The sequence below is a fragment of the Oncorhynchus nerka genome, linkage group LG18 (assembly GCF_034236695.1).
Source record: "Oncorhynchus nerka isolate Pitt River linkage group LG18, Oner_Uvic_2.0, whole genome shotgun sequence".
NCBI lineage: Eukaryota > Metazoa > Chordata > Actinopteri > Salmoniformes > Salmonidae > Oncorhynchus > Oncorhynchus nerka.
The window spans coordinates 61499109-61604651 of NC_088413.1; the positions used below are offsets into that span (position 1 = coordinate 61499109).

The following is a 105543-nucleotide window of genomic DNA, read 5'->3' on the forward strand; positions in this document are numbered from 1 at the left end:
TCAGTTTTCCCAGAGTGCTTCAGACAGACAGCTTCTTTGATAGAGTATTACGTTACCATCCCAGCACACTATTCTGGGTTAAATAACACTTAGGCCCACATAGCAAACATTGTTAGAGGATTACACATATCAAATGCTCTCAACAGTGGTATTTTACAAATACTTTAAGATTATTATTTTAGAAAAACAGCAATATGTAATTTCCTGCAGTGGTTGCCACACTTTTTATAGTCCCTTCAAACATTCAACCTCCAGCTGTGTACCCCCTCTAGCACCAGGGTCAGTGCACTTTCAAATGTTGTTTTTTGCCATCATTATAAGCCTGCCACACACACACTATACGATACATTTATTAAACATAAGACTAAGTGTGAGTTTTTGTCGCAACCCTGCTCGAGGGAAGTGACAAAGAGCTCTTATAGGACCAGGGCACAAATAATAATAATCAATAATTTTGCTCGTTATTTAGCCATCTTACATATAAAAACATATTTGTTCATTGAAAACTGTGAATAACTCACCACAGGTTAATGAGAAGGGTGTGCTTGAAGGGATGCACATACCTGTAACTCTGCAATGTTGGGTTATATTGGAGAGAGTCTCAGTCTTAAATCATTTTCCACAAACAGTCTGTGCCTATATTTAGTTTTCATGCTAGCGAGGGACGAGAATCCACTCTCACAACCAGGTACTGGTTGCAAAGGGCATCGGTGTCCTAACAGCTCGGATTGCCAAGGCAGGATACTCTGATCACAGCCCTAGCCAGAAATCTGGCAGTGGCTTCTGATTAAATTCAATTATCACATAACTGCTATTGCAATTTCAATGAGACTCTCTTGTTCAGATATCGGTAAGTGGACTGGAGGCAGGACATGAAAGCGTCTAACGAATCCAGTTGTTTGTGTCGTCCGTTTCGGGAAAGTACCTGCATAATTGCGCACCCAGGTCACTCAGTATCACTCCCTATGTCTCCCTGTCATGGCGTTTGCGCCATCAGTACAGACACCAACACATCTTGACCACCAAAGTCCATTTGATGTCACAAAGCTGAAATATTATCTCATGTTGTCCTGGTTTCCAGTCGTTTGTAGAAGAAGATGTCTTCCTTAATTGACCCCCCATAAACGTAACGGACAGCTGTGCCAGGCCCGCCACGTCTGTTGGACTCATCCAGCTGTAACACATATAATTCACTGGCTTGTATGCAAAGAAGTAATTGTTTCAAAACATCTCCTGTCATGTCACTGATGCGTCGTGAAACAGTGTTTGATGAAGGTATTGTCTGTATAGTTTGTTTAACCTTTTCCCCCAGCATTGTCCCAGCCATATTCACGGCAGCAGGATGAAATAAGACTTCCACAATAATATGGGGCTTGCCTGTCCTAGACACCATGTAGTTCACCATATACATGTAAGACGCTTCTAGACCCTTCTTATTAATGGTATCTGTTGCTTTTATACATGTCTTACTACATGAAAGTAGTCTTCATTCACGCTCAATAAACTCCCGTAGCTTATTTTTCAAATTTCCATGTTTCATTTCAAAATGTCCGCGCAAGAGAGTTAAATAAAGGTAACATTTTACAACGGCATTGCACGTACCCCTGTTTGGGAATAGCCGATTAAGTGTAATCAAACATTGGCCTAGATCAGAACATGCAAGTTTGAAATTGGTCACCTATTTCTACAATTTATCTTCTTAAAATGTAACTTTAAACCTAACCCTAACCAACTGCTAATCTTATGCCTAACCCTAAATTAAGACCAAAAAGGGCATTTTTGTTTTCATACATTTTTACGATTTAGACCATCATACTTTGTGGCTGTGGTAACTAGTGGAAACCTTTCAAATGTCAGGACAGGTGAGAACAAGTAGGCTAGTCTTGTTATATAAACTATGACCTCTTAAAACATAATTTACATGTTTAAAAAGACCTTGGGAATGTCACAGGCTGCATAGGCTCACTGAGTTCCAGCAGGTGAAGTGAAGATGAAAAAACACTCACGCCCTGGTTCACAGCATGGTCACTACAGGGCCCTGTTCCATATAGCCAATCTCTTCGTGCAGGTATTCCATACCCACTTGCCCAACTGTTGAAAGTTGGCTTGCTAAAAAGATGGTTGCATACTTACAATAATAACTGCATTAAACAGCACATTAAAAGATTTGCAGTGACACTCAATTATAAATTGTTATGCATAACCTGCATGCATGATGAATTGAACTAGCTAAATATACAAATCAATTGAACTGTCCTCGACGGATTGCAATTTAGCAAGTCAAATTATTTTGATGACAAGAGAGCAAAATATTGCTAGCTATCTATACCTGAAATGTTGCAAGCCACGGTGGATGATCTGTCACATTCGTCAGGGTAAAACACTTTAGTAACTGTATCTGCTATAGGATAGATTGTGACTGCAGTGTGTATTATTGTAAGCTTATCTCAACTCTTTAAAATATATGGCCGTCAAAATTTTAACATATCATCATGGCGAAGTGTGCACCCTACATTCAAATAAAAATTGTTAAGCATCTGTGCAAATTGCAGATGTAATTTGTGTGGAAATATGGCAAGTGAGGATGCATTTTACCCTCTAGGTGGAGTACTTGCTTTATCCTTCTGGTTGGTCGTGTAAACACCTTGCCATACTGCAGGTATTCTTTGTTTGCATGTTTTCATGCATAAGTCTATGTTGTCATATCATTGTTGATGAAGGAAAGACCATTTTATATATTATATATCATATGTATTGCCTATGATAAACCTTTAGAGATTCAACTGAAAGACACAACTAGGTTATGGGGTTAGAGAGCCCCAATGAGACCAATGTCACCGGTCTCATATGGGGCCATGGGTTAGCAGAGGTAGGTCTGATAAAGTGCTAAATAAACCAGCTCTCTGTCACATACTAAAATATTTACTAAACTAATAGTAGATTTCACATAAATGGAAAGAGCCACTGATGTTTCAGCAATTTGCATTAATTGTTAACTGTCAATCATGTTGTCAAAGACTAAAGAGATTTTGTTTGGTTTTAGTGTTCTCTCTTGAGTTAAGGGAGTTGTTGATCATCTTTAGCTACAATTAGCTTATGCTCTTCCTTTTAAATGTACAGTATTAAGATGGGTGGGCCAAGTCAAGCTGTCCTCAGATTACTTCTTTCATCTTATCTTCTTTTTGTAATGTGCATCTCCTGGATCTTTAGGTTTGACATAGTTATGATGTCCTAATTGTGTCTTTGTTTTCAACCACCTCATTTGCAACAGTCAGTATCATCATCATGACAACATTTAGGGTGGTACTCTCAGTCATTCAATTATCACTCATTGTCTCATCTCTCCGCCCTACTTTACCTGGCCAACAACAAACACCTATCCACCTGTAATCAAATTAGGACTGGGTGTGGTTATTTTATACTCTACCGATGTATCAAAACGCTCTATATTATAAATACAAACTGAATATACATCTTATGTACAGTCTGTCAACATTCTGCACCAGGTAAGGCTTTCACTTTAATGTGAGAATGACGGTGTTCTTATGCAATTCTTGTTTATATGCAGAAAATTACTTTGATATTTACAAGGACAAGAAGATACCAGATTTTGATTTGAATAACAGATTGTTTTCAGTATATACTAATAATTTAAGGCATAACTAGACTATAGGGTAAGATGAGACAATTGTCACTTGTGTAACATAGGGCCATGGATTAGTGGGTCAGTCTGGTGAAGTGCTAAATAAGTCAGCTCTCTGTCACATACAAAAATATTTTATAGAATAGACCCAATAAGACAAGGATTTATCAGTAAAACTATGTGTCTCATTTGTTTGCATCAATGATTGGTGTAGCCAAGCTGAAGTAAGGAGGACTTGGAGTTTGGTATCAGCCAGGCAATGTTTTCTTGAGATGAGAAGGGAATAATTACTTCCCATAGAAGCAGTGGCATGATGTGACAGGGAGATACATTTTCTGTACATTTCTATGTGGTGAGGTGGATACCCAGCTAGCACATAACGTTCTGAGAACCATATGTTTCTTAGAGCTTGGCAAGAGCATGGTTGTCCTATGGTTAATTTGGATACAACACTCCCACAACTTTCTGAGAATGGTGCAGGACAGTTGCATTTTATTTGGAACATTCTCAGCACATCTAAGGAACTTGACAAAAACCTTGACAGAAAACGTTGTTTTCTTGGTATTGCATTACTTTAACCAGTGGTGGAAAAAGTACTCAATTGTCATGCTTGAGTAAAAGTAAAGATACCTTAATAGAAAATGACTCAAATAAAAGTGAAAGTCACCCAGTAAAATATTGCTTGAGTAAAAGTCTAAAAGTATTTGGTTTTAAATATACTTAAGTATTTAAAGTAAATGGAATTGTTCAAATGTACTTAAGTATCAATTGTAAAAGTATAAATAATTTCAAATTCCTTATATTAAGCAAAACAGACAGCACAATTTATTTTATTTTTGGCGGTTAGCCAGGGGCCCACTCCAACACTCAGACATCATTTACAAACTAAGCATATGTTTTTAGTGAGTCTGCCAGATCAGAGGCAGTAGGGATGACCAGGAATGTTCTCTTGATAAGTGTGTGAATTGGACCATTTTCCTGTCAAAATACTTTTGGGTGTCAGGGAAATGTTTGGAGTAAAAAAGTACTTTATTTTCTTTAGGAATGTGGTGAAGTAAAAGTAAAAGTTGCTCAAAATATAAATAGTAAGGTAAAGCGCAGATACCCCATAAAACTACTTAAGTAGTACTTTAAAGTAGTTTTACTTAAGTACATTACACTACTGACTTTAACAGAACGTTTCCTAAAAGTTCAAACATGGTTACATTTCATTTCAATTTGGTAATGTTCTAGGAACGTTCTCCAAATGGTTTGACATTGGAAGCGTTCTCAAATAGTTCAAAGTACGATAAGAAACAACGTTCTTCTGTGGCATTTCTGCACTTTAGCATAACGTTTCCGACAGGTTTCTTCATGGTTCTCAAATTGTTCCGAGAGCGTTAAGGAAACGTTCCATACAAACCTCAAGCAAACTTAAATAACATTACAAGAATGTTATTTAAAAATATATGCATTCACTTCTCAGCATCAACAAAAATCTATCCTCGATGTTGTTAAGTGTGTTCAGGTGTGTTGGCCGCACCCACTAATTGGCCACACCTGATCTTAATGAGTACTTGTTTCCTTTGGAATGGGATCTATTGAATAGACTAATATGAACAGCTTTGTATTTGTAAAAAAACATGGCATGCTACAGTTGCTCCATCCTGGTGTTGCAGGGACTAATTCCATGGATAGAGAACAGAAGATTATAAGTTTGAATCTCACTGAGGCCATGTCCCAATAAAAAATAAATGACCTGTTCACCGGACATGCTACCTGTCCCAGACCTATTATTTGACCATGCTGGTCATTTATGAACATTTGAACATCTCGGCCATGTTCTGTTATAATCTCCACCCGGCACAGCCAGAAGATTTCTTCCTAGGTTTTGGCCAGTTTTTCCTAGCCAACGTGCTTCAACACCTGCATTGCTTTCTGTTTGGGGTTTTAGGCTGGGTTTAGGCTGGGTTTCTGTTCAGCACTTATCAGCTGATATATGAAGGGCTATATAAATACATTTGATTTTATTTGATTGTGTCTCACCCGGGGTGATGGTCGGATTCATGTTTATCATCGAAGGAATGAGCGCTATACCAAGGCCTGTACTCTGGAGTGGGATTGATTTGGAGGTGGAGGGTCCGTCATGGTCTGGGGCGGTGTGTCACAGAATCATTGGACTGAGCTTGTTGTCATTGCAAGCAATCTCAACACTGTGCGTTACAGGGAAGACATCCTCCTCCCTCATGTGGCACCCTTCCTGCAGGCTCATCCTGACATGACCCTCCAGCATGACAATGCCACCAGCCATACTGCTCATTCCTGGAAGACAGGAATGTCAGTGTTCTGCCATGGCCAGCGAACAGCCCGGATCTCAATCCCATTGAGCATGTCTGGGACCTGTGGATCGGAGTGTGAGGGCTAGGGCCATTTCCCCCAGAAATGTCTGGGAACTTGCAGGTACCTTGGTGGAAGAGTGGGGTAACATCTCACAGCAAGAACTGGCAAATCTGGTGCAGTCCATGAGGAGGAGATGCAATGCAGTACTTAATGCAGCTGGTGGTCACACCAGATACTGACTGTTACTTTTGATTTTGACCCCCCCTTTGTTCAGGGACACATTATTCCATTTCTGTTAGCCACATATCTGTGGAATCTTTTCAGTTTATTTCTCAGTTGTTGAATCTTGTTATGTTCATACAAATATTTACACATGTTGCTGAGTTTATATATATATATAACATATATATAACAGGACTATTTAAAAATAGAACCATGAGGAAACCTGAAATACAAAAATTCCCACAGAAGAACGTTTTCTTAATGTTCTCATAAAAATGAGAACATGACCTTAAATAGCACCATGATGAAACCTGTAGAAAACGTTATGCTGAATTTCGAAGATTTTCCTGAGTTACAGTTCACATAAGGAAATCAGTCAATTGAAATAAATGAATTAGGCCCTAATCTATGGATTTCACATGACTAGGCAGGGCGCAGCCATGGGTTGGCCTGGGAGGGCATAGGCCCACCCCCTTTAGAGCCAGGCCCGCCGACTGAAGAGCCAGGCCCAGCAAATCAGAATTTGTTTTTCCCCACGAAAGGGCTTTATGACAGACAGAAAAACTCAGTTTCATCAGCTGTCTGGGTAGCTGGTATCAGACGATCCCGCAGGTGAAGAAGCCAGATGTTGAGGTCCTGGGCTGGCGTGGTTACACATGGTCTGTGGTTGTGAGGCTGTTTGGACGTACTGCTAAATTCTCTAAAACGACATTGGAGATGGCTTGTGGTAGAGAAAGGAACATTACTTTCTCTGGCAACAGCTCTGGTGGACATTCCTGCAGTCTGCATGCTAATTGCACGCTCGCTAAAAACTTGAAGTCTATATCATTGTATTGTGTGACAAAACTGCACACCTTAGAGTGGCCTTTCATTGTCCCCAGCACAAGGTGCACCTGTGTAATGATCATGCTGTTTAATCAGCTTCTTGATATGCCACACCTGTGAGGTGGATTGATTATCTTGGCAAAGGAGAAATGCTCACTAACAGGTATGTAAACAAATTTGTGCACACGTTTTGAGAGAAATAAGCTTTTTGTGAGGATGTCAAATTCCTGGGATCTTTATTTCAGCAAATGGAACATGAGACTAACACTTTACATGTTGCGTTTATATTTTTGTTCAGTATACAACCATGAGGAAACCTGTAGAAAACATTATGCTGAAGTACTGAAATTTCAAAAGAGGAACGTTGTTTCTTAATGTTCTCTGAACAATTTGATAACATTACTTTAAATAAAACCATGAGGAAACTTGTAGGAAACGTTATGCTGAAGTACTGAAATTCCAACCTAAGAAACATATGGCTCTCAGAACGTTATGTGCTAGCTGGGTCTCTAGGGCTTTGCAAACCTGTATTGTGCAATATTCTTCCAGCTCTGTCATGTTGGTTGTTGATCATTGCTAGACAGACATTTTCAAGTCTTGACATATATTTTCAAGCAGATTCAAGTCCAAACTGTACCGAGGCCTCTAAGGAACATTCATTGTCTTCTTGGTCATACCATAGATCATTTAGCTATTTGATTTTGGACCTCTGTAGGTATACAACAAAAAGATTTAACAATTATTTGATCAAATATAGAATTTGTCCTTAACTACTATAACCCATAGACATGCATTGAATAACACATTCATAAATGGCAAAACAAACAGTAAAAAAAATGTATCATAAAGAACAAGTTTTTGAAGTGTCTGTCCTACAACTATGATATAAAAAAGCTCAAGAACTATATATGTATTTTTTGGGACAGGTATTTAACCCCTTTTTTGGGCGGGCGGCACAATTTTACTTCCTTACTTCCATAATTTCTTAAATACGATACCAGGTTACCTTCAGATACGTCCCGTGACACTCATGGGGGTCGTAGAGCAAAATGGAGAACACCATTGTGGGAGTGTCCCCTTTCCATAGTGGGGTCATATTAGTTTGTAGCCCAAACGGTTCACACATTGATGGTACCAACTTCAGACAAGTCCTGTGGGGCTTGTGGGGGTCGTAGAGCAAAACGGAGAACACCATCGTGAGAGTCTCATCTTTCCATAGAACGTTACTAATATTTTTCTTGTGGTTTTTATGGTTTTTATTTCTTATTGTTCTGAGAACATTACTTTTCACAGAACCATGAGGAAACCTGCAGAAAACGTTATGCTGAAGTACTGAAATTCCCAGAGAAGAACATTTACAGTGGGGCAAAAAAGTATTTAGTCAGCCACCAATTGTGCAAGTTCTCCCACTTAAAAACATGAGAGAGGCCTGTAATTTTCATCATAGGTACACTTCAACTATGACAGACAAAATGAGAAAATAAATCCAGAATATCACATTGTAGGATTTTTTATGAATTTATTTTGCTAATTATGGTGGAAAATAAGTATTTGGTCACCTACAAACAAGCAAGATTTCTGGCTCTCACAGACCTGTAACTTCTTATTTAAGAGGCTCCTCTGTCCTCCACTCGTTACCTGTATTAATGGCACCTGTTTGAAGTTGTTATCAGTATAAAAGACACCTGTCCACAACCTCAAACAGTCACACTCCAAACTCTACTACTTGCACAATTGGTGGCTCACTAAATACTTTTTTGCCCCACTGTATTTATTTATTTTTTATTCTGTATTTATTTATTCTTTCCACCACCCCTACCTCTTCAGAGGACCAAAATAAAGTTTTTATTTTGTTGTTGCATGTAAATTTGTTTTTTTATTACATAACAACTATTAATGAATTTGATATCCATCCAGCCACATCTAGATATATAGTACTTATACATTGTTTTCAATCATAACTATTATAGAACATTAGCTTTTAAACCCACCCCTCAGCTACTCTCAGTCCATCCCACCTACAGTATCTCTGTAAACCGCCCTCTTATGATTTTCAGGTTCCATATATTTTTCAGCTGTGCTGTGATGTTTCACATACATACTCTCTCACCACGTTCTAAGACACATATGATTCTCAGAAGGTGATGTGCTAGCTGGGTAAACTCTTTACTCTTTGACAACATGATTGGCAGTTAAAAAAATTAAAATATAAAAATACAGATTTTTTTTATGAGGAAGTTGTAGATCATGGATTCACAAAATTGCTGAAACATCAGCTGCTCTTTCCATTTCTATTAAATCAACCTACTCCAATGCAATTGGAGTTTTACACCTCAAAAGACATTTCATTTTTTTAAAGTTTTAAAGGTATTTCTGTTGGAACGAGGTTTGATGTTCTCTCAGGTTGCAAATTGCCTAAGGCCAGGGCGTCTCACCCATAACTCTATCCACCTCACCACTGAGAAATGTAAATAATTTCTCTCTCTCCTTCACTGCTTCTTTGGCGAGTAATCACGCCCTTCTCGTCTCAAGAGAACATTGCCTGGCTGATACCAAACTCCAAGTCTTCCTTAAATTGATAGTGTAGGCCTATACTCCAAATATTCTGTATATCAAATCAAAATCTGGTATTTATATGGCAGCAGCTACTCTTCCTGGGGCCCGACAAAATTAAGGCAGTTATACAATTTTAAAAACATTACAATACATTCATTACAGAATTCACAACATTCAGTGTATGCCCTCAGGCCCCTACTCAACTACCACGTAGATACAACACAAAATCCATGTGTACATGGATGCATGTGTATACATGTGTATGCATGTGGCTGTGCCTATGTTTGTGTTACTTCACAGTCCCTGCTTTTCCAGAGGTGTAGTTATATATATATATATATATATATATATATATATATAGAGGTAGAAAACACGCCTCTGGAAAAGCAGGGACTGTGAAGTAACACAAACATAGGAACAGCCACATGCATACACACACATGATGACATGTACACATGGATTTTATGTTGCAGATATGTGGTGGTGGAGTATGGGCCTGAGGGCACACACTATATATATGATTCTACTGCTTGCACCATTTACCTGATGTGGAAGAGAGTTCCATGTAGTCATGGCTCTATGTAGTACTGTTCACCTCCCATAGTCTGTTCTGGCCTTGGGGACTTTGAAGAGACCTCTGGTGGCATGTCTTGTGGGGTATGCATGGGTGTCTGAGCTGTGTGCTAGTCATTTAAACAGACAGCTCGGTGCTTTCAACATGTCAATTTGCTCTCACAAATACAAGTAGTGATGAAGTCAATATCTCCTCCACTTTGAGCCAGGAGAGATTGATGTGCATATTATTAATGTTTGCTCTCTGTGTACATTTACATTTACATTTAAATCATTTAGCAGACGCTCTTATCCAGAGCGACTTACAAATTGGTGCGTTCACCTTAAGACATCCAGTGGAACAGCCACTTTACAATAGTGCATCTAAATCTTTTAAGGGGGGGGGTGAGAAGGATTACTTTATCCTATCCTAGGTATTCCTGAAAGAGGTGGGGTTTCAGGTGTCTCCGGAAGGTGGTGATTGACTCCGCTGTCCTGGCGTCGTGAGGGAGTTTGTTCCACCATTGGGGGGCCAGAGCAGCGAACAGTTTTGACTGGGCTGCGCGGGAACTGTACTTCCTCAGTGGTAGGGAGGCGAGCAGGCCAGAGGTGGATGAACGCAGTGCCCTTGTTTGGGTGTAGGGCCTGATCAGAGCCTGGAGGTACTGAGGTGCCGTTCCCCTCACAGCTCCGTAGGCAAGCACCATGGTCTTGTAGCGGATGCGAGCTTCAACTGGAAGCCAGTGGAGAGAGCGGAGGAGCGGGGTGACGTGAGAGAACTTGGGAAGGTTGAACACCAGACGGGCTGCGGCGTTCTGGATGAGTTGTAGGGGTTTAATGGCACAGGCAGGGAGCCCAGCCAACAGCGAGTTGCAGTAATCCAGACGGGAGATGACAAGTGCCTGGATTAGGACCTGCGCTGCTTCCTGTGTGAGGCAGGGTCGTACTCTGCAGATGTTGTAGAGCATGAACCTACAAGAACGGGCCACCGCCATGATGTTAGTTGAGAACGACAGGGTGTTGTCCAGGATCACGCCAAGGTTCTTAGCGCTCTGGGAGGAGGACACAATGGAGTTGTCAACCGTGATGGCGAGATCATGGAACGGGCAGTCCTTCCCCGGGAGGAAGAGCAGCTCCGTCTTGCCGAGGTTCAGCTTGAGGTGGTGATCCGTCATCCACACTGATATGTCTGCCAGACTTCTCCAACTACAACTACATCCAAGGGCCAGCCGTGCTGCCCTGTTCTGAGCCAATTGCAATTTTCTTAAGTCCATTTTTGTGGCACCAGACCACACGACTGAACAGTAGTCCAGGTGCAACAAAACTAGGGCCTGTAGGATCTGCTTTGTTGATAGTGCTGTTAAGAAGGTAGAGAAGTAATTTATTATGGACAGACTTCTCCCCATCTTAGCTACTGTTATAGCAATATGTTTTGAACATGACAGTTTACAATCCATGGTTACTCGAAGCAGTTTAGTCACCTCACCTTGCTCAATTTCCACATTATTTATTACAAGATTTAGTGTTCAGTGAATGAGTTGTCACAAATACAATGCTTTTAGTTTTAGAAATATTTAGGACTAACTTATTCCTTGTCACCCATTCTGAAACTAACTGCAGCTCTTTGTTAAGTATTGCAGTCATTTCAGTTGCTGTAGTAGCTGATGTGTATAATGTTGAGTCATCCGCATACATAGACACACTGGTTTTACTCAAAGCCTGTAGCATGTTGTTAATAAAGATTGAAAAAAGTAAGAAGCTTATCAGGGCAATTCTATTGAGTGTCATCTGTTACGAGCAAGTTATTAATTTCATGGACCTTGTTTCTTAAGCAACATATGTTAACATGGGCTATTTTGAGCACTTTTCTGGGATGCTTGCTTGTTTTCATTGCTTTACTGGGAAGCTTAGCAGAAGTATATATTCTAGTATATATGTTATTTATGTTAGTTGGACTTCCTACTGGGGCACACCGCCTCAGTGCTAACAGCATAAACCTGGTTCATAGACACATGATTGCTGCATACAATAGCTGTAGGATCAGCAGAGGCATTCAAGGTAATTAGAGGGACATAAAATAGGTTACTTACATTGTGTCTACCAATGCCCCTGGTATAATGTACATTTGCTAAAGCATTAAGATGACTCAGTGACACAATGGTAGGGATTAACTGAGAGGGGCTTGGGTCATTGGTACCTTCTTATCCTTGTGAATATCAAAGTTAGTTTCTGCATATACAGTGCATATCATAAGTATTCACCCCCCTTGAACTTTTCACATTTTGTTGAGTCAAAGTGAGATTTAAATGGATACAATTTAAAAATGTTGTCACTGATCCACACAAAATAGCTCATGTCTAAGTGAAATTAAAAAAAAAAATGTAACAAATGAATATAAAATAAACTACTAAAATGTATTGGTTACTAGCTTTGTTGTGGCTAGCCTAAATAAATTCAGGATTAAAATAGTGCTTAAGGAATCATATAAGTTGCATGGACTCACCCTTGTTTTTTAATGACCACCCCATATCTGTACCCCACACAATTATCTGCAAGGTCCCTCAGTTGAGTAATGTATTTCAAGCACAGATTCAACCATAGAGACCAAATGGCTTTTCCAATGCTGTGCAAAGAAGGACACCTATTGGTAGATAGGTAAAAAAAAAAATAGGCAGACACTACCATGCTCAAAGGGATATTCAAAGTTATTAATTAGACTTTAGATTGTGTATCAATATACCCAGTCACTGCAAAGATACAGTCGTCCTTCCTAACTGATTTGCCAGCAGAGGAAGGAAACCACTCGGGGATTTGAGGCAAAGGGTGATTTTAAAACAGTAACAGAGTTTAACGGCTGTGATTGGAGAAAACTGAGGACGGATCAAAAACATTTGTTACTCCACAATACTAACCTAAATGAAAAGGAAGCCTGTACAGAATAAAAAAATAATCCAAAAACATGCATCCTGTTTGGAACAAGGCACTAAACATGTAATGCTGCAGAAATGTGCCAAAGGAATTCACTTTTTGTCCTGAATAGAAAGTGTTTTGTTCGGGGCAAATCCAACGCAACACATCACTGAGTATTACTCTCCATATTTTTAAGCATGGTCGTGGCTGCATCATGTTATGGGTATACTTGGCATCGGCAAAGACTAGGGAGTTTTCAGGATACAAAAAAAAACAGAATGGAGTTAACCACAGACAAAATCCTAGAGGAAAACCTGGAGCAGTCTGCTTTCAACCAGACACTGTGAGACAAATTAACCTTTCAGCAGGACAATAACCAAAAACACAAGGCCAAATATACACTTCAGTTGCTTACCAAGAGGGCAGTGAATGTTCCTGAGTGGCCTAGTTACTGTTTTGACTTCAAATTGCTTGAAAATACACATGACCAAAAGTATATGGACACCTGTTCGTCGAACATCTCATTCCAAAATCATGGGCATTAATATGGAGTCGGTCCCACCTTTGCTCCTATAACAGCCCCCACTCTTCTGGGAAGGCTTTCCACAAGATGTTGGAACATTGCTGCGGGGACTTGCTTCCATTCAGCCAGAAGAACATTTCTGAAGTCGGGCATGATGTTGGGCGGTTAGGCCTGGCTCGCAACCAGCGTTCCTATTCATCCCAAAGGTGTTCGTGGGGTTGAGGTCAGGGCTCTGTGCAGGCCAGTCAAGTTCTTGCACACCGATCTCGACAAACCATTTCTGTATGGACCTCGCTTTGTGCATAGGGGCATTGTCATGTTGCCACAAAGTTGGAAGCACAGAATCGTCTTTGTACGCTTAGAATTAAGATTTCCCTTCACTGGAACTAAGGAGCCTGAACCATGAAAAACAGCCCTAGACCATTATTCCTCATCCACCAAACTTTACAGTTGGTACTATGCGTTGGGGCAGGTAGAGTTCTCCTGGCATCCGCCAAACCCAGATTCGTCCGTCAGACTGCCAGATAGTGAAGTGTGATTCATTACTCCAGAGAACACGTTTCCACTGCTCCAGAGTCCAATGGTGGCGAGTTTCACACCACTACAGCCAACACTTGGCATTGCACACGGTGATCTTAGGCTTGTGTGTGGCTGCTCGGCCATAGAAAACAAATTTCATGAAGCTCCCAATAAACAGTTCATATATTGATGTTGCTTCCAAAGGCAGTAGTGAGTGTTGCAATCAAGGACAGACGATTTTTACAGGCTACACGCTTCAGCACTCTGAGGTCCCGTTCTGTAAACTTGTGTGGCCTACCACTTTGTGGCTGAGCGGTTGTTGCTCCAAGACTTTTCCACTTCACAATAACAGCACTTAAAGTTGACCTGGGCAGCTCTATCAGGGCAGATATTTGACGAACTGACTAGTTGGAAATGTGATGGTGCCATGTTGAAAGTCACTGAGCTCTTCAGTACAGGCCATTCTACTGTCAATGTCTATGGAGATTGCATTGCTGTGTGCTCGATTTTATACACCTGTCAGCAACGGGTGTGGCCGAAATAGCAGAATCCACTCATTTGAAGGCGTGTCCACATACTTTTGGCCATGTAGTGTATCAAGAAAATGTTTTTTTTTGTCAAGTTCCTTAAATGCGCTAAGAATTACATAAAAACAAACAGCTATCCTGCACCATTCCCAGAAGATTGTGGGATGGTTGTATGGAAAATAATCATAGGAAAACCATACTCTCACCAAGCTCTAAGAAACAAAGCTGGGTAGATTGCTGCTTTCATCATCAATCTTCAGGTTTGACATAATTATGATGTCCCTGTTTTGTCTTTGTTTTTAACCACCTCGTTTTTAACTGTCAGTATCATTACCATGCCAATATTTTGGGTCACCTATCATCTCATTTCTCCGCCCTGCTTTTTCTGTCCGACTACAAACACCTTTCCACCTGTAATTAAAAGGACTGGGTGTGGTTTTTACATACTCGACACTCTCTTATAAATACAGACTGAAAATACAGTTTATGTACAGTCCTTCAACCTCCAGTACCAGGTGAGGCTTGCTTTAATGTGTAAATGGATGGGTTCTTATGCAATTCTTGTTTATATGACGAAAGTAACTTTGATATTTACAAAGATAAGAAAATACCGGATTTGAATTTGATATACTGATTATTTTGTCCAACAGTGTGATTTCAGTGCCAATTCTTGTCTGAGAAAATGAGTGATCCAGGTAAGTGTTGAAGTTGTTCACTTCATTTACTGTATTATGTGCACTGAGGTTTTAAATGAGTATGTAGTTATGTAGTTTCACAACTCAACCCTGAAGTTGAGAATATATTGCATTGACATTGCATTTACGATTTCAAGGAGTAGACTAGTATGGCCATACATGCTTTCTCGGTGCTTAATGGGAAATAATGACAATGCATTCCTCTATTATTTGAATAACTTCAAAATATTCCTTACTTTTTATCCACAGCAAAGAAACCGGTAAGTTAGTTAACTTACTTTTCAAATACAGAAAATACCTTCACACATGTGTGCTATGTGTTTGACATAATGTGTTGTTGTTCCAGGCGGAGTCCACACCTGGGACTGATGATGTAAGATATCTGCATTATTTGTCTATCTCTGCTTCTTTACTTCAGTCAACTCAGTCTTAAAAAACTTTTCAAATCAAGCGAAGTAAAGAACAAAACTATTTTCTAGCTTGCTATATCTTAGATCCCAGTGTTGTCCTGGTGGATGTAAACAGACTACTGTCAGTTTCACAGGGCTCCGGAGGAGAGGGCAAGGGAGAGTTAGGAGGCTTACAAAATAATAGTTCATACACATTAACGTAATAACATTAATATTGTTTCGGAAACACCCCAAAAAATGGAATTTAGATTTTCACATGTCAGGGTAATGGGTGTAATCGTTGAGACAATTGAAGGGAAAACATTTCCATTCATAAAGGAAAGGTTTTCCGATACCAATAGGTGAGTCTAGTAATGTTATTTTTGTCATTTCCAGGGGAAGAAGGGAAAAGGTGGAAAAGGGGGACACAGCCATGGAGGAGATCATGGAGGCGACCAGAAAGGAAAAGGAGGCGAGCATAAAGGAAAAGGAGGCGAGCATGGAGGCGACCATAAAGGAAAAGGAGGTGACCACGGAGGAAAAGCAGGTCGTGGAGGACATTAAAGATTTAATCATGCACCATTTGTATGTTTCATCACGGTAGCTATTACGGAAAAAACATGTTGAGCGATTTATTAAAGTTGACAAATCTCTAATAAAACCTACTTATAAAACAGAGTCATATGTTTGTATAACTTCTTAATGCATAATAATCATGCAATACAATGAACATTTTACAAAATAGAAACACAAATTATAGCAAAATGTGTCATTTTTTTGCCATCTAAACAAGTTGGGAGAGCCGTCGAGATACTATCATACTACACCATTCCTGTGTAGCCCATACCAGACCAACACATCAAACATTCAGTGAAGGACAGCTCAACGCCATTTTTATCATTTTACTCACATACAGAACATTAACCAACGGGGTAGTAATAAACCCGGAACAATGACCACGTATGTCCCTGAGTTTGGAAATATAATCCTTTCTTGTGGATATTTGTCTCCCCTTGCACCACTCTGTTTAACCGTTGTTATCAATCATTTCCACGTGGACAACATTCAGGAAGAAAATCCCAAATGTTTTATTAACCATCAGCGTTTTTTATGCGCGTAAAGTAGGCCTACTTGACGGATAAAAACATGTCACAATAGGCCTGATGGAAAGAAAATGTCGGTAAACTTTCCAAATGTCGTCAAAACAAAATAGGACAAGGTGTGATCTTTAGGTTTAGGTAAAATTATGGTGGAAACGCATTTATGCGCAAATATTGATATAATAACCATCATATCAAGTAAAGTCACGACATGACATGTTGCGTGGTCCTCCCACTACGACTCAAGAAAACAAGACATTTTATTAGGCAACCACAAATTAAATATACGAACTTCACAGGGTGGTGATGAGCTTGATGCTCTTTTCCAATAAATATCGAGGGTATTATTCTGGTGACATGACGATCAATTCTTGGCTGCCGTTTAACAAATTAAAAATGATCTCGCTCTTTTGTTCATAATAATTTCAAATACGTATTATATATATCTGCAAACTGTTGGCTAGACAGCACGTGCCAATACCAGAGTGAGCACTTTCGCTATATAACGCACGAAAAAATCTGAGTTGAAAATGCAATGGAAACAATTTACTTGTATTTGACTGCAAAATATATTTTTTTGTGCACTACGTCATCACGCACAGACTTTTATCGGCAGCAAATCAATTTGATGGAAAAAGATCTGTGGTGGGAAAATACTTATATTTTATGTAAACGGCTTTAAAAAATATTCGTATAAAAATCTGTCGCCAATTGGATAAGAAAAATTCGTTTTCAACAATGCCCACAAAATAGGCTACAATTCCAGCCTGAATCGATAAATGATGGTCGGCTAATGCCGCGTTCAAAGCGACTGGGAACTCAGAAATCTCAGACTTCCAACCTTAGTGTCATGACGTCGGTGAGCTTCAAATCGGAAAGCCAGATCTCTAGAAAAAGGCCAGAGTTCCCAAGTTGGATTACCGTTCAAACCGATTTTTCCCAGTAAGCGCTTGTTTTTGTTGTTGTGGAGTTCCCCGTTAAAAGCACTGAAGTCGAGGATTTCCGAGTTCCCAGTCGTCTTGAAACCACCATAAGGCAAGGCAATAATAATTGCGTGCTCCGTCTTCGACTTTGTCAAATTGCTATAACGTATGTGGTTAGCCGATACTTAAAATACCTATCCACGCGTTGTAAGATTTGTCAGGCATAAGCAACGTCTAAGCGTACGAACGCAGCCACAGTAAAAGGGCCAATTTCCTCCAATTTCCTGGAATGTTTGTACACAGATAACATGTATAAATTTTAGTTCAGTTGAACAAAACATGACAAAAGTGTCTTGCAAATGTCTATGAAAAAGTACAGTATAATAACCTAAATCACATTTTAAGTGTCTCATTGCTATGGAAACAAGTATTCCACAATCTGGGATGTTGCTTCATACAAACAATATGACAGAAAAAAAGAAAAAAAAGCTGATCAAATATTATCCATCCATGATATCATAATATTTCTAAAACATTCACAAATATCAAAGCTTATCACTAAGCTAAGGATCCTGGACAAAACACCTTCCTCTGCAACTGGATCCTGGACTTCCTGACGGGCTGCCCCCAGGTGGTAAGGGTAGGTAACAACACATCTGTCACGCTGATCCTCAACACAGGGGCCACTCCTGTACTCCCTGTTCACTCATGACTGCATTGCCAAGCACGACTCCAACACCATCAGTAAGTCTGCAGATGACAACAGTTGTCATTGACGGTGATCAGGCCTACGAGACAGCCTATAGGGAGGCGGTCAGAGACCTGACCGTATGGTGCAAGGACAACAACCTCTCCCTAAACGTGATCAAGACAAAGGAGATGATTGTGGACTACAGGAAAAGGAGGACCGATCACGCCCCCATTCTCATCGACGGGGCTGTAGTGGAGCAGGTTGAGAGCTTCAAGTTCCTTGGTGTCCACATCACCAACAAACTAACATGGTCCAAGTACACCAAAACAGTTGTGAAGAGGGTATGACAAAACCTATTCCCCCTCAGGAGACTGAAAATATTTGGCATGGGTCCTCATATCCTCAAAGGGCTTTACAGCTGCACCATCAAGAGCATCCTGACAGGTTTCGTCACTGCCTGGTATGGCAACTGCCCGCCTCCGACCACATAGCACTACAAAGGGTAGTGCGTATGGCCCAGTAGATCACTGGGGCCAAGCTTCCTGCCATCCAGGACAGAGGAAGGCCCTAAAAATGGTCAAAGACTCCAGCCACCTTAGTCATAGACTGTTCTCTCTGCTAACACACGACAAGTGGTACTGGAGCACCAATTCTAGGTCCAAGAGGCTTCTACCCCCAAGCCATAAGAATCCTGAACTTCTAATCTAATGGCTACCCAGACTATTTGCAAAGGTCATGGTACTTCTGAATGAGAGTTGTCGGATCTTGGAATTTGCACCTGAATATTCAGCACTCTTTTTCTTGGTTCACTGTGGTAACTTAGTTCACTCGCAAATTGCATTTAAGTCAATGTGTTTGACAATAACCTTTAATACGATATCCTGCACTAAAGATCCCCTGGGGATCCAAGTTTCTGCACCTCCACTTCCTCTGAAAAAGGATTCACCCCACCATTCCTGGGACCACTATAGGTCTCTATGGGATATTGGGTTACCAGCATCTCATCCACCTGCTTCAGTCAATGTTCAGGAGATTTTTTCGGTTCCATTTGATCAGTTATAGGGGCAGGGTTTTCGTAAGCCTTGGTTTCTTTACTTGTTTCTATGGTATCTCCGACCTCACTGTTCTCTAACTTCATGGCTCTGTCACATCCACATTCACTGTTAATGTCTCAGAGCAATGCCCCTTGACCTCCCTGACAACATAATATAATCTACACACAATACACCATAATGACAAAGCAAAAATGGAAAGACCACATTTACATAAGTATTCAGACTCTTTACTCAGTACTTTGTTGAAGCACCTTTGGCAGCGATTACAGTCTCGAGTCTTCTTGGGTATGACGCTACAAGCTTGGCACACCTTTCCGATAGGTGACCTAAACTGTAACATGCTTAACACCCCGGCCATCCTACAATCTAAGCTTGATGCCCTCAATCTCACACAAATGATCAATGAACCCACCAGGTACAACCCCAAATCCGTAAACACGGGCACCCTCATAGATGTTATCCTAACCAACATGCCCTCCAAATACACCTCTGCTGTTTTCAACCAAGATCTCAGCGATCACTGCCTAATTGCCTGCATCCGTAATGGGTCTGCGGTCAAATGACCACCCCTCATCACTGTCAAACACTCCCTAAAACACGAGGAAGGCCTTTCTAAATCGACCTGGCCCGGGTATTCTGGAAGGATATTGACCTCATCCCATCAGTAAAGGATGCCTGGTTATTCTTTAAAAGTGCCTTCCTCACAATCTTAAATAAGCATGCCCCATTCAAAAAAAAAATGAACCAGGAACAGATATAGCTCTTGGTTCTCTCCAGACCTGACTTCCCTTGACCAGCACAAAAACATCCTGTAGCGTTCTGCATTAGCATCGAACATCCCAGTGATATGCAACTTTTCAGGGAAGCTAGGAAAGCTAAGGCTAGCTTTTTCAAGCAGAAATTTGCATCCTGTAGCACAAACTCAAAAAAGTTCTGGGACACTGTAAAGTCCATGGAGAATAAGAACACCTCCTCCCAGCTGCCCACTGCACTGAGGCTAGAAAACACTGTCAACACCGATAAATCCACTATAATTGAGAATTTCAATAAGCATTTTTCTATGGCTGGCCATGCTTTCCACCTGGCTTACCTCCACCCCCACAGCAACTCGCCCAAGCCTCCCCCACTTCTCCTTCACCCAAATTCAGATAGCTGATATTCTGAAAGAGCTGCAAAATCTGGACCCCTACAAATCAGCCAGGCTAGACAATCTGGACCCTCTCTTTCTAAAATTATCTGCTGAAATTGTTGCAACCCCTATTACTTGCCTGTTCAACCTCTCTTTCATATTGTCTGAGATTCCCATAGATTGGAAAGCTGCCGCAGTCATCCTCCTCTTCAAAGGGGGAGACACTCTAGACCCAAACTGCTACAGACCTATATATACAGTGCCTTGCGAAAGTATATTTCAAACTTTTTTAACAAATCAAAAACTGAAAAATTGGGCGTGCAAAATTATTCAGCCCCTTTACTTTCAGTGCAGCAAACTCTCTCCAGAAGTTCAGTGAGGATCTCTGAATGATCCAATGTTGACCTAAATGACAAATGATGATAAATACAATCCACCTGTGTGTAATCAAGTCTCCGTATAAATGCACCTGCACTGTGATAGTCTCAGAGGTCCGTTAAAAGCGCAGAGAGCATCATGAAGAACAAGGAACACACCAGGCAGGTCCGAGATATTGTTGTGAAGAAGTTTAAAGCCGGATTTGGATACAAAAAGATTTCCCAAGCTTTAAACATCCCAAGGAGCACTGTGCAAGCGATAATATTGAAATGGAAGGAGTATCAGACCACTGCAAATCTACCAAGACCTGGCCGTCCCTCTAAACTTTCAGCTCATACAAGGAGAAGACTGATCAGAGATGCAGCCAAGAGGCCCATGATCACTCTGGATGAACTGCAGAGATCTACAGCTGAGGTGGGAGACTCTGTCCATAGGACAACAATCAGTCGTATATTGCACAAATCTGGCCTTTATGGAAGAGTGGCAAGAAGAAAGCCATTTCTTAAAGATATCCATAAAAAGTGTTGTTTAAAGTTTGCCACAAGCCACCTGGGAGACACACCAAACATGTGGAAGAAGGTGCTCTGGTCAGATGAAACCAAAATTGAACTTTTTTGGCAACAATGCAAAACGTTATGTTTGGCGTAAAAGCAACACAGCTCATCACCCTGAACACACCATCCCCACTGTCAAACATGGTGGTGGCAGCATCATGGTTTGGGCCTGCTTTTCTTCAGCAGGGACAGGGAAGATGGTTAAAATTGATGGGAAGATGGATGGAGCCAAATACAGGACCATTCTGGAAGAAAACCTGATGGAGTCTGCAAAAGACCTGAGACTGGGACGGAGATTTGTCTTCCAACAAGACAATGATCCAAAACATAAAGCAAAATCTACAATGGAATGGTTCAAAAATAAACATATCCAGGTGTTAGAATGGCCAAGTCAAAGTCCAGACCTGACTCCAATCGAGAATCTGTGGAAAGAACTGAAAACTGCTGTTCACAAATGCTCTCCATCCAACCTCACTGAGCTCGAGCTGTTTTGCAAGGAGGAATGGGAAAAAATGTCAGTCTCTCGATGTGCAAAACTGATAGAGACATACCCCAAGCGACTTACAGCTGTAATCGCAGCAAAAGGTGGCGCTACAAAGTATTAACTTAAGGGGGCTGAATAATTTTGCACGCCCAATTTTTCAGTTTTTGATTTGTTAAAAAAGTTTGAAATATCCAATAAATGTTGTTCCACTTCATGATTGTGTCCCACTTGTTGTTGATTCTTCACAAAAAAATACAGTTTTATATCTTTATGTTTGAAGCCTGAAATGTGGCAAAAGGTCGCAAAGTTCAAGGGGGCCGAATACTTTCGCAAGGCACTATATGCTACCATGCCTTTCTAAAGGTCTTCGAAAGCCAAGTTAACAAACAGATTACAGACCATTTCGAATCGCACCGTACCTTCTCCGCTGTGCAATCTGGTTTCAGAGCTGGTCATGGGTGCACATCAGCCACGCTCAAGGTCCTAAACGATATCATAACCGCCATCGATAAGAGACATTACTGTGCAGCCGTATTCATCGACCTGGCTAAGGCTTTCGACTCTGTCAATCACAACATTCTTATTGGCAGACTCAACAGCCTTGATTTCTCAAATGATTGCCTCGCCTGGTTCACCAACTACTTCACAGATAGAGTTCAGTGTGTCAAATCGGAGGGCCTGTTGTCCGGACCTCTGGCACTCTCTATGGGGGTGTCACAGGGTTCAATTCTTGGGCCGACTTCTCTGTATATATCAGTGATGTCACTCTTGCTGCTGGTGATTCTCTGATCCACCTCTATGCAGACACCATTCTGTATACCTCTGGCCCTTCTCTGGACACTGTGTTAACTAACCTCCAGACGAGCTTCAATGCCATACAACTCTCCTTCGGTGGCCTCCAACTGCTCTTAAATGCAAGTAAAACTAAATGCATGCTCTTCAACCGATCACTGCCCGGCCGTCCAGCATCACTACTCTGGACGGTTCTGACAACTACAAATACCTATGTGTCTGGTTAGACTGTAAACTCTCCTTCCAGACTCACATTAAAACATCTCCAATCCAAAATTAAATCTAGAATTGATTTCCTATTTCACAACAAAGCCTCCTTCACTCATGCTGCCAAACATACCCTTGTAAAACTGACCATCCTACCGAACCTAGACTTCGGCGATGTCATTTACAAAATAGCCTTCAACACTCTACTCAACAAACTGGATGCAGTCTATCACAGTGCCATCCGTTTTGTCACCAAAGCCCCATGTACTACCCACCACTGCGACCTGTATGCACTCGTTGGCAGGCCCGCGCATCATACTCGTCGCCGAACCCACTGGCTCCAGGTCATCTACAAGTATCTGCTTGGTAAAGCCCCGCCTTATCTCAGCTCACTGGTCACCATAGCAGCACCCACCCGTAGCATGCGCTCCAGCAGGTATATCTCACTGATCACCCCCAAAGCCAATTCTTCCTTTGGCCGCCTCTCCTTCCAGTTCTCTGCTGCCAATGACTGGAACAAACTGCAAAAATCACCAAATCACTTACCTCCCTCACTAGCACCAGCTGTCAATGCAGCTCACAGATCACTGCACCTTTACATAGCCCATCTGGGCTTTGGATGGGCCACTCAAGGACAGTCAGACTTGTCCCAAAGCCACTCCTGCGTTGTCTTGGCTGTGTGCTTAGGATCTTTGTCCTGTTGGAAGGTGAACCTTCACCCCAGTCTGAGGTCCTGAGCACTCTGGACCAGGTTTTCATTAAGGATCTCTGTACTTTGCTCTGTTCATCTTTCCCTCGATCCTGACTAGTCTCCCAGTCCCTGCCGCTGAAAAACATCTACACAGCATGATGCTGCCACCACAATGCTTCATCATAGAGATGGTGCCAGGTTTCCTCTAGACGTGATGCTTGGCATTCAGGCCAAAGAGTTCAATCTCGGTTTCATCAGGCCAGAGAATCTTGTATGTCATGGTCTGAGAGTCATGGTCTGAGAGCGGGCTATGTGCCATTTACTGAGGAGTGGCTTCCGTCTGGCCACTCTATCATAAAGGACTGATTGGTGGAGAGCTGCAGAGACGGTTGTCCTTCTGGAAGGTTCTCCCATCATCACAGAGGAACTCTGTAACTCTGTCAGAGTGACCATCGGGTTCTTGGTCACCTCCCTGACCAAGTCTTTTCTCCCCGTTTGCTCAATTTGGCCGGGCGGCCAGCTCTAAGAAGAGTCTTGGTGGTTCCAAACTTCTTCCATGTAAGGCCACTGTGTTCTTGGGGACCTTCAATGATGCAGAAATGTTTTGGTACCCTTCCCCAGAGCGGTGCCTCGACACAATAGTGTCTCGGAGCGCTGTGGACAATTCCGTCAACCTCACGGCTTGGTTTTTACTGACATGCACTGTCAACTCTAGAACCTTATACAGACAGGTGTGTGCCTTTCCAAATCATACGTTTTCTTTTTTTGAATCTTTAATACATTTGCAAAAAATCCTAAAAACCTGTTTTCGATTTGTCATTATGGACATTTAAAAATACCTTATCCATTGAAATAATTTTCTGATATAAAAGTCAGTCATTAAGTAACATGCTCAAATTACACAGAATCAATTGTTGTACAGTACTTTAACAGTATTAGTCATTCTACATTAGAATACCGAACAAAGAATGGCAACAAGAACATATTTGAAGAGACACTATTACGACCAATCTTTAAACCACAAGGATAGTCACTGTCACATAACTTTTTATAAGGCAGCAATGTCAGAATTTGCTCTGCCTAATTTTCAACATTGTTTTGAATCCCCCCCCCCCCAAAAAAACTGTCCTTTACCAGCCTATGGCAATAGACAGTCTAATTTACACACAAATCACACTGATAACCACCTGATTCATGATCTGAGGTCTCCCTCTCCCCAGTGTCTCCTTACCATGTACAGTATTATCAGACAACACTGAACATCTGAAGGGTCTGATACAGTAGCTCCTGGGAAGGTTTGTTTATGTTCAGAGGTGATTATTAAAAAACATGCTCTGGTACTTTGGTGATTAAGAAAGTATTTTTTTTAAACCTCCCACTTTGGGCTGTATGTCTCAAGGTGTAGTTCATAGATAAAATATTAATTTTTCTCTTAGATCATTCAACTCAATTAGCCATGAACTCCCTAGTTTGAAAGCAACTTTTCTGGAAGCTGTGCCTCGCCATTTTCCCTACACGTGGGCCAGCACCCTAGCAATTCGAGTTCTAGCCAATTAGCTTCAGCCCCTCACATTTGAGCAACAGCTAGCAAGAGGCCTGCCCAGCGTTATCAGATGAGTTTGCAGGGTGGGCCCAATGGCTCAGTGGACACGAGAGGGCAATGACGTGGTGCACATATGTGACAGTACACATTTTTCAGGGACCGCTTTTGTCTCATGAGTGCTACTTTCAGAGCTACTGGCAAAAGAAGTATACAAAAAGGTACCGGAGAATCTTTTTAAATTAATGTAAACAGGCAATTTCCCCCCCATCTAGAATTTAATACAGAATAATATCAGGAGGACAAACCGTTTCTTAATTAAGTTTCTTTATTTTACCCTTCAGTGACCATGGGCAGAGGAAATGTACTATTGACAGATGTCAGCGACAGTGAAAAATACAGGACATTATTGACAAGGGAGAGAAGAGCTTCCAGTTACTAATCCATCACATTTTATTAGGCCTTGTTTTGGGGGCTGCAGACCACAGATCACCTCTGTTAATGGAAAGATAAAGATAGCACAACAGAGAGAAAAATAACAATAATCATTACAGACATCAACCATATCTGTATGCTTGTATGGGTTGTTGCATCATTTGTATAGCTGTAATGTAGCGGATTCCTTACCGTTAGAAAGGGTGGAACCCCTCTTAGAAGAGTCCGTTGACCTGCTCAGTCTCAGGGTCTAGGTCAATGTCATAGAAACAGGGCCTTGTGGGCAGCCCTGGAATTGTGGGCATCTAGGATGGGGCCAAAAAATGAATAAACTGTACTAGTACTTTGTGTCCTCTGATCAAGAGATTGATTTGACTCTTCATTGATTCAGTTGATTTTCTGTTGAGCTCATGGATATTTTAAATATAGTTATTCTCCAGGCCAGTGCTTTCTTACCGTGCCAACAAGAGGGTAGAGGAACCCAGCACCCACACTGGCACGGATGTCTCTGATGGGCAGGACGAAACCTGTGGGCACGCCCTTCTTATCCGCCTCGTGGGACAGGGACAGGTGGGTCTTTGCCATGCAGATGGGCAGATTTCCAAAGCCCTGAACAAAACAAATATGGCGTTCATTGAAAGGAGAGTAAAACCTCAAATAGAAATGTGAACCCTCCAGACTGTTTTCTTGAACCTTCAAGGTAAAGGTTGAAAATGTGCTCCAGAAATCAATGAGTAGTGTGCTACAAACAAATAGGTTTTATACAAAACATGTAAACAAAGAACAGTCTCCATTAAACGCCTTGGTCTCACAGCTATTGTACCTGTTTGGTGTAGAGCTCCACCTTGTGCTGGGCATCTGGCAGCAGCTCTATGTCATCAGCCCCATAGATCTTCTGAGCAATGATCCGGATCTTATCCACAATGGGCAGCTACAAGCGATTCAGACAGACAAAAATACACATTCGTACAACATATGAGTACCATAGAACTGGTTCAGGTCATCTACACTGATTCTCCAACATGTTTAAATGTAATGCACGCATTTGCAACAGTACATGAGGAGAAAGATTAAGTTATACTATTCTGGGAAATCACTTGATGTATAAATATTATGATCAAAACAGTCATCTAAATCAGCAATTTATTTCATTTACAGACTTGATGAGATGAATGGAAGAAAAATTATTGATTTCATCAATTGATTTCCTGAGCAGGATGAAATCAATGCAACCATGTCATATAGTGAAAAACAAGGTCTTTGACTGAGGCCGACGCTCGCTTTACCTCGACATCATAGAGGAACTTGAAGTCACTGGGGGCCTCAGAAGCCCTCTGCACAGCCTGTCCCAGGGCCACGGCACCAGCACCCCCTTCAGCCCAGTGAGAACAGCGCACCGCATCAAAGGCCCCTACCTCCTTGGCCAGGGTGCAGATCAGGTCCAGCTCTGATTCAGTGTCCGTCCTGCAGTCAGGGAGACACAGGTCAGAGGTCAAAACACTGGACAAGAGGGGTAAAATAGTTCCAGATGCTCACCATGACTAGGACTTACTTGAAAGCGTTGACGGCCACCACCACTGGCACTCCAAAGTGCCTGGCATTCTCCACTTGTTTCCTCATGTTACTGCAGCCCTTCTCCAGCAGCTCAAGGTTCTACACAGAAACACACAGCTATTATATAATATACCTCGTACAGTCTGGCTTTGTAGAGACACCCGAGAGGGAGTTAAGTGGAGCTATTTTCTACTCACATCAATGATCACATGTAGCCAGTAGGTATTGGGCAATGGTCCATGTAAAATCAAGGTAGCATGTGAACTGGACCTAATTGCACCGCATAATGGATGAACTAATTGCATCAGATGAGAATTGTGTCACAAGACACAAAGCAAATACCACGCACATGCTCTTGATGCCTTCTAATGAAGTCTTACGACTAGGGCTCTTACGGTGACTGTATTACAGCCACATGATAATGGTCCATTCTAAATCAAAACAAATTTCACAAACAAAATAATATATGTAAAGACAAGCTTAAATCAAGAATAGTGTGATGGGTGAAAATATTAGCCTATCACTTGTGAATGATGCCCATCATAAGGAAAACAGCACATGCTTTAGTCGCACACCTCATATAGCCTAGCCCATAGGCCTATGTTTTGGTAAGGTTGATATCACAACTAAAGTAATCAAAAAACGTCTTAAAATGAAGCACATTAATCCGCTTTACAACGGGTGTAGAGCCTAACTGGCATACATACGCAGCGCGTGAGTTTCAAGTTTGGGGAAGTTTATTTTCACTATAAAAATGCACCTTAATAATAAAAGCATTACATGCATAATCGCATTTGTGGTCACTTTTGAGAATGGTGTTTTCCTGCTAATGGAACATTCCCACAACCGACTGCAGTGTGTGCATTGCTACACTTATGTGAATAAATAACCAAATAGTTCAACATTTTAGGCTAAACCTGCTCATCTATTGAGTCAGGCTCATTGCTTAAAAGAGGTTTTTTGATGCTAGTGGTTGTATTAATTCGGGATCTATCACATCCCACAACTGCCCTAAAATATGTTGGGAATATTTATTTAAATTGCACAGAATAAGTCAACTTTTGTGCTATGGAGGATAGTAGATTGACATAGTAGGCTAGGGCTTTTGCTGTTCGTTAGGCCTACTCATCTTGTTGGCTGACGAAAAGTAAATGTGGACAGTTCTTCCAATATGCACCTCGGAATTGAATAAGGACGTGCGCAGTTGCATCCCGGATGGGTCTGTCTTCACTTGTAGCCTGTGAGAAAGGCCTGATCATGTGAATGAGAGCTATGTGAGTGAAAGGTGCTTCGGCAGCTGGGAGAATGGAATTATTATATTCAGCCCAAACGCACAACGGCCACAAAAGGAATGGATTTTTTTAGGGGGCATTACGGCCACACAAAGGGGATGCAGCCGGGAAATTCGAGGCATTATCAAGTACTTGTCAAATTGTGAATGAGGGACTGATGAAGTGTGAACAGCCTGCGCAAAAAAAAACAAAGCAGAGCTCATGCCTTTCATGCAACTTTTTTCAAATCATTAGTCGCATCATGCAGCCTAAGAATGAATTACAAATCTAGCCTATAACTAAAGTTACATAAATAACTCTAAATTAAGCATAGGAGTACCTGTTTCTTTATTAACCACTCAACACAGAATTGCCGCATGTGCGCACTCCCTCAAATTGTTCGGAGAAAATATCCTTCCTATTTTATTCAGCTATGTTCAATTGTATCTCGATTACTATAAATAATGCCATTGAATTCTAAGCAAATCTTGTCTGCTAAATGAACTAGCGTAGCCCTCAGAATTATGGCATAGCCAGATCACAGCCTAACATAAGGACAACCTATGCTGTACTGGTACTGTTCCTCTGATGTAGGCTATATTACATGGATTTATTATACTTTTTAAAATGTAGATATTCCAAAAGGTCTGCAGGTTATGCGTGGAAGCCAGCAGATGCTACATGTGATTATGTTAATTAACAGTCAATTACTATGACCGGCTGACAATTTCATGACCACCACAGCTCTACTGAAAACCAGAGGATGAGCAATATGCCATTAACAGAACATTATCATAAAAGGGAAGTGGTACATTTAGGATGGCTGCTCTTTCCCTGATGGGATGCGGTGTAAAAGGGTTGGGGCTGAATTGAGAGAGTGGGGGTGAGGCGCAGAGAAGTGCCTTACCTCTTCCACATATTCTTTGGGCAGGGCCATCCCAGCAGTAACCTGCATCAAAGGAGAAAGATCAGTCAAAAAGCTATCAAATTACTAACCTAGAACAAACAATAAGGGGCCGTTTCCCTATTCCCTGTCCAAGGACATGAAACATACTAGTGTTTGTGGGGATAGAGCTAAAGCAGCAGAATGACAGGTCTTCCTGTGTGACCGCCAAGCAGGAAATGGAATTACATTCAAAACAGTGCACCTGCATTGATTGAAGCAGGATAGGACATTCTATAGGAGAGAATATATACACTACTGTTCAAAAGTTTAGGGTCACTTAGAAATGTCCTTGTTTTTTAAATAAAAGCAAACAACATCAAATTGATCAGAAATACAGTGTAGACATTGTTAATGTTGCAAATGACTATTGTAGCTGGAAACGGCAGATTTTGAATGAATCTCTACATAGGCGTACAGAGGCCCATTATCAGCAACCACCACTGTGTTCCAATGGCACATTGTGTTAGCTAATCCAAGTTTTCTAATTTTAGTGGGCTAATCTATCATTAGAAAACCCTTTTGCAATGATGTTAGCACAGCTGAAAACTGTTGTTCTGATTAAAGAAGCAATAAAACTGGCCTTCTTTAGACTAGTTGAGTATCTGGAGCATCAGCATTTGTGGGTTCGATTACAGGCTCAAAATGGCCAGAAACAAGGACCTTTCTTCTGGAACTCGAAAGTCCATTTTTGTTCTGAGAAATTAAGGCAATTCCATGAGAGAAATTGCCAAGAAACTGAAGATCTCGTACAACGGTGTACTACTCCCTTCACAGAACAGAGCAAACTGTCTCTAACCAGAATAGAAAGAGGAGTGGGAGGCCCGGTGCACAACTGAGCAAGAGGACAAGTACATTAGTGTGTCTAGTTTGAGAAACAAACACCTCACAAGTCCTCAACTGGCAGCTTCATTGAATAGTACACAGAAAACACCAGACTCAACGTCAACAGTGAAGAGGCGACTCCGGGATGCTGGCCTTCTATGCAAAATGGAATATTTCCAGCTACAATAGTAATTTACAACATCTACACTGTATTTCTGATCAATTTGATGTTATTTTAAATGAAAAAAAACAAGGACATTTAAGTGACCCCAAACTTTTGAACGGTATATATGACATTTAATATGTGAACATTCTCTAGGTTGTTCTGATGATTATAATTGACTACACTGAGCAACCGCTACTCTTCTTTTGAGGGGGCAAACCTGCCCTTTAATTGTTTTTTTCTGAAGCAGTCTTTCTGAAAGCTGCCCATTGGCACCACCATTAGAACAAGGGTAGAAAGATTTCAAATACCCCCAGTAAACTGTGCAGTCACTCACCGTTGGCCCACCTCCATGCATCTTCAGGGCTCGGACGGTGGCCACCAGCACCACCACGTGAGGCCGCAGGCCGGAGTAGCGGCATTTGATGTTGAAGAATTTCTCCATGCCGATGTCAGCGCCGAACCCAGCCTCAGTCACTGTCCCATGAGAGAAACAACCAACAAGCACATTACAAGAGGTGTTCATCGTTTTGTTTCTTGCCAAGGGAGAGGCTGTGTGTTTCAGCTCCACTTACCCACAAATCCCTCCGGGCCGACCAGCTTCAGGGCTATCTTATCAGCCAGGACGGAGGAGTTGCCGTGGGCGATGTTGGCGAAAGGTCCGGCGTGGACGAACACGGGGGTTCCCTGTAGAGAAACTCCTCTCAATCATCCAGCAGCAGAGCACACACTCAGCCAGTGGCAATGTCACCACTCTGACTCACAGAAGTCAAGTCTACCACATCAAACACAGAATCACATATCTGTAGTCAACAAACTTAGCTAAGCAAGTTCTAGGCTTTGGAATATCTGTTGATATGATACAAAAAGATTAGCTACTTTGTACCCAATCCTGCCTCAGAACTTCTCAAAGAGAAACAGGGATTAGAAACTAAACTAAAAACAGCCACAAGCACACGCTATCTGTCTTCTCCAGACTGTGTCATCACTGCTCCGTGAGAACATAGGAAGCTTCACATCCACACTACCCTAACCAATTAAATAATCTGAAACTCATTTTCCCACATGACTTTGCTTCCCTCTCCTCTCCCCCAGTTGCCAGGCCTTTAAAGTTTCACCCTGAGGAGCTCCCTCCCTCCCCTCCCTGTCCCGCCCACCTCCAGAGTCTGCATCAAGTTGGGCTTGATGGCATCCCTCATCAGCACAGTCAGGGCTCCACTCACACCCTGCACACAGAGGGAACAATGAAATGGTGAGAATCGTTTAAGGAACAAGCACTCATCACAAACCTCAACTGTCTATGTGTTGGTTGAGTGTGAGGGGGAGACTAGGGCCAATTACCAGGTCCTCTGTGGTGATGGGCTGCCCACTGCGGCTGGTTGCCACCACCATCTTGGCCAGGCGCTGGCGCATGTCCTTCAGGCTGCTGGTGAGAGCCAGCACGGCCATGATCTCACTGGCCACCGTGATGCTGAACTGAGCCTGGGGGAGGACAGAACTAGAGTCAACAGCAGTATCAGTGGGCGACTAACTAATGAAAGAAAAGCATGTGTACTATGAACTTTTACATACCTCCCTAGTGTGTCCCTTCTCAGTTGGCGATTGGCCAATGGTGATCTTCCTCAGGAAACGATCATTGGTGTCTATCACTGAAATGACACAAAGACCCATTAAAACACTGCGCTACATCTCAACACTGACATGTCATAGTATAGCAGGGATCTCCAACCCGGTTTCTGGAGAGCTACCCCCCTGTATGTTTTCACTCCAACCCCAGTTGGAACTAACCTGGTTCAGCTTATCAACCAGCTAATTATTACAGGTGTGCTAGATTAGGGTAGGAGTGAAAACATACAGGACTGTAGCTCTCCAGGACCAGGGTTCGAGAGCCCTGTAGTATAGTATACATTATGCACAACAGTCAGGCCACTCAGGGTACATATCCAGTAGTCTTCAGTACCTCTGTGCCAGGTGATGGAGTCAGGGTCCATGTCTAGTCGGGCAAAGCGGGTTATCTCCTCCTCGGTCAGAGTGGTGGGGTCAGTCTTCTCAATGCCCAGTCTCTACAGGGATCACATACAGAGACAATAGTAGAGAAATTCCCTCCCTAAGACAGTCAAGATAATAATGGCATTGTCATCCACGGATACAATTGAGTTTGTACCTTTAGTCTGTTTATCTGGATGGGGGAGAATGTCCTCTGACCTCCACTAAGAGGGACCAGACGGTTATATAAAGCCTGTGGGAGAGGGAATGAGTGAGAAAGATAAATGGACAGACACACACATTAATCAAACATGGAATACCACCTTGTGCAGTGCAATCTTTCTCAAGAACAGATGTCAGCAACCGAGAGGGTTCACCTTGTCTGTTTGGGTGGCTTCATGGAACAGACGGGCGTCTATGGCGGCCGCCACCAGGTTGTTGGCAGCTGTGATGGCGTGGATATCTCCCGTGAGGTGGAGGTTGAACTGAAATCATAATTAAACCATATGGTCAAATATAGCTTTATACCGAAACCCCTTCCTGAATGATCAATGTCTGGAACAGAATGGAAATCATTCAGTGCTGTACCTCCTCCATGGGAATTACTTGAGAATATCCACCTCCAGCAGCACCTCCTGTAGATCGAACATTCCAGGCATTTAGCATTGATAACAACTGAGCATTGATAAAGCCTTACATTTTCCCACAAAAGGCATCCAACCAGTCAGTAAAGGGCAGCATCACTCAGTGCTCACCTTTGATTCCGAAGGTGGGGCCTTGGGAGGGCTGGCGGACACAGGCGAAGACATTGAGCTTCATGTGAGCCCCCAGGGCCTGGACCAGTCCTATGGTGGTGGTGCTCTTTCCCTCTCCCAGTGGGGTGGGGGTGATTCTAGAGGTACAGACAACATTAACACTGGTGTGAAACATTTCCAAGAGCATAATAGATCATCAATCTTGATAAATGAAGAGTTCTGTACCAGGCCACTGTAGTTGAAAAAGGAGCACATTTTCCATGTTACATCTACAACACAACAAGAACACAAGTTTATTGTACAGAGCATACCCAGTGACCACCACGTATTTCCCATCAGGCTGTGCCCGCAGGCGACTGATGATGTCCAGCTGCACCTTGGCCTTGGTCTTCCCATAGAGCTCCACCTCATCCGACAGCATCCCCACCTCCGTGGCCAGTCGGTCGATGGGCTTGGGCACGCAGGAACGCGAGATCACAATGTCACTGAGGGCCACAGTCAGGTCACACATTTATTCAGCAGTAACAGCAGACAAGAAATGTCATGCAAGTCCCTGAGGACCAAATTTAGGGCTTTCAAACATGAAGTAGAGTAACCAAAATTAGACTAGAGCACCTACTTTAGTGGAAGGTTGAATTATTCAGCAACATTACTGAGGAGTATTAAGTACGAAAAATTACTAAACGACTAGAAAATAAAGTGATTCCACATCAGAGGGAAAGTTATGCAGAGGATGAGGGGACAAACCTTGGCACAGGCTTCTGCAGGATGAGCTTGGTGTAGGTGATGCTCCACTTGCCTGGCTGGTGAGACTCCAGGAAGCGCTTGGCACTTAGCACTGTGTTCTGGAGATGAAGAAAAACAACAAAGCACACAGCCAATGAAAAGCTCAGTTTACACATTTAGATTGTATTTATTATGGATCCCAATTAGCTGCTGCCTCCTTCCTGGGGTCCAGCAAAAAATAAGGCAGCTATATACATTACACAGAAGACTTTACAACACATTAAGTGTGCGCCCTCAGGCCACTACTCTACAACACCAAGTCCATGTACACATGTGAGTATAGTGCGCATGTGTGTATAGATTGGAATTTGTACCAAACTCAAAAGACAATTCGCTTCTATGGTTATGCCTTATAGACAAAAGCCATTCATTCTCACTGAATGTGCTCTGTGCAACTGTGGATTGCACAGTGCCATAAAAGGGAATAAAACATTGCTTTCCATTAATTTATGTTGTTAGAATTCCATTACCTCAGAGGATTACCAGACAGAAACAAATGAGTGTCTGAAATAACACCTCATCTACTACAAAATTCTCCACATTCAGTTTAACAGTCTGTCTTTGCCATGTCATGCTGCGTAAACAGTTGAGTGAATGGCATTGATGAAGTCACATGACAGGGAGCTGCTCCATCACAAATAAATACCACTTTTCCCCTGAAATGTGAATTTCTCACAGGATGAATTTTGGAGGCGGTGTGGTTTGTGTGATTACTAGTAGGGATGCCACTGCCTTTGTGGTGGAGGTGGATCGGTAAGCTACACTCACGTGATGAGTAACCTTGCCTAAGATCTGAGGACTTGTTTTCCTAAGCCTTAGCTTGCTGGGCTAACTTATAAGGTATACAGACAACCGCCGTGTTCAATACCCAGTTGTTCCCAACTACCTGCATGAGCATGGCCACAGTCATGGGCCCCACTCCTCCTGGTACTGGAGTGATGAAGCCAGCCTGCTCCTTAACAGAGGAGTAGTGCACATCCCCCACCACACGCTTCCCACTGGGCCGCGTCTCATCTGAGGAGCACAGAAAGGAACCATGCCGTCAACACAAGCACCCCTAAATGTTACCTACAATGCCCATTAAATGTTACCCGTGAAGAGAAGTACCAGCTCCATGGAGAACCGATGATTCACTCCATGTTTATCTCACATTTATTCTAAAAAAAATATTTTCAATATTTTTTTTAAAGAGTACTTGTCAAAATGGAATCCAATGGAGGGGACCATACTAACCTGGGATGTGATTAATGCCGCAGTCGATGACCACCGCTCCCTTCTTCACCCAATCCCCCTTCACCATCTCTGCTTTCCCAATCCCAACCACCAAGATGTCTGCTCTGCCCACCTGGAAAGAGGGGACTGGATGAATCTCCTCACTATACTAGTTTGTTTCGTGGCACAAGTCTGTCAATCTAATAAACAGTAGTGCTCCGGTATGTGGGATCTGTATGTGACATGTCATCTACCTGTTTACATCATCATGAGTTGCCTGTAATACATGTTTATATGGATAGGAACGGCCTGTATATATGGTTGAGAGTGTTTTCATCTTCTGAGTGAGCATGTGACATGTCCTGGGCTTGGGTTACCTCAGCAGCGAGGTCAGCAGTCTTTGAGTGGCAGGTTGTCACGGTAGCGTGGTTCCACAGCAGTAGGTCATGCATGGGCGCGCCCACAATCTTACTGCGGCCAATCACCACAGCTCTCTTCCCAGCCACAGAAACACCTGCACAGATGCACTGCAGTGTCAATCATTAAATTGAGCACTTCTACATATTAAGTAATTCAGCTCATTAGCATTGGCTCATAACTAGTTTCTCTGCTGTACCCACCAGTCTGTCTGATGAGCTCCATGCAGCCGTTAGGAGTACAGGGGATGAAACAGTCCCCCAAGTCCCCCCGGGACAGCTTCCCAGCATTTATACAGGTCAGACTAGGAACACACACACACACACACACACACACACACACACACACACACACACACACAGAGTACACTCATTATGAGCATCCGCCATCCAGTTTCTAACCAATAAGAGTTAGTCATACTTTCACGTACTATATACACACACAACTCTTTCTGATGGTACATTGTATTTTGTAGAAAGCCTTCTTTCGTTTCCCCTTTTCAACATTGTCTCCCTAACAAGCTACGCATGATTAAAACCCTCAGAAAAAGAAAAAAATCTGTACTCTTTTGAGGTGACGACATAAATCAATGTCCTCATCGTTAGTACACTGTCTTTTTAACAGGCCCAGCTAAGTGCAGTACAGAAGCTCCTTTACTGGTCTCTCAGTAAGTCCAGAGAACAATCTGAATCAATAGAGTCAATTAGAGGAGCATGAGATTAATGGAGCTTCCTAAACACCAATACAAAAGGCCTGCATCCTCTAAACACACAGCCTGTATCAGCATCACTGTCCAATAAACACAATATAATCATGGCTTACACTACACAAATGGAACTAGAACACTTCCAGAGTGGCAAAAATGGTTTCACTAACCAAATCCCCATACAGTTTATGCGAGTAAAGTCATACCAGATTTTAAAAATGAATTACAACAGCTGTGATGGAAACAGGAAGTTCTTACAATTTTATAAATGCAGACAGTTCATTTGTTCGTTCGACATGGTTGGATCTTTTTGTGTCTGTAAACTTAATTAAGTGAGAAATGGCAGTGGAAATTCCATTATGCGCAACTATTGATATAAAAACCATCATATCGCAGTAAACTTGGAGTCAATGGACGGTATGGTGTGTGGTCCTCCCACTACGACTTGGGAAACCATGCAGTTCATTAGGCTACAGATTAAATCAATTCTGATGAACTTCACAGAGTGGTGAAAGTGCAGTGATCTTGATGCCCCTTTCCAATAAATATAGAGGTTCTGATTGTGGTTAAATGATGATCGATGCTTGACTGTCGTTTGACAAATAAAAATATTCCTGCTCTTATCCATAATAATCTCATTATGTAGACTAGCCTACCTGCACTGTATCTGTGAATTGTTGGCTAGATCACATGTTCCAAGACCAGAGCATGTACGTTTGCTATTTAACGCAACAGTTTGAGACAAAACTATATCGGTAGAGTTGAAAATGCAATGGAAACACAATGAACTTTAGATTTTTATTCGGTACAAAACAGAACTGAAAAAGTACATTTTGGGTGCATTAAGTTGCACTGATTTGTATCTGCAACAAGTCAGTTTGGTGGAAACACCACTGGTGGGAAAACGTGCATATTTTCTTTATGCGGATTTTAGAATATTCACATGAAAATCTGTAAACTGGTCACACAAAACACATCTCAGGGCTCACCCATCCACATCCTTCTCTGGGGCCACAACGTTGGTCACCTTCTCAGTATCTATTTTGTGGATGGAGTCCAGAGGCAGCTGAACGATGAGGCCATGGATAGCAGAGTTCTCATTCACCTCCATAATGCTGTGCAGCACCTACAGAGTGATGGGGTGTGTGAAATAGAGTGGGAGGGAAAGAAAACTATAGAGAGAGAATGACAGACAAACAGAGTGCCAGAAAGAGGCCTGCAGAGACCACCAAGCAGAAACGCTATGCAAGCTGTGAAGTTAACCCCCTCAGGATCCCTCCTTACCTCATCCTCTGTGGCAGTCTTGGGGAGCCTCAGGTGTGTGGCATTAATTCCAATCTACAGTAGGCACATGAAAAACAGAGTTTAAAGGGATACGTCGGGATTTTATCTACTTCCCCAGCGTCAGATGAATTTGTCGATACCATTTTTATGTCTCTGCATCCAGTACGAAGGAATTTAGAGGTAGTTTCGCCGGCCAATGGTAACTACCGTAAGCTCAATGACTCGAAGTCTATGGTATCTGGGAAAGTAGATAAAGGGCCATTGCCAAAATCCTGAAGTATCCCTTTAAGAACTGAACAGAGAACAATTTGGAATATGTATGAAACAGGAACGATCACATCAGGCATTCTGTTATTTACCTCAGCTGCTGCCTTCAGCTTCATGCTGATGTAGAGGTTTGAATCATCTCTGTCCCCCACCTGAAAAGTGCACAGCAAAATTGAGAAATCTGTAGTCTTTGTTTGTTCCAATAATGCTTTTACAAACTAGTCAATAACCAATGTTAGACCATTAATACATTATGTTTCATATTTTAGCTAGCGCCATATAACAGACTAAGTATACAAATGGAATTAGCCCCTCCACTCAGAGCTAGTGGTTCTGAATCTGACTGAGGGAAGATATGACCCAAGGCTATATTCTGTAATCATTTTAGCATGGAGCACAAATTAGTGACTCTCAAAATGATACAAAACCCTGCCCATTGCCCATTTAAGGAAACGGGCCATGGGGGAAAAAAATACTCTACATGGGAAGAATCAGAATCAAGATTTGAACTAGAGCCCTTACAACATACTCTTGCACTTACCTGTAACACAACCAGACCTGGTCGAAAATTAGGGTCCTGCGTCTTCATCTGCGCCACATCCTTCTTCAGCCTCTCCCTTACCTGCCTGTGGACACAAAAGGACCTGCGGTCAATCTCCCAGGGAGAAAGCAGGGGGACAGTTATTCAGGGTTAGAACCTGGTATGTCCTACAGGGATGTGGTGTGCCCAGAGACCTCTGAAGCCATGGACCTCCACCCTTCAACCGTCCACATGGCACCTTGGAGCGTCCAAGAGGTGAGGTACAGCATGACTACCAGCTGAGAGACAACTACAGGGGTATGGAGGAGAGCACCCCCAGGAATGCAATGCTGGGAAGGAGCCCTAATGGCACGTAGGTACTCAGACCACAGGCAATCTTGGGTGTAGTTGGCCATTTTGGCGTGGGAGAGACCGCAATGTACTACGCAACAACTTTAGAACTCATTACTATGCATCTGCACAGTTCTTCCTGTAAATGTGTTTTGTACAATGTTCAAAGTAGTCCTTGTGCATAGAGTTCTATGGTTTGTTAAACTCAGCGAGTCTCAGCGTAATTCCGTTACCATGGAATTGCCCTACACTAAATGATGTCAATGGAAATCCTTCGGTCCACCCAAATGAGGCCATCTGGAAGGGGCATCTCAGCAGCACAGCATCTTAAGCATTTTATTGCAACTAAACAGTTACATGAGTGAGTTAAGAGGGATTTTAGGGTCCTCAGCAACTTCTCATGGTCTGGATGCAGACCGCCACAGTAAGACCTCTTGATTCAGTCATAGATGCAACTGAAAACCACAGTGCAGAGTTGTATGAACAGATACCAAAGCAAAATGTGTGAGATAAGGACAAAGCTTTATCAACCTATTATAGTCCCCAACAGATTGGTGTGAGGTAATACATGTGTTTTTCTGTGTTTAAAACACCCTCTGGTCTTCAACAAGATCAAATAATGATGTCTTGGAAGGTAATCTAATTGACAGGGACTAAGCAATACAAAATATACAAAAAGACTAACAAGTGCTTAAACTCACTCATGACTGCAAGATTGACTTGCTTGCAGACAGGCTGAAAGTTGGTTTCTTCAACTACTATTGAGAAATCAATGATTTTGTTTGCACATTCTGCACACAATTGAGAATACCCAATAATCAAAGGTAGGCCCTACAGACACATTTCAACATCAACTACTGCTCAGAACAGTGTTTTTACCATATTGGCATTTTTAAAGAAAGTTTCTCTAGACCTTTGACCCTGAAAACAACAACGTTCAATATAAAATAAGGAGTGTCACATGTCAATGCATCATGTGAATAATATTGCCTTCAGAGAGAAACTGATGTATGTCTGGGACTAATACTTTTTACAAGTATTTTTCCACCATGGAGCCAGTACAGTTAACACCAGTTTGTATCCACCATTTTAATGAGCATTTGTTTATAGCCTAATAGTTTGTTTATTACTGTGAAACATTACTATAAAATAACTTATACTGTGCTAGGCTCAACTTGTTTTATAACCAAACTGTTACAAATCACAGGCTAACTATATAGGACCCTATGCTTTCTCTCTCACTCATTGATACAAAAGGCTGACACAATTAAAGCAACTAACAATTTGCTGAACCAGTCAGTCACCAACCCTCAGGTCTCTAACTCTGACAATACTACGGGTTCTCTATAAATGTTGCAGATAACAGTGGTGTCAACACTAGTCTATATTGTATCAGTACAAGGGAGTTATCTTTTATTGGTCAACACTGGCCATAGAAGGCCATCAAACAAGTGTTGTACTCTGATCAAGGCCACAGTGTAGTAGTTCCTTTGCAGCTACTCTGCAACAGCCTAGTCCACAGATTACAACAGTACTGCTTTAATGTTACCTCTGAAATTATTTAGGTAATGAACAGCACAACTGAACTGCTTAAAGAAAAGGATGTAAGTTGAAGAATATGTGGTTTTCGGTCACTCAGCTTGAAATAGGCCTAATTGACTAATGGGTAGTATGAGTTGCACAGTTAGGAGGGCACTGGCAGTCGAGTCTTGTGACAAGCATGAGTTGCTGAATAAAAGTCCCTTCAGATATCAAAAGTCAGGTTGTCACCTAAAATACTCTTGATAAAACGACATAGTCAGGTGACTCCTCCCTAGCATTTTCATTCATTGTGATGTCAAATGCCATATTCAAGGTGCCCAGTATTATATTCTTACTTTAGAAAAATCATTACATTTCCATGATTCCAACAGTTCCACCAAGTGTTTTGCTCTAAATCACAAGTCAAATTGCAATTGCATCATTTGGTTAAAAATAAATCCTAGATTGTTTGCTCATATTGTGCTGCCCTACGTGGCAGTGTGAAAATGATCTCAAATAAGTGCAGGAAATGTAGAAATCAATGAAAATGCTGAAAGATATTTTTAGTTTGAACTGATCAGTAAAAAAACATTCGAATGGAGAAACACCCATTGAAATCCATCAGAATGTGTGTGTTGCCATCCTAAGGTCACACAATACTCTTAAAGCAAATATAGAACTTTTATTATCAAAAACATAAAATACCGTCAAATACCAGCCATCCTTTTTATTTGTATACAGTGACATGATATTTTGGCCATATCACCCACCCCTAATAAAAATAGAATGAAACATTCTAGTTCGTGGTACCAACTTTGCCCAGAATTTTTTCACAATATTCCAGTGAAGCTGCAAAAATTACTGCAATATTGTTTCCATCTACTTTACCTGAGACTTACCCTGCATTCATAACCAAGTGAGAAGGTGGTATTTACCACATACAACTGGAAAATTCCATTTGAACACACCTCCAACTGGTAATTACTTGTGGGAAACTAATCTATCAAAAATGGATAACATAATTTCCAACAGTTAAATGGAACAAAACATTATTTATATATATTTTTTAATCTAATATAATGGGGTTTACAAGAATAATGGCTGTACTTCGAGTTTATGGTTGACAGCTTGTTGGCCATTAGACAATCAACGTTCCTCAACTAGTTCAAAGCACGTGAATGCATCCAACCGGCATTTACAACATCAGCACTGGTCATTCCACTTGGTTATGAACGCAGCATTATAGGACGACTTTCCAACTAGTAATCAATTACCAGTTGGAGGGTCGTTCACGTCGACATCACCAAGATGGACACTGTTGCATTTAGAACTTCATGAGAATGAGAGATAGAATTCTTGTGTTTTTTTAGAATCTGATCCAACTTTGTTTGATGTTTGCAATATATTGGGATGAGATTCTACAGAACACCCTGAGAATAGAATGTGAGGTTGCCAAACCATGCTTGATGCACGTGGCTGTTCCAAACACTGACCCAATATCAAAGACATATTCTATTTCTATGGACTGCAACAGAACGTTAGATATGTGACGAAACCTGCCTGCTTCGAAACCTGCCTGCAATGTTTCTATAGATAACGTTAACTTACACAAAATCAACATGGTGCTTTGTTATATCTGTACCATAAATGTGTGCTAGCGAGCAAATTTACAAAATCGTCCAACAGATTAGTTTAAAAAAAATTACACTTACGCTGAAACTTCTTTTCCACTAATGATTTGTGCTGACATCGTTAGGCTAAACCAGCTCGTCCCCTAAACACAGTTAGCTAGTTATCTTCTTCCCTCTGAGTGTTGATTCTGATTCTTATGGCGGTAGAGATAGTATTGTAAATTATATACCGTGCCAGAGTAGCTCAAATCAATAATGCTTGTAAAAAAGCCTCAATATGGCCATAAAAAGTTCTGAGAATATTAGCACACGTAACTAAAGACGTAGCTAGTACTGGGTGGGGTAATCTGCATGGCTATCAAATGCTGTCAACCCGTCAGAGAACAGTCTGAGTTGAGGGCAGGAATTATTGACCAATCACGAGTCTCAAAATCATGTCAATCCAATACAACCAATAAGAAGACGTAATATGCTTTCCACCCCCTGCGCGCCCCCTCAAGAGAAGGAGGCAGGAAGGAAAATGTTGGAGGGAAAATGTCATGAAAAGAAAAAATGTCTCAGACAGCAGGTGGCAGCATTGAATTGCTGAAAGAAAGAGATGAAGGGCGTAAACCAACCACTGTTTATAGGCGTGGTCACGCGAAGCAATGGGCGTAACTTGACATTGCTCTGGATGTTTTGAAGCTTGCTGAGTGCCAAGCTTTCCCGAGGGTTACAGAGAAGGATTTCTGGCTGTTGGCCTGAATTAAGACATGAAGAAATACAGAGAACGATGGAGAGCAAATTCTGCATTTTGACCGAAACAGAAGACCTCAAAACCCTGATTTCGAGCACCGAGGAGAGTCTGCAAATTGAAAGGTAACGTTACTAACGTTTGGTAGCCAGCTGCTAAGCTAACTTGCATGTGATCTAGCTAGCTAGACTAACGAACCAACACATATATTTGAAAACATTGGTAGATAATCCAACATCAACATTTGGTAATATTGCATCCACACGTAAAGGCACTAAAACGTGGGGGAGGGGAGTTAGCTAACTAGCTAGTAACGTTAGATGATCTGCTAAACTAACGTCTACTAGCAGCTGGTGTATACCAGGGGCGTATTCATTACGCTGGTTATGTGGTAATTGTTAGAAGGGATACTGCTTTTATCAAATTAACGTCAAAAGTTTATTGTTTTTTTTTTTGTATTTTAGCTAGCCCTAAACATTTTCCTAATCTTAAACATAATTCTCCTAATCTGATGCGTAAATGTCAAATCTGAAAAAAGCTGCAGGTCAAGGAGCATTTATGCAGCAGGCTAGTCAAACCCTGATTCTGTTGCAAAACGTTACTTACACGGATGCGAACGAAACGGGGAGGGACCTACCTGCATTTGTCCAATAGAAACTCTCGTTTTCGTTGGGTTTAACTGTTTGGACTGATTACACCCCAGTGTGTCGCAACTTGGCTGTCAAAAGTATCGAAGTTACATGCAGGAGAGCATTAATTATATCTAGCTGCCATGTTAGTCTTCAATTCGATTTATTAAATAATGCTGACTAAACGTTTATCATATTTTTTTAAATATGAATTATGTAACTAGCTACCAGGGTTTGCATTGCAATTATGCATGTCATCCTCAGATCTGACAGTTGGCTTGCTACAATATGGGATGACCCCTGGCATGAGGGATGTATTACCATGCACACTCCTGTAACTTAATTATTTGGTAAATTATGAATACCTTCCTTAACCAATCCCATGCAGGTAAACCCCTATTAATCATAAGGAAGATGAAGGTACGGATTTGAGATCATCGAACTGTGCTGAAAGGATAAGTGTTTTTTGGGAGTTTTTTTTTACCACATTTCATTTTTTATTTTTATGTAAATGCTATGTTATAGAAGGGCCCAGACAGCTTCCTCATCCTTGTGTAGTATGGGTGCCCTGAAAAGTATGAACGAAGGCTCCAAAAACACCCAAATACATCCTTTTAGAAACAGCAAAGCTGTTAGTGTACGTTATATTCCATTTTGTTGCGACTCGAGCGCTACCGCTCGGTCCATTTTGTTGCGACTCGAGCGCTACCGCTCGGTCCATTTTGCAGGTCACTCTTCAAAAGAAAGAAACACTTGAGGGATACAAAGTACACTACATGGCCGAAAGTATGAGGACACCCCTTCAAATTTGTGGATTCGGCTATTTCAGCCACACCCGTTGCTGACTGGTGTATAAAACCGAGCATACAACCATGCAATCGCCATAAACATACATTGGCAGGAGAATGGCCCATACTGAAGAGCTCAGTGACTTTCAACATGGCACTGTCATAGGATGCCAATAAGTCAGTTCATAAAATGTCTGCCCTGCTACAGCTGCCCCGGTCATCTGTAAGTGCTGTTATTGTGAAGTAGAGGAGGAATGATGGTCTGGGTCTGTTTTTCATGGTTCGGACTCGGCCCCTTAGTTCCAGTGAAGGGAAATCTTAACACTACAGCATACAATGACATTCTGGTGGAAAACCTTTCCAGAAGAGTGGAGGCTGTTATAGCAGCAAAGGGGGGACCAACTCCATATTAATGCCCCTGATTTTGGAATGAGATGTTTGACGAGGAGGTGGCCAAAAGTAGGTGGACATGTAGTGTATATTGAAAGCATGGGGTGCTTCCACACAGGAAGTTCCAGACACTTTTAGAGTCTCTGCCGAGGCACAGCAAAGCTGTTCTGGCAGCTTGTGGTGGCCCATCGCCCTATTAATACACTATGTTGGTGTTTCCTTTATTTTGCTAGTTACCTGTCGCAGCAGGATACATGAAAAATGGAACGACATCTAAAGACATGCATCACAATACTGACAGCTTTGCTGTCTATAAAAGGATGTTTTGGGAGGTTTTGTTCATATTTTTTCAGGGCCCCCATACAAGAACAAGAATGAAGGAATGCTGTTAGGGGTACGTTTCTGTAAAATGTGGGAGAAAAGTGTCTGGACCCTTCTATAACATTCCATTTACAATTTTTTTGATTTGGTTGTAAAGGATAAGTTATTTTTTATTTTTCAACCCAGAGTGAATGATAACGTACCTTCATGTTGTTTCCCTAGGACCAAGACATTGTTTGAGGAGATCCGTGCATCCATCAACAACAATGATGAAGAGGACCGTTCCTTTTGGAGGCCTGTGCTCCCATGGGGGGGCGTTTACACCATCAGGGCAGGGAGGAAGGCCATCTCATGCACCCCTCTGTATGTTAAGATAAGCCTAAAGAACACCTGCACCATCGATGGGTTCCTCATGATTCTTTATGTAATTTTGAGAGACAACCAGAGCTTTCCCCGGGAGGTGGGCATATTCCTGGGCAGGCAGTTTGTGGAGCATTTCCTCTACCTGATGGACTCGTATGACTACACCACCGTTAAGATGCTGTGGATCTGGGACAGGATGTCCAAGAGGCAGTACCGCTCAGTGATCCACCATGCAGCGTTGGAGATCGACCTGTTTGGTAATGAACATGAGAACTTCACCAAGAACTTGGAGACAATGATGTCTACCATGCAGGAGAGTCTGTGCACCAACTGGAGCTGTCCTGCTCGTTTCCAGGAGTTCATACAGAAAACCATCAACATCAAGTAAGAGAGGCAAAAGCTGTAAGCCAAAATCTGTATTCTGGTCAGTGTGGGAGGATTTGCTTTACACTATATCTCCCAGAGCTTGTTCAGCTTCTGATCAGAGACCAGTAATCCTTAATTTGTAAAAATGAATGAAAACCAATAGCGATTCACTATAAATAAGGTAGCCAAAAAGCTATGAGTTCAAATGGGAGGACCTTCCATGTCTCTATTGCTTGCAATGCTAATTCTTTGGGACAGCTGGTCTACACTTCTGTCTTCAAGATGCTTTTATTTTGCCCCCTTGACACGCTGCTTGACTAAAATAAGGTTCAGCTTTCTAATGATCATAGTATGAAATGATGAAGTGTGGTTGGTTTCTTAACAGCTCTGGTCTAGTCTCTGCCAGAGCCTTATAAAGTCATGTTTACCCACGGTGGGTTGCATGTCGACAGTGGATTATACTGTGCCCATTATCAAATCCCAACCACTATTTTAAGTTTTTGTTCTTGGTACTTTTCTTTCAGGTTGGAGATTACGTGGATTAGGTTAGTGTAAATACAGTACATGTATGCTGCCTGATACTGGTGGTGGATAGAGTTTCACTGGATTCATAAATCTGAAGCCTCTGGTTGGAATTTCCACTCCCCACCAAATATGGTGAGGATAGGAAGCCCAGTGTGGCCAGCAGTGGGAGAGTACAGACAGGTTGTTGTTGTTTTTTTAGCAACAAAACCGCCACTTGCGCAACTATTTGGCAAAACAGACAGGATTGGCTTAGATTGTTGACATGATGTAAACAATATATTTTGTCTTCAATGTTTATTAAAAGCAAAAACATTTGCACAATGAGCACTTGTCTCTCAAATACATCGTGTCATTTGTTGGTTAGATAGCTAGCAATTTTTTGTTGTTGCCTTATTAGCATTGTCATAAAATCGGTCAAATACCTCAAAAGAAGACATGGTATCAAGAACATGATGAAACCAACAAACGAGCAATTTATTATTCCCCACGTGACAGCAACCATAACACGAAACGAACTATCAGGCCGTCCAGAATCACAACACATGGACTTCTGCCCCATTTGTAGCGTGGGCTTCGTTCTGGTAACGTTATCAGCTAACCCATCTATGGAATTGGGCCGACATTCTGCCGATTTTTCTCATCGAAGAAACGCCCAAGCTCAGTCCAGTTTTCTGTTCCCAGAACTCCAATCTGTTAAGAACATAGGCTCGTCTACATAACTTAGTACACTCTGCCAAAGTTAAAAACAATGCGTTGTTTATTTTTTTATTTTTACACCTTTTATTTTATTTAACCAGGTAGGCAAGTTGAGAACAAGTTCTCATTTACAACTGCGACCTGGCCAAGATCAAGCAAAGCAGTGCGCCAAAAACAACAACACAGAGTTACACATAAACAAACGTACAGTCAGTAACACAATAGAAAAATCTATGTGCAAATCTAGGGAGGTAGGCCATAAATGGGCCATAGAGGTGAAATAATTACGATTTAGCATTAATACTGGAGTGATAGATGTGCAGATGATGATGTGCAAGTAGAGATACTAGGGTGCAGAAGAGCAAGTGTGTAAGTAATAATATGGGGATGAGGTAGATTTACAAGGAGTGCAAGGGCGAATTTAGTTATTGCAAACGCACTTCACAGAGAAGACATTTTTCTAACAGAAATATTGAAATGCATGCTAGAACGCGACAATAAGAGCTCCTTGCTTGTGCTACCCACTATGCTTTATTTGCTCCCATTGAAAACAACACAGATGAACTATCTTGAGAGAGTTATAAATACGCAGTGTACAAAACATTAAGAACACCATCCTAATATTGAATTGCATGAACCTCCCCTGCCTTTGCCTCAGAACAGCCTCAATTTGTTGAGGCATGGACTCTACAAGGTGTCAAAAGCATCCACAGAAATGCTGACCCATGTTGACTCCAATGCTTCCCACAGTTGTCAAATTGTCTGGATGTCCTTTGGGTGGTAGATTATTCTTGATACACATGGGAAACTGTTGAGCTTGAAAAACCCAGCAGCGTTGCAGTTCTTGACAAACTGGTGCCCACGCCTACTAGTTAAACATATATATCCCGTTCAAAGGCACGTACATATTTTGTCTTGCCCATTCACCCTCTGAATGGCTCACATACACAATCTGTCTCAATTGTCTCGAGGCTTAAAAATATTTACTTAACATGTCTCCTTCACTTCATCTACACTGATTTGAAGTGGATTTAACAAGGGACATCAATAAAGGATCATAGCTTTTACCTGGTTTCACTACATGGTGTTCAGTTAGCCTTCTTACCCTTTTTCTTCCATCCCAGTCCTCCTCACGAGCTGCCCCCTAGAGATCCCATTCAGTCAGCTGTGGATGAGTTCTTCTGTCCCAAGATCATTCTCTGCAAAGAACTGGGGTGAGAGACAATGTTTAAAAATATATATTTATATACTGTGTATTGGCCCATCCACCACACCCCCCTTAGTTTTACATTTGAGTTTTTAATCGCTATTTTGTCACATATACATTATTCATACTTTTTTTTTTATATACATGGTACTTTTATACACAGTTTTACGTGACAAAAATACAGTTTCATAAACACATTAAAAGATACTCTGACATATGGTATACATTAGTGCAGTGCATTCGTAAATATTCAGACCCCTTCACTTTTTCCACATTTTGTTACGTAAACAGCCTTATTCAAATGTATTACATTTTTTCCCCTCGTTTACACACAATACCCCATACTGACAAAGCAAAATCAGGTTTTTAGAAATGTTTCTTAATTTATACAAATTTTAAACTGAAATATCACATTTTACATAAGTATTCAGACACTTTACTCTGTACTTTGTTGAAGCACCTTTGGCAGCAATTACAGCCTTGCGTCTTCTTGGGTATAATGCTACAAGCTTGGCACATCTGTATTTGGGGAGTTTCTCCCATTCTTCTCTGTAGATCCTCTCAAGCTCTGTCAGGTTGGATGGGGAGTGTTTCTGCACAGCTATTTTCAGGTCTCTCCAGAGATGTTCGATCGGGTTCATGTCCAGGCTCTGGCTGGGCCAATTAAGGACATTCAGAGACTTGTCCTGAACTCACGCCTGCGTTGTGTGATTAGGGTCGTTGTCCTGTTAGGTGAACCTTCACCCCAGTCTGAGGTCCTGAGCGCTCTGGAGCAGGTTTTCATTAAGGATCTCTGTACTTTGCTCTGTTCATCTTTCCCTCGATCCTGACTAGTCTCCCAGTCCCTGCCGCTGAAAAACATCCCCACAGCATGATGCTACCACCACAATGCTTCACCGTAGGGATGGTGCCAGGTTTCCTCCAGACGTGACGCTTGGGAATCAGGCCAAAGAGTTCAATCTCGGTTTCGTCTGAGAGTCCTTTAGGTGCATTTTTGGCAAACTCCAAGTGGGCTGTCATGTGCCTTTTACTGAGGAGTGGCTTCCGTCTGACCACTCTACCATAAAGGCCTGATTGGTGGAGTGCTACAGAGATGGTTGTCCTCTTGGAAGGTTCTCCCATCATCACAGAGGAACCCTGGAGCTCTGTCAGAGTGACCATCGGTTCTTGGTTCTCTATGGACAGTTCCTTCGGCTTGGTTTTACTCTGACATGCAATGTCAGCTGTGTGGGACCTTATATAGATAGGTGTGTGCTTTTCCAAATCCTGTCCAATCAATTGAATTTACCACAGGTGGACTCCAATCAAGTTGTAGAAGCATCTCAAGGATGATCAATGGAAACAGGATGAAACCTGAGCTCAATTTTGAGTCTCATAGCAAAGGGTCTGAATACTTGTGTAAATAAGGTATTTCTGTTTGTTTTTTTGCAAAAATTTCTAAAAACCTGTTTGCGCTTTGTCATTATGGGCTATTGTGTTTAGATTGAGGGGGGGGGGATAATTTATCAATTTTAGAATAAGTCTAATGTAACAATGTGGAAAAAGGGAAGGGGTCTGAATACTTTCTGAATGCACTGTATATATGGTGTTTTTGTTCCTATTACAGATCTTTCACTTTTAATCCAATATTATTATTATATTGTTGATTGTCTGTGGCTTTCCAAATCACCTGAGAGACATAATGTTGAATCACCATCTTTTTTTAATGTTCTTTCTGATTCTGACTGATTTGCTGTCTGTTCTTCAGGTGTAATGGGTTGAGGGAGTTCTCTCAGAGGGTCTTCTGCCATGGACCACCTCCTTTTGTCATTCTCAACATGCAGCTTTGGAAGTCTGAGGAGCTGTCCTATGTTCCCTACCATCTAGCCCTATCCCAACACAGGTAAAGAAATCTTGTAGAGCAGGATTCGTATCCCAGCCTCATTGTCTTAGGTGCTGTTTATTTTTCTCCCTGGATGTTAAATGTAATTGATTGGCTATCTGTTTTTATTTTGTTTAAACAGCACCCACTTGCATGTACTTTGCTATTTGCACTGATTTCTTTTAAGCTTTTTCTGGTAACCGAGAATGGTCTTCAACATGCAGAAAAATCCAATTGCAACTCTCTGCTTTTCCACAGGTACTCACTGGAGGGCGCCACACTCTTCAACAAGGAGGAGCATCACTACTCTGCAGCCTTCCAGATAGACGGCTACTGGATGCACTATGACGGGCTGAGGAGCGACAACCTGATTCTGTTAAACAAGCCCCCTGAACTCCTCCTTCTCTCTTCCCTTGTCTACATCCGCGCCTCAGACAAATGAGATGCACTAATGTAACCAAGCAGGGATGGGGTCGGTTCCATTTTTCATTCCATCATTTCAGGACGAAAATAAATTCTCCTGAATTTACTTGAATTGAAAAGGAATTGACCCCAATTGTGTCACCATGGTCCAGAAGGAAGGAGGTAGATACTAGACAACACTGATAGGGAGGCATCTTTTGAAAAATGCACACTAACACCTTCCTGTTTATTGCCCTTCATTCACAGAAATAGTATCCAAGTTACTTTACATTTGGCTCATGATGGTTTTGTCTTCCATTCCTCAGTGAGCTCTTACCAGATACTTTTATCACCTAATCATATTTATTGACATTTTTATCTAGTTTGAAAAGGCTTATACCACATTTCCAAACTTTTTAGGAGATCATGTCAACAACTTCCTTGTTTTTATACTTTGAGATTACTTTTTGGAATTATGTGCTCCATTTTGCCTGACTGTTGCCTCAAACACTCACTGTGCAAAATGATAAGTTCATCTTCTCTTTGGGCATGCTTGGAATCCAAGAATATATGCATGGACTATAATAGTTCTGGGGAGGTATGCATATTAAAGAATCAACTCAACCTTAAATAGCTCCACTGCAAAAAAAAAAAAAAATAGTTTGCTTGCAGTGTGTTTAGTTGTCTTGGGTGAAATGGTTGCACTTTCAGAGAAGCAAATTCAGCTAATTAAACTTTGATGTAGAATTGTCAACAGGGTATATATAGGCTAGACTAGTGAAGCATCTGAGATTGTACAGGACTCATCTACTACAATCCTTTTGTGCATACTAGTCCTGACCTCAGATCAAACTGCTGCTTTTTTTGTACTATTTCCCCCTGTTTAAAAACATTTGAAACAGTATTTGCATTTTGTGGAAATTCAATCATTATCCTTAATTGACTTGCTTGTTTTAAGCTGTCCATTGGGCTTCAACTTGGAAGTGAGTCACACAGCGTTAACTTGTATTAAAATGAATACCTGCTCAAATATTTGTATATTGTGTGAAAATGTATCATTGGATAAAATATCAGTTCTGTCTTAAATGTAAGTAATTACTTGTACTTACAAGTACCCCAGCATAGTGATGTTACATAAGTGCTTATTGAGTGCTTACCTTTCACAGTAGCATATAATACCCTGAATTCAAATTATTCTGCACAATTCAATAAGGTACATTGTTACATCCCAATCTAAACAAGATGTCAAAGCATTAGTAAATAAATGTGATTTTGTAATGCATTTGATCATTTGGAAATAACATTACTGCTCATCACAGGCTTCATATGCACATATGTACTGTTAAGCATTGACCTCTGCCAATTTCATCTTTGTCAGAACTAAGAATGAAACTGTCTTTGAGCAACAATCCTCGTTCATGTATTGAATGGTGGGTTTTTCTTTCTTTCTATGCAGTCATTGAAGTTAAGCAATACAAATATTTTTATATTCTAGCATTTGTATGTTGGTTTGTTGCACATAAAACTAGAGACAAGAACAAATCGTACCTTTAAGGCAGGCATTTATTCATTTTAACAGGGTACAACTGCACCAAATAAATAAACTGGCTAAAATGTATGTTCAAAGCATGATAACATGTGGGGGAAATGCAGCTTCTACAGCAAGGTTCTTGTAGTTCCAGTAATAATCCACAGGATATACAATTCAAAAATATCACCTTCAGACACACGCATGGGAAATGGAAATGAAGCCGTGTTCATTTGGCTAACATTGACATCGGTTTCAATTCTTTTATTTTTTTTAGAAACGAGACAGCAGTGAGTCTTTTCCAGACTTGATATTAGTACTCCCTCTGCATTCTTTAAAACAAGCACTTTGGTGAAAGTTGTCAAAACAAGACATGTTTAGGCCATGATAAATAAGTAAATTAACTTCACACACACATCCCTTCATTTTGCAGTTTGATGTTTTCAGATTCCACGTATGACCAAGAGTTTTCCCGCCAACGCAGTGAATAAGTCAGTATAAATACATCCCTAACATTGTGGTTTTCAATATCCCCACAAGGATAACCTACATGCTAGTGAAACAAATGCTTGACAATAGATGGTAGCTGCAGACAATCACGCCTGCGTGATTTTCACTGTTCTGATGTTCAGGCTCATCCTACCAGCCTGTTGTGGATAGACGAATGCCTCATTTACCTAACATCAAGTGTTAAAAAGTACACAATCTAAATGGAAGAAATATTCAATAAATGGCAAATGTTTAAAAGAAAGTATTAGATCCTTTTGAACTATATGAAATGGCTGTTTATTCACCCCCAAAAAATGCAGTTTGTCTATCTTAGGATCTCCCAAGAATGTAAAGTTTCCCCAATTAGTTGTTTGCAATGTTAGATTTGCATTCACATGATTCCAAATGAATAACATCCAAAGAAATGACTGTGAGCTGTACAGTCATGCAGGTTAAAATGGCTCACCATTTACTTGCATCCCGTGACAACTTAACAATGGCGTCTTTAAAAAAAATGAAGAAAATGACAGGATTGCTGGAGATGTTTACAGTGTGAAATGACAAAGCCCACTATTCCAGGATGAGAAAAAAACAGCAGCAGCCATCTAACCCTGACACCTTGAAATCCAATTTAATTACCCCTAAGACTAAACCAAAAATAAATGAAGTATTTTGAGTCCTCATCAAGTGAAGAACTCACATACTTGTTTGGACAAGCTCGTACTCGGCCTCTTATTGCTAGAGCAAGACTAAATAGTCCAAGGTAAAGTTAGAGGGTAAGAGCTAAAGTGTACTGTCATTTGTAACCACAACTGACAAGTGTGTTAAATGGAAGAACACACAAAACTGCAGTACTGTAACTGCAAGGCTGCTCTCTGGTGAGACCGATAAAATGGCTTAGAGCAAGACCCATACAGTCAAAGTCTCGTGCCAATCTTACATTACTTGTGAAAAATGCAAAACAATAACTGGTATTTTTACTGGAGTACACAATGCATCTGTCTGCAAACTGTTCCTAGTACATGTGAACTGACAGGCACAACATTGGACATGTTCCCAAAGACAAGAGCACACAATGCAAAGTGGGATGAGGAAAACAGAGGTTTGAATAACAGTGGTCTTTCATCAGACAATATAAACATGTGAACAGACAGACATGCCACGTGTGACATCACAGCAATATGAGACACCCTGACTTTGAGGAAGTCAATTTCAAAGCAAAAATTGTATCCACTGAAAACAATATTGCATTGTTTAAATGCCATAAACCTAAATCGAGACCTATGTACAAATTGAAATTACACTTCATATCAAATAGTTTGGTAAGTGCAATGTAGAGCTCCATTTAAGTTTTCCACATGTGCAAACATCTATAATGTACAATACAAGGAAACAACTCTTTCATTCTGGACCAACAGGGACTTGAGGTTTACACATCACATTAGTTCTCTCTATTGCCTTCTGGGGGGGCTCTGTCCCCATGCCCTTGTCGGCCTGTCAAAGACTTTGTGACAGTGACAATTTCCCTTGACAGAGACGAGACAACACCTCATCCACCCCTCCATATGACACCAGGGCGGTATGTCACACGTACCATACATTAGCAGTGAAAATTACCCTTTGATTCTGGCACACAGAGGAAAGCTATTTGTAGCTCTGTCTGTAGGTAGGAAAGTTACACCAGACTTGTGAACGCATATTTTGGCATGTCTCATGAGGCTGTGTATATGCACTCTTCCCTGAGCTCGTCAGGAAGCCCTTGGCCACATGCAGCTCCTCACACATGCTTCAGCAGAGAGGTGGCAAGCAAGCAGAAGGGTGTAGGGATCATTCACATGCTAAACAAGAGACTTGTTCCTAACCCATTAGAGCACAACAATCTCAGACTTTCTTTGTAAGGAAACTGGCAGTGATAGTGGGCAACCAGATGCACTACTATTTAATTGCAGGGACAATGTTTCAGGCAAACCATAGCTTAACAGATGGCATCCCTGGGGCTAAAGAATGAAATCATCAGATCAGTAATGTATTGATAGACTGCCTCAAGAGTTTAATTTAACATGGGGCTCAAAGCAAAGACCCTGCTTTATTGCATGGGAGCTTGTCGAGCTGGGGCATATACATCTACAACAGTAACAGACGAACAAATAAAATAATACAAATAAGAGAATCCTGAATATAGCACCAGTTAGCAGCATACAAACCCAACAGTGAAGAGGGACAGGGTCACTTTTGAATGCTTATGAAGAGGGATAAAGTGTGACCCTTCCACAGGATGATGTAATAGAAGCTGTAACATGGGGGGGGGGGAATCTCAGAATTTCTCCAAGGATGAAACAGACAGGTGGCAAGTACTCTCAGGAGAATTCATTGGGGTTTGCTTATCCTTCAACCCTTGATTCAAATACACACACACACACACTAGTAACCAGTGCAAAAAACATTTACAGGCAATGCACTAGAGGATATATTCATATCTATTTCTTTTCATTTACAGAGAAAAAAGGCAGCCCTTGTAAGTGAATATATAAAGATTCCAATTTCTCTTTGTGAAGCACTGATTTAGATGCAGACATTTCAAACTCAGTGTGTGAGCCAATCAACTTGCCTGAGCTTCAGTCCAGCACACAGAAACAAAATAACAATCATTTAATCTGACATGCATCTACTCACAAGCATACAGACATTCTGCGCCACACGCACACACAAACTTTAAGGATCCAGAAAATTGGAACACATGTTCTGCTCATAGCAGGAAGAAGAAAAAAAAAAGTCTGGAGTGTTTAACAGAAATAATGGCATAAACATAAGTCTACACTTTTTTTTTTCTTTTTTTTCCCCCTCCACTTAGTTCTCCCCCACAGTCCCCTGTAAAATGGCAGTCATCATTGTGGTCCAGCAGCAGTAGTGGTCATCTCTGTGACAAGATCCATGGTGACCTGCCCCGCGCCTTCCTCCACCCAAACCAGACCCTTCTCACTCTGGCCAGCTCGGTGGTCCCCTGTCGCCAGCTGGGCACATTCATCCAGCAGCAAGCTCGCTCGCCGGGATTCACGGCAGTGTGGCACCGCCCTCAGCCTGCTGGTGATGAACGGGGGGAAAAAAAGAAAAGAAAAGCCTTTCGTCCAACTCTTCTCTTAAGGAGTCCTACCCAGGGGTATCATGGGTCAAAGAGCAGTCAGCCCAAAGTTACAGCGGCAGTACATCATGCCACTAGAGTCCAGCCAGCTGTCTGTGATGGGGTTGTACCGCTGGACAGTGTTCAGGTAGGATGACCCCGAGTGACCCCCCACCACATAGAGGTAGTTGTCCACGATCGCTGAGCCAACCCCTGGGAAAATATGGATATCATAAAATGGTTATTTCTGGCCATGCAATCTGAATGGTCAACTTCTCTGCATCAAAATAACAAACCTTGTTTCATTTCCCAACTCACCTGTACGTGGCTCATTCATGGGCCGACAGGCTGTCCACTGGTTCTGGTGTGGGTCATACCTCTCAATGCTGGACAGGTGTGATACCCCGTTGTGTCCCCCAACCACAAATATAAACCCTAGCATGACCCCAACACCAAAGTTGATCCGTTTGTCTGCCATGGGGGCTACCATTTCCCAGGCATCCTTGCTGGGGTCATACCGCTCCACACTGCACAGTGTTCAAGAAATAAAACTCGGTCAATAAAAAGGTACAGTTACACTGTGCATTTTGACAGTCACTGCAGATGTTTTTTTTTTTAACAGGTTAGTACAGTAGCAAGACTAATACTAATAGTCCATCATATAAAAGAAAAATGACTGACTAACATTTTCAGAATCTAAGCCAATACAATTCACCATTGGTCCTTTTTGCTTTTAGATACTATATAGCTGTACCATTGTCACAGCTCAATTTAATGAGGCCATCTATTCCAGGTCTATATTTTGCTGGAAATATCAAGTACTGAAACCCTCAACAGCTTCCCTGTCCAAACACATTCTCCTGAGGGGTTTGGGGAGTCAAGGAGACTGGTAACTACAACATCTCTCTCTCTAGTGAGCAAAGACAGCAACAGGGGTCTAACCAGCAAGAGAGCTCTTGTTCTATAAAAGCAACTATGTCTGTCTGAATACAAGACAAATTTTGATCCTACAGAATATGGGTTGCATTGCAGGCTAGTAACAGAGCATGATTGAAAGGGTGGCTGGAACCCTTTCCATGGATAGATCAAAGACCTCAAAAGGTCTTGTGGGGTCTACCATAAATAACCTTCCTGATGTAAGCATTACCATGTATAGGAACAAATGGAGGTTGACAGAAGGTTGAAGTAGGCATAGTATTTCAAAAACTTACTAGAACCACATGAGCAAAACTACCTGTTAAATTAAATTAATTCCACCACAGATTGACTATATTAAAACGTACCTGTTCATGTGGGCTGGGCCATAGCCTCCGATGGCATAGACCATGCCATCCAGCACAGCGGTGGCAAAACAGCTGCGTGATTTGGTCATGGGTGCCACAGGCTGCCACTCCTTCACCTTGGGGACATATTTTTCCACAGACTGTAGATAGTACTGGCCGTCGTAGCCCCCTAGGGCATAGAGCTCCCCAGCCAAGACCACTACCCCCAGGGTGCTGCGACACTCTGCCATGCGCTCCACTGTGGACCAGGTATTGCTGTCAGGGTCCCATCTCTCCACTGTACTCTCATGTCTCCGGTAGCTAATGCCCTGTCGCATGTGTGTGGCAATGCCACCCACCACATACACCTTCTGGTCCAACAATGCCACTCCAAACTCATAGCGGGGCACACTGAGAGGGGCAAGCCCAATCCATGAGTCCGTCTGAGGGAAATACATCTCCATGCTACAACAGAAAGAAATGAGAACATTAGTTACATTTGTTAAATGCATTTCCAATTCATACGAAACTGCTAAAAACCCATTTTGAACTACTGTTTGGGGTTCAGCATTACCTCTCGAGGGTGGCGAAGAGTCCAGCCTTGCCTCCAACAGCAAGGAGCACCTTGGGAGCACAGCGTGGCCGTGTAGACAACACCGTCTGGTAGGAGAGCCGGTGCTCAGGCATGAAATGGTATTTGAGAGCCTCGTTGAGCAGGTGCTTGCAGGCGTGGTCATCCCGGATAAGGTGGTTTGCCTCGTAGAGGCGGGTAAGGAACTTAACACTGAGGAGAGGCAGGCGGATGCAGTGCAGTAGCTGAGCCAGGTGCTGCTGCCGCTCAGTGACATCATATTTGATCCACGACTCCAGGGCATAGAACACAGTCTCTTCTGTTACCACCTTCAGACAATCATTTGACACTATTTCATCCAGCTCCGCCCGTGTCAGCTCAAAAAACTCCTCTGTCTGGCACACCTCTTCAAAATTCTGGCAGATGAATTTAGTGGCAGCCAGGCAGAGATCATGGCAGCCATAGGTCTCAGCGAAGCGAGAGATGCCTATACAATTTCCAGCATCTAGCTGGCTCTCTAGGAAAGAGCAACACTCCTTCAGCACCAGCTTGACCTGGAGTAGGTTAGCAGCTGGCAGTAGGGACTCCACCGTTTCCTGTGAGATGAATACTGTGCCAGTGTAGGCATACTCAACGATGGCCTACAGGAGGGAAAATAAAACAATCATGATGTGAAAAAGCCAGAAAAGGCTTGTTTTAGTAAACAGTGAAATCTTCAAAATACTAATGCAGGTAGTACCAGTGACTCGCTCAATACGGAAGTGGTCAGATGACACGGATGCTAGGCTTCCTGCCATTCCTGCCATCCAGGACCTATAAACTAGGCTGTGTCAAAGGAAGGCCCAATTTTTTTTCGAAGACTCCAATCACCCAAGTCATTGACTCTCTGCTACCGGAGTGCCAAGTCTAGGACCAAAAGGCTCCTTAACAGCTTCTACCCCCAAGCTATAAGACTGCTTAACAATTAATCAAATGGCCACCCGGACTATTTACACTGCTGCTTGCTGTTTATTATTTATGCATAGTCACTTCACCCCTCTCCCACATGTACAAATTACCTCTAACCTGTACCCCCGCACATTGATTCTGTACGGGTACTCGCTGTATATAACCTAGTTATTGTTAATAGTCTAGTTTATTTAGTAAATATTTTCTTGAACTGCATTGTTGGTTAAGGGCTTGTAAGTAAGAATTTCACAGTAAGATCTACACCCGTTGTATTCTGTGCTTATGACAAATAACATTTGATTTGCTTAATTGAGCCTTACTTGTAGCGCAGCCTCATCAACACACTGGAACTCCACCTCAGAGGTCTCCTTCTCTGACAGATTTCCCGTGAACATGGCCTTGAAGTAAGGGCTGATGCTCGCCAGCACCACTTTGTGAGCATGGATCTTAGCATCCCCCACTCGCAGCACAATGTCGCACAGTTCATGGTCCTGCCGCAACAGCTGGAGGCCTTGCAGCAGCTGCTCAGAGTGGGGCCGCGTCAGACTGGCAAGCATGTAGGACTGGGCCTGCTGGTCCATCTTATGGGGGGGAAAAATGCACATCATTAACATCCTGTCAAAGACACAGGAGAAAAAACACAGAACTATGGACAAGTTGAAGAAGACACTCAAGACCACATTTTCCTCTCCAGGTGAAATCTAAGTGAATGACAGAAGCCATTTGTAAGGAAATTCTGGCAATGTGAGCCATCACTTTCACCACACAATCTGAAGTGACTATGCATCATGCCAATAAGTTAACTGAATCAAGTACAACATACTATATGCAGTGGCAGTGCACTGCATACCAGATATTATCAGAATGTGTGATGACATGTGTAACCCTGAACATGGCCAAGTTAACAGACAGGCTAATTATATAAATCTGATTAATAGCGAATGGCATTGCAAAACTGTCCTGACGGAAGATGGAAAAACCCCGATGTTTTATTTTTTTCACGGTGAAAATGTAATAAGAAATCAGTTTACATTTATAATAATCCTCACGATTAAAATACTTATTTCACTCTACAGTTTGGCTCATCTAGTAAGCTAATAACCCCGGTTACTAAATAATAGTAACTAGCTATGCCATTAGTATTTAGCATATTCGCAGCAATGGACAAAGCTTGAGTGACGCCTCAAAATCGCTCAAATCAACTAGCTGTCAAATGTTGTTAGCAAGCTAGTCTACATTTGCTTAGCTAGATACTGTAGCTATAGCTCAGCGAGCAAACACGCTAACCTTGCTAGTAGCCAGCTAGCGCAACAATCTATTTGCCAAATTTCGGTGATCAAATTCTTTCAAAACCACTCGACGGCTTGTAGAATAGAAACATGACATTTCTCAAGCTAAGGGTAACATCCGTTTACTAGTTTCGCCAGCTATCTTGACATATAAATCTGTCCAATAACGTTCGTTAGCGAGTTAACGTTTGCTGCCTTCGAGTCGTCGGTCCACTTTTTTAGCATCAGCCTTGCAAGCCACAAGTACTGTTCAGATGTTTTAGATCCGCTGATGAATATTATATTTTACAACATTGTAATATTGGCGTAGGCTGGAATAGCCAGGCTATCAGATGTACGAAGGTTCTGCGGCCTCTTGTGAGAAATTACAATAACAAGGGCATGCTATGGCCAATGCATTGGCACTGCAGAGCACGCCAGTGCAAATTTGATGCTAAAAATAAACAGTACTAAGCAAGCTATACATTGATCTCCATCTAGTTGAGCGGTAATCAGTTATGTAGTAGCTATCAAACTTCACATGTCCAAACATTTACAGGAATATGCAACGGAGAGAAACCTGTGTTGAGCGTCAGATGTCCCGACAATAGCTGTTTTTATCGCAATAGCGGCAGGAACCCCAGCGTCTGTCAGGAAACAAACGCCAAACACTTTATGCGGCGTAACTTCCGGGAGCGCGCGGGCGACTTCAGAGGAATGGTAATTTTGTAGCTATTTCGCACACATTTGAAATGTATCGTCTTTTTTTGTGCACAACCATAATACAAAATACAAGTTAGGGGAGAGATTAAAGTGAAAGAAGGCAATACCCAACAAGGTGTCATGAAAATAAAATGGTCAGCATAAAAAAAATCCTATCATTGATATTACGTGTTTGATGTAATTGACATGCATTTGCAGATACAGGTAGGCGACATCGTCATCAGCTTCTCAAGAAGTTGCACTCGTCCTCTGGTGCCATGCAGAGGTGCCCACCATATCAATCTATGAATCTGTTTTTACTGGTGTACGGTGTACGAATATGCAATACAGCACCAGTCAAAAGTTAGGACACACCTACTCATTCCAGGGTGTTTCTTTATTTGTACTATTTTCTACATCGTAGAATAATAGTGAAGACATGAAATAACACATATTAAATCATGTAGTAACCAAAAAAGTGTTAAACAAATCAAAATATATTTTATACTTGAGATTTTTCAAAGTAGCCACCCTTTGCCTTGATGACATATTTGCACACGCTTGGCATTCTCTCAACCAGCTTCATAAGGTAGTCACCTGGAATTAATTAAAATGAACAGGTGTGCCTTCTTAAAAGTTAATTTGTGGAATTTCTTTCCTTCTTAATGCGTTTGAGCCTATCAGTGTTGTGACGAGGTAGGGGTGGTATATTTTAATTTTATTTTTATTTAACCTTTAACCTTAAGCAAGTCATTTAAGAACAAATTATTATTTACAATGACATTCTACAATGATTGTATACAGAAGATAGCCCTATTTGGTAAAATACCAAGTCCATATTATGGCAAGAACAGCTCAAATATGCAAAGAGAAACGACAATCCATCATTACTTTAAGACATGAAGGTCAGTCAATGCGGAACATTTCAAGAACTTTGAAAGTATCTTCAAGTGCAGTCGCAAAAACCACCAAGCATTACGATGAAACTGGCTCTCGTGAGAAGAGCCACAGGAAAAGAAGACCCAGAGTTACCTCTGCTACAGAGAATAAGTTCATTAGAGTTACCAGCCTCAGAAATGGCAGCCCAAATAAATGCTTCACAGAGTTCAAGTAACAGACACAACTCAACATCAACTGTTCAGAGGAGACGTGAATCAGGCCTTCATGGTCGAATTGCTGCAAATAAACCACTACTAAAGTACACCAATAAGAAGAAGAGACTTGCTTGGGCCAAGAAACAAGAGCAATGGACATTTGACCAGTGGAAATCTGTCCTTTGCTCTGATGAGTCCAAATGTAAGATTTTTTGTTCCAACCGCCGTGCCTTTGTGAGACGCAGAGTAGGTGAATGGATGATCTCTGCATGCGCGGTTCCCACCATGAAGCTTGGAGGAGGAGGTGTGATGGTGCTCTGTTGGTGACACTGTCAGTGATTTATTAGAATTCAATAAATCAGGTAGGATAGGATGACCCCAGGTAGGATTAGATGACCACTGTCCAGCGGTACCACCCCATTCAAGGCATACATAACCAGCATGGCTACCACAGCATTCTGCAGCGATACACCATCTGATTTGCACTTATTTGGACTATCATTTGTTTTTCAACAGGACAATGACCCAGCACACCTCCAGGCTGTGTAAGGGCTATTTGACCAAGAATGATAGTGATGGAGTGCTGCATCAGATGACCTAGCCTCCACAATCACCTGACCTCAACCCAATTGAGATGGTTTGGGATGAGTTGGACCGCAGAGTGAAGGAAAAGCAGCCAACAAGTGCTCAGCATATGTGGGAACTCCTTCAAGACTGTTGGAAAAGCATTCCAGGTGAAGCTGGTTGAGAGAATGCGTAGAGTGTGCAAAGCTGTCATCAAGGCAGGGTGACTACTTGGAAGGATCTCAAATATAAAATATATGATTTAACACTTTTTTTGGTTATTACATGATTCCATATGTGTTATTTCATAGTTTTGATGTTTCTACAATGTAGACAATAGTACAAATAAGAGAAAAAAACATTGAATGAGTAGGTGTGTCCAAACTTTTGACTGGTACTGTATATCGTGATTCGCCCATAAGCAAAACATTTGAATTGAGATTATTTTACGTTATATCGCCCAGCTCTAGTATACCAGAAGGTACTAAAAGTAGTGGAGGTACCAGTTTCGATGTCTTCACTATTATTCTACAATGTAGAAAATAGTAAAAAAATAAAGAAACCTTGGAATGGTATACATCAAATTCCATCCGATTCTCAACCTACCACTCGCGTCACCATGGAAGCGGTCCGTTTGTGTCATGTTGTATTCGCCATTTTGATGCTTCTTGGCGTGGGCTACGGCGATGAACGTCTCTACTTCAGCGCAGCTAGCTAGATTAGCTACAAACATTCAACATAGAATCTCATACAGTTACAAGGGGATTTCAATTCGTATTATTAGTCGGACATTTAACCGAGGAGGTCATGAAGATTTGGAAAACGTTTTCGTACCCCGGACGTCAATTTTGAACGACTAATCGGAATGCGAAGTCCGAATTTGTCTGTTTTCTAACTTCGCCAGTTAACGTTAAGTAGTTAGCCAAGATAGCCACCACCAGGTTGCTACTCAGCCGCAAGCCTTGAAGACGTAGCTAAAAGCTATCTATGATATTGAATTATATGGAAAACATCAATCAGAAGAGGTACTGGCAGCGACGTCGCCCTGACACTCCATTTCTGAACAATGAATGATGTTAGAAGCAATGGAAACATATTGTGGGCTACCTAGTTACCAATGCAGTTAGCTGAAATACAAGAGGGGCTTTCAAATATAACATTCCACTCTGCTTTTTCCCCCCGTCGTGGCTATGTAGGGAAAGCACAGCAACCTTACAAGTGGTTTTATTTTCACTCAACGTTGCTTTCACTGTTCACGTTCCAGTTGTCTCGTAGAACAAAACAAAGAACATTTATTCATAAGAGCTGCAAATATGAAGTATTTTAATGTCATGCATTGATTATGCGTGGACATGTTCAAATGTCTTTCCCAATACCAGCTGCCTACAGGTGTAAAACTTATTGTTGAACTGACTATTACCATATAAATACATATCTGAGTGCAATTGTACTGGACGGCAACCACAGTATTGCCACTGTGAAATACAGCATTGAAGAGGCTAAATCTACCCACCAAGATGACGATTCAAAGTAAAGGACAATATTGCTGTCCTCACAGAAATGTGAATGCTTCATTAGATTTCCCCATTTGACCACATCCAAAGGACCATTCATTATGATTTTTGGATTGATATCCCAAGAGTTACATGAAAAGCTCCTAGACCTCAAAAACTACCAAAATCGAACAAATGGTGTGGAACAGCTGAAAAATATCCTCTTTGGATTGGACTTGAAGCCAGTCCCCTCAGACAGTATTGTGGAGTTTATCAATTTTCTCCGCAGACTTCTAGATGACAGCAACTTCAAAGTTTTGTACGGCACTTTACAGGTGATAAACCTACTCATTCAGAAATTGGATTACAATGTAGACACATATTTCAAACAGTTAGCGTGTGTGGCTCTGAAAACCCTTGGGGACACCCGCGCTGTCACCAGGAATGAGTATATGAATGTGTTCAGGCAGTTGACTAGAATTGTAGGGCCACAGAAAGTGTTGGACCTTGTTATTGGACACCTGAGACACAAGAACTCCCGGGTCAGAGAGGATGTCATCAACATCATCACAGCAGCTATGCTCACCCACCCCAGGAAGGACTTCAACATCCCCAGCCTCTGCTTTGAAGTTGCACCATACCTGGCAGACAGCAAGAAGAAGGTCCGCCATGCAGCCCTAGAACTATTTGCCGTTTTTGACCATTGCCTTGACACAGGGAAAAAACAGCCCCTAATGAAGGCTGTAAACAGAGTTGAGCTCAATGGGGATGTGGAGGGTCTTATGGCAGCTGTGCAAGCAAGAAGAGCCAGACACATACTTCCCAGACTGTCCTCGGATGGAATGGTGGAGTATGCCCTTGTAATCCCTAAACCAGGACAACGATGCTCACCTCAGTTTGGGTCGGGAGCTGACCTGGAGTGGGTGCTCAATGGTGGGCGGATCAGCAGTGCCAGGAGCATCAGGACAGAACCAGACTCTGACAGGCTGTATCATGGTTATGGAAGCTTGGGCTCCCTTGTTGATGACCTTCCACTGCAGAGGAGAATTGTCAGTGCAGGCAAAGGGAAGAACAAGCTGCCCTGGGAGAGGTCAAGCCTCCCTTCCACAGTGAACACCCAGCCACGCAGTGCCCCTAAGGGGAAATCCTCTAATCAGGTTGGTCATCGATGACAGCAAGGTTACATCAAGCAAAAGTCTGAAGACGACACTGGTCTATCTAGCTGTTTTGATTTAGCAAAGTCTCATTAGAGAAAGAAATATCAAGACATCCTCTCTAGGCTATATAGGTATAAGAATCTTATTTCCATAGAGGCACCATAATTCCATTGAATAAGGTGCAAATAGAATGAGGTTTGCAACCACCCAAAGTACAAATCTATCAAATATTAGTTTGCAGGAACCTGATGAAAACGACCCCAAACATGTCTACACTGAATCAATAACACGCTGTATACTACATCAGTATACGACACGCAGTATACTAGATACTGACAAATACTTGTGTTAGGACTATATGGAGTTGTACGTGCAAAAATCCAGGACACAATTTATATTAATTGGCTCACTGCATACTGTGAAAATGGTAGGCCTAATATACTGAACAAAAATATAAATGCAACATGCAATAATTTCAAAGATTTTACTCGGTTACAATTAATTTGAGAATCAGTCAATTGAAATGAATTCATTAGGCCCTAATCTATGGATTTCACATGATTGGAAATACAGACATGCATCTGTTAGTCACAGATACCTTTAAAAAAAAAATAGGCATCACAAAGGGTCTCAGGATCTCATCACGGTAGTTCTGTGCATTCAAATAGCCATTGAAAATGTAATTGTTTTCATTGTCTGTTTTACGACAATTTCCATAACTGCACCGCCACCATGGTGCACTCTGTTCACAATGTTGACATCAGCAAACCGCTCACCCACATGATGCCATTACACGTGGTCTGCAGTTGTGAGGCATACCGCCAATTCTCTAAAATTACATTGGAGGCGGCTTATGGTAGAGCAATGAATGTTCAATTCTCTGGCAACAGCTCTGGTGGACATTCCTGCAGTCAGCATTTCAATTGCACGCTCCCTCAAAACATGAGACAACTGTAGCATTGTGTTGTGTGACACAACTTCACATTTTAGTGGCCTTTTATTGTCCCCAGCACAAGGTTTACCTGTGTAATGATCATGCTATTTAAACAGCTTCTTGATATGCCACACCTGTCAGGTGGATGGATTATCTTGACAAAGGATACAATTCTCACGAACAGGGATATAAACAAATTTGTGCCCAAAATTTGAGAGAAATAATATTTGTATGTATAAGAACATTTCTGGGATCTTTTATTTCAGCTCATGAAACATGGGACCAGCACTTAACATGTTGTGTTTATGTTTTTGTTCAGTGTAGTTATGTATGCAGTGATGATTCAAATGTTTCCCTTTAGTTGACATTATTGACTCAGCAATCAAAGTTCACATGTTTAATGGTGTAAAGGGCTTCTGAAAATATTAATGCAGATCCAATGGAATAAGTTGCCTTTCAATCAGTCACTGATTTACTGTGCTCTTGGAGTAGCATCTTTCCTATTGACTTCACCATCCACCTCAGGGGCTGTGTTTTAGTTGATTTGTTTGTCTCCACAATCAAAGCCCTAGTGCACTGATTGCAAAGGGCCTGAAAAGGACTGTCACCTGTCTGCAAGGGCTGGTAGTTTATTTTGTTTTGTTGCCATGACAACCATTTGGTGAGCAGTCAGTTGCCTTGTGGCTAATTAGGAGGAGAGAGATGACAGCTACCATGTCAGTGTTTATCAATCAACTTAGTCTAAATTTGAGATAAAAAAAAGGGGGGGGCTCTACCATATTCTGAAGGCAAGCAAACTATTTGTTTGATGCCTGATGTGACATTGAACATTCATTTGTTTGTCATTTCAGAGATGCATTCTCAGGCATTTCAAGTTGTGGTCAGTCAGGGAAAATCAAATAATATTATTGATCGCATACACATACAGTGGGGAGAACAAGTATTTGATGCACTGCCGATTTTGCCGATTTTCCTACTTACAAAGCATGTTTTTATCATAGGTACACTTCAACTGTGAGAGATGGAATCTAAAACAAAAATCCAGAAAAATCACATTGTATGACTTTTAAGTAATTAATTTGCATTTCATTGCATGACAATTATTTGATACATCAGAAAAGCAGAACTTAATATTTGGTACAGAAACCTTTGTTTGCAATTACAGAGATCATATGTTTCCTGTAGTTCTTGATCAGGTTTGCACACACTGCAGCAGGGATTTTGGCCCACTCCTCCATACAGACCTTCTCCAGATCCTTCAGGTTTCGGGGCTGTCGCTGGGCAATACGGACTTTCAGCTTCCTCCAAAGGTTTTCTATTGGGTTCAGTCTGGAGACTGGCTAGGCCACTCCAGGACCTTGAGATGCTTCTTACGGAGCCACTCCTTAGTTGCCCTGGCTGTGTGTTTCGGGTCGTTGTCATGCTGGAAGACCCAGCCATGACCCATCTTCAATGCTCTTACTGAGGGAATGAGGTTGTTGGCCAAGATCTCACGATACATGGCCCCATCCATCCTCCCCTCAATATGGTGCAGTCGTCCTGTCCCCTTTGCAGAAAATCATCCCCAAAGAATGATGTTTCCACCTCCATGCTTCACAGTTGGGATGGTGTTATTGGGGTTGTACTCATCCTTCTTCTTCTTCCAAACACGGCGAGTGGAGTTTAGACCAAAAAGCTCTATTTTTGTCTCATCAGACCACATGACCTTCTCCCATTCCTCCTCTGGATCATCCAGATGGTCATTGGAAAACTTCAGACGGGCCTGGACATGCGCTGGCTTAAGCAGGGGGACCTTGCGTGCGCTGCAGGATTTTAATCCATGACGGCGTAGTGTGTTACTAATGGTTTTCTTTGAGAATGTGGTTCCAGCTCTCTTCAGGTCATTGACCATGTCCTGCCGTGTAGTTCTGGGCTGATCCCTCACCTTCCTCATGATCATTGATGCCCCACGAGGTGAGATCTTGCATGTAGCCCCAGACTGAGGGTGATTGACTGTCATCTTGAACTTCTTCCATTTTCTAATAATTGCGCCAACAGTTGTTGCCTTCTCACCAAGCTGCTTGCCTATTGTCCTGTAGCCCATCCCAGCCTTGTGCAGGTCTACAATTTTAACCCTGATGTCCTTACACAGCTCTCTGGTCTTGGCCATTGTGGAGAGGTTGGAGTCTGTTTGATTGAGTGTGATTGACAGGTGTCTTTTATACAGGTAACGAGTTCAAACAGGTGCAGTTAATACAGGTAATGAGTGGAGAACAGGAGGGCTCCTTAAAGAAAAACGAACAGGTCTGTGAGAGCCGGAATTCCTACTGGTTGGTAGGTGATCAAATACTTATGTCATGCAATAAAATGCAAATTAATTACTTAAAAATCATACAATGTGATTGTCTGGTATTTTGTTTTAGATTCCGTCTCTCACAGTTGAAGTGTACCTATGATAAAAATTACAGACCTCTACATGCTTTGTAAGTAGGAAAACCTGCAAAATCGGCAGTGTATCAAATGCTTGTTCTCCCCACTGTATTTAGTAGATGTTATTGCGAGCAATGTTCCCTCAAAGAAAATTCCGGCACTGAGCAAATGTCAGGTCTGCTGAGCACAAACTAGAACATTGTGAAAATTCTGTGCAACTACCGGGGCGCGTTCACTGTGAACACTGAGGCTGTACCCACTTTAAGTTACAGTTTTAACAGTGGCCAAGTAGGCTTCTGTGGCTATTTGATCATAATGTAGGCCTACCAGAGTGGCCTACCATTAAAAACAATGGAGAAAAATGCATCCCATAATATTTTAAAATGGAAATAGCTGTTCTGTCAGTAGCAGCAAATGTGTGGTGTTCAATGTAGCCCTACATTCCATAAGACTTTTGGAAAAACATACAGGGCTTGACATTAACCTGTTTATCCACTTGTCCTTCATACAAGTACGTGACTGAAAATGTTGTTTGATGTAAGAAACCACTTTACAAAATAAAATGTATTATTATTCCCATATCATTATTAGAGAAACAGACCAATTATGCTACCCTCTGCCTATTGGCTACTTCGCTTATTCAAAACCGTCTCAAAATACAACACGGCTCCTTTAAGGCATTAAGAAAACTATTTTAAAATGCACACATTTTGAGCTCTTATAGGAAGCAACCACTCACCCATTGTTGACTAGAAATGAGCGATAACTGGGCTAATAACTAATAACTAGTAAAGAATATGAACAAATGTGCACAGGTCTTTTTTTTCTTCTTTTTTTTACATTTTACCCCATTTTTCTCCCCAATTTTGTGGTATCCAATTGTTAGTAGCGACTATCTTGTCTCATCGCTACAACTCCCGTACGGGCTCGGGAGAGACGAAGGTTGAAAGTCATGCATCCTCCGATACACAACCCAACCAAGCCGCACTGCTTCTTAACACAGCGCGCATCCAACCCGGAAGCCAGCCGCACCAATGTGTCGGAGGAAACACTGTACACCTGGTAACCTTGGTTAGCGTGCACTGCGCCCGGCCCGCCACAGGGGCTGCTGGTGCGCGATGAGACAAGGATATCCCTACCAGCCAAACCCTCCCTAACCCGGACGACGCTAGGCCAATTGTGCGTCGCCCCATGGACCTCCCGGTCGCGGCCGGTTACGACAGAAGTCAATTTGCTAATCTGCACGTTTCATTCTCTCAGATACTGAAACACCCTGCTGTCAGTGTCAGACAGTGGCATAGGTTCGTAGTGAGAAACACTGGCCATCTTCCCTGTTTCGCATAATAGAGAGTAGCCTACTTAGACTACTGAATAGTCGCAAAGATGCAACAAAAGTATAGGCAATGCACTCGGATGAAGATCTGCGGGGGAGAAATCCCAGCACTGTCACAGAGACTGGTGGGGATAACAGACTAAAGGTCTGGTTTCACCCCCCACACGACGCTGACTGTAGACTAGGTGGGAGGGGCTGGCTGGCATATTTTATTCATCTCTTCATTCACGGGACTATGTCATGTGGATTGCAGAAACCATCGCTGATGTCTGTCTCAGCAGTCTTGATGTTGTAACGAACCATGAACTTGGAAGATAAAAAACAACTCGATTGAATGATGTTTTTAAACCTATTAATTTCTATGGTTTTGAAAATGAAACCCCTCTCACAGATGATCTCCTTCCCTTGGAGCAGTTTGCCACCAAAATGTCTTGGAAAGTATACACTGTGCAACAAGTTTCAGTGAGCATTCAGGTACTATCAAAGGCAAAGCATTGTAATTTGCAAGAATGACCTTCATTGATCACAATAGTTGAAAACTAGAGCTACTTGTTCAGAGGCGTTTTGTTTGCTCTGTGCCTCAATGTCATTTTGGAGCCTTCCAGTGAAACCTTGTGTTTACAGTAGTCCCCATCTCCCAGCAACATCTTTGCCACACAACACACTTGTATTCAGAGAGGGTTTGCAACTTAATTCGCAATGCATGTGAAGATCATAGGGCCCGATGCAACTGTGGAACATCAACCACTTACGTCCCTAATGTTGATTAAGATCCCAGTGGGTTCGTCTGAAGGCAATGTGAGTTGCTTTTAATCAGATAGCCGTGAGATGGATCTCAACACCCTGTCTGAGGGAAGCTTTGGTGTTTGAGGTGAAAACTGCACATCACTCTCCTTACCTCAGAGATCTATTTTACTGTGAGGCTTACAAATGTGCCATGGCAACACCTTTAAAAGTTTAATAAGAGTGGTACATGTCATTGACGTAGACAGACGCCAATTTGAGCTCGTGTCTATACACTGACAGTCCCAGAGCACACAATTACTTTAAGCTAAACAATGCTTTGTTGACACCAATGGATGAAATTACATTTGATCCATGGTAGGCTCTCTATGTTTTCAAATAATTGTTTATGTTTGACATGACCCAGTATTGTAGCTCTCAGTGATGGATAAGTGTCACCATTGTTACCCCTTGATTTTATCTCCTCAGGTCATCAGTGAAGACTGCCTGTCCCATACCCGGAAGCTGAGTCCGGAGACATATGTCCCCAGTTTTGGTAAGTGCCCAATTCTGTCTCTTGCATGCATCAAGAGCTACCGCACAAGCTGACAAGATGCAGTTCAGTTGCTGTCAGTGCTGAAGTTAGCCAGGTTATAGATTAAACCAGTTTTGAATAGGATTATCACACCGAGTCAATGGATCCACACCATTGCACGCCATTCAGAGCACTGACATGACTGAGTAGAAAGAAGAGTGCCATGCAGGTCTCGCGCAACAAGGATTAAACAAATTCATAGCCGTTGGTTATTGCTGGACATTATAGGGAAATAATGCCCAGTAGAACGCCTTTTAAGCCAATCAGAAACTAGTATTTAACAATTCCATGGCGTAATTGCCTATATTTTGCTGCCATTGTTGGGAAGACATTGAGTACACAAGACAAGTACCAAGCAAGGCCAGTATGGACATTAGCATGCTTCACCCTTGAAATCCTAACCACTGTTGTGCTTTCCATCTTGAACTGGTGTAAAAATGTCTCTACAAGAATGCATAGGTAGATGGAGAGTTGTGTAATGTATTGTGACAATATATGGAGGTGTCCTTGAAGTGATGGGGTGGTGCTTTCTCTAAACATGGTTGATGTGTCAGTGGGAGTCAGTCAGTCACTCCTCTTCATGTTCCTGCTGTTTAGCGCCAATGCCGTTCGTAGGCGTTCAATAAATAGACACTTAATATGAGGCATGGAGGCTGGCATTGAGAATGAGTTGTTGAGAATGCAATAAGTTAGTACTAAACCTTGATCTGGTTCTCACTATGAAAACAGTGTGATCAAATACATTCATTTTGTGTTCTCTGTTGACAAAGGAGAATATATGAGGTATTGATTTTTAGGTAGGAAAGCCAGTAATTACTAAAGTTGATGAAAGCAATAGTTAGCTTCAGTGATTTATCAGAGTCCCTCCACTTTGCAGTCGCAGTTGGTTTGTGATCACGGCCACCACCCTGTCGGAGGCTTCCTTCCCATTGCAGTCAACTAGCCCACGGTTGACTTGGCTCACTGAAAAGACCCAGTCAGACAACCAGAGGCAGTGGTCAGGAGAAAAGCTCTCAAAGGATGGAAAGGACCAGTCTAGGTGGGGAAGCCAATAGAGATTATACAGCAGATACTGTGTCATAAACTTGGTATCATCTGAAGCGGGAATGCTAGCGATAGTACTTAGGTATTCAATTGCCAGGGTATTTTTGTGCAACTTGACCTCTCGTCAAGATACCTTATAGTGAAGCAGCAGAGTAGTGATAGGAGAATAAGATGCATGCCACACTCCTGATGTGGTTTGTATGGTTGGTTGATTTGGACATAATAAGTATTGTTCTGTTATAGGACTTAGAAACTAGTACCTCCACTACTTTTAGTACCTTCTGGTATACTAGAGCTGGGCGATATGCCCTAAAAATCATCTCAATTATTATTATTTTTGCTTATGGGCAAATCACGATATATACAGTACCAGTCAAAAGTTTGGACACCTACTCATTCAAGGGTTTTTCTTTATTTGTACTATTTTCTACATTGTAGAATAATAGTGAAGACATCAAAACTATGAAATAACACATATGGAATCAAGTAGTAACCTAAAAAGTGTTAAACAAATCTAAATATATTTTATATTTGAGATTCTTTAAAGTAGCCACCCTTTGCCTTGATGACAGCTTTGCACACTCCATTTGAACAGCATGCTAGTTTGTCCACTTTGTTCAGATGTTGAAATCAAGTGAATTGACTTATTTCTCAGAATGAGAACGAATTGCCAATTCCTTATACACTGAGTATACAAAACATTATGAACTCCTGCTCTTTCAGTGACATAGACTGACCAGGTGAATCCAGCTGAAAGCTAGGATCCCTTTTTGATGTCACTTGTTAAATCCACTCCAATTAGTGTAGATGAAGTGGAGGGGACAGGTTAAAGAATACTTTTTAAGCTTTGAGACATAGATTATGTATGTTAACCCTAACCCTTAGCAATGCTGCTGTGTTTTTAATGGTCAACAGTTTCCCGTATGTATCAAGAGTGGTCCACCACTCAAAGGACATCAAGCCAACTTGGCACAAATGTGGGAAGCATTGGAGTCAACATGGGCCAGCATCCCTGCGCAACTCAATATTAGGAAGGTGTTCTTAATGTTTTGTACACTCAGTGTATAATTGTTTTATGTTTATTGCACATTTATAAACGGACTAGACAGCCAGTATAACAGTCTGGCTAAAATGCTGGCTTAATGCCGCGCGTGACAAACTGAGCATTCATTTTCCAGAATCAATGTTCACTGATACTCCTGTTTTAGTAGCGTCTACTCTGCACACACTTTGAGGAGTTTATACATAAAAAGGGTAGCGTTGGAAATGTTAACTACTATTCTATTACAGTAAAATAATCTCTCAATGCCTTTTGGTGTCTAAATGACCGATTCTGTTGGACCAAACCTCAAATGCAATTAGTGTGCAAAGCTGTCATCAAGGCAAAGGGTGGCTACTTTGAGGAATCTCAAATATAAAATATATTTTGATTTGTTTTCACGTTTGGTTAGTACATGATTCCATATGTGTTATTTCATAAACTCAGCAAAAAAATAAATGTCCCTTTTTCAGGACCCTGTCTTTCAAAGATAATCCGTAAAAATCTAAATAACTTCACAGATCTTCATTGTAAAGGGTTTAAGCACTGTTTCCCTGCTTGTTCAATGAACCATAAACAATTAATGAACATGCACCTGTGGAACGGTCGTTAAGACACTAACAGCTTACAGACAGTAGGCAATTAAGGTCACAGTTATGAAAACTTAGGACACTAAAGAGGCCTTTCTACTGACTGAAAAACCCCAAAAGAAAGAAGCCCAGGGTCCCTGCTCATCTGCGTGAATGTGCCTTAGACATGCTGCAAGGGGGCATGAGGACTGCAGATGTGTCCAGGGCAATAAATTGCAATGTTTGTACTGTGAGACGCCTAAGACAGCGCTACAGGGAGACAGGACGGACATCTGATTGTCCTCGCAATGGCAGACCACGTGTAACAACAACAGGATCGGTACATCCGAACATCACACCTGCAGGACAGGTACAGGATGGCAACAACAACTTCCCAAGTTACACCAGGAACGCACAATCCCTCCATCAGTGCTCAGACTGTCCACAATAGTCTGAGAGAGGCTGGACTGAGGGCTTGTAGGCCTGTTGTAAGGCATGTCCTCACCTGACATCACCGGCAACAACATCGCCTATGTGAACAAACCCACCGTTGCTGGACCAGACAGGACTGTCAAAAAGTGCTCTTTATTGACGAGTCGCGGTTTTGTCTCACCAGGGGTGATAGATTCGCATTTATCATCGAAGGAATGAGCGCTACACCGAGGCCTGTACTTTGGAACGGGATCGATTTGGAGGTGGAGGGTCCGTCATGGTCTGGGGTGGTGTGTCACCGCATCATCGGACTGAGCTTGTTGTCATTGCAGGCAATCTCAACGCTGTGCGTTACAGGGAAGACATCCTCCTCCCTCATGTGGTACCCTTCCTGCAGGCTCATCCTGACATGACCCTCCAGCATGACAATGCCACCAGCCATACTGCTCATTCTGTGTGTGATTTCCTGCAAGACATGAATGTCAGTGTTGGCCATGTCAGCCATGGCCAGCGAAGAGCCCGGATCTCAATCCCATTGTGCACATCTGGGACCTGTTGGATCGGAGGGTAGGGCCATTCCCCCCCAAAATGTCCGGGAACTTGCAGGTGCCTTGGTGGAAGAGTGGGGTAACATCTCACAGCAAGAACTATCAAATATGGTGCAGACCATGAGGAGGAGATGTGCTGCAGTACTTAATTCAGCTGGTGGCCACACCAGATACTGACAGTTACTTTTGATTTTGACCCTCACCCCATTTGTTCAGGGACACATTATTCAATTTCTGTTAGTCACATGTCTGTGGAACTTGTTCAGTTTATGCCTCAGTTGTTGAATCTTGTTATGTTCATACAAATATTTACACATGTTAAACGCAGTTGACAGTGAGAGGACGTTTCTTTTTTTGCTGAGTTTAGTGTTGATGTCTTCACTATTGTTCTACAATGTAGAAAATAGTACAAATAAAGAAAAACCCTGGAATGCGTAGGTGTGTCCAAACTTTTGACTGGTACTGTATTGCCCATCCGTACTGTATACCTACAGTATGTAATCTAACACAATGCTGAATGTATACTAGTGAATACTATTGAATCGGGTGCATTGGGAATTTGAGTCCAAAATATTGTACAAGACTTTGCTAAAGTAGCCTACAAATAATGTAAAATTATAATACAATATTTCTGCTTTATGTTTTTTGCTAGTAAAGCATGCAGTGAAATACAAAAGTAAAACTTGTGTGAGTTAGTTATGTGTTTTGGGGTTGGGAGTGTTTGTGACCCTCTACGTAGCCACTGTTTACAAGATTAGCCTGTGCTTGCAGGCAAGACTGGACTTGGCTATTTTTAAAGCAGGCTACAGAACACGCCAACAACTTTTACTGCACAGTATAAACAAACAGTGTCCGAACAAATGTCCCCCTTCGCTGCTCTCTCATAAAGTCTGTTTTCAAACATTACTGAACGAATGGGTTTGTCAATGGATGTTTTAACTAAGCTTTGGCTTAGCTAAAGGTATTAAACCTAGACAGAATAATTTATCAAGTGAAACAAACTAGGATCCGATTACATTCCCCATGCCAGGAACTGGGCTCACAAGCCAGCCTGACCCTAGCTTTAGCTTGGCCTCAATGAAGAGGACTCCATTGACCATATCACTTTGAAACTTAACATGAGTTGCTGTAGCAACCAGTCATCGTATTGTATTGATAGACAATATAGGATGGTTGAGGTACACTACAGTAATAGCTGATTTGTTGTCCTCTAGGTTCTGCAGAGCCCCATAAAACCCTGTCCTCTAGGAGGGAATCCCCTGGACGCATGAGAAGGAGTGGGAGCCTTGACTTAGACCCTGACATCTTTAAATCTACCAACTTCTCTGACACAGAGGGAGGTGAGGAAGTCTTTACTCTGCTCAGTCTCTGCCTTCTACAGAACAGTTTCATTGAAAGGTAACTGAAGGATCTTTGTGTTGCAGTGGTACACAAGGCTCGTCTCCTCTCTGGGACCTCCGGCTTTGAGCACACCTTATCCAACCCCTCGGCCCAGGGCACCTTCCTACTGCCCTCCTACCCTCTGGCTACACTCCCCGGGGGCCTGCTGACCCCAGCACTGTCCCACCGCCGCGCTGACTCACTGTCAATGTCCAACACTTGGCCCAACAAGAGAGAGAGCAGCCCTCAAAGACGAGACCCCAGCCCCTGGAAAGACATATCAAGTATGGGGGGTGGTGTCTTCTGCATATTGGGTAGATCTTGATAGGCATGTAATTTATTTGAGGCATGTTGTTGAGTGCTTTCTTTGTCCCCACAGGTGACTTCTCATCCAGCAGGTGTTCTCCACGGCCTCACCGTGCTTCTCTAGTGAGCTCCTCATCTGCCTCGTCTTTCCGACAGGCTCTGAGCAGGACGCGGACCGGGCTGCCTATCTCCCCATCCCCAGGCCTTCTCCTGCCAGAGCGGGGCTTGTCTCAGAATGGCCAGTGGTCTAGTCCTCTAGCTCCATCTCCATCCAGCCTGCAGGACCACCTGTCTGAGAGGGACCTTCGCCTAGACCTGGATCACCTCAGCCTGCAGGACCAAGACCAGGAAGAGGACCCCTTGGACCGGCAGGAGGTCAGGATCAATGTTTTACACACAAGGTTCTGCTTAGTGAAGTCTCCAGATGGATTTAGCTAGGACACTGTCTTAAAGCTACCATCTTGCCATCAGGGTTTTATTCATATCTGTACTCAGAATAACTCAGTGCAGGAATATGCAATGTGGATAATGTTTCCCCTTCATTACTGCAGTGGTGGTGAAATGGGTCATATTTGGGACTAAGTATCCTTGATGTAATGTTAGTGCTGGGGAAATAGTACTTGACATCTAAATTGTCATGGATATAACACCCATGCATAAAATATTATCTGTATGCACAGCACCCTCTTGCCTTGCTCTCAGGTTACTGATGAGCTAATGTGTTGTTGTTTATAGATGTTGAACTCCCTGCGCTCTCTGCGCTGCAGCGCAGCTAAGAAGAAGGCCAAGGTGAGTCTGAGTGGCTCAGACCCTGACCCAGATAGCCCAGACTCAGCGATGAAACTGGAGCTGGCTCTGGACTCCCCCTCTCACAACTCCCCCACCGTCACCAGCCCAGCTAGCGAGAGCGGCCTCTCCAGCCTCTACTCACCCCCAAACACCACCCTCAATGGCACCAAAACCAGGTACATTCCACAAGATTCTTAGACCTACGTAGACAACCAGTAGACTAAGTTGAACCATTTGATTCAACTAGGTTGAACCAAATGAGATCCTGTTTCAAGAATTATGGTGGGCAAAGGGGCCATGCTATGATGGTCCCACTTTCAAGTACACACACCCGAGGAATGATGGATCTGATATCCCTCCTGATGACTCACCTCTGACCTCTTTCAAAAGCCCTGGGAATTCTGCCTCCTCTTCAACAAAGCCTCACATTGCTAGAGTGCCTTCTGCTAAGCTGAGATCTTCCGTCTCCATGGACTTCAGTGCTCTTCAAGGTACAGTGAGGATTTAACATGTAAAAGGATCTCTCTTATTACTGGCTGAGTCGTTGTTTCTATTTAGCTCTAATGGTGTTTCTGTGTTTTCTCCACCAGGCTTTCCACTCAGAGATAAAATCATACCTGAAGTGAGTGTGGTTGGTCAAAGAGTCACCTACTCGAACGGACCAATGGAACCTGAGGAAGAGGACAGGACTACAGAATACTCTCCACCCCCAAGTAGACTAGCCTGCCGTGAGCCAATCAGAGCCCTGAGGCCTGCCAAAGGTCAGTCACTGCAAAGAGGTCTGCTCCATTGAGGCATATCGCTGTCTAAAAACAGTGTATTTTCATTATGTTTGCAATATGTTGTTTGTCCCGTACTACACTGAACAAAAATATAAACAGAACATGTAAAGTGTTGGTCCCATGTTTCATGAGCTGAAATAAAAGATCCCAGAAAGTTTCCATACGCACAAAAAGCTTATTTCTCTAACATTTTGTGCATACATTTGTTTACATCCCTGTTAGTAAGCATTTCTCCTTTGCCAATATAATCCATCAACCTGACAGGTGTGGCATATCAAGAAGCTGATTAAACAACACGATCATTACACAGGTGCACCTTGTGCTGGGGACAATAAAAGGCCACTCTAAAATGTGCAGTTTTGTCACACAACACAATGCCATAGACGTCTCAAGTTTTGAGAGAGTATACAATTAACATGCAGACTGCAGGAATGTCCACCAGAGCTGTTGCCAGAGAAAGTAATGTTATTTTCTCTACCACAAGCCACCTCCTATGTCGTTTTAGAGAATTCTGCAGTACGTCCAACCGGCCTCCCAACTGCAGACCACATGTAACCACGCTAGCGCAGTACCTCCACATCTGGCTTCTTCACCTGCGGGATCGTCTGAGACCAGCCACCCGGATAGCTGATGAAACTGTGGGTTTGCACAACTGAAGAATGTCTGCACAAACTGTCAGTAACTGTCTCAGGGACTCTCATCTGTGTACTTACCGTCCTCACCAGGGTCTTGGCCTGACTGCAATTTCCGGGGGTACCCAACTTCAGTGGGAAAATAACGCCGGAGAAGTGTTCTTCAGAGATGAATCCCAGTTTCATATTTCATCTGTACCAGTCAGATGGCAGACAGCATGTATGGTGTCGTGTGGGCGAGCGGTTTGCTGATGTCAACGTTGTGAACAGAGTGCCCCATGGTGGCGGAGGGGTTATGGTATAGGCAAGCATAAGGTACGGACAATGAACACAACTGCATTTTATTGATGGCAATTTGAATGCAGAGAGATACTGTGACGAGATCCAGAGGCCCATTGTCGTGCCATTCAGCTCATGTTTCAGCATGATAATGCATGGCCCCATTTCGCAAGAATCTGTACACAATTCCTGGAAGCTGAAAATGTCCCAGTTCTTCCATGGCCTGCATACTCATTAGATATGTCACCCATTAAGCACGTTTGGGGTGCTCTGGATTGACGTGTGCGACAGCGTGTTCCAGTTCCCACCAATATCAACTTCGCACAGCCAGTGAAGAGGAGTGGGACAACATTCCTATGGTTGCAATGGGTCGGAAACTTTCCAGTAAATTTCCTGAATTTTTCATCGGAAGTTAAGCCCTGGAATTTTTATTTTTTTGTACTCGTTTTTTTCTAATCTTTAGAGGAAAATGCCACGGGCACTATCTAATGTGTGGAGACATTTCACTGCAGCTAATGTAGAAGAAAAAACTGTGTACATTCACAGATACTGTGCCAAATCATATGTGAAGAATGCAACAAAGATGCAGAATCATATGGCCAAGTGCATAAAGTTCCCTCAGTGCTCACAACAACAAACCTCTGACAGAAGTCCCTCTACTTCTATTCAAGGTGAAAATTATGAATCAGACACCTTATCGATAGCAACAGCTCATGGTCCTCAACAGAGTGAAGGTCAAGAAAATCATAGAGAAAGCAGACTGTATTGCAATCATCTCTGATGGGTGGTCGAATGTTCGTGGGCAAGGAATAATTAACTACATCATCTCCACCCTTCAACCAGTATTCTACAAGAGCACAGACACAAGGGACAACAGAGACACTAGTCTCTACATTGCAGATGAGCTGAAGGCAGTCATCAATGACCTTGGACCACAGAAGATATTTGCACTGGTGACGGACAATACTGAAAACATGAAGGCTGCTTGGTCTAAAGTGGAGGAGTCCTATCCTCATATCACATCCATTGTCTGTGCTGCTCAGGCATTGAATCTGCTCCTCAAGGACATCATGACACTGAAAACAATGGATACACTCTACAAGAGAGGCAAGGAAATGGTTAGGTATGTGAAGGGTCATCGAGTTATAGCAGCAATCTACCTCACCAAGCAAAGTGAGAAGAATAAGAGCACCACATTGAAGCTTCACCCCTTTGGATGGTGTTGTCATCATGTTTGACAGTCTCCTGGAGGGGAAGGAGTCTCTCCAAGCAATGGCCATAACACAGTCTGCCGATATGGCCAGCCACATCAAGAGGATTCTCTTGGATGATGTATTTTGGGAGAGAGTGGTAAGCAGCCTGAAACCTATAGCAGTAGCCATTGCACGGATTGAGGGAGACAATTTCATCCTGTCTGATGTTCAGACTCTGCTTGCAGATACAAGTGAAGAAATCTGTACTGCCCTACCCACTTCACTGTTGCTTCAAGAAGAGAGGAAACTGCAGTTCTGAAATACATCAAAAAGCTTGAAGACTTCTGTCTGAAGGCCATGCACGCCGCAGCATACATGTTGGACCCCAAGTATGCTGGAAAGAGCATCCTGTCTGGTGCAGAGATCAACACAGCCTATGGTGTCATCACTACCATGTCTCACCACCTTGGCCTGGATGAGAGAAGGGTTCTTGGTAGTCTGGCGAAGTACACTTCCAAACAAGGGCTTTGGAATGGAGATGCAATATGGCAGTCGTGCCAACATATCTCATCAGCCACCTGGTGGAAGGGACTTGGATCTGAGGCTCTTTCCCCTGTTGCCTCCATCATCCTCTAAATCCCACCAACTTCAGCCACCTCAGAGTGCAACTGATCATTGTTTGGGAACACACACCAAAGCATGCAAGAGGCTGACAAATACAAGGGTTCAAAAATTGGTGGCCATCCGGGCAAATTTGAGGCTTTTTGAGCCTGACAACGAGACATCCTCAACAAGGTTGGAAAGTGACAGTGAAGATGAGGCCTCAGAGTCTGATGTTCAAGAGGTGGACATTGAGGAGGTCCAGGGAGAAGACATGAAACCCGAGAGGAAGACAACCAAAGCTTTAGTTTCTATATGTTGAAAATGTTTTTGGGAGATGTGATGGATCATTGGGGATCATTCAATATTCTCTTTATTTTGTTGCTCAGTGAAATCATCCCATGTGAAGTGTCAACTCATTTAATTAAAGTTCAATTCGTAACTAAATATATTTTTTAATTTATATTGGAAGGATTTAGTCATTTGCAATTATGTCTACTTATGATAAGGTTAAATGTTTGTTTCTGTTTCCATATGATATGGTAAATCTATCCAATGCAAAAAACATCTACATTTAAATGGTATTACAGTTTTTCTCAATTGCTAAAACACAATTACTGAAACATTGCTCCATTTTCTGAAAACAGTAAACACCAAACCTCATCTTAGAGCACTATTTACCTTATCTCTGACTCCTCTTGCAAAATGAAACATTTGCCTCAAAACAGTTTTACCTGTGTTCAAAATCAAACACTGCTCTCAAATCATAAACAAAGTGATCAAAATGATATACACTCTCAAGCAGTCAGTATACAATACACCGAAAAATAGAAAACACATTGTTCAAAACATACAATTCTCAGGGAGAAGTACATTTTTAAACCCCCAAAATATTCATATTTTTCTGTCATTGTCCTTTCATGAACGAAAACATGTTCTATCATAGTAGCTCGAAATTGATCAGAAATTACTACTCTGCTTTGCTCTTTGCAATTTTGTTTTCTGTTCTTCCTCCTCCTTGTACCCCTATTTTTACAGTACTGCACCCTGCATCTCACAAACTTGTCCTTTGTCTCTGTGATACTGTAATTCTTGTTCTTTGTTGATATGAACCTACAACCAGTCAAAATCTATTGAGCAGTCAGTACTGTTAATAAATGGAAAGCACAATGTTCAGTGCCATACAATTCATCCATTGTACAGTATACAGCCTACAATGCACTGTACTACAGTATCCATTCTCAGACTTTCTCCTTCCTACCTTCAACAACCTGTTTGCTCTCTGAACTGGCTTATATTGTTTGTGTCGCATCATTTGAAACAGGTTAAATCAATTTTGAGTGGTTGTGTTCAATCAATGACATATGTTCTCTATTTGTATTTGATTGTTGCCACTTGTGTTTACCAGTATGGATGACATGTGCATTGGAGTGCAGAATGTGTTTTGAGAATGAGAATGTGTTTAGAGTTTTGCTGAAAAGTCTAAGTGAGATCTGCAAATTGTGTTTTATCATGTGAAATGGTTTAAGGTATTGACAACAGACTGCATAATTAGCTAAATGAGTCCAGGCAACTGATAACTTTGTTCAGCCAATGGGTTTTAGTGTTTTAGCAATTGAGAAAAACTGTAATATCAATTTCCATTAATTCCCATATATTCCCGTTAATTCCCAAGGAAAGTTTCCACTTCTGAATATTCCCCAACATGTGCAACCCTAAACATTCCACAAGCCACAATCAACAGCCTGATCAACTCTATGGGAAGGAGATGTGTCGTGCTGTATAAGGCAAATGGTGGTCCCATCAGATACTAACTTATTTTCTGATCCACGCCCCTACATTTTTTTAAATTATCTGACCAACCAATGCACGTCTGTATTCCCAGTCATGTGAAATCCATAAATTAGGGGCTACTGGATTTATCTCAACTGACTAATTTCCTTATATGAACTGTAGCTCAGTAAAACATTTGAAATTGTTGCATGTTGAGTTTATATTTTTGTTCAGTATATGTGTTTCTCCATTATCTGTTCCTCAGGTTCCCAGAGCTACAGCAACAGGAACTCACCAGCCACTGACATGCCTGAAGGTGTGGTTGGCAGAGGTCAGGCCACATCCGTCTTATTTACGACTCTGTGCCATTGTTCAGATATCCAATATTGTGTTCTGAGGTCGTGATGTTCTGGTTCAGGACTGTGTTTAACAACAGATCGCCAAGTCTCACAGTACACAAGGCCCTGCCTGGGGCCACACAGTATCAGGGCCAAGTTTAAAGAATTGTTTGGAATAACTCTTGTGGTTGGCAATATACTTACTGTTGGCAGATAAACATATGCTAAGACATGCAAAGGACAGAGCATGCCATATTTTGGAAGTCATCACTGCTTACAGTATTTTCTAGCTATGTGAATACACTGTGCTGCTTAAAGTTTCAGCTTTGCTGAATAATGGTGTCAATGAAAATTAGCTTAAGCACTCTTGAATTTTCCTCACCTCCCCCCTCTGCAGGAGTGTTTGGCTCGGTGGTTCTGTCCAGCCGTCCAGGGGTTGCCATGTCGATGGAGCAGGGCGACTGCATGACCAGGCTGCCCAGTGATCCCCCAGCTGGCATCTATGGCCATGCAGTCCCCGGCAACCATCTGGACCCCGATGACATCCCAGCCTCAGAGGTGGCCAGGGTGAGCAGGTCCACCATACTGTACATACACCACCAACAACCTCTTTGATACTACATTTCCCATCAGGCTTTGCAGCTTGAAAAAAAATTGCCCTCTACCACTGCTATCCGTCTGTGGAATGTGTGTAACTGGGGGTTGTGTGTTTGTGTGCAGGATAAGGAGAAGGTGAGAATGACAAGGTTTGCTCGGGACAAGATGCGGCAGCACCGATTGGAGCAGCAGGAGGGCCAGGTTGCCCTGGGGGATCGCCAGAGAGCTGACAGGATGCGTCTGCGCCTCAGACAGGTGCAAAATGACGTGGCTACAGAGGATACAGCAGCCATTTCCAACGGTGCAATATTTCTTCCTTAACCCTCCAAGACTATCCTTTACCCTAGTACAAGCTTTCACTTCATGCACTAGAATCTAAATAAACTGGCTTTTGTTATGTTGCAATAATTTGGGTAATTCTACTCTGACAGTAGGATGTCTTCCTGCGTGGGCTTGTGGCTCATCTCTAAAATGTTTTTTCTTCCCTAACAGACTTTCATTTGAATGGTAGCATGGTGATGTCCACCAAGGCTGACTCTCTCCAAGACGAGTCACCCACCAGCCCCCAGGGATCCCAGAGCCCTATTAAATGTTTCAGTCCCCCCCACCAGCCCAGCCCCCCCACGGTCCCTGCCAACCCCGGGAGCACCCTGCCCCGCCTGAGGAGGGCTCCCAGTCTCAGCAGAACACGGCTGTCTCTCTCACACAGCTCAGGTCAGTGTAACATTATGGCAGTCATCATGTAATATCTTTGCAGTTATAGGGTTATAGCAGCTAAAGCACTACACTGTTTTTCATTATAGCGTTCAATACAGAACTGTTTGTCCTGTGATTTCTCTCATTAATTTGAGCAACTTAATGATGTTTTTTTAACATGGTGAATAGATTAATAAGTCAACACATCATATCTCACTCAGGCATTTAGGTATAGCCTGACTCAAAAGTGTTTTAGTACTCTACTAATTAGCCCCTCAGAGCCCCCCAACAGTAGCAGAGCTTAGCAATGGTAAATGAGATGTAGATAATGGAGTGCAATGCTTTGTTTTCACACATTCTATTAATACATATCCTCCCACGCACGCTGCTTCATTTAGCCAATGACTGATACAACTGTAATGTACCAATAGAGGTGTAATGTAACAATCTGCTGAGTGTTGTTGTGGCCATAGAGATACGTTATTATAGTGTTGTATTTAATGATATGGTTGTCCTCCAGATGAGATGTCCCCAGGCATTCCCAGCCAGAAGAGAGACCTGACAGAGCAGCCTGAACTACGGCCCTTCTCCAAACCTGAGCTAGCACTGACACAGAGCTTCAAACTCCTCAACTCAGACGACTGGTGAGCTTTATTCTTCATTTGGATCCCTATTAGCTGACGCTTTATCAACTGCAAATCTTCCTGGGGTCCAACTGAACCCCACCTCCCGCATTTAAAGTAACTGTCCAGTGTTTCCGGATGTCTATGAAATGTGGCTAATAATTCATTACAATGAGTCAAATAATTTTTCTTCACATTAATTGTAATTCAGGGTGTTTAAAAAACAGCTTTTCTGTGTTGGAATGGTGTAGGCATACCCCAACAACAGAGCGGCATGGCTGCGATTCTGAATTTTCTGAAACCCTATTTTTTGTAAATAAATACACTACGCAACCAAAAGTATATGGACACCTGCTCATTGAACATCTCATTCCAAAATCATGGGCCTCGTAACAGCCTCCAGTATTCTGGAAGGCTTTCCACTAGATGTTGGAACATTGTTGCGGGGACTTGCTTCCATTCAGCCACAAGAGCATTACTGAGGTCAGGCAATGATGTTGGGTGATTAGACCTGGCTCGTTGTCGGCAGTCCAATTCACCCCAAAGGTGTTCGATGGGGTTGAGGTCAGGGCTCTGTGCAGACCAGTCAAGTACTTCAACACTGATCTCAAGAAACCATTTCTGTATGGACCTCGCTTTGTGCACAGGGGCATTGTCATGCTGAAACAGCAAAGGGACTTCCCCAAACTGTTGCCACAAAGTTGGAAGCACAGAATCGTCTAGTATGTCATTGTATGCTGTAGCGTTAACATTTCCCTTCACTGGAACTAAAGGGCCTAGCCCGAACCATGAAAAAGAGGCCCATACCATTATTCCTCCTCCACCAAACTTTACAGTTGGCACTATGCATTGGGGCAGGTAGCATGCTCCTGGCATCCGCCAAACCCAGAATCGTCCGTTAGACTGCCAGATGGTGAAGCGTGATTCATCACTCCAGAGAATGCGTTTCCTCTACTGCAGTACAATGGCGGCGGGCTTTACACCCCTTTTGCCAACACTTGGCAATTGCACGTTGGTGATCTTAGTCTTGTTTGCATCTGCTCGGCCATGGAAACCCATTTCATGAAGATCCCGACAAACAATTATTGTGCTGACTTTGCTTCTAGAGGCGTTTGGAACTCGTTAATAACTGTTGGAACCGAGGTCATACGATTTTTACTCGCCATGCGCTTCAGCACTCGGCTGTCCCATTCTGTAAAATGGTGTGGCCTACCACTTCGCTGCTGAGCCGTTGTTGCTCCTAGACGTTTCCACATCACAATAACAGCACTTACAGTTGACCGGGGTAGCTCTAGCAGGACAGGAATTTGACGAACTGACTTGTTGGAAAGGTGGCATCCTATGACGTGCCATGTTGAAAGTCACTGTGCTCTTCAGTAAGGCCATTATAGTGTAAATGTTTGTTTATGGAGATTGCATGGCTGTGTGCTAGATTTTATACACCTGTCAGCAACGGGTGTGGCTGAAATTGCCAGATCCACTAATTTGAAGGGGTGTCCACATACTTTTCTATATAGTGTATATAGGGATTTCTGCACATTTAAAAAAAAAAATGTTTTTATTTAACTAGGCAAGTCAGATTAAGAACAAATTCTTATTTACAATGACGGCCAAAACCGGACGACGCTGAGCCAATTGTGCGCCGCCCTATGGGACTCCCAATCAAGGCCGGATGTGATACAGCCTGGATTCGAACCAGGGAATGTAGTAGCGCCTCTAGCAAAGAAATACAGTGCCTTAGACCTCTGCGCCACTCGGGAGGACCCTGCAGGATCCGCTACTGCTTCCTCCTCCTTTCAGCTGCTGCTCAGTGCTCCGCTGCTGCGTAAACACAAAAGACAGTTTGAACACACGTAGTTCTTTGTTGTAACAGTAATCTATTGCAAACATAAGCACCACATAACATGCAGTGTAGCGATTTCATGTTATTTTTTCAGGTGAGTTAGCCTATATGCAGCTATTTAGGCAAGCTATATGTATGCAGCATATCAAACAAGCAAAACACAGACAGGCAGTCAACATCGATTTAATGTGCAAACATTGGCTATTGGGAGGCAGACAGGCAGTCAATGTCATGGTGTTCTTTATTCAGCAACTCTGGCCATATGGCAGAAACGCTGATAGATTTGCCCCAATGCAATGTGTAGACTGCGTCTTGCTTGTGCTACAGTAATATCTGTTACAGCAGACCGAAGGTTGTAGCCTTCATAATATATTTTTTAAATGTTATTTTTGCAGTTTGAGTTTGAGTTTTTAAGTGTATTCTCTCCAAATTATGCTTTGGCCAGAAATACGAGTATAGGACGAGTCAACAACATTATTTGGGTATGAGTTAACATAATATTTACTTTTCACTGGACTTTTCATTTGTAACTGGACAGTTACTTTAACCAGATGCTATACTTCAACATTGTCTAGTAAGACCCTATGTCAAAAGTCAATGTATGACTGTTCTATGCATATAAGCAATGGATTGGATTTACAAAATGTATTTTTCTCTATTTTTGATTGAAGGGAGAAGAAGATTGAGGGCCTGACCTTTCTCCGTGGTCTGACGCTGTACCATTCAGACATACTGCTTAACAGGCTGCATGACGTCTGTCTCGCACTCATCCAAGAGGTACGACCACGACTCCTCATTCTTTTAGTCTTCTATAAATGTTCACGTGAAACGGCAGTCCATTGTCCTGGGGACCTTCATCCAATCCCCTTCTATTCATAATCTCTGCCTCAATCAATTCAATACAGGGTGGTTCTTGTAGACTTTAGCCCTCAATGATTGATTTTCCCATGTCCTGATGAGGATATTTGACCATTCATTTGACCATCCTTCCTCAGATGTCTGATTATATATATATTTTTATCTAACTGATTTAATGATATCATCTGAGTGTATTGCTCCTCAGGTGAGGAACCTTCGTTCGGGTGTGTCCCGTGTTGCGGTTGGGGCAATGGGTGAGCTGTACACTGCTCTGCAGAAGGGCATGGACCAGGAGCTGGAGGGCACAGCCAAGGCTCTGCTGCAGAAAGCTGGGGAGTCCAACGCCTTCATCAGACAGGATGTGGATGCAGCGTTGGACAGCATGGTGCAACACTGCACCCCGACACGCAGCCTGAATGCTCTGCTCACCAGCGGCCTCAGGTCAGACACACTCACAAGAGAGCACTTTTAGCAGTTCTTTACCTGAATTAGGGCTACATGCTTTGCGTGTAGACATTACATTTTTATCATGCTTGTATCTTATCATTAAAATAGGTCATTAGGCCTTATTTTCTATGTGGCGCTGACCACATCCCTGATATTGTCTCTTGTGAACAGTCACCTGAACTGTGTGGTGAGGAAGTGCGCGGGTCATCACATGGCCAACCTGATGGAGAACATTGGTGCTGCCCGCCTGCTGTCTGGAGTGAAAGACCTCACCGACCGAATACTACCTGCCGTCACCAAGCTGGCACAAGACTCCTCCCAGGAAGCTAGGTAGGGAGGGAATTCTGTTCAATACCAATGAGTGTTTGTTTTAATAGTAGCAGGTGTGTCTGTAATCAATAGAGTGAGTGACATTGTTTGACTCTGAGGCTGTTTTGCTCCTCAGGTACCAGGGACGCCGGATGCTGTTATTTCTGTCACTGCACAGTGATTTCGATAAGATGTTGGAGAAATATATCCCTGCCAAAGACCTGGCTCCCATCAGAGACACTGTCTTCACACTGAAGACTAAGGTACAGAACACTGTCTCCACACTGAACACTAAGGTACAGCACACTGTCTCCACACTGAACACTAAGGTACAGAACACGGTCTAACTGAGAAGGTGTGTGGGACTGTTATGAGTCATTCCTGTCTATTTTAGTCTCCCCTTGCTGGGGACTTGCGTTTTGAGACAAGACACTGTTACTGTAAGAAAGCAGCAGGTTAGACAGGAAACGCCACATTCGTTTAAACATTTATTAGAAAAGACGACAATAAATGCAGTACATTAGTCTTTGCGTTAGGCTCTGCTCCTTCATGGTAGCTATACCAATGCCAAGGTATACTATACCAATGCCTCTGACTGTACAAAAGCAGAGCCCAAACAAGTGGAGGCTGGGGAGAGTGGTGGGAAAGCAGAAAACAGAAATTAATGGTGAGTAACGTGTTACAGCAATGGCATGTCACCAAGAACACCAGCACATGGCACTGGGCAGCAGCCATTAGAATGTGTGTGCAGAACCCGGTCAACTAAATAAACCGCCATATTAAGGTAGCGTGATGAATCTAATTGCTGCAATATCAGCTGATGCTATCAGTTGGGGTTCTTGTATGAACCTGCTGCACTTAATTTACAGTACCGGTCAAAAGTTTGGACACACCTACTCATTCCAGGGTTTTCCTTTATTTGTACTATTTTCTACATTGTAGAATAATAGAGAATACATCAAAACTATGAAATGACACATATGGAATCATGTAGTAACCAAAAGTGTTAAACAAATCAAAATATATTTAATATTTGAGATTCTTCAAAGAAGCCACCTTGTGCCTTTTTATTTATACTTTATTTAACTTCATATGGATCAACTTCCGGGGGAAATTGCAGAGCGCGAAATTCAAATTAAATTAATATAAATATTTAACTTTCATAAAATCACAAGGGCAATACATTGTTAATCCAGCCGCCGTGTCAGATTTCAAAAAGGCTTTACCGCGAAAGCAAACCATGCGATTATCTGAGGACAGCGCTCAGCACACATAACATTACAAACAGTTAGCAGCCAAGTAGATTAGTCACGAAAGTCAGAAATGGCAATACAATTAATCGCTTACCTTTGATGATCTTCGTATGGTTGCACTCACAAGACTCCCAGTTACACAATAAATGTTTGTTTTGTTCGATAAATATCCATCTTTATATCCAAAAACCTCAATTTTGTTGGCGCGTTTTGTTCAGTAATCCAATGGCTCAAATGCGGTCACAACTGGCAGACGAAAATTTCAAATAGTATCCGTAAAGTTCGTAGAAACATGTCAAACAATGTTTACAATCAATCCTCAGGTTGTATTTAGCCTAAATAATCAATAATATTTCAGCCGGACAATAACGTATTCAATATAAAAGAAAAACAAGAAAAGCACGCTCTCGGTCGTGCGCAGTAACCAGCTCTGGGGTCACCCCAGGGTCCACTCACTCAATGTGGTCATTCTCCCTCATGTTTCAGAATAAAAGCCTGAAACAATGACTAAAGACTGTTCACAACTAGTGGAAGCCATAGAGAACGGAAACTGGGTCCTATCCCTTTAAATGGTGGATAGGCTTTCATTTGGCAAAACAGCCATTTCAAAATAATGGCACTTCCTGGATGGATTTTCCTCAGGTTTTCGCCTGCCATATCAGTTCTGTTATACTCACATACATTATTTTAACAGTTTTGGAAACTTTAGAGTGTTTTCTATCCAAATCTACCAATTATATGCATATATAGCTTCTGGGCCTGAGTAGCAGGCAGTTTACTTTGGGCATGCTTTTCATCCAAAATTCCGATGCTGCCCCCTATCCTAAAAAAGTTAACCAGGTAGGCCAGTTGAGAACAAGTTCTCATTTACAACTGCGACCTAGCCAAGATAAAGCAAAGCAGTGCGACAGAAACAACACCACAGAGTTATACATAAACAAATGTACAGTCAATAACACAATCAAAAAATCTATGTACAGTGTGTGCAAATGTAGAAGAGTAGGGAGGTAAGGCAATAAATTCCATGGGGGCGAAATAATTACAATTTAGCATTAACACTGGAGTGATAGATATGCAAGTCGAGATACTGGGGTGCAAGAGGATAAGTAACAATATGGGGATGAGGTAGTTGGGTGTGCTATTTACAGATTGGCTGTGTACATGTATAGTGATCAATAAGCTGCTCTGACAGCTGATGCTTATAGTTAGAGAGGGAAATATAAGTTTCCAGTAGAACTCTGAAGATAGATGGGAGGAAATCAATCCACATATGGTGTCGAGGACACAGCTGGGGGCTGAAGGGGGTCTATAACAAGCAGCAGCAATGGTGAGAGACTTGTTTCTGGGAAAGGTGGATTTTTAAAAGTAGAAGCTTGAATTGTTTGGGCACAGACCTGGATAGTATGACAGAACTCTGCAGTAAATTGCAACTCCGCCCCCTTTGGCAGCTCTATCTTGTTGGAAAATGTTATAGTTAGGGATGGAAATTTCTGGATTTTTGGTGGCCTTCCTAAGCAAGGATTCAGACACGGCTAGGACATCCAGGTTGGTGGAGTGTGCTAAAGCAGTGAATAAAACAAACTTAGGGAGGAGGCTTCTAATGTTAAAGCTGCCTTAAATGACAGCTTTGCACACTCTTAGCATTTTGTCGACCTGCTTCAAGAGCTGGAATGCATTTCAGTTAACAGGTGTGCCTTGTTAAAAGTTCATTTGTGGAATTTCTTCTTAATGCATTTGAGCCAATCATTTGTGTTGTGACAAGGTAGGGGTGGTATACAGAAGATAGCCCTATTTGGTAAAAGACCAAGTCCATATTATGAAGATATTATGAACATTTCAAGTGCAGTCGCAAAAAACCATCAAGCGCTATAATGAAACTGTCTCTCATGAGGACTGCCACAGGAAAGGAAGACCCAGAGTTACCTCTGTGGCAGAGGATAAGTTCATTAGAGTTCCCAGCTTCAGATTACAGCCCAAATAAATGCTTTACAGAGTTCAGTAACAGACACATCTCACCATCAACTGTTCAGAGGAGACTGTGTGAAACAGGCCTTCATGGTCAAATTGCTGCATAGAAACCACTACTAAAGGACACCAATAGAAGAAGAGACTTGCTTGGGCCAAGAAACACTAGCAATGGACATTAGACCAGTGGAAATCTGTCTTTGTCTTTGTGAGACGCAGAGTAGGTGAACGGATGATCTCCGCATGTGTGGTTCCCACCGTGAAGCATGGAGGAGGAGGTGTGATGGTGTGGGGGTGCTTTGCTGGTGACACAGTCTTGTGATTTATTTTGAATTCAAGGCACACTTAACCGGCATGGCTACCACAGCATTCTGCAGCAATACGCCATCCCATCTGGTTTGCACACATCATTTGTTTTCCAACAGGACAATGACCCAGGCTGTGTAAAGGCTATTTGACCACCTCCACTGGCTTCCAGTTGAAGCTCGCATCCGCTACAAGACCATGGTGCTTGCCTACGGAGCTGTGAGGGGAACGGCACCTCAGTACCTCCAGGCTCTGATCAGGCCCTACACCCAAACAAGGGCACTGCGTTCATCCACCTCTGGCCTGCTCGCCTCCCTACCACTGAGGAAGTTCAGTTCCCGCTCAGCCCAGTCAAAACTGTTCGCTGCTCTGGCCCCCCAATGGTGGAACAAACTCCCTCACGACGCCAGGACAGCGGAGTCAATCACCACCTTCCGGAGACACCTGAAACCCCACCTCTTTAAGGAATACCTAGGATAGGATAAAGTAATCCTTCTCACCCCCCTTAAAAGATTTAGATGCACTATTGTAAAGTGGCTGTTCCACTGGATGTCATAAGGTGAACGCACCAATTTGTAAGTCGCTCTGGATAAGAGCGTCTGCTAAATGACTTAAATGTAAATGTAAATGATGGAGTGCTGCATCAAATGACCTGGCCTCCACAATCACCTGACCTCAACCCAATTGAGATGGTTTGGGATGATTTGTACCGCAGAGTGAAGGAAAATAAGCCAACAAGTTCTCAGCAAATGTGGGAACTCCTTCAAGACTGTTGGAAAAGCATTCCAGTTGAAGTTGGTTGAGAGAATGCCAAGAGTGTGCAAAGCTGTCATCAAAGCAAAGGGTGGCTACTTTGAAGAATCTTAACATCTAAAATATATTTCGATTTGTTTAACACTTTTTGGTTACTACATGATTATATATGTGTTATTTCATAGTTTTGATGTCTTCACTGTTATTCTACAATGTAGAAAATAGTAATAAAAACAATTATACAGTGAATGAGTAGGTGTCCAAACTTTTGACTGGTACTGTACATTTGTGTGATCTATGAGTTACGTGTGTTAATGTGTTCTGCAGGGCCTGGGAGAGATGCCCCAGGACACCCCGTCAGCCAGGGGCCGGCGTTCCCACCCTGGCAGTGGGACAGTGAGGGCCTCATCTCTCAACAGGGAACCACTCAAAGTGGTCAACAGGTGGGAAAACGCAGCACCAACTGAAACATGTAGCACTTTCCATACTATCCCTGAATTTAGTCTCTCTTCAAGTCAACATCTCTTATATACTGAACTGTTATGATTGAAGCCATGGCTAGCCTTGCTGTTTGTTTTTGCATTAGCACAGTTTGTGTCAATGAATGTAGAGTTTGTTCATGTGTGTATCCATCAGGATGAACTCCGTCTCCATGTCTTACCTACTGTTTGTGTATCTGCAGGCAGTCTGGGCAGTATAACGGAAGACCTCAAGCTCACAGCATTGCAGACAAGATCGAGTACATCAAGCAGCTCACAGCCCTGCTGGGTTCAAAGGACTTTAGAGAGCGCATCAAGGGCATCGACCAGCTAATGGTGGACTGCGAGCACAACCCCAACATGGTCATCAGCAGTATCTTTCCGGTAACTGATGTCAGCTGAACAAAACTGGATATTTTTTAGCCTCATATACCCTAACATCCTAAAGGCCGAACTCCTCTGACTATCACAAAAAATACTAGCTATACATTTTATTGACGAAATCAACCATGCAAAGTACCATAGATAAAATGGCCTGTGTAAGCATAGTTGAATCTGTAGTAATGCTTCTCTCATCTCTCTGTCCTTCTCGCAGGTGTTTGATGCCTTTAAGGCCAGACTGCAGGAGTCCAACAGTAAGGTCAACCTGTACGCTCTAGAGTCTCTGCAGAAGATTGTCACTGTGATGAAGGATAACCTTGCCCAGGTAATCTACATCCTGGTCCCAGCCATCGTGGACAATCACCTCAACTCCAAGAACAACGCTATCTACACTGCTGCTATTGGAGCCATCCACACACTCATCCAAAACCTGGGTGGGTGTCTGATGATGTTTCCCATCACATCATCTGGTTTGAGGCTTGAACGTAGCTTGACTTTTTGTGTTTGACTTTGTTTACAGATAACGCTCTCCTCCTCCAGCCCTTCTGCACCAAGGCCCAGTTCCTGAGTGGTAAGGCTAAGGTGGATCTCATAGAGAAGGTTGCAGGTATGTTCACTGAAACAGTTTGCTTGAGATATTTCCTTCAGTACCTAAGTTACATAGATGACACTTTGTAAACTTCATTTGGCTTTTAACATTTTGATTTGGATCTGAGTTGACAAAAGCTCTTAAGCAACAGTGCACTGGCAACTGTCTTTATTTCCTGTCACCCAAAGAGTCTTTAGCCTCTTAAAAGGAGGGAGAAACATATGTCAGGCCCATATGCTCTCAGCATTTCATAAGTTCCTTGTTACAACATGTTTGAACTCTGCCAGCTGACTCCTCATCCTCCAACCTCCCTCCCCTCCTCTCCTCTGGTCTGTCTTTCAGATCTGGTGATAGAATTATATCCCCGTAAGCCCCAGATGGTGGAACAGAAGGCGTTACCCCTGCTGTGGCACCTCCTGGGCACATCCAGCCACAGTGGCACTGTCCACGGCCGGGGTGGCAGCGTGCGGGGAGCCACCTCCAACCTGTGCCAAGCCCTCTACACCCACATGGGGCCTGGGCTGGCAGAGTTCGCCGCTTCCCAGTCTGCCAACGTCCACAAGAGCCTCAACGAGCTCATGAGGACCCTCTCCTACCCCTGAGGGCCCCTCAGAAAACACAACCTTCAAAACACAATCAACCCCCCCCCCCCCCCTAGACAGAAGAACAGAAACACTGACCTTCCTTAAAGACAGAGATGTTCTACATTTCTGATAGTGCCTGCACTTTTTTAACGTTACAGAGTATAGAAAGTCCTTAAGATGAGAGCCCTTAAATCACCCCTCTTCTCAGCAAGCTATGGTGTCCTTTAATAAAGGAGCACAGGCAGACAGAGACTTCAGCTGTTGGCATCAGGTCTTACACTCTCAACAACCTGCTCTCTTTGCACTTTGAAGATGTCGCTCACTATCATGATAGTTGTCGTCATGAATATGGCTTGGTATGTATCGTCATATGATTGTTGCTGTTGTTGTTTTTTATGAATCTTATTGTACGCATTTCGGAGCCAACATTATGAAGAATGTACATTTGAAATGCACAAAAAGGAAACGGGACCTGAAAGATGTATATTTTTGCTGTTTCATTTGATGTGAAATTTCTAAGATGTCTTATACGGTTGTTTAAAAGATTTGTCAGTGTAAAGATTAATGATTTCAAATATTTTGTATAGCTCAAATATGTGATTGCACAGTACTAGCCTAATCTGTATGCTGTACGATGTTGCGGTATATAATGTATCTATTGTATATGGTTTGTAAATCTTATTGTAACAATTTGTTGATGAAGTGGTGTTCTGGCATGTCTTAGCGTTTTACTTTTTGCATGACCAAAATGTACTGACGTGATCAAAAAATATATTTATATTTTTGTTAAGGATATATATATGTGTATATATATATATATGTATGTGTATATATGTGTATATATATGTATATACAGTGGGGCAAAAAAGTATTTAGTCAGCCACCAATTGTGCAAGTTCTCCCACTTAAAAAGATTAGAGAGGCCTGTAATTTTCATCATAGGTACACTTCAACTATGACAGACAAAATGAGGGGGGAAAATCCAGAAAATCACATTGTAGGATTTTTAATGAATTTATTTGCAAATGATGGTTGGAAATAAGTATTTGGTCAATAACAAAAGTTTATCTCAATACTTTGTTATATACCCTTTGTTGGCAATGACAGAGGTCAAACGTTTTCTGTAAGTCTTCACAAGGTTTTCACACACTGTTGCTGGTATTTTGGCCCATTCCTCCATGCAGATCTCCTCTAGAGCAGTGATGTTTTGGGGCTGTTGCTGGGCAACACGGACTTTCAACTCCCTCCAAAGATTTTCTATGGGGTTGAGATCTGGAGACTGGCTAGGCCACTCCAGGACCTTGAAATGCTTCTTACGAAGCCACTCCTTCGTTGCCCGGGCGGTGTGTTTGGGACCATTGTCATGCTGAAAGACCCAGCCACGTTTCATCTTCAATGCCCTTGCTGATGGAAGGAGGTTTTCACTCAAAATCTCACGATACATGGCCCCATTCATTCTTTCCTTTACACGGATCAGTCGTCCTGGTCCCTTTGCAGAAAAACAGCCCCAAATCATGATGTTTCCACCCCCATGCTTCACAGTAGGTATGGTATTCTTTGGATGCAACTCAGCATTCTTTGTCCTCCAAACACGGGTTGAGTTTTTACCAAAAAGTTCTATTTTGGTTTCATCTGACCATATGACATTCTCCCAATCTTCTGGATCATCCAAATGCTCTCTAGCAAACTTCAGACGGGCCTGGACATGTACTGGCTTAAGCAGGGGGACACGTCTGGCACTGCAGGATTTGAGTCCCTGGCGGCGTAGCGTGTTACTGATGGTAGGCTTTGTTACTTTGGTCTCAGCTCTCTGCAGGTCATTCACTAGGTCCCCCTGTGTGGTTCTGGGATTTTTGCTCACCGTTCTTGTGATCATTTTGACCCCACGGGGTGAGATATTGTGTGGAGCCCCAGACCGAGGGAGATTATCAGTGGTCTTGTATGTCTTCCATTTCCTAATAATTGCTCCCACAGTTGATTTCTTCAAACCAAGCTGCTTACCTATTGCAGATTCAGTCTTCCCAGCCTGGTGCAGGTCTACAATTTTGTTTCTGGTGTACTTTGACAGCTCTTTGGTCTTGGCCATAGTGGAGTTTGGAGTGTGACTGTTTGAGGTTGTGGACAGGTGTCTTTTATACTGATAACAATTTCAAACAGGTGCCATTAATACAGGTAACGAGTGGAGGACAGAGGAGCCTCTTAAAGAAGAAGTTACAGGTCTGTGAGAGCCAGAAATCTTGCTTGTTTGTAGGTGACCAAATACTTATTTTCCACCATAATTTGCAAATAAATTCATCAAAAATCCTACAATGTGATTTTCTGGAGAGAGAAAAATCTCATTTTGTCTGTCATAGTTGAAGTGTACCTATGATGAAAATTACAGGCCTCTCATCTTTTTAAGTGGGAGAACTTGCACAATTGGTGACTGACTAAATACTTTTTTGCCCCACTGTATATATATGTATGTGTGTACACCGATGCCTAGCTCAACTTTGGGTGTAAACCAATGATACTGGCTGAGTGTAACATTGAAACCATTTATCTTTAAACTAACGACTGATACAGAGACGGTGAAGCCCAGGTCTGTGATTCTGTTTCAGTATAGTGCCAGTCTTAACGTAGCCTTTCACTATTCTATGTTTAAATTATATTGAAATTGTTTGTTAACGAGATGAAAGACCGACTGATATTTAAAGTGTTTATTTCTATAAACTATATGCTTTGTTTTTTTATTTATGTACTTTATTGCTTCACATCTTTGTTGTAAAGAGAACTTTCCTATGCCATCATTGTAATGCCTCCGCTCAGTGTGGTTGGCCTTGTTGCCTTGTGTCGCCTAAAGGGGGAAAGATGTGTGCTCCTGGTCTTTAACTGTCTTGAGGAAGAGGGCGCTGTAAGGTAAGGATCTATTTCCAATTAGTTGGATTAGACATACAAGATTGAGCATCTGAGTCTGTTATTAAAACAAGACAACTGTCACTGATTTACACGATTTGCTTTTATTTACATGTAAATAAATACAAAAATTAGTTTAGTTACATGACAAATAATAGCAAAGCAAAAGATTGTAGAAAATGTTAAGTTCCTTGAGAAGCTAGTTCTCATTGACATACAGTACCAGTCAAATGTTTGGACACCTACTCATTCCAGGGTTTTTCATAAATGTTACTATTTTGTGAAGACGTCAAAACTGAAATAACACATGGAATCATTTGGAAACCAAAAAAGTGTTAAACAAATCAAAATAAATGTTATATTTGAGATTCTTCAAAGTAGCCACCCGTTGCCTTGATGACAGCGCTGCACACTTGCATTCTCTCAACCAGCTGGTATACAGAAGATAGCCCTATTTAGTAAAAGTCCATATTATGACAAGAACAGCTAAAATAAGCTAAGAGAAACAACAGCCCATCATCATTACTTTAAGACATGAATGTCAGTCAATGAGGAACATTTCAAGAACTTTGAAAGTTTCTTCAAGTGCAATCGCAAAAACAATCAAGCGCTTTGATGTAACTGGCTCTCATGAGGACCGCCACAAGAAAGGAAGACCCAGAGTTACCTCTGCTGCAGAGGAGAAGTTCATTAGAGTTACCAGCATCAGAAATTGCAGCCCAAATAATTGTTTCACAGAGTTAAAGTAACAGACACATCTCAACATCAACTGTTCAGAGGAGACTGTGTGAATCAGGCCTTCATGGTCGAATTGCTGCAAAGAAACCAGTACTAAAGTACAACAACAACAAGATACTTACATTTACATTACATTTAAGTCATTTAGCAGACGCTCTTATCCAGAGCGACTTACAAATTGGTGCTTTCACCTTATGACATCCAGTGGAACAGCCACTTTACAATAGTGCATCTAGGTCTTTTAAGGGGGGAGAAGGATTACTTTATCCTATCCTAGGTATTCCTTAAAGAGGTGGGGTTTCAGGTGTCTCCGGAAGGTGGTGATTGACTCCGCTGTCCTGGCGTCGTGAGGGAGTTTGTTCCACCATTGGGGGGCCAGAGCAGCGAACAGTTTTGACTGGGCTGAGCGGGAACTGTACTTCCTCAGTGGTAGGGAGGCGAGCAGGCCAGAGGTGGATGAACGCAGTGCCCTTGTTTGGGTGTAGGGCCTGATCAGAGCCTGGAGGTACTGAGGTGCCGTTCCCCTCACAGCTCCGTAGGCAAGCACCATGGTCTTGTAGCTTGCTTGTACCAAGAAACTCTAGCAATGGACATTTGACCAGTGGACATCTACCCTTTGGTCTGATGAGTCCAAATGTAAGATTTTTGGTTCCAACCTCTGTGTCTTTGTGAGACGCAGAGTAGGTGAACAGATGATCTCTGCATGTGTAGTTCCCACCGTGAAGTATGGAGGAGGAGGTGTGGGGGTGCTCTGCTGGTGACACTGATTTATTTCGAATTCAAGGCACACTTAACCAGCATGGCTACCACAGCATTCTGCAGCGATATGCCACCCATCTGGTTTGCGCTTAGTGGGACTATCATTTGTTTTTCAACAGGACAATGACCCAACACACCTCCAGGCTGTGTAAGGGCTATTTGACCAGGAAGGAGAGTGATGGAGTGCTGCATCAGATGACCTGGCCTCCACAATTACCTGACATCAACCCAATTTGTTTAACACTTTTTTGGTTACTATATGATTCCATATGTGTTTTTTTCATAGGTTTGATGTCTTCACTTTTATTCTACAATGTAGAAAATAGTAAAATAAAGAAAAACCCTTGAATGAGGTGTTCTAAAACCTTTGACCGGTAGTGTATTTTGATTTGTTTAACACATTTTTATTTACTACATGATTCCATATGTGTTATTTTATAGTTTTCATGTCTTCACAAAAGAAAAACCCTTGAATGAGTAGGTGTGTCCGAACTTTTGACTGGTACTACCCAATTCACAAAAATGGTTTGCTCCTACAGATAGTGAGTCAGGTGCGCAGGTTTCATTATGCGCCAGTAATAGCCAGCCTCCTGGGCTTTTCACGCACGACAGTGTCTAGGGAGGTGATCACCAAGGCATTTGTAGATGATCACCAAACATTTCTGTAAAAACTACGATAAAGCCTTGTGTTTTGTGCTGTTGGTGTTAGGTGCACTTGATTCAGCAGCCATAGCAGCGGGAAGGCAAAGTGTCAGCATTTTGAACTATTTAATGTGTCTGCTTATTGCTTAGATCACTGTGTCTGCACAGTTTCCTCGAAAAAGAAGCCTTGAGCGCACAGCAAAGTTGATGACTTGAGACTCAATGAATACAGCAAAGAGCTTCTAAGTACGTTCATGTTAAATTGTTATTCCGCACGGTCAACATTTTGTTCAACACTTTTAGGCCTATAAGCGTGTTCCTGATTTTGTGTCCCAAAGCTAGCGTTCCCACTACTTCCACTCACACTACAACCAGCACTGCAGCTGTAATGAATGAGTACAGCAAAGTGTTTCCAAAGCTTGCGTTGTTATTATTAGCGGCTTGTCCTTTTTAATATTGAGGAATATTTCACTGTCTCTGATCGGTCATCGGAGTGATAACATGAATCGCCATCAGCTGGAAGACTGTGTCCTCTTTTCTCAGCGGAGGGAGGGAGAGAGGAGGGAAGGTGAGTCAGGTGAGAGGCAGCCTCACCAGTGCTATCGCCATCCCCTATCTGACATCAGATGCAGGCCATCAGTTCAGTAAAAAAAGAAAAGGTAATGATTATGCTCACTCAGCTGTGCCTCACAAGTAATACAACAAAATATATATTACCAGTGTAATGGTCTGAGAAGAACAACATTGTCAGGGCAATTCAGGCGTTGCTGATATGCAATGATAATGTATTGGGCCTATAGCCTACTGCACAAACATTGTTACAGAACTGTTTTTAATAGGTTAATTCTGCATAGGCTTATTTTGCATAGGTTGTTTTAGTCATTTGAAAACAAATCTGTGCGGTAGATCTCGGCTTGCTTTTGGACTCAGAAGGTGATCTTGACTCAGAAAAGGTTGGTAACCACTGGTCTAGGGTTTACCGTCAATGGTGCGACAAACAAAAAACATCCAATCAGCGGCAGTCCTGTGGGCGAAAACAGCTAGTTGATGAGAGAGGTCAAAGGAGAATGGCAAGAATCGTGCAAAATAACAGGCGGACCACAAACAGGCAAATAACGTTGCAGTGCTTTTTAAAAAAACTTTATACAGGTGTTATTAGGAACTTGTTGCAACATTTTCATTTTTATAGTGCCATGTTGGGGTAATCCGAGTAAAACATAATTAGATGGAAGTATAGGCTAACAGAACAATAGCCTACAGAATGCTAGCTCAATACATGACATCTCACAACATCAATCACTGTATCACTGTTCGTAAACCCTAGATCAACCCAAATTAGTAAATTCTACTAGCTAACATACACAGTACAAAATTAATTTCACAGCCCATCTGTTTTGCTGCTACATTATTGCTTGCTGCTATGGCTACAGAGTATTCTTGGCACCCATATCTCTAATGAGCTGAAGGGCTTTCGCACCACACTCACACATACTGTACACTCACACATACCACACCACAGCAGTGGATGCTAGAAATCAAACTAACAATGGACACATTTCGGGCCTGAGGTCAAACTTTGTGGTCTGTCAGTGTATGCTGCCTCTCCACAGCCAACTACTGCGTGCCTGGATAGGATGTGAAAAGCATGCATTATCACATTTGTGGACTGGATGTTGTCCAAAAGACGTCAGTATGATAGATATTTTTTTTATTCAAGAGCATCTGCTAAGGGTGTAAACATGAATGTGTGGGAACAACCACACTCTGCTTATTTACAGACAGCATGTAAATAACCATTGCCCTTTTAAAAATGTATATATATTTAACCTTTATTTAACTAGGCAAGTCAGTTAAGAACAAATTCTTAATTACAATGATGACCTAGCAGAAGGCAAAAGGCGCGAAGCAGCCACAACTGTCAGTAAGAGTGTCCATGATTAAATCTTTGAATGAAAATATGTAAATAAAACTGTCTAGTTTGAGTGTTTTTTAAGCTCATTCCAGTTACTAGCTGCAGCGAACTGAAAAGAGGAGCGACACAGGGATGTGTGTGCTTTGGGAACCTTTAACAGAATGTGACTGGCGGAACAGGTGTTGTATGTGGAAGATGAGGGCTGAGTGAGGCCTAAGAGGGTTTTATAAATAAGCATCAACCAGTGGGATTACATGTATACAGAGATGACCAGTTTACAGAGGAGTATAGCGTACAGTGATGTGTCCTATTAGGAGCATTGGTGGCAAATCTGATGGCCGTATGGTAAAGAACATCTGGCCGCTCGAGAGCACCCTTACCTGCCGATAAAAATGACCCTTACCTGCCGATATAAATTACTTCTCTGAAATCTAGCATGGGTAAGATGGTCAACTGAATCAGGGTTCGTTTGGCAGCTGGGGTGAAAGAGGAGCGATTACGATAGAGCAGGTATTTCCAAACTGGGGTACAACAAATAAAAATGTGATTCACATTTCTTTTTTTATATATACAGTGAGGGAAAAAAGTATTTGATCCCCTGCTGATTTTGTATTTGCCCACTGACAAATAAATGAGATGGTTAAATAAAGAGCAAAATGATTGATTATTATAATATTATTATTATTTGTGCCCTGGTCCTATCAGAGCTCTTTGTCACTTCCCACGACCTGGGTTGTGACAAAAACTCCCACTCATTCTTTAATACATGAATCGTATAGTGTGTGTATGGCAAGCTTACAAAAAACAACATTTGAGAGTACGCTGACCCTGGTGTTAGAGGGGGTATGCAGCTGGAGGTTGAATGTTTGAAGGGGTACGGGATTATAAAAAGTTTGGGAACCACCCCCTTGGGTTGTGCCGTGGCGGAGATCTTTGTGGGCTATACTCGGCCTTGTCTCAGGATGGTAAGTTGGTGGTTGAAGATATCCCTCTAGTGGTGTGGGGGCTGTGCTTTGGCAAAGTGGGTGGGGTTATATCCTTCCTGTTTGGCCCTGTCCGGGGGAGTCATCGGATGGGGCCACAGTGTCTCCTGACCCCTCCTGTCTCAGCCTCCAGTATTTATGCTGCAGTAGTTTATGTGTCGGGGGGTCAGTTTGTTATATCTGGAGTACTTCTCATGTCCTATCCGGTGTCCTGTGTGAATTTAAGTATGCTCTCTCTAATTCTCTCTTTCTCTCTTTCTTTCTCTCTCTCGGAGGACCTGAGCCCTAAGACCATGCCTCAGGACTACCTGACATGATGACTCCTTGCTGTCCCCAGTCCACCTGGCCGTGCTGCTGCTCCAGTTTCAACTGTTCTGCAAGTGATTATTATTATTTGACCATGCTGGTCATTTATGAACATTTGAACATCTTGGCCATGTTCTGTTATAATCTCCACCCGGCACAGCCAGAAGAAGACTGGCCACCCCACATAGCCTGGTTCCTCTCTAGGTTTCTTCCTAGGTTTTGGCCTTTCTAGGGAGTTTTTCCTAGCCACTGTGCTTCTACACCTGCATTGCTTGCTGTTTGGGGTTTTAGGCTGGGTTTCTGTACAGCACTTTGAGATATCAGCTGATGTACGAAGGGCTATATAAATCGATTTGATTTGATTTGATGTGCTGAAAGAAGGACAGTGTACCATCTAGCCATACTCCCAAGTACTTGTATGAGGTGAATACCTCAATCTCTAAACCCTCAGAGGTAGTAATCACACCGGTGGGGAGAAGGGCATTCTTCTTACCAAACCACATGACCTATGTTTTGAAGCTGTACAGAACAAGGTTAAGGGCAGAGAGAGCTTGTTGGACACTAAGAAATCTTTGTTGTAGAGCATTTAGCACAAAATCTGGAGCGGGGCCAGCTGAGTATAAGACTGTATCATCTGCATACAAATGGATGAGAGAGCTTCCTACGGCTTTCAGCTATGATGTTGATGTAAATTGAGAAGGGAGTGGGGCCTAGGATCGAACCGTGGGGTACTCCCTTGATGACAAGCAGTCGCTAAGACAGCAGATGTTCTGACTTTATACACTGAGAGAGGTAGTTAGCAAACCAGGCCAAAGACCCCTCCAAGACACCAATACTCCTTAGCTGGCCCACAGGAATGGAATGGTCTACCGTATCAAAAGCTTTGGCCAAGTCAATAAAAATAGCAGCACAATATTGCTTAGAATCAAGGGCAATGGTGACATCATTTAGGACCTTTAAGGTTGCAGTGACACATCCATAACCTGAACGGAAACCACATTGCATACCCGAGAGAATACTATAGACATCAAGAAAGCCAGTCAGTTGATTATTGACAAGTTATTTCAACACTTTTGATAAACAGGGCAAAATAGAAATTGGCCATAAACAGTTACGATCAGCTTGATCTCTCCATTTAAATAAAGGACACACCGTGGCTGCCTTCCAAGCAATGGGAACCTCCCCAAAGAGGAGAGACAGGTTAAAAGGGTTAGAGATAGGCTTGGCTGTAACGGATATCGTCCTCTTCTGAGGAGGAGGAGGAGGAGTAAGGACCCAGCGTGGTAAGTGTCCATTATGTTTAATACAAAAAAACAACAGAACACTGGAACAAAACAAAATAACGTGCATCAACGGAACAGTTCCGTGTGGCGACAAACACTGACACGGAAGACAAACACCCACGAAAACACAGGTGGAAAAAGGCTACCTAAGTATGATTCTCAATCAGAGACAACTGCCTCTGATTGAGAACCATACTAGGCCGAACACAGAAACCAAACATAGAAAAACAAACATAGACTGGCCACCCCAACTCACGCCCTGACTAAGGTCAGAATGTGACATTGGCGATGATAGGGGCCGCAATCTTAAAGAAGAAAGGGTCTAAACCTTCTGAACCAAATAATATTTGGGGGTCAAGTTTAAGGAGCTCCTTTAGCACCTTGGACTCAGTGACTGCCTGCAGGGACAAACTTTGTAGCGGGCAGGGGGAAAAGAGGGAGGAGCATCGGGGATAGTCGCATTAGAAGGGGTGGGAGATGAGGAAATATTGGACGGGCAAGGAGGCATGTCAGAGTCAAATAGGAATCCTGACTTAATGAAGTGGTGGTTAAAGAGCTGAGCCATGTGCTCCTTGTCAGTAACAACCACATCATCAACATTAAGGGACATAGGCAGCTGTGAGGAGGAGGATTTATTCTCCAGGTTTTTAACCGTTTTCTATCATTTCTTCGGGTTAGACCCACAGAGCGAGAACTGCTCCTTAAAGTAACTTTGGCCTTCCGGATAGCCTGAGTGCACTTCTTTCTAATTTGCCTGAACGAGAGCCAGTCAGCCTGAGTATGCGTGTGCCGAGCGATTTGCCAAATGGAATTTTCGAGGTGGAGTAACGATCACAGTCGAACCAGGGGATGAACCTGTTTTTAATTATGATTTTCTTTATGGCCCACGGTTGGGTAAACAAGCAAGTTAGTCAACAAAGCACGCAGGAGTCATGAGGCAAATAGCATAAGGCACAAGCAAAAAATATAAGAACTTGGGGCTAGCCATTGTAAGTTCAGAGTCACTCGCTTCAACAGTGCGTGTGTGCTGGAGGTGAGCAAAATCTCAGAAGAGATGGGGGAGAGTGACGGGGGTACCTATACCAGACAGGGGAGACAGGCCAGGGTAGATGGTGAACAGATAGCCAGGTGGCATCCAAGCAGCAGTGCAGCAGGCAACGGGTGTAGGTGTCACACCCACTTGGGAGAAGCTTTTTTCAGGAGGCAGATTCCTTGTAAGAAAATACCAGTTAGCTAGCTAACGTAGCTAGCAAATCTCTGTCTGTCTTTTCCACATGGAAAGGGAGGTCATTAGCTAGCTATATCTTTTCAGTATCCAAACAAAGTTGTCCTGTGGCTGTTGTATTTTGGGGATTCTGTGGAGGATATATTCTCTGCACAGATGGAGGAGTCTGTGAAACTCTCCTGCCATTGTTAGGCTCAAGAGTTTTCACACCTCTCACTTCACACTTCAGTGCTAATTTCAGTCAGATTCTTTCCTAGCAGCTTGGTAGTTTAGTAGTATTATTTATTAAGCTTTATACAACAAAATTATAGAGATTATTGTATTTTTCTTTTTGGCTTCTGTAAGTAGGTTCAGACTGAACATTACTCACTCAATTTTGTGTTGGATGGTATTTCCAGGTTCCGCTGTGTTTCTGCAAATTTGGACTTGTTATAAGTGTTTTTTCTTGATAGTTCTTGATGGTAATAATCTATTCAGGTAATTTTGTCCAAAATCAAGGTTTTAGATATGGAAATGTGAATTGGAATGAAGGTTTTGATATTGAGGTTAGTTTCCTGTATAAGTCCTTGCAAAAAAAATCTAGTTTATCTACATTTGTTCAACTCTAATTCTATATTTTGGAAGAAGAACTCAGGAGTCCATGCTCTCTGTGTCTATTCACTCTCTCTCTCTTTTAGCAGTCCCCTTGACTACAGTGTGGTTCAACATGACTATGATCTGGGTAAGGACAGAAATGTGGTGAGCTGTGTACTGCAATGGTGCTTATGTTGCAGAGCAGGTGCTCCAGGTTGTGGTCGGAGGTACACTTCCGCTGGTCCTCTAACATCTCCTCCACATGACTGTCCAGACTGAAATGTAGCCATGCAAGCTTCTCTTGTATCTCACGCATGTGCTCCAGTTGCTCAAAGGAGCACACCTTCCCTGAGACGACACAGCAAAGGTTATTCACACCTTTACATACCTGTATAAAATACAGAACTTCCTATGTAACCATTGCACTATGGTATAATGTAAAACAAATGGACACATTTCCACTGAATAACTGGGTCTCAGTATTCACAGGGATGTCCATGGTCATCTTACCAGAAGCCTG

General features: G+C 42.3%; 4 protein-coding genes and 1 long non-coding RNA gene across 7 annotated transcripts; 3 read left to right on the forward strand and 2 right to left on the reverse strand.

The window, feature by feature from the left end:
- Positions 1-3456: 3456 nt before the first annotated feature.
- LOC115146276 (uncharacterized) lies at positions 3457-16358 on the forward strand. 2 transcript variants are annotated; one of them, XR_010459775.1, is made up of 5 exons: positions 3457-3506; positions 15247-15291; positions 15541-15551; positions 15638-15664; positions 16077-16358. It is a non-coding gene; the product is annotated as an uncharacterized LOC115146276 (long non-coding RNA). The 2 variants fall into 2 exon arrangements; XR_003866116.2 differs by lacking the exon at positions 3457-3506 and adding an exon at positions 15005-15111.
- A 9176-nt stretch (positions 16359-25534) lies between these two features.
- mthfd1b (methylenetetrahydrofolate dehydrogenase (NADP+ dependent) 1b) lies at positions 25535-42197 on the reverse strand. The gene is made up of 28 exons (XM_029688266.1): positions 41933-42197; positions 38370-38454; positions 37921-37980; positions 37562-37615; positions 37267-37403; positions 35775-35875; positions 35532-35668; positions 35176-35287; positions 34829-34956; positions 33904-34001; positions 33468-33641; positions 33157-33293; positions 32990-33036; positions 32779-32886; positions 32580-32654; positions 32376-32478; positions 31988-32064; positions 31757-31897; positions 31573-31641; positions 30991-31102; positions 30753-30892; positions 29392-29433; positions 27212-27312; positions 26946-27123; positions 26483-26590; positions 26116-26268; positions 25852-25964; positions 25535-25719 (listed from the first exon to the last, which is right to left on the reverse strand). The coding sequence occupies exons 1-27, from the start codon at positions 41968-41970 to the stop codon at positions 25875-25877; spliced, it is 2805 nt and encodes a 934-aa protein (XP_029544126.1). The 5' UTR covers positions 41971-42197; the 3' UTR covers positions 25535-25719; positions 25852-25874.
- Positions 42198-42507: 310 nt separating this feature from the next.
- Positions 42508-51626, forward strand: LOC115146279 (uncharacterized protein C14orf28 homolog). Its single transcript, XM_029688269.2, has 5 exons — positions 42508-42709; positions 44935-45459; positions 47787-47876; positions 49617-49751; positions 49989-51626. The coding sequence occupies exons 1-5, from the start codon at positions 42624-42626 to the stop codon at positions 50170-50172; spliced, it is 1020 nt and encodes a 339-aa protein (XP_029544129.1). The 5' UTR covers positions 42508-42623; the 3' UTR covers positions 50173-51626.
- Positions 51627-54973: 3347 nt separating this feature from the next.
- LOC115146278 (kelch-like protein 28) lies at positions 54974-60004 on the reverse strand. 2 transcript variants are annotated; one of them, XM_029688267.2, is made up of 6 exons: positions 59897-60004; positions 58369-58629; positions 57104-57741; positions 56551-56994; positions 55586-55794; positions 54974-55480 (listed from the first exon to the last, which is right to left on the reverse strand). In XM_029688267.2, exons 2-6 carry the CDS (start codon positions 58627-58629, stop codon positions 55317-55319), a joined length of 1716 nt encoding a protein of 571 aa, XP_029544127.1. In that variant the 5' UTR covers positions 59897-60004; the 3' UTR covers positions 54974-55316. The 2 variants fall into 2 exon arrangements, with proteins under 2 accessions (XP_029544127.1, XP_029544128.1); XM_029688268.2 differs by having other exon boundaries at positions 59874-60004.
- Positions 60005-62341: 2337 nt separating this feature from the next.
- On the forward strand, positions 62342-96422 carry LOC115146280 (TOG array regulator of axonemal microtubules protein 1-like). Its single transcript, XM_029688270.2, has 22 exons — positions 62342-64326; positions 70215-70281; positions 75167-75292; positions 75377-75616; positions 75712-76013; positions 76374-76603; positions 76818-76918; positions 77018-77188; positions 81952-82017; positions 82422-82591; positions 82745-82922; positions 83114-83335; positions 83838-83961; positions 86455-86560; positions 86847-87082; positions 87260-87418; positions 87534-87660; positions 92002-92117; positions 92357-92537; positions 92749-92968; positions 93055-93141; positions 93466-96422. Exons 1-22 carry the CDS (start codon positions 63292-63294, stop codon positions 93723-93725), a joined length of 4524 nt encoding a protein of 1507 aa, XP_029544130.1. The 5' UTR covers positions 62342-63291; the 3' UTR covers positions 93726-96422.
- The last annotated feature ends 9121 nt before the right edge of the window (positions 96423-105543 follow it).

Coding starts and splice junctions, on each gene's coding strand:
- mthfd1b (XM_029688266.1), bottom strand. CDS start 41,970: ATGTCAGCACAAATCATTAGTGGAAAAGAAGTTTCAGC. Junction 31,898..31,987: donor AGAAGGGACACACTAGGGAG/GTATGTAAAAGT, acceptor GTCCTCCCCCAG/GCTCAGTTCAGCATCACGGT. Junction 26,269..26,482: donor TGGAGCTCTACACCAAACAG/GTACAATAGCTG, acceptor TGTTTTGTTCAG/GGCTTTGGAAATCTGCCCAT.
- LOC115146279 (XM_029688269.2), top strand. CDS start 42,624: ATGGAGAGCAAATTCTGCATTTTGACCGAAACAGAAGACCTCAAAACC. Junction 42,710..44,934: donor GAGAGTCTGCAAATTGAAAG/GTAACGTTACTA, acceptor TTGTTTCCCTAG/GACCAAGACATTGTTTGAGG. Junction 47,877..49,616: donor ATTCTCTGCAAAGAACTGGG/GTGAGAGACAAT, acceptor TCTGTTCTTCAG/GTGTAATGGGTTGAGGGAGT.
- LOC115146278 (XM_029688267.2), bottom strand. CDS start 58,629: ATGGACCAGCAGGCCCAGTCCTACATGCTTGCCAGTCTGACGCGGCCC. Junction 57,742..58,368: donor TTGATGAGGCTGCGCTACAA/GTAAGGCTCAAT, acceptor TCCCTCCTGTAG/GCCATCGTTGAGTATGCCTA. Junction 56,995..57,103: donor CTCTTCGCCACCCTCGAGAG/GTAATGCTGAAC, acceptor TTTCTGTTGTAG/CATGGAGATGTATTTCCCTC.
- LOC115146280 (XM_029688270.2), top strand. CDS start 63,292: ATGATTTTTGGATTGATATCCCAAGAGTTACATGAAAAGCTCCTAGAC. Junction 82,018..82,421: donor TGAAGGTGTGGTTGGCAGAG/GTCAGGCCACAT, acceptor CCCCCTCTGCAG/GAGTGTTTGGCTCGGTGGTT. Junction 92,538..92,748: donor TCATCAGCAGTATCTTTCCG/GTAACTGATGTC, acceptor TCCTTCTCGCAG/GTGTTTGATGCCTTTAAGGC.